Below are 144,179 nucleotides of genomic sequence, written 5' to 3' on the forward strand. Positions count from 1 at the left end.
AGATAGGAAGACATCACCCATAACGTGAGCGACACAATACCTAGACCTTTGTGCAAACTCAAACCGTGAGAACACTTCTGTGACTGTTTACTGTTACTTTATGTGTGCTGCGAAACACCGTCCTCGTCAATTAAACGTTTTTCTGTGTATCCTGTCTACTTGGTAAATTGACGTGACAATTTTGGCGAGCCTGCCAGGATCCATAATTTTGTATTGTCACTGTCAATTTACCCAAGTGGATTATGGATCCAGAAAAACTGCTAGCCCTTACCGAGGCACTAGGATTGACGAAGGAGGAGTCATTGGCTATGTCGGAAAGGGCAGCCCGGGAGAAGCAGAAGAGAGATGAACGAAAACGGCAGAAGGAAAAGACAGAGCGGAAAATACAAGAACTTAAGGTGCAGCTTGCTGAATACGCTTCGCAAGGACCAGTAATAGAGAGAAGCGAGAGGACAGGCTCCGTGTCACCCCCAGCCATAAAGACCAGTCCTATGACTTTGATGTCACCATTCGACGAGAGCCGGGACAATATAGACGAGTATCTTCAACGATTCCAAAGAATGGCCACATGCCAGTGCTGGGAAAGGTCAGAATGGGCTACAATGTTGAGCTTGCTGTTGCAAGGAGAGGCATTGAGTGTCCTCGAGCCACTGCCAGCGTCAGACTCTAATGACTACGACATAGTAAAGATTGCTCTCCTCCAAAGGTTTCGCCTAAGTGCAGAAGGGTTCAGACAAAAGTTCAGAAAGTGCAAGCCAGAAGATGCAGAGACAGGCCGACAATTTGCTGCCCGGCTTAGCAACTACTTCGACAGCTGGATTGAGCTTTCTGGCACCGAAAGGACCTACGAAGCAGTCCGAAATAGGATCATCATGGAGCAATTTCTAAATTGCTGTAATGCCGATTTAGTAGACTTCTTAAAAGAGAGACGGCTTCAGGCTCTCGATGACCTGGCTGAGTCGACAGACGCATACATCGAAGAGCACGGTTTGGAAAATTTGGGTGAAATGAAAGTCAAGCCGGACAAGAAGCCGGAACTCAATGCAAACACTCCAGAAACAAGAGATTGTCCAACAGGTTCCCGCCTGCCTAGAACATGTTTCTCGTGTGATGGCGTTGGGCATCTGTAAGAAGATTGCCGCACTAATAATTCAGGTGGCAAGGCGGACCTAGTGTGCAACGTTTGCTACAAGATGGGACACGAGACTGAAGACTGCCGGTTTAGGACCAAAGACAAGGCGGGGAGTTTTTTGTGCACACAGATCGGGACGCCAGGTCATCAGCAAGATAATGAGGGAAGAGAACAAGATAAAGCTGAAGCAGTAGTAGTATGCTCAGCGATTGACCCATTGGACGAGGAAAAGTCAATGCTGCGGGTTCCGTCCTTTCAACCATTGGCACTAACTCCTAGTGAACTAGAAGAACGACAGAAACAAGACCCATCTCTACAGGGCTGCTATCTGCAAGTAGGAACTGAGTGGAAACGGAATCGTACAGGGTACGAGTTCCAAGTAGTAAATAGACTCCTTTACAGAAGGTGCCAATACAATTCTGGTAGACAAGCAATGCAGCTGGTCGTACCTCAAGAGCTACGAGATGCAATTTTGGCAAGAACGCATCAAAACGTGGTGGCGGAGCACGGACGAGTAAATGAAACCCTGAGGAGAATCACCGAAGAGTTCTTTTGGCCTAACATGCAGAGTGACACAAGGCGCTATGTGAAATCCTGCCAGGTTTGCAGGCCAGCTTTACATAAGAGCAATCCGCCCCTTAATGAAGAGCCAAAGGTTATGCCACGCTCCAAAAAAATGATTGCAGAAACTGTTCAACGGCAACGGGTTAACGAAGGACGAGAGGTGTTCCCCAGAAGACCATCCAACTACAGCCGGTGTTACAGTAGTGGAGGATGCACACCGCAAAGGACACTAGTATACGAGAACAGGAACTACGACAGAAAACAGTTAAGGAGAGTGACAATGCTTCAGGAAAGATTGCTGCAGAGAACATCAAATCAAAAGTTAGTACAGGTGCAGTATTGCCCGGCGGGTGGATGTCGTAAAGTGGTATTATGAGTGGGATGACTTGTGGTATTTGACGTGTTGTATTTGACGTGTTGTATCTGTTAATTGAGTATTGAGCTGCATTATTTTTAAGGCCTCAGAACTGTGGACACGTGCAAACTTTAGAGCGCTGCGGTGAACTGTGTTTCTTAGTTTATTAGGACATTGTGGTGCAACCATGAGTGTAGGAAGGCAGTCTGCCAGTCGAGCGCAGGGATTCGTCGCGATCAACCAGGTGCACAGTCTTTGCGGAGTGACAGAGCCGTTTTTTAGGAAAAAAACGCTTAAAAGGGGGAGGTAATGTCATGAGCAACCTCCCGAAGGGGTATGTGTCAAAAACCCCCGAAGGGGCATGTGCCCAATAGACGGGCGTGAAATGTGCCAGCGTTGAAGTGAATTTAGAGACGTGAGTAAGAAGAGGAGTGAGGCAAGCGCTGGGAGAAGGAAGAAGAGGAGAAGACCAGGCTGCGCTCCTGGTGCCGACCCCAGCGTCATTGGGGCCTGACGACGCCTCAGGCCTACCGACCGGAGTTCCAGGCGACGACCCTGGAGGGAGACCCCGCGGCAGCGCACCGTCGGCGGCTCCAGGCTACCAACTAAGATACAGGCGGGGACGCTCGGGCTACGCTGCGACACATCACAACTAGGGCTACGCTCCCTTGGTGGTTGGCAGCGTCGGCTGAACCCACTTCGTGCAAGCACTACGAGACATGACTGTCGGTTGTCTGGGCCCACACGCCAGATAGGAAGACATCACCCATAACGTGAGCGACACAATACCTAGACCTTTGTGCAAACTCAAACCGTGAGAACACTTCTGTGACTGTTTACTGTTACTTTATGTGTGCTGCGAAACACCGTCCTCGTCAATTAAACGTTTTTCTGTGTATCCTGTCTACTTGGTAAATTGACGTGACACTCACGCAGTCAGTGCGGGGAGGGAAACAATAAAAGAACGAAAACGTTGGCAGCGATATATGCACCATTGGGGGAAAAGAAAACAAGTACCAGGCAGGCAGGCGATGCCGCTGCTCTAGTGAGCACAAGTTACTGCTGAGACTGTGAAAGAAAGTAGAACACCACTTGGCGTGGTGTTAAGAATTTCAGGCAATAGCCGTCACGTTGGGTAGTTCTAAATACGCAGCAAGCCTCCCCAATGTCAAGAGCATAGTGACGAGAAGCACACGTATTCGTATTACGACCCACATAAATATGTTCACTTATATTACCAGTGATGATTTTTACAGCTAGGGCTCCATGCATTTCGAAGGTCTGTGAACACAAAAACGTTGTACAACGAGAGGCATTCGCCTGTTTGCTTGTTTTTTATTGAAGCAAGTGCTAAGTTCTTTCGTTTGGCTTCGCCATTGCTTTACGTCTACGTTCTGCCGTTCTCCGTTTTAAATTTCGCTTGTACTCTGTCCCTCTAACCCTAACCCGTCCGAGAGGTATCGCACAGTCACGACTACCGAGGAGCAACGCGTGTAGGAATAGGTACTGCAGGAACACAGACGGTAACAGAACTTTCGCCGGCGAGCAGCCAACAACTGTGGAAATGGTGTGGTGTACGTGAAATCCATAAGCAACGTTATAGACAAGATGACCAATGCCACGGGGCAGGGAACGCGTCACAAAGACACACGGTACAATCACGAGCAAAAATAAGGATCCATTGACCAAGACAATAAATTTGTATACAAATTTGTATACTTTTGTTGTGGGACGTCCGACAAAAGCGACGGGAGCTTGCTTCTAAGCCGCAATCCCTCCATCGCTGCTGGAGCTCATGCTTGAAGAAATAGAGAATCCCAACTTTGAATCTCAATTATTGCTGACGAGTATCTGGGTATAAACACCAGTTTGTCGAATCCATCCCACAAGCAATTTAAAAAGCCAGTGACGTGATGCCTGTTAGCCTGCCCAATTTTGCGACATGCACCCGGTGCTATCACAAGAGAAAACATACAATTAGGGTTGGCTTTGCCGCAGCGGCGACTGCTTCTCCTTCCTTTCTAACGTGTACCGGATGCTCATGGAAAGGACTGAATTATTCCAGAAGACGGCTACCGACGTACCCACCGATTACCTGTGAACCTGTATTCACTTTAGCACGATGCTACCGGATACAATTTAAAGATATGCTCAACGGCGACGCCATACAATCATCGAGAAGACTCTGGGCTGTCCCATGTCGTCTTCTGAATAAAAAAGACGGCACACTAGGGTTATAGATTCGCTACCTGCGACTGAACAAACCCACCAGCAAACCACCAGCAATAACGTGAAGGTACATTTTATACACTCTGCACACAGTTGACACAGCACGCGAACTATTTTACCCTTCCTATTCCTCTAAATATATTCTCTTCAGCTTGATTCTATCTTATCCCATCTTACTCCAAAAAAATAATCCTGACCAATTTCAGCCCTATGTTAGTGTAGAATTATCCATCTTCTACAGGTGTCTTATCTACCATAGGAACTTCGCATGTGCCCGGAGCTTCGACGAGGAACTCCCAAGAGTACGCCAGACCCAGTAATATAGTTGACGAAAGCCAGCCCTCTTTATGTTGGAAAGTTCAACATTACTCATAAAGCAAGTTGCTGAGCCGCCTGTAACGCGCCCCTCTGCGGCCTCATGTCAACGAAGGTGCCAAAACATAAATGGACATAAACGCTAATGATGTAGGGCTGCGTGGTGTCGTCGTCCAAAAGCCAAATGGGCGTGAAACAGAAATCGTTTACGCAAGCCAAAGCATTTAAAAAATACAAGAAGTTCACCATCTAGGAAAGAGCTAGTCGCTATTATGCAAACTTTTTATAAATTTCGCTGTTACGTGTGGCGAGGAGCATTTTAGGTTATAGCATATTATCATGAGATGTGTTGGCTAGCCACTTTAAAGTACCCCTCTTGCCATGATCACAATGTAGCAACGACTGAATATCTGCTAAAATCAAATAAAGTATGTTTCAGAAGCGTCATTTTTTCTACCTGCCTTTTTAATGAACTGGCGGGAAAGAGTGAAGAAAACTTTTTAGCCGTAATTCGTTCACGCAACCTAATACAATTTAATTTATACTATTCTGCTTAATTAGTCCCAACTTACCCTAATCTACCTTTATTTAGTTCACTCTTTGCTAATGCACTAAAAATGTACCAATGCAGCTCAATTCAACCTTCTCGAATCGTAATTCACTCTCAAATACATCATGTTATACGCGCTATTCCCTCACTTTACTCTCCAACTATGTCCACACTAATACTTTCAGCTACTATATGAACCTGATATTAATTTATCTGAACGGACATAATCTAGCGTAATGCTTCTTGATCTCGCCTTACTAAATGTTACAATAAATAACTGATAAACAATTATTGCATCCTAATTAATCTGTACCCTTTATTCTACGAGCTTACAGATCAATATTATAAATCAGTAATCTCTCATTATATCATTTGAGTAAATTACAATTTGGTAATTACCTTTACACTACCGCATTCTCACGTAATTACTCGTTACCGTTTCGCACTCATCTCTGATTATTATGTTTCGTAGTAATCGCTCATCTCTTAACCCAAGGTTGGCCTGCATTGATTTCCCTGTCGCTTTCAATGCAGTCCTGCCCGCTGACTTCAAGTACCATTTTGTCAATACTGATGCGACGGTCTATTCTTGCATTTATTAGACATGAGCTTTTTTTTTGAGAAATAAAAACAATGTGTCAGTGCACAGACACTGAACGAATTGGCACCATGTACCTGTGAGATCACGAATGTTTTTGCATCCACCCCGGTCCCAAAAACTTCCAAAACCATATATCGGATGCCTGGTAAGTAAGAAGCAATGTTTTTAGATTGGTCTTTGGCGTGTTGCGCAGTTCGGCATATTGTGGGCTTCCTCCGGTTGCTTGCGCACCGCCAGAGAAATAATAGTTTCTCACCGCTCTGGAGATATCAAACTAGAAAAAACTCTCGCCATCAAACCGGACTGAATGGTTGTCGTCGCGAGTGTAACAACGTGCTTTCAACCATGATGCGGGGGGTTTACGCCGGTGATTTCATTTTTCTCGCATGGAAACAAGCGTGAAAATTTTCAGAAAGAACACCATTACAGGAAAAGTGGAAACGGACACTTGGCTCCACGATGCTGAAGAAGTATAGCTGTATTGAAATAAAATATTGACATAAATGAAAATAACAAAAAAAGTAAATTGATTGGGGGTTGAACGCGCTGACGCAATGAAGGCGATTAGGCGCGTCGTAGTGGAGGGCTCCGGATTAACTTTGACCACCTGGGGATCTTTAACGTGCGCCGAAATCTCGTACACACGGGCGTTTTTGCTTTTTGCCTCCATCAGGAAAGCGGCCGCCGCGGCCGGGAATCGACTCCGCGACCTCGTGCTCAGCAGCGCAACGCCTTAGCCACCGAGCCACCACCGCGGGTGCCAAAAAATGTAAATATATTCAATACATTGAATGTGGGCTTGAAAGACAGGGAGCAGTTCATCTTCAGGGGCAGTATAAGGAACTTCTCCACTGTCGGTCTCAAACGCCCCAAAAAGAATTCGCGTTAATGTACGGTTGCCGTCGGCTTATTGGCCGCGGTCCACACACGGTCTGTCATGGTCTGCTCTTTCGCTCGCTGTTGAACTGTTGAATAACGAATGGTACAAAATTTGGGCTGCAAGACCAATCTCTTGAGCATGCAATACTGGTGTACTTGATTATCTAAAAATAAGGGTAGAGGGATAACCGGTTGTTAGCTCGTCAGGAATAGCGTAACCAGAGCTGGAGTCCGGAATTCAAGCGAACCCCAATTCGCTGTTTTGTTTGGACAGTTAGTGTCATTTAGCCACATATCAACACCAATATAGTTGTATGTAAGCCTGCGTGTGTTCATTACTTAAGAGCCAGGTTGGCCAAAGAGCGCCAAGGCTGTTTGTTGGAGTGATCATTTGGTATTCCGTTACGATTTAAAATAATGGTGACCAGTCTGATACATTTCGCAGTGCATATACGTCGGCGGGATCATAAATGCAATGTAAAGATTGCCACAACGGCATGTGTCAACTACGATACTAAAGGCGAAAATTCTTCGCAGATAAGGCGCTAAGACACAAGAAATGTATCAACTCAACTACTTCAGAAAACCTCTACATAGGAGTACGTCGCCACTTGGGCTTGTCTTCAAGAAAGTTGTCCGGGTGTAAGCAAATCACAGGCGTTGCTAGATGTCTAAAAGCTTGCCTTATTAGGTATCATACGCCCAAGGCATTCTACACAGACGTGGAGCCACACCACGAAGTAAGACTTTTCCAAGTGAAAATATCCACAAACTGTGTTTCTGAATAACGAACATGTCGCACATGTGATTACCAATGTGAGGTGGTGCTTGTCAATAGCAGAATTAAAATATCGTCCAAAAAGCAGATTGCAGCCTATCTAATCATTATTTCTAAAGTTTGAAGTTACCCGTTGTACGAGCAAGTGCCCCGCAGCTGCTGAATGAAAAATGTTCTCTACCTTTTTATAATTGCAATATCTATTGCTACTTTATAGTATTTTCAAAATATCCAACAGTCCACATCCTATAGTACAAAAATAGAATGATTTCATGTGTATCTACGTGAAAGTGTTTTAACATCTCGTATATTGCCTCTTCGCCACCCTGAGTTTTTTACGACAGATGGTATGTGAATGGCAGTTGGAATTCTGACTTGTGCCTTTTTGTTTGGAAAGATTTTTCGTTCACATTTTGTTTGAGTTCTGTAAAGGAGGGAATTTGCTCAGAACCACCACAAAATAATTAGATTGTTGGCAAGGGGTGTCTGCCTCTTCTCTTGTATTCCGCGTTGCAATATTAGCAGGAAAAGTCTACCCTGACGTAGTACAGCTTTCATTCTTCGCCACACCCTGTTTCTGTGTCTTCACATGTGCTGACAGGAAGTTCTGTTACTTGTATTCCTTCTCTACCTGTTGTGCTGCCTAAAAGTGATATCTGAATCAATAGAGGTTACAAGGCTATCAACCTACTTAGCAACCTTTAGGTTCCCCGAAGATATTTCGGTTGTTGCATGCTTTCTTAGATACGTCATTTTACGATGGCTTTGGATTCTTCGCTCTTCCAACGTACATTCCACGCATGGAGGATTTACCAGATCAAAATATACATGTGTTGTTTATTTCAGCCCCTTTATCAGTACGTGAGTGTTCGATGAACGTGCATTATCATTTCCGCGGTGAACTTTACTTTTTTTACAAATCGCTTTTTTGACTGAATACTTGTGCATGCATGAAGGAATTTGAAAGGCTACTTACAGGTTTGAATGGATCCTCAAAGTGCCAGTTCCGATAAATTTTGAAACATATTCTTATTTCGGACTGTACTTGTGTTTATCGATAAACTATTTCTTTCATTCATTCATTCAGAGTACCCCTAAAGGCCCTCTAGGCGAGGGTATTACATAGGGGGGAGGGGGGCAAGACAACATTATACAAAAATACTGACAAAAATACTAAACGCATTATAACCAGAAATTAGTTGCAACGAAGGGAACAAATAATAAATACAAACTACAACCATACCGCGTTGTACAATCGTTAAACAATCAGATAAATTGGGAACATACCTCGCAAGACCTCAAAATTTGCTTGACACTTTGCGCCCATAATATTGGCTGAAAAAGAAAACAATATAACGAAAAAACAAAGAACAGGAAACATAACAAGTGGCAGCGTATGCAGAAATAGCCCGCAGCAAGAGCAAGAGCAACGTATGCAAGCTCCTGCTACAATTTATGCAAGAGGTAAAAACTACGAAAAAAATTCTTGTTAGTGACCGTAGTGTGCAAGAGCTGCAAGAATTTATGGGAATCTTTTTTGGTGGCAACGTCTGTTGGCAAGTCATTCCACTCAACAATGGTGCGCGGTATGAATGATTGTGCGGAACGACGTGAATGACATTGTGGGCGTTTAACTTTATTGGGGTGATCGTGCCGTGGAAAGAGAGCAGACGGGCTTTCAAAAAAACTTTCACGCAGCGACGGGTGGTTATAAAGCTCGTGAAAAAGTGACAAGCGCGCATGTTTCCGGCGCAGGCCAAATCAACTAGATCAGCACGGTTTTTCAAGTTAGTGACGCTGGAAAAGGAAACAGAATCAGAGTAAATTAAGCGAGCATCACGGTTTCGCAATAATAAATTATGAGGGGTTGTATATTTCTGTTCCCAATCACACAGTTCAGGTAATACACAGCAATTCTCTCCAATTCGTTCTTATTACATTGTTGTTTCTGCTTTATTTTTTAAACTTAAGGTTATTTTTTAGATCTAGAAGATTCACCATAACATGTTACCTTACATTATTGGTTTTTGCTTCACGACTTCATTTTAGGCGCAAACAAACCCAGGGATATTTGCACAGCAATAATTATTGTTGAGTTCGCATTTGTGGTTCCACTTAAATTTTCATGTTGATTAGGGGAGTTTTTGTACGGTAAAGGTTGCCTTTTCGATTTCGCAATTAGTACCAGGAAAAAACGCCGCGTACTGCTAACGGAAAGTCTTAAAATTGTAAAAGCCATGTAATATAATTTTCAGCTATATTGATGAATAATGTTTTCCTTTTGCCCCACAGAAAGGTGTTTGATGACCTGTGTTTATTACTGTTTTGTTTTAAATTATAGTCGTAAACATCTTCATCTACTTTGCCTTACAAAAAATGTGCATGCGGTCATCTTTGACTTGAAATTCCCACGAAAACGTTTTTGACTAAAGAAAACGTGCATGCTCCTCCTTTTCACTTCTCCTGTTTACATCTTCGTTCTGCTCAATACTGAACCTTTAAGTGTTTCTCCCACAATATGTGTGAGTTTCTCTCATCTGCGCAACAACTTGTCACAAGGGCCACCTTTGCCCATTTGATAAAACTTAGTCGAACGTTGCCGTAAAGATGAGGGTACAAACGTACGTTAAAGTAGGCCAATTAGCGGCGTTCAGGAGCAGCGAAATTTCCCTTGCGTATGAACTATGGACTTGGTTGAAAGTTTTGGGGTCTAATAATCTTTGAACGCATTCACTATGGTGCCTTTGAAGCCGACGGGTTTGTTGTTGCGTAACCCCTGTATTTGGTTGAAAGCCTTAGTTTAAAAACATATTTAATGCGCGCGTCTGTAGGCTTTTGCTGGGTGTGCATTATACATTTTTAGGACTTTGTACCCCCCAAAATGCCCCTGAAATGTCTTCTACTAAGAACTGTAACGTGCTATGTATTGTGCCTGAAGCAAAAAAAAACGACTTTGTTGGAATGCCTGACCTGTATGAAACCTTAACATTGTGTACACTCGCAAACAGTTGGTGACCTCAAATTCTTTCTACGTAAAAATATTGTGCTGTAATAACTTTTACTCCATAACTAAGTTTGCACGATTTGAGAGCTCTTTTGTCGCAAATAAAACAAGAATTGCATAAGGGAGGTTTTATTGTGTAAGCATGTCCGGGCTCCGCTTCTCTGGTTGGGAAGCAGAATAAGAACCTGATTCTTGAATTATACAAATAGCCCTCAAAGGCAGGCAAACGAATATTTGTTAATTTTTTGTGCAACTGTGCGACAAATTATAAACAATGGTTGTAAGCAGTCTCTTCCCGGAGCCGTTTGAACTGAAATTGATTCTGACATTAAGTAAAATACCTCAACGGCCTTTAAAAAGTGTTGCAGCCGAGTCTTTGACAGAAATATAGACCAAACGTTTCTACGTGCGTGGACTTCTAAAGAACAAAATGCAATTTAAAGGCTCAAACAAACACTCATCAACGTCACGCAGTCGAGCCAGAGCTTAGTATATAAAACGTCGATCAGATATGCCTCTAAACAAAAACACCGCAAAGGACGCAGTGACCGCAAGGTAGGCATTCATATCTTAAAATATTTCTGCACACGATTCATATAGCCATTTGGCATGTTCATATGGTGCAGTTTGCGGACTCGATGATAAACAAAATACAGACAGTAAGGATACCTGAGTGTTTCTAAACACATATGCAGGAAAATCAAAATTAGGGGGACAGGCTTTTTTACAATTAGGCGCCTAAATTTACTTGTAGTTTACTTGTGCATTTACGTTACGTGGCCGGAGGAGGGGCGCACAATTATGTGGTAATTGTTGACGTCCGTGGCCTAATAATCAAATTGTATAATTTACTTTTTAGTGGCTACAGTAAGCATGACTGTTTGTATTAAAACGTTTGACGCAATCGTGTTGATGGGTGGTTTAATTTGGCAGAAATGTTCTAGCAAATTAGTACTCTGAGATATCGAACTCCGAACAGATACGGAACTCGGAGAGACAGTAAAGACAGACTCAAATCTCCTGCCCTTTGTTCTGTGTTTCGATAGTGGTTCCGAGCACTCCAGATTGCGATAACACCAGCCAAGGCTGAAAGGCCGCCCATTATCACTTTTGCCTATTCTTCCACCCCGTTTTTAAAATAAACTACGAACACAACACGCACGTTACTAAAGGGAGGATCTCACGGCCGGTGGTCACTGTCTTGTATGCGCAATCATTGGAACGGCAATTAAACTTCGCTGTTCGATGTCTGGGAGTAGCGTTGCGCTAGAAGAACTATGTCGTATGAAACTGCGTAGAAACACGCTTGCGGTTCATTTTTCAATGCAAACATGCCTGCTTACTGCAGCTATTAAAAAGAGACTCATTAATTTTAGTTAAATTGGCCGCCGACATCAACAGTTACCACCTCATTCTGTGTCCCCCTGGGCGCTTAACCCCCCTGTAAAGGGGGTCTTCACGTACATCTAAGCGCCTAAGTTTTAAAACACCTATCAACTTTACTTTTATCACCCTGTATATTGGCCCAGTATAAACGTTTACACAGTTATTTATACATTACTGTCCACGAGAGGCAGCTATTCGTGTAGTTTAAAAATTACCGTAGATATCTCCATTGTGTACCTCAGATGGAAATTCCCTTAAAATCTTGAACTTTATTTCAGTCACCGTGCTAAGCGTGTGCTATGCATAAGCACGTTCAGAGCCCGCTAGAACAAAATTTGACAACGGTAGTCTTTTTTGTGCGGTCTAAAGGCAGGAACGTTGGTCTGTTTACAATTTGTAACTTGCTTCAGCTGCGCGAGCGAGGAGAAAGAATGCTCGTCTACACTTTAAATAGCTAAAAGCACTCGGACAGCTATAACTGCTTGCATGGATCTTATATCCCACATTCTTGAACGCTAAGACAGCCTCTTAAGTAGTTTGAAACAATATTTTGAGGAAACACGAAGGAAAAACTATGCTTTATGGCACGGTGCCGCAAAAGATAGAGCGAAAAGCAGAGTATAATTAGTAGGTTCACGTTTTTATGCGCAGAGGAAGATGAAAAGACAAGGAGCAAGACCCTGGCTAACATAGTATATGGCTGGTGAGCAGTACAACCCAAAACAACCTGCATTGAATTGAATAAGTCTTCATTGGGATCGACATGGAAGAAGCGAGAAAGATAGAAAAAAAACGGAAAGGTTTTAGAAGAAACGAGAGCGTGTTACGTCCCAGTAGTGGCAGAATGCTATTACGTTCAACGATATTTGCAGCAAAGCAAGCATATTTGCGGCGAGCTTTAAGCGTAGGTACAACGATATTTCGCATGCTTAGAGAATACGTCGGAAAGAAAGAAGCTTGTTTAAAAAGAGCTGTATTAAAGCGATACTTGCCGCCACCTCAAACAATCCACACCACACCAAGTTTGGAGGTGGTAATGCCGTCGTCTTTGCGTCGACATGATTAGCATCCAGTAAACTGTCTGACACACTTGTCACACTGATGAATAACACACATCTTTTTTGCCTTGATGTCTGCGCATCGCTTTTCGAAGGACCTTGCAACACTTTTTTGAACTTTTTTTGAAATCTCAAATGCTTGCACAACGTAGTCACCTAACACAACCATAACTTAGCTTAGAGGCTCGCAACGTACCCCAGGAAAACAAATTACTGCTCTATGCCTATCACATAACTTGGAAACTCGCTCAAAAAAAAATTTGTCTCTTTCCCGGTCTTCACGTTGTTCGACGGCTCGAAATACGTCATTCAGGCCATGCAGAAGCTGTTGGTCTGTTTTTGTTCAGTTGTAGCAATGAACGCTTTTCGATAGCAACTTTTAAAAAGCCGCAAAAACAACGCAGAAATGGAAGGCGTATCTGGTGCGAGGAGCAAGTCACGGAGTGTCGCTCCGTGTTAGCGATAACTATAGCTTTTGCAGTGGTTCCAGAAACGAATAAAAGAGTGAGAGCGCTACCGAAAGTGTTGCAGGGTCCCTTTAAGATCTTTTAACATCAGTGTGGCAGTTTTTGAAGTTTTAAAATTGATGCTTATACTCCCACCGAGTGGCAGCATTGCTCGCATGACTCGTATCTGGTGCTGCTTAGTTGCAAACGCTTGACAGGCAGCTGTACAAAATTGGTGCTTTCTGGCACTAATTGTTTTAGTGAAAACAGTGGATAGTTACAAGAAACTCCAGTCGAACTAGTAGACTTCATTTGAAGTGTGTAAAGTTTTGTGCAAAAGCCTTGTCCCTTTCTTTTTGTAATATTTCGGCGTTCTTATTGTGTCGACACTGATACTAAAAATGTAATGATCTAAAATTTCAACTTACCAAATGAGACTTACCGCATTTAGCCCAAGGGATTAGTTAGTAATGATGACTACGACATCCACAAGCTTACGGCCAGTTCACAAAAATTTGTTTGGCTGCAATTTGGATCATCCACAGAGTCCCATCATCACTCATTTCTCACATTGATTCATGGAATGTCTGTAGCGCCTTTCTTAGTAACACTTAAAATTATACTCCTACATAAATTTGCATAAGAAAAGGTGAGGTAACCCAAAAATGCCACACAAGAAACACGGGGCTGGGTATACGCGCACCTAAACCCTCAACTACCACCAAACCCATGATGCCCGTGGAAGGACTGCAAGTGTATGACGTGCACTACTTGCGTACAAATAATCAACTCAAAGAGAGCCTAAGCGAACCATCGTAATCTTCACCAGACTGCTGAGCTAAGATGTGATGCGGAGGCAATGTGTTGACGGCAACCACAAATGTATTCTTGTCTTAACCTGTGTCGACCTGATGACTGTTGCGTGTCACCTTCAGATTTTGACCTGGTATATATATAGCTATTTTTCCTGTACTTTTACCCTCTTGGCCCTTCACTGGTTTTTACTTCATTGCGCATTTTTTAGTACCCTAGAGATATTATTTATCTTGCCGAGTATAATTACAACCTCTGCGCCTGCATTCACGCACATGTTTCGAAAGCATCTTATTCCTTAGTGTTCCTTAAGATGCGGTACCTTTGAGATGAGCTGACATCGTTTTCAGTTCAGCGAGAACAAAAAATGTATGCAATATTTCGGACAGTATTGGCCTATATATGATTAAGCTAAAGGATATATTGCTTGGGACGTGTACATTAGGTACACACTTTAAAATCGATATTCGCGATGAAGTCGCGCATGACTACAATACATTACGTCCTGTTAAAAAAACCGCGCTTTAAGTCTGTGTCATCCTCATCAGCCAATCTACGCCAACTGCAGGGCCAAGGCCTTTCCCATAGATCTAGAATTACGCCTTTACTGTGCTAACTGCGACCAATTTTTTTCCCCCCGAACTTCTTGATCTCATGTTTCCATCGAACTTTCCGCCGCCTACTGCCACGCTTGCCTTTTCTAGGGATACACTCGGTTAGCCTTAATTACAAACGGTTATTTAGACTTCACATTACATGCTCTGCCGACGCCAATTTCTTCTTAAATTCTACAAATGTGTCCTTAACGTGTTTGTTCCCTGAGCCGCTCTGCTCTCTTCTGGTCCCTTAATGTTACACCTATCATCTTCCTTTCCATCACTTGCTGAGTGCTCCTTAATTTACGTTTAACCCTGTTAGTGAGCCTCCTAGTTTCTGCCGCGTAGATGAGCACCGGTAAGATGCAGCTGCCATATACATTCTTCTTCAGGTACAATGATAGGCTGCCATTTATTATCTGAGAATGCCTGAGGAATGCAGTCCACCCAATTATTATCCTTCTCATTATATCTTCCTCACGGTTTCAGCGGTGCAAGATCAAATAGATAGATCATGTAAAGTTAGAGCCTCCGCCTCAGGTGCCGTAGGACCGTGGTAAGAATGCCGGTGCCTCACTGTTCTGACCAGTTTTAAAAAAAATCCGGCTTATAATGAAATTGCAGCAGGAGGCTTTGGATGCGGCCTAATCCTGGCCACCATTGCCGCCACCGCACTCTTTCACCAGATCAGGAATGGCCACCCTGGTGTAATAATGCCCACAACCGCTCATGAGCACGTCTATTCAGGCGTCCAAACAACGCTAAAGGTTCCATATTTTTTAAAGAAAAATGACAGTTTTAATACTTGCTACGTAGCTGTGAGGTGAACGTCACAAACGTTTTGTGGCGATTTCTGCAGTTGTGTGAGCTCAAAACTGCAAAAAACTTCCAACGAAATTTGATGTTTTCGACTACGTACTTGGTCTTTTTGGAAGTGTTGAATTTATACAACAGTAAAACAGTATTAAGGCTGTTCGGTAGTAGTCAAGACGACAGCAGGAAACGAGCCAGCAGTGATAGATTTGGTTTTGTACTGGGCTTTCAACTGTTGCAATCCGAAAAAAATAATCTGCCTAGTCCATGAAACAGCCACAACGCGTTTATCATCGCCTAGGGAACCGAACCGTAGCAAGTGCTTCATAGCCCAAGGCGTTCCCTGGTTAGATCTTGAACCCCGCCTTAGCGAGAGGGGCTAGTCACACGCCTGTACACCGCCGATTGAGGGAGCGCAAGGACGCAGCGAGTTCATTGGAACATGTTTTTGAAACAACGAGCTTGTACAGGAATACCCTGCAAAACACCCATGTTTGTTATGCTGGGCAAAACGAATTTTTTCTTCATCAAGCAGTGTCAGCCTACCCTGCCAATTTCTCCTATCGAGATACCTGCTTTGCCCTGTGAAGCCTCCCATACATTACAGGTTCACAACTCAATTGCAGGAACGCCCATAGAAAGCAGACGCAGTAGTAACATCAAACTTTGAGGTCTCGTCAAAGTAGTACCGTCAGCGTACAATAGATATGATGTTGCTTGGCACGTCGTAAAGGTGAAACGGAAAGTCCTAGTTTTGCGCCTAAACAGAGGGCATTACACATAATGCCGCATTGGGTTATTAAGCCATCATCTGTACCCATTCTGAAAAATTAGGGCAACGCCGCCTGTATTAACATTGCCTGACGCGTCGCGCGCTTTTCAATGGGAAGGGTAGGGACGCTTAGTTCAGGCACTGATCCGCTATGTGGCGCGTGGCGGCGGACATCTCGCCTTACGTCACTGCTCGCGAGTCGCGAACGCTGCACCCACTTCTACGACGTGAGTCTGTCAGCTTGCCTGTTGGGCTTCAAGGGCCGTTTCGCTTACATCTTAGCCGCGACGGGGCGCTAGTTCTGTGGCGCACTGGGGGATCTCGTTCAACGTGTCGCTCGCGTCATACTTGCTGCATTTTTTCCAAAGATAAAGACGGAGGCGGACATAAATAGTGTAAGAACATACTGATTGTCGGGTAGACGTATAGCTAACAGAAAAATGATATTTTCGGGTGGGGCAGCCATTATTTTACTGATATTTTTCTTTGTGGAGTATTTAGAGACGAAAAAATTGCGTGCACGTTTTTTGTTCAGGTGCTCACTTCTACGATTACTTTCCAATAATATCACGTGCTTGTAAACTTAAGAAAATTATAGGAAACAAAAGGATAAGAAGCTGGGATCCCGCCACGCTGTCCGGGCGCTTCTACAGTACAGTCCTCAATTTTAGAAGTGCGTACCGATCCGGAGTGCGAACAGCGGGGTCAAAACAATACGTAAATGCGGAGGGGATAGAGGTGGGATGCCCCACTCAGAACATCTGAGGGCCTGTGATCCGAGTAGATAAGCGCGCAAAGCCGGCATCAGCCTGCGGCAGCGCAAGGGATTTTGCTTTGTGACAAAGGAAGTTTTATCAGTGCAGTGACAGACCAAGACAGACCGGCATGGTGAAAAACAAGAAGGCGTAGGAGCGCCGCCTCGGGAACGCTAAACAAACTTTCCACTATTTTGCATAGTTTCCGAGAAGCGGCGCTGGCTGGCGGACACGAAAGCACGCTGGAAGGCTACGGAGCGGGGAAGGGTAGGAGAGAGCAACAGGAGAGTGGCTGTTTGGCCATTTTTTGCTCACGCGTTAGGCAATTTTTATACAGGCGGCGTTGATTAGGGTCAATGACACTCTGTTAAGGTGGAGCACCATGGAAGGTGTTTATAAAATGCAGACTACACACGTCATTATGGAGCATAGACACACTTCATTTTGTTATTTGGTAATGGTGCAGAGTATAGTCTTCTTCTAAGCAAACACATGGTTGTCCCTTCCCTCCCCTAGATGATAATTTGATGACAGCCAATATTGCTTTTGGTGTAATAATATTTCTGTATGAATTATATTTGCACGTAAATTAAATTCAGCCCAACGGTGGCGTCCCCTTAGGGCTCACTTGTCAGATACTTTGTTTTGAGATATTTGTAAGGGGTACTGCTGTTTTCTGTAGCCACACCACCCCTGTCGATGCCTATGCATTGAAGCAGGCGAAAATTCTCTAGTGTTCATACATTTACTGTGAACGAGCCCATAAAAACAAGTAAATAAAATGTGAAGGAATGATAGGATTGGCCTGGAGACCAATTCTCCAATATTTCTTTTGGGAGCGTAAGGATAGAACACAAGTTAAATCAGTTTTTTGGTTAACATTAGCGATAAAGTTCGCTTTACCGATGAAGATATGACGACGAACACGGAAAATATATGAAACAGCGGCCATAAAAACCTTCACTGTAAAAATTAGACGGCAGTTATTCTGCTTGAGCATGCATTTATCCATTGGCCCTGTAACATCTCAGAGCTATACATAGGTCCAAGCTTTAGGATTACCGTGCAGTATCAGCTAATATTATCAAAAGATGGTACATATCTACAGGAAAACACGCACCCGCATTGGAGAATTTAAAATTTGATTATCGGTAATGATATATACTATTGCAGCCTGCGTTTCACACACACGGCGCAGTCACTGAGGAATCCTGGGGCATTCACCCATAAATAAATCAGCTGATCAATCAATGAGTGAACCAATCTGTCAACCGATTAAAACATCAATTACTTAGAGTGCAAATATTAGGAAAGTCTCAGACAAAAATCTGTGCTCATAATGTGAAGGGTTTTTGTATTGTGTAATTCCCATTCACTTGTTGCATGCCTACCGAGCAGCACATACCTGGACTAAGGTATTAAACAATGCTTTGCAAAAAGGAATAAATGTTCCTTTCGAATATTTAGTTCATTGATTGACTGTGGCATTTAACGCGCCCACTCTTCTCACGTGGTGAGGAGCGGGAAAGTGTAGGGCTCCGGATGAATTTTGACCACCTGGTGATCTAGAACATGCGCCGAAATCTGGGACACACTGCGGTTCTCGCTTTTCGCTTCCAATAATAAAGCGGCCGGCGCGCACGGAAATCAAACCTGCGTCCACAATATTATTTGGTTCCGCAGCCAGGTTATATGTGTATTTTTACACGGGAGTTCAAGGCATGTCTGACGTTTTGACATGCATGAACCTATTGAAAGGATTACACGATATAACCGGATTTTGTAGAGCTAATCACACCGCTTGTTAAATCAATTTATAGCTAATTTAATGGTTCAGAGATCTTGCGTAGGAGCCTAAAATATATATAATAATGCGGCTAGAGTGTTATTCTTAAACCAAGAAACGTCTCACATGCGCACGAACAACGTTAGGCAATAAGTGGCCAGAGTTGCAATAAACATATTGGCCTAGAACATGTATAAATTACACCTGATAACAGAATGAGAACTTCACAAATAATAGAAATGAATGCGAATTCGCGCAAAAATGTAAAGGGCAGATACATTTTAAGCATGCCAATTTACAATCGGGGAAAATTGAATGTTTTTGTACAGACCAGCTCCTTGAGCATGTTCTTCAGAACTACGGCAGCAATGACAGGGAGCTGTAAAATGGGTTTATCCCGTTAAGAATGCAACAAGCGTCTCTACAACTGTATTTTAAATTTTAAGCATTACGCTACAGGTTGTATTACTGCTTCACCCGTTATGCTTATGTTATTGTTTTGATTTTATCCAAATATTCAGAAGCTGTAGTCGACTGCACAATAATATTTTCAGTTGTCAATGTGGGTAATATGTTGGATTTCTAAAGTGTATGTCTGTATGAAAAATAGCACAAAAGTGACAAATAGCTGATGCGAGGGCCCAGACATTGTTCGTGTCGGGCTTTATTTCAACTAGTGAATTAATATTTTGTGCCTTCTGCCGAGTTAAAGGAGATAATACATATTTGAGTGAGTATTTCCTTTTCATTAGAACTAGTTGGAAGTCAGGGCTTGTCTGTAGTTACTCTTCTTGCTTTTTCTTGTCTGTTTATGCGCTGTGAAGCTCATGGATTACGAACAAGCCGCAAACTCAACCTTTAGAAACCGAAATTGAGAACAGCATGGTCATTACGGCCACGCCTAAGTGACGGTGAAGCGGGCCACAGAGCGCTCGGCCGGAGCAAACCTGCGCGCAACCCTATACGCCCGCAGCAGCCCTAGAATAAACGCGCTGAACGGAGCTATCAGGTTCTCCCGGCTGGTCGGAGGGGCACGCAGCCGTCCGCAATACCAAATTGGCTTCATGACTGTTAACGTTTTTCTGTGCGTAGGCCTAAAACGGCATGCATGCAAAATATAGGTTCCTTTTATTCGGAAAAAAATTATGTTTTTTGGGGCCCCCAGCGCTTGTCCGACAACAAGCGATACTGTATTTGCGGAGAAATTATTCTATTGGGTTAAAGTATTGATTCTCTGCCAAATGGTGTGGTTTCTTTACTTCTGCCATAAAGTCACAAGGGTGGATAATATATGAACTTCCAGTGCGTCATTGGGCGCTGCAGCCTTGGCTGCTGTTGGTCTTCCCAGATGGCGCTACATTTTGAGCGGCGGACCATTGTACTCCATTACTTTGTTTATGGCCGCATTTGCACCTCGCCTGTTTTGCTACAGTAGAAAGTAATCGTTTCGTTAAACATGGCGTAGGCTCGACAAACAGGGTCATGTAAGATAAGTCCACTTACGCCAATCGTCCAGTGTCGCGTAAGGCAACTCCAAAGCGGCGGCCTGGTGTGCAGCTAAAACAAGCATAGTTCGCCCGCTACCAACAGCAGTGCCCATCGGTAGTTTTATGTTTGGTGCATTTTGTAACTTCCATTGTTTACTCCACTGTTCTTACTTGTATTAAATGAATAAGCATTACATTTAGGCTCAAATAGCTCTTCGAGCAGGCTTATAGGCACTACTTCATTTGCGTTTGTTTTTGCCGGCCTCAGTGCACAGCTGGGCATATAACATCATGGGATCTATGGCGGGAAGTGAGCCAGTGGGTCGCAGGGGCATGTTCTTTTTTGCTAAATATATAGCATATTTAAGGGATGTGTGAGTTTTAAAAATGTGTCAATGTGATTCTAACGAGCAATCTTTGGAATGAACCGAGCTTGTGTTTTGTATGCATTGCCCATTTAAGGGGGGACAAATCACATTAGCAGAGGACGGGTATCCAGCCAGATCACGAGTGAATTTACGACTAAGGAATATAAACTACACAAATCATTAAGAGTGAGATATCGCTAATATCAGTATGGTAACGCGCATCTGTAAATACCTTTAAACATGGAGCACGGTGTAAGAATATAAAGGTGTTGACATCGGCCGGATGCCGCGACGGGGGACGCGACCAGATCGTGTTCGCACTCTAGTACATGCGCCGACCGCAGCGCCGCAGGGGCGCTACGAGTGAGGGGCCAGCCATCGCTTGCGGAGTGGCGACCGTAGCTACAGTGGATACGCGGTAGCTTGTTTTTTGTGTCGTTCAAGCTGTTTTTCGGTGTTTTCTGCGGCCAGAGTTAATTACGAGGAAGAGACAAGGTTTCAGCTTCCATGTTGTTGTGGCACCACGCGCCGCCTTATTTTCTTCGGTTCGGGCCAGCCGCAATGATAGTTGTCCAAGCTCACGCGGTTGGGCGGGCCTACGCAGTGCGCGCTTGTCGTGGCCTGTGTGCTTGGTTGCTGTGACGTGTTGTGTCGTTCGGGGCCCGCAAATTGACTAGACGCAGTTATGGGTAAAACGTGCTTTCTACACAGCTGCAGATAGGGCTACCAGATTTGTCCGAATCATGTGTCACTTTTTAGACCTCCGTCCAAGCCTGCACAACTTGAACCTTGGCGCTGGGCGATCCCGAGATCAGATAAGACATCGAAACCAAGTGACTGCGTCTGTGCGAAGGATTTTCCTAATCATGTACTATCAATATCGCACTACACCGAGTTCGATTGCAATGTGTTTTCCGATGGAAAGTCTCTCAGAAAGGCAACTTAGTGCATTGTGTTACCTCTAAACAGAAAGGCGATTTGTAGGTATAAATGTGTTATACGGAATGGTTATTGTGGCTTCAGTGGAACAAAAATACAATTTTTAGTCTAATGCTGAATATGCACATCGGCAATATTGGATGGCAAAATGAAAGCTCCAAATTAGGACCACATAGGATTCTTCGTATCCCAGGGGACACCGGCACTTTTCGCCATACAGCACACGCTCCGTTCTATACGTACATCTCTCCGTCATTGTCTTTTTCGTTGCGGGTTCATTCAATGGCGTGATAGTACTGCAGAAATTTCACATACGATTTACAACATGTTATGAATAATTCCGACATTGTGTTCTTATAAGGGCGTTTTTTTTTACAGTACTCTACAGCTGAGAGCCGGACATGAAATATCAAGCAGTATTGTGCTTGCTTATAATAACGGTAAGAGCTCATTTCGCACAACGAACATATCTACTTGTAGAGTTTATATATTCTCCGCGGACACGTCATGATTGCAAAACGCAAGGAGCCTAAGCTGGTGAATACACATATATGTACGTTTACATGTTTTATTTTTTGTAAGTAATAGAAGTGTGTGTGGATATATCATCGGTAAGTCCGCGCAGGCTGCGCGCCTTCCAGGGCTTCGTCGGTATCGGAGGCTCTGATTACACAGCTACGCGTCATTGCGTATCGTGACATGGCCCCCTGGTTGCAAGCCAGAGTAATATTCGAGGCAGCAGTAGGCAGAAAATCGTGGCGCGGACTAAAGAGGAAATGAGCATACACATCCAAGTCCTAGCCGCCACGGATGGTCGTGGTTGTCAGGGTTGGCACTGGCCCGAAAAAGCAGGTCCCACTGAGGTCACGAAGACGCGTCTAAAGGTCCTCTGAGACATGTCGATGATCTGGGTGGAGAACGGCGTTGGCTTGACGTCAGGTGGCGGCTGGTCAGGGCACCTGCTCTCGGCGGGTCATGGGCAGGGGACACAGGGTTGGGGAGTGGACACGTCCATGGCTTACCGCAGGTGGGGCGGGCTGACGCCATCGAAGACTCAGGATGAGACCGTTGCATGGGGGCCGGGACGAGGATGACACCTCCAACAAAATTGTTACGCGGCGGCCGGACAGATATGAGACGAAAAATGATGGCGAGGAGCGATCTATTTACGCTATGTTCATGGCTGCCATTATAGAAAATCCGCACATGCTCCGCGCCTCACAGATCTTCGTTGTCGTCTCCTAGTACTATATATATATATATATATATATATATATATATATATATATATATATATATATATATATATATATATTGTAGAACAGAGACGTACGGGACGAGGGATTCCGTAAGGACACATATCAAAGTTGCAGTCCTTATTGCAGGTGCTGTTTGGCGTTTTAACAGTGTTTTATAGTGCCGAATGAGGTATGATTGCATTTTTTTTTGTTTTTGCAGGAATAAATAATTGCAAATTCAAGTCGAGAAAAAATGCGCCGTTTTTCCAGAAGCGGGAATCGAACCCACAACCTCCGCATAACGCGTACGGTGCTCTACCATTGAGCTAGTTCCGCGGCGACTCCCTTCTCGACTATACGGCGGGGTTTTGTATTTACGACTGCTCAGAGCCCGGTCAACTAGCGCCGCCCCTCGACCACAGCGGGAAGACGTAGAACGTCTTTTTCCCAGCGGCCGCACGTAAGACGTGGTCGGAAGTCAGGGATAGCAAAAGGCATTTCAGACTGCTGAAGCCAGAACCCTCGTAATGCATTTTGCAGAACAGAGACGTACGGGACGAGGGATTCCGTAAGGACACATATCAAAGTTGCAGTCCTTATTGCCAGTGCTGTTTGGCGTTTTAACAGTGTTTTATAGTGCCGAATGAGGTATGATTGAGGTATGACCGGGCTCTGAGCAGTCGTAAATACAAAACCCCGCCGTATAGTCGAGAAGGGAGTCGCCGCAGAACTAGCTCAATGGTAGAACACCGCACGCGTTATGTGGAGGTTGTGGGTTCGATTCCCGCTTCCGGAAAAAACGGCGCATTTTTTCTCGACTTGAATTTTCAACTATTTATTCCTGCAAAAACAAAAAAAATGCAATCACACCTCATTAGAACTTTGAAGATGGTAGAGAACACAAGAGAAGAAAAACTTCGAACAAGGTAAAAGCACGATTGTGGCCTACGTTTCAGCAAAGAGAACTTGGTTTCCTCAGGGCAAGTTCTCAGGGCTTTCCTCAGGAAAGCAAGTTCTCTTTGCTGAAACGTAGGCCACAATCGTGCTTTTACCTTGTTCGAAGTTTTTCTTCTCTTATATATATATATATATATATATATATATACACGGAAACAAACAGAAACTCAGAGACCACCAAAACATAAGGTAAGAAAAGACAGAGACACGCGAGAAAAATACTTAAAAAATAAAGTTTCCTGCCGTTTCATTCCGAATACTTCCTTTCTTCAGAGTACACGATAACCTAGTTCAGTGATATTCACACCAAATGTAGCAAGGGAGAGGGTAGACCAAAGAAATGGAGCATCTTCATACAATCGCCTCACGCTTGAAGGGCAGCGAGAATTTAGAAAAATGAAGAGGGGAAGAAAATCAAATTCACGTGGTTCAAACATGAGAGGGGAGGAAGTGTAGAAAAAAGAACAATCATCTCAGAAAAGTTACTTGCTAGTTTCAGCATCCGGCGGCAATAGGGGGCACTAGAGTAGTCAAAAGAAGACATGTAAATACACGCATGTAACGCACATGTGACCATACGCATCCATTCTAACATCTTAGGAGTCACGTGATTGAAACATGAAAGAGTATATACTCGGCTTGTGGTGGTGGAAGGTAAGGAAAGCGGTGACAAAGGCAGTCAGACACTAGGTTTCTCGTGGAAGTGAACGTACAGTTATATACAAAGAGCAGCAGGAAAAAAGTTTTTTTATTGCTACTGTCAAGCGCGCCCGCGGATAAGCAGGTCAGAAAGAGAAAGAAAACTGTAGACGGACGGATGCACGTATATTACCCGCATCTGCAACTGTTACAGAAACGTCAGTAAAGTGAATTTTTAACGTTTTTTCGTGTGTCTGCCTTAAATTACCTTAAGCTCACACACACGCACACACAAATATATATATTTGTATATGCATGCATGCATACATACATACATACATACATACATACATACATACATAGATACATACATACATACTACATACCTATATACATACATACATACATACATACATACATACATACATACATACATACATACATACATACATACATACATACATACATACATACATACATACATAGTACGCAACCGGCGGGGCTGTGCTCGAGTCAACTTTCTTGTGTATTCATGTTAAGGTAATTTTTTCTTGCCCCAGCACCTCCGATAGCGCATGAAGTTATCGCACCTGACCGTATTCTGGAAATCCTGGGGTGGGATATTACCGGGCGGACATGTTCTTTACACTTTTTTTCGAACTTTCCAACCTTTCAAAAATATTTCCGTTTCGAAAGGAATAGATGACCTACGACATTTTCCCATTTGCCTTGCTTGGCTTTTTTGACTGCCTGCCCTAGCCTCTTATTCCTCTTTCTGAATCCCATTATGCAGAACGTTCTCGAATGTGGGTGTTCTGGTGCCTTAGTAGCTTAAAAAGTCTCAACGCCAGTCGACCGCTCCCGAGATGTCGTGGACACTAGAGTCACGGCACAAGGGTCCAAAACAAGGCCCCCTTCATCCCTAGCAGGCGACGTGGCGCTGGATACCACCCAAAGCGCAGGATAAATTGACCTTGACAAATATACCCAAAACAGTGGAGGGTGCGCAGACCCACCGGTAGTGTAGTGGCTATCGCACCCTGAGCTGTTTTCTGGATGTCGTGGGTTTGAATTCTAGCGTGCGGGCATGCTTTTCTCCTCTTTCCATTTTAAAACCTTTAACAAACTATGTCTCTTTCAATATTAATAAATTACCTGCGAAACTGTCCCCTTTGCCTTCCTTGCCGTTGTTGGCTGTGTATCCTTATTGCTGTCTTCGTTTAACGAGCCCTTCATTTCCCATTCTGCTTCCTCTCTCTCGCTCTCTCTCCCTCTTTTATTAGCTGGTGCCAAGCACGAGTGGAACAAGACAGTTAAACATTTGAAATTATAACAGGAAACCATCCCAAGCATTTTATCTCAAAAAGTTATTTATCCCTAGCAAATACCCTGATTTATATCCGGGGTTTTTAACTTGGCGTCGTGCGCACTTCCCTGCCTTTAGATAATTCTAGTGCTGGGCCTTATAAAGATTATAGGTGCTGCTGAGGTATGTTTTCCGTGGTGTTTATCTCTATTGTATCATAACTTTAAAACTGGTGAAAACACCCAGATGATTAAAAAATGTCACCGTAAATGTGCTTAATTTATATAATAACCATGTTTTTTTTTCTTTAGGTTGGTCTAAGACCAGGTAAGCGGATTTTTGTGGTTGCTAATGTTTTGGTACTTATATTCTGCAAAGCCAGTGCATTTATTGCTGGATAACACTACAGACGTGATTTTAATAACGCGAAGTCATTATAGGCGATTCTTTGAGTAATGCGGCCAAGTATATAAAAATAGGGGTGTGCGAAGATCAAATTTTTCGAATACGAATCGAATACGAATATCTAGCTTTGAATGTCGAATAGAATATCGAATAATTAATGGGGGCCGTGGCTTTTGAAAACAGCTGTTTTATTTCTTTGTGGATTTTGATAAAACTAAGCAAAGCAGCTGGGAATGGTTGTGTGATAACAAAGTAAAAATTTCATATTATTATTTCACAAACTTTATATATAAAATTTCCCTTCTCGTCACCTTGTGGCAAGCTTGAGTGGCCTATAAAGCCTAATAGAAAACTTGTTCGAAGTGCTTTGCATTCCCAAATGAAAGCCGGAGCACGTAAGAGTCTTAGACTTTCTTTATTAGAACACACTTTTTTTTTTGTTTTCAGTTTTTTAGAGGTGAACGATTAACGGGCGTATAGACACTGAACAGCTATTTTCATACAAAATTCAAAAAACGTAAACCTGAAAATAATAGAGTCTCACGACCTGAACTGTTCATCAAGGTATGTAACGCGAAGAAAGGAATAAAAAATTACTGTAACAAGAGCCGTAGGTGGCAAGAAAAACAGTTTTGGAAAAACTACTTCCGAATTTGCAACACAGATATCATTCAAACGTCGCTAGGGTTGTATCCTTTATAACACGTAAAACTGAGTTTTGACTTCTTTTATGCTTTATAACCTTCTTTGGAGCAGCAGCTCACGTGCAGGTGTTCATTGCCAAAGGTTTATATAACGCAAGGATATAAATGAGCTACTTGGAAAATTGGCCTGCGAAGGTTGGCATTCGAAGGTTGGCCTAACTCTAACTTCAATACATATTTTTTTTCATGTTTCAATACATGTTTCAATAAATGTTTTCAATAAATGTTTTAGTACTCCTGAATTTCAGGGCATCCAATATTCCTCGTAGCGCAGCCAATATGCACAAACTATAGATGTATGCATTGGAATTAATTTCCCGAAAAATTCAATTGGTTAAATTGAATGACAGTAAGGTACATTTTTAGCGCCGTCAACACGTCTTTATTCCCAACTCAGACCTGCTTGCATGATTTTTTGAAGTTCACAGGAAACGTTGAGAAAAAGCGATTTGGCTCTCCCGCATCGTGGCGATAGTACACCGCAACACGTCATGATTTGTGTATTCCTGACATGGCCCATCAGGTCGCTCTTAATATTAAATCTAACGTCACAGGCATTAATTACAACTATACTGGCGCTCAATCGTACCCGGTGGCGCAGTCAGCTGATATTTCAATGCGCAGTGGCTACGCCGTGCGCGTCGCAGCTTTTGACGCGTCTGTCGCTTCTTTCCCAAAGCTAGCGAGCCTACTGCCAAACATACCAATAACTCCAATAAGGAAGTGTGTAAACATCGCAAATCCGACGAAAACTTCACTTCGCGAACCGCTATCAAGAGCGCGCACCACGTGTTTCACCCGCCAGGGTAAAGTCACGCGCAGCACGAAGCGTTCGATGACCTCCACCTTTCGAGCCACGCAACTTCCCGTAATCTGGCTTTTGATCTCAGGCATTCCCATCGCGATAATGTCCCTTTTGAATACCAAAGTAGATAAAGTGACTGAACAAAAGCTTAGCCCAGTGAAGCAACGCAAACGACTGAGAAACGCCCACTACGCAGTTAAATCGGCCGCCATCTTGCATTGCCGCAGCGACGCCCAATCTGGAAGGCGGTTTTAACGCCCGCCGACTGGAGGGCCAACCGCGCTTCAGCATCTATTGCTGGCTTCGTTTGTGCGTCTTTGTTTTTCTGTCGATAGTGCGTTTGTTAGTGCACGACGATAAAATAGTTGGCCAGGACCGGAAAGAGGATCGCTCGGCCGATCCAATGGCACCAAAATGGCCGCTCCCGTTGGAACCGTTGCGGAGATAGAGCGCTCCGAAAATTGCCGTTTTGTTCGCAGTTTTGCGCTGAGATTTTGTCACCCCGGCTGACAAAAGTTTTTGTGCCACTTTGCGACAGTTTTTGGCGCCATAACATTGCAAACTCACGGGATAGAAAACTTAGAACCCGAAGACGTTGCTTTTAAAAAGCGATGTTTTGGTCATTTTTCAGAAGTCGAAAGCCACGTCCCCCCTTGAACAAAACAACCCAAATATGCGATAATCGCCGATTATTCGAACCGGTTCGAATATTCGAAATCTCTCGAACAGATACTTTTCAAAGCGAATACGAATATAGCATGTTTATTATTCGAGTAATATTCGAAATTTTCTAATATTCGCACACCCCTAATAAAAAAACATGGACCACAGGGAGTTTCGAGCCATAGTGGCCACGAATCAGAAATAAGTAAACGAATGTATTGAATTAGCAACACCGGAGTATTGGTAGCTAGGAAGCAGTCGCAGAAGCTTGCATATGGCGGCACATTCGCGAGGAGTCAAAGATCTGTCTACGAAATTTTCGCGCACTCACTCTTGCTGTGTTAGCTGGGGAGGAATGTCCAAGCCTGCCGCATGGCGTTTGTACCTTTTTTAATGGGGTAAATGCTGTTTCTTTCTGTACGACTCACCCTCTGAGCGCCGCCTCGAAGGATTTACCTCTACTATAACACGAGCACTTGCTCACCAAAAATCCATTGAAAGCTTACGGGGCATCACGTCTTTTATGCCGAAAGCCTTAGGTGCCCGATTCAGCAAGAAAAGAGAGGTTGTTGCCGCTGTTAGTGAAGTAGGTGTTGGGCTACAAAGAAAATGACCACCGCTGTGAAAAGTAGATAAGAACCCACCTGTGATTCGGCGGGATTTCAAAACCTTGTCTCCGCAGTAGTGTCCCAATGCAATACTTCTGCGTTATATTGGCACGCTGCCAGTGTAGAACAAAACGTGTTGCTGGTCTTTTAAGTCTTAGCGCACACTCACTTGGGTGATTGGAGAGGAATGAGGAGGGTTTAGGGACTAATATTTACTAAATATTGACGAGATTATGAATTGCAAACCAAAAACGTTTTAAAATAGTGTGTACACCATAACCCCTGGACATGATGGCAAAAAGAAGAACGGGTGCACCAGCGCTCTTCAGGAACCTTTTGCGGATGTTGCAGCGGGTGCAATTGTGCTTGCTTACGTAGTTTACACCGTCAGACGACGAAATAGGTGTCTCCAAAAGTTTGCGCTCAAGGCGGTCAAGTGACGCAAGTGCCTTCATCAATTTGTTTGGGATATTCTTTTTCGCAGTCTAGCAAAATTACGCAACTAGTATGGACGATACAGAAATAATAATGGTGATGTAGTTGGTGATGATGATAATGATGATGATTGCTATTGATCTCCCCTTTGAAGCGGGGGGATGACATGTCATCTTACCAAAAAGTACTAATATAATCATGTTTTACACTCTTGGTTTAATACTAGCGCTGCTTCGGGCAGGCACTAAAGCTTGTTAGACCCGTAATACTTTCTTCCCTGTTACAGGTGGTAACTGTCCCAGGCAATATTCCCCTCTCTGCTTTTCGCCCACCAGCATTCTAATCTTCTTTTCGTCCCCTCGACAGCCTCAAAGTTAACTTCCTCTGTGATACCCTTAAATCCTAGGGCTTCTGAAAGACCAATATTCCCTTCATGTAGATTTGGATGGATACTCTCACATTCTAACACTATGTGCTGCAAAGTTTCTGTTTCTTTTCCGCAGATCACACATACCCCATAATTTTGTGAATACTTCCCCTCAAAACTCTTAGTTCACAGGCAACCTGCTCTAGCCTCAAAAAGGAAAGCAATGCCCTGGGAATTATCGTAGAAATTTTCCTTTCTGATGTTCAATTTCTAAGCCCTGTACATTTCTAACGACGTTTTACCTTCTATTTTTTCTCTCCATTTAATCGTTTCAATCTGCCTTGCCTCTTTTTTGGTTACCTTGGCTGTTTTGGAATCTCCACTGTTCTTTCCGTATTTCATCGTTAGCCTTCTAGTCCTTCTTAACCACTGCGTGTCCGCGCTTTTCAAGTATAGGTACCTAAAAACCTTAGCTGCCCACCTTCGTTGATCCATTGCCCTCAACCTCATCTCAAAGCATATTTTACTCTGAGCTTCTCTAACTTCAAACGACGCCCAGCCCATATCTCCCTGAACTGCTTCGTTAGTTGTTTTTCCATGCGCGCCTAAGGCCAAACGTCCTACCGTTCTCTGGTTTACTTCAAGGCCTGATAGAACGTCTGATTTACGCAGAGTACAGCATTCGCAAACGTGAGACCCGGAACCAATACTCCTTTCCACATTCCTCTTACTACTTCATATTATTATTCTCCAATTAATATTATTATTATTAGTATGAGTATATAGTATTATTCTCCAATCGCGTTTATTTATTTTTTCAGGACTCAAAAGTGAGTCTTGTTTCTGGCACACAGATCTATACTACAGTTAAAAACAGTAGAAGGGTAACCACACCCGCAGAAGGCAAGGACTGAGAAGGCCAAAGCTAAAAGGGTTCCATATGTTAACACTACCAAAAGCAGTACAATCGATTCACAAAAAAGCATAAAGGGGAAGCTGTGCTTAATTTCTGACCCAAAGGCCCTTAAGGGTAACCTATAAAAGTGATACAGAGCACTCTGGCTCAATGAAAGAAAAGAATCGGTTGTTCAACTCAAGTTGCTGACTTCAGCTATTGTACTAGACTGCAACATAAATCCAACATTCGGATAAGTCTGTGTGGTAACTATGAAGGAACAATTGATATTTCGTCGGGGCACATGTGAGAGGAAGAATATATTGGTCAGAAATGCCTTTTACCATTGCATAGTAGAAACATCCCTATACACAAAGCGCATAGATCCGAGAATCATAGCCTTGACAAATAAAAAGGCTCGTTGTCCGAAAAAATGTGGCCAGCATTGAATTTAATTCATAGTGCAAATTTAAATCGCAACAAATTTAGACAAAAGACGATTGACACAAGAACAAGCGCTTGTCCTTGAGTCATTGGTCTTTTGCCTAATTTGTTGCGCTTTAAATTTGCACTATGGAGTACCAACTAGCTCGAACCCTCGCGTTAAGTTGAAGTCAATTGCCCAGTCATGGAATTGCGAACTGCGCGGTAGCGTATATCACTGTACAAGCTTCTGGGCAAAATGTGAAAATGAGTCATTCTGCAAACTAGCGTTTCGAAGTGCTCCCAGTGCAGGCGTTAAAGTCGCCGCAGAGGATTGCTCTTTTTACAAATGAGAGAAACAGCCAGGGAATCACTGTGTGTTTTAAACTGAAACTTACGGCTGGGGTGGTAAGAAGCTGTGAGGAGTAATGTTTCGATATAAAATATTGAATTAAAGCAATAGTTAGCATCTGTGCGGGTAGGCTTGATTGGTTCGGATACCTGCGGTGCGCAGTTAGATCGTACGGATTTAACGGCGCAGTTACGTCATACGGTTTCAGTTCATTTAACGGTATGGACTGAAATTTTTAAAGGAATGTTCCATTTGGCGCGTGCGCGTACTAGAAGTATAATTCTTGCAAACCTGGCTATATTTAACAGGCGGTGAGGTTACAAAGTGCAAAATGCAAGGGCAGGGCGCACGCAGTCTCATACATCGCTCGTTGCTTCTCGTCTGTGTTTTTACGCGGCACCGCGGGGGAAGTCGGCCACCCCTCCGTGCTCCGCTTAGTTTAGTGCGGGCCTGCATTTACACAAAGCTAACTAACATGGGTATGGTGGTTCATCGCTGTATATTTGTAAGGTGGTAGTGCAGCGTGTGGCCCAGCGCAAAAACCGAGACCATACACTGGAAGGCCGTCACCTCGTCTCGGGAACTATCCTGGGCCCAGTATAAGGGTCCGAAAATGACGGGTCGTTGGGGGGCGTGTACTGCCGAATGAATACGGTCCCTAAAGATCGTGTAGGGAGATGTTTTGTTTAACTAGGGCAATATTATCTGGCAACTTCGGCACGCTGCCGGCAACCTCCCGCTGAGGCAGGGTCACTCGCAACGCCGCTCGTCGCGGTATGTACCTATTCGAAGCTCAACCACTGCGGTGTGGTAGCGTAGCGCTGCATATACAGGGACGGACGTGCGCCGCATGGCCCGGCACACAAGCCACCATCCCGCGATATACTGCCGTGGAGGCTGTGGCACCATCTCATTTGTCTGCGCAACTGGGTTGGTGGGGTCCGGTGCACGAGTCGAGAGCGCACACTGAACGGCAGTCGAGGCGGGGGCGCCATCTGTCGTCCTAGCGGAGTACCGTCACCTGGTGTGACGAGCATCAAAGCACATTTCAAGCCCCTTAGGAAGCCCGGTGTTAATAGAGAGTTTTAGCACGGGGCTACCGTATGCTACGCTAGTGTCAGCGGGTATCGGGACCAGACTGGGCATGGGCGCATTCATTAAAATGAGCGGTGGCCCGCCTTGCCATTCCCGTGCACTTGTTCCGCTGAGGTGCGCTCATGATCGCTGTGCCTGCGTGCGCGGGCGCCGTCAGGTCGCAGTTCATGCACCACTAGCGTACCGTATACGCTAGCAGCAATGCTAAAACTATGCAATATATTGGCGAGCGCAATCATTCTGGCAAAGTTACCTGATAGCCGGTGCACCCGCCGCGGTGGCTCAGTCGCTAAGGCGTTGCGCTGCTGAGCACGAGGTCGCGGGTTCGATTCCCGGCCGCGGCGGCCGCTTTTCTGATGGAGGCGAAAAGCAAAAACGCCCGTGTGTACGAGATTTCGGCGCACGTTAAAGATCCCCAGGTGGTCAAAATTAATCCGGAGCCCTCCACTACGGCGCGCCTCATCGCCTGCGTTGCGTCGGCGCGTTAAACCCCACAATCAATCAATGATAGCCGGTGCATTGCCTTGACGGAAATGAGTTCGCCTGTAGTTGTCAATTTTATGTTGAATGCACAAGCTGGCTAGTTTTTAAACAGTGAAGGTAGTGTTGGTTAAGGCTTTCATGGGATGAGGTGTGGTAACGCGGACACAGTTATCAGGGGAGGGCAACACCAAGCGAGGGGACATCACGTGCCAAGCTCGAGTGCAGCAAGTTGATTGATCGATTGCAGGGTTTAACACGCCGACTCAACGCAGGCGATGAGGCGCACAGCAGTGGAGGGCTACGGATTAATTTAAACCACCTGGGAATCTTTAACGTGCGCCGAAATCTCGTACACACGGGCGTTTTTGCTTTTCGCCTCCATCAGAAAAACGGCCGCCGCGGCCGGGAAATGAACCAGCGACCTCGTGCTCAGCAGCGCAACGCCTTCGCCTCTGTGGCGGGGTGAGTGCAGCAATAAAAAAAAAAAACCTTGATCAAGACGTTTATATAGGGACATCACTTCAAAACATGTTCATGCTTCTCAACACTGTTGCGCAAAAAAAAACGCTAGGCATATTTGAGGCAGGACATAAATAAGTAAATGAAATATGCATTGTACTCGCAATAAAAATACACGAGTGCTTGATTTTTCCGACAGCAAATAAAAATAGTCCTTCACTGTTTTTTAACATTAAGTTACAAACAGCGCTCGCTGCGCACCATCCTCGTCGCGTTATATATTAAAAAGTAAAAAACCAAAGTTCCAGTGGATGGCGCCGGCAGTGGAAGAAGGCAACATTGGCTTGGCGCGGACGGAAGTGGCTCTGCCGGCTTTGATAAGTTTTATGAAGCTTAGCCTTAAGCGTAATTGACAGGCAGCTCCTCTGTTAACGTCAGTGTTCGCAACGTTAGGTCCGTAAAGCTGGGATAATTTTTCCCAGTCTAGCCTAAGCTTTCATGCCGTTAAGTACCCCAAAAAAGATTCCTGGTTTTCCAATTCATTGTTTTGATACGCCTCGGTTTCTTAACATTTTCGGGCACTACGCAGGTGTGTCACACACCCCCTTTGCTGGCTGGCGCAAACAGTCAGGCGCGACAATAGTTAGTTATATTTACAGGGTTGCCGACCCGTGCGTGTGCTCGTGTACCGAAGCTGCCGGAGTTATTGAGGGTTCACAGAGGTGCACGAGAACCTTTTAAAGTAAATGGTTTGACTGCATGAATAACCCGAGATTACACGGGGACAGACAATGCTTGATAAAAAAAGACAAAAGAAAAAAACCATTTACCCAGACATCGGCTTTAAACGCGCGCAGAGACTAAGCTGGGAGGCCGTACAATGGGCGCACGTGCACGCAGGGCGGCTAACGCACAGCGTTAACTAGACAAGCAACAACGACGAAAAAACAAAACAAGAACACAATGGGGGAATACAGAGACACACTCTCTGGGGATGCTTACATCTTACCCGTAGGCAACAACAAAAAACAAAGCAAGTACGAAAGCTGCAAGCGACTTAATAAACAGTCTAGGAGGGGGCATACATCTTATCCCCAGGTGTGGCTATGTATAACCACGAGGTAAACGAGGGAAAGTCAACGGAGTCGGCTTCGCCGGGCAGCCGCATACGTTTTCCGTGGCTCCGGGTGCGGAGTCTGCGCGGCCTCGGGACTCGCGACGACGAGGCGACTCGATCCCAAAGACGCGCCACTGGTCGTTCCGCTGCGGCCCTACCGACGAACTTCCGCTAAAGTTGCGTCACCCTGGAGCAGTCGCTTACGCTTTTCGGGGCGTTGGGTGCGGACTCTGTTCGGCCTTGTGACCTGGGACGACCAGGCGAACTCGACCTCGTAGACGAGATGCTGGTCATCCCGCCGCAAGCCTACCGACGGATTTCCGCTAAAGCCACCTCAACCCTGGAACCTCCCCAGTGACTTGCACGTTGATAAATCTCCAATCGACAGCCCCAAGCTCCCGTTTTCACACACTTAAGAAGACTTCGCCCGGTTGCCGGATTGTGTTGCACATTTGCTCCTTCGCCGTCCCCATTGGTTCTTTTTTTCCCTTTGCTCGTGACACCACGTCGCACCTGCGAGTGCAGGGATGCTGTCCCGATTGTGACGTCGCCTTCCGGGAATCGCGCGGGCGCCCCCCGCTCATCCCAACCAATTCCACGCGGTATACCAACGTCGCTTCTCGAGAAATCGAAACAGCCGCGAACGAACCTTACTGCCGCTGCCCCGCTATATGTACAAAAATTGGCCCTCCGCTGCGGAGGAAGCCGTCATGTTGGCCGCGTTAATTGAAATTGAAGGCGTGGCCGGTAGTTTGCGACAAGGTGATACACAAGTCCTGGCAGTCAACGCTCTGTAGTATTCTTCATTTTTTTCGGCTATGGCCGCGCTCTCACATCGGGTCTTTCATCACCATCATCATGAGCCTGTCTACACCCACTTAAGGGCAAAGGCTTGTCCCATTGATCTTTAATTATCCCGTTCCGGTGTTAGGGCGAACAATTTATCGGCGCAAATGTCTTGGTCTCATCACCCCATCTAACTTTCGGCCGCCCTCTGCCACGCTTCCCTTCTGTAGGGATCCACTCTTTTACCCTTAATTACCAACTTTTTTTTGCTTTCGCGTTACATGCCCTGCCCACACCAATTTCTTCTTCTTCATCGGGTTTGTATGAATGATTAAAAAACAAACAGTCCTTTCCTCGGGTTCCTCGATGCCAGCAGCGCTGGCATCGAGGAACCCGGCCTGTAGCAGTTGAACGCGGTAAATTGAAATAGCCTTGCGCAAACCTTTAGTGTGTTTACGTTTGGATGAGCGCGACGGTACAGGAACACCATGAGAGGTGAGCGGGAAAGCAAAGGGGGACATTTCCTTGGCAAATGTCCACGAAGACTATCGTCTTTCGACGACATTTGCAACGGAAGGAGCAGATACGCGGCCAATTTTGTGTTAGGCTGCCAACGTGCTCGAGTTTGTTGCGGCTGCAACTTTTGGTATGTTTTACTTGTTTTCCCCAGCCGAAATATGGCGGATAGTTTGTAATCTGGTAATAATAAGTGACGTATGAAATAACGGTAACAGAAAACATAGACAGCAGCGTTCGTACGGTGCTCGTCCAGCACTGTGTAGGCTCGGGTTTATTTCCTTCACCAGACAATTAGCTACAAAAATGTTTTCGGGTTTTTGAGATCTGGGGCACTTATGGTTTTCACCATAATAACCCCATCCGTAATACCAGAAGCATGAACACACATCACGACATGCTTCATTTAGAAGTTTTTAGACGACTAGTTTAAGGCTAAGGCACTTCAAAGTCGTACTCGCGCTTTGAGGAGGTGTGAAAGCTTCAGTGTCGTATGGAACGCCAAAGACCGCCGAATGCAGCATCCCTTTTTACGGGCGGAACATTTTACTGGCCCGGTTTGTCCTCTTAGCCCTTCCCAGGTCACGGTATCTACCCGCCGTAGTCACGGCGTAACGCACGCAAACAGACGCTGGAAAAGATAACTACTTCCGCTTATCGGCATCGAACCTGGGTCCCCCGCAGTACAAAGTTGATGTCGATTGTGTTGCTTCTGATAGGTACGCGTTGTTCAAATACAAAGTGCTGGGGGTTGTCTTGGCCTGCGCCGTTGCCACAGAGGCTGCCGTTGCTAGGCCGCAAATACGTATACAATAATATAAAATACAAAAAACATAATATAATGAATTATTACACGAAACTAATAAAATTCAATTCAAAGTATTTTTATAGGCCTTTTCGGGGGCAGGGGCACCTCTTTTGGCTACTTTCAGCATTATCGCCGGGCTGATACTGAAACCAGTTTGGTGAGGGCTGCACACTCCCTTTGGCGAATCACGTCCCCGCCTTGCCACAGCTTTCTATTGTGTGTAACTGCTTTAATTTTCTTCTTCAGGTGACGCCAGTGTTGTTAATCTGTGGGATGAAGCTGACCGGTACATCGAACAACTAAAACGAGAACTTCATAATATTGATGGATGGGGACTCACGGGAGATTACGCTTATTGGAACAGAACACCTGCACCACAGGAGTGAGTACCAATAATACGGACGTTAAACACTAAAAACTTAAGTAAAATCATTCATAGACCTTAAAACAGATGGTTTAGTACACAGAACACTACTCGGTAGTGGTGTTACGTTTACTAGAGCGTATAAGAAATGCTCCTAGTCCTATGTGCACAAAAATATTTTAATAAACCGTATTCCCCAAATAGTTGAGCGTCTTCGAAATTGTTCTTGAACAAAGGTCTTTTTCCTTGGAGTCGCATCTCAGCAAACCACTGGTAGATTTCATAGCTTACATTGCTCAGCACCAACAGTAGTGAAAAACTCACTCGGTTATTTTAAATTGAACTCATTTCCTTCTAGAGAGACAAAAAGATTTAATGGAAACTGAAGAGCCCCACTTGCAATATATCTCGCTACTCCAAATGGGGGCGGTCATAGTGAGACCAAAGAGAGAAATAAGGAAGGCGAGAGATGAACCGTAGTAATACATCTCGACCAGCATTGGCGTACGGATCGCGATTAAAATCTGGTTTATTCAACCCTAAAAAGTCCTGCACCAGAGTTAGTCTAGCGGTCCATCTGTATCCCGGGAGAGGTACGCAAATTTAACCGTTAGAGCCGTGTAGCGTTTCTGCAGAAGATAAAAGAGCGATATTTTCAAAAAACACTATTTGTTAGGCTACAAACACAACTGCAACAGAGAAAGCACTTGCAGTTTTACGGAACAATAAGTAATGTTATGAGATTATTGTTCACTGTGGGCATAACGGGTGTCGTATTCCTGAGGAAACTTTGCAAAAGAGGGAACTGTGCAAAGGTGAGTCTTGCATGTTGTGCAGGTTCTCTTGGTTTGCTATCATTTTCGCTGTAGTACAGTATGTGCAGTAATCGTAATATGTTGCCTCCTGTGAGAAACGTGGTGTGGCTTATGAAGAAAAATCTTGATTACTATACAAAGAAACACAAGCATCTCTTCATCTACTGTATCCTGCCAGCCCTAGATCTTATGTGTTTCGCAAACAGGTTCGTAAGGTGTAGACGAATGTTCTCAGCATTACCAAAGAATGCGTCAATGCGCCAAAAAAGAGAGCGTGCATTTCGCGGAAAATTTCTACGAAACCGCTTGCTGGAAACAAAACCTCCAAATGTTTTTTTTCCTGAAGGGAGCCTGTGCCCCGGCAGTCATCATTACCTCCATGGTTGTCAACCCTGTCGCTGCTGGATCTGTCGTCTGACTTGCTGACGCTAGTTGCCATGCTATCGCCTTCTCCATCTTTTGAATGGGCAAACACTACTGATGCCTCATCTGCTTCAACATCTGCACAATCCGCCGCGTGTTCTAAATCGCCAGAAGGAGAATAAAAAGTTGTAAGGACACTCGTGGAGTCAGACGCCTAGCGAACTGAGCAAAAAAACACGATACCGAGAAGCTACTCAAATATAGTGAAAGTCCGTGAGCAAATATGCCTTCATGTGGTAGATTTGATTGAAACCCTATTCATTTGCATAAAAGTGAAAATTGGGCTGAACCTCTCCCTAGTACGCTAGCGAGGACATGGACCTATAAAGTCAAGAACATTTATTTTGTAAGGAAGAAGACACGAATCGTTGAAGAAGTTCCCGCTGTTAAGCTCGTCGGGTGGGGGCGCGGTCGATATCGATGACCTTACTAAATACGCCGGTGGGTGACACGTCTTCTACTGACATTGCGCTCAACTCCAGAATGTCAAGGTGAGTAGTGTCGTCGGCCGCGTCAACCGCGACATTTGGATTAGCAGGCTCAATGCCGCCTAGCGTTTCACCGTGCAGCAAAGATAACTGATGCGAGGACAAATTGTTGACCAGCAAGCGGATTGCACCAGCGTGGGTTGTTGACAGAGTTGACGGCCGGAGAAGGCGCTTACAGCGAATGAAGAGCGCGATGGCGCAAAGAGCACAGTGGCTTCAATATAAGAATCAGAGCTCAGGGGCACCTAAACAGAGCGCTGTGACGGAATCTTGGTGTCCTAGATGACGACCAATTTAGCGGTGGTTTTACTCTCACTGTACGCGGCACAAGGTAAAGTAAATTCAACTTCCGCACGCGCAAAGTCGATGACGACACTCTGCTGAGTGAGAAAGTGCCGACCAAGAATAACATCGTGTGAACACGAAGGAAGCAAAATTAATTAAATTATGTACAAGATGCTTTGCCTGGTCACACGAGCCCTGCAAGCCACCAACGATAGAATGTGATGAGCGTTTGCAGTACACAGCAAGAAGCCACTCAACGGCGTCGTCACGTTTCTCAGCATACAAAAAACTCTGCTCTAATCACTTCACAGCAGCGCCCATGTCTTCTCACGCCTGTGTACGTCTGCCTTCAGCTAACAGGTCAATAACGTTCAAGGCAGAAAAATGAGGCCTTGGACAGCTCCATCGTAACGCTGTTCTTGCCTCTGGAACTGCACTGGCAAGCTTTCCTGTTCAGAACCGGCTGGTAATCGGCGCATGGGAGACAGGGAACATCATGACCTTTAACAGAAGCGCGGTAGTCAGAAGCTGAGGGTCCGAACTGGCAGCTGTAGCAGGCGTCTTCAGGGACAGGCAGCCGGCTGGCCAAACGATAAGTTGACGGTGGGAGAACGGCAGGGGCAGGTGTTGTACACCGGCCGCAATATGTCGCTACATGTCCGGCTGAACCACAAAAATACAGATTGGGCGACTGGCCCACGTTCCCCAATTATAGTTCAACAGGGGCAGAGGCCGAAGTTGAGAAAATGGGCTTATCGGTGCTGCCGGGTGCTGGTAAGACAGTGCGTACTGATGTGAAAGACCCCCATTGTGTCAGGACATGTCATAATCAGCCCCGGGGGCAACCTTGCGACAGTTCCGGCATACTTCATTGCAGTGTTTGCAACGGTCATGTGATGATGAGGATTCATAACGGCAGTTCGCGGTAGGGGTTAAGCCACCTGCTGCTGAATTACGCTCTTAAGTGTCGGCATAACTGTGGATTGAGGTTCGGCAGTGGAAGGAAGTAATATATTTGATTTACTGTTGATTCCTTAGTAATCCATATCTTTTAGTCGTCGTGGGGATCAACGCCCGCAATTTTAACACAGACAAAACGCTGCATATCTTCACAAAAACTGCTAAGCTCGTAGAAAAATAAACCTCATACAACGATGCTTGCCCCGTGTCTTTTGAAGGCATCTCCTTAGGCGGCGCCACAATACTGTGCGGAAATATGCAGCGTTCAGGGCAATGAAGGCATTTGAATTAACTGAGAATGAGCTTCCCTGAGGGCGTTTAAGGTTTGAAGTGTATATTTTCGCCTATGTAATTGCCAGGAGATGTTAAGAAACGTTACCGCCGTACAACTCCAGCGTTCATGCTAGAATTCAAACCAAAATAGTGTTTCTTCCTCGAAGGGTTTTCCTATAGTTCATATTCGTGCTTCTTTTTATCATCTTCGATCATAAAATCTTTAACACGTGCTCTTAACTCAGATCTGCTTACAATACCCAAAGGGCTTCTAAAAAAGGCGTTTTGATTTCTGCGAAACCTTCCGTCTTGCTTAAACGATGTTAAGCTCTCAGAATGGTATACCAATATTTATTGTAAAGAAATTTGGCGCTGGTGCCTAAGCAAGGCATGCCGTAGCAAGTTCGCCTTGATGTACCACGGAGGTGACTCCTATTATTACTTCGCGTGGTTTACCAACCAGCTGAGCAGTTTCCGGTGGCTGCTATACCCGTAACATTTGTTCCTTACCGACAATTTAAACTTTTTATCAGCATAATAAAATGATCATCAGAGACACCTTCGTCACAAAATTAACAAAGTTATGCAAGCTGAACAAGACAGGAAGTGGTCGCCCTCGCTGCGTTTTTTGCCAGGAGATAAAAAGAGGCATGTTACAATCAAGGCGAAATAAAAAGGCAATGGCGGCACAAATACCTGCAAACCACTGCAGCGAGAGATTTCCTTCTGAATATATTACGAAAATACTCTACCGGCGTAGTGGCGTTCACCTGCGTCTTTTTTTCGCAACAGGTGGCGCCGTTACGAGGACTGTAACCCTCATTATTTGATTAGCTCCAAATGTATGTATAGGCTGTACAGAGTAAATAGTCAGAAAGTGCGTATGCATCTTTTCTAGAGCTTACATACGCATAAAGTTCCAGGTATTCCTACCTAAGAGGAAAATATTTTGTGGCAGGTCGTCCATAAAGAATTCTTTAAAAAACGGCTCCATGGTTTTTTTATAACGAGAAATGCTTAGTGTGCAATGCTCAACCATACGTATGCGGTACTTGGCACGGGCGAGTTGTTATAAAAGGTCCTAAGACATTTCATAAATTCAGCTCATGACCAATATGTACCTATAGATTGCTTTGAGTAGGGACATACTGGCGGACGAATTTTTTCGACGATTCGCCGAAGAATGTTTGCACAATAATAACCGCGTGACGTTCCTCTCCCATCATCAATTTATAATATATTCTTTAAAAATGAGCTTCCCCCCAGGCTGCAGGCGAAGAAAAGGAGCAGCTTGAAACAAAAACTGAACGGGGATATGATGGCAATATGAAACTTTGTTGTATTTAGAGAAAGCATATTTTCGAGTACCCTCAAAGCTTGTTTGCCAAGAACAATGCTGTATTTGCTGGCACATGCCACAGTAAAATCAATATATCAGTTATAAGCAGCATCGCACGTTCTGAACGTAAGTAATAGGTTATACAGAGGCACAGAACGAGTACCTAATATACGGACTCATTACGGAATTTCAGCCCTGAATTCCAGGGAACACTATCCCAGGCGGCCAAGCCAAAACGCAGTCGGTGCCAATAAGCCATCATAAGTTGCGCAGCAATGCTGTTGAGCACTATGACCTTGCTCCTTTCTTGTGAGAGTATGCGTGCGGGGTGTATCTGTTGCGGTTTATACCGTTGTGTGAAACACGGACGTCTCTACAGAAAAGATTGGTGGGCGGCTTGCAAGATTAAGAGGGCCCACGTCCATAAGCAGATGTTGCAACATGTTTTTATTGGATTAAGTTAGCCAATCTGGAGAGTATGAACAAGGAGTGATTTCCTGAGACACATACAGAATTTATTGACGGACTAATAAAAATATACACAAATAGATGTACTAAAATAACGTGAATGTGCACAGTTCCTTACGAAATTTTCCTATTCGCACATGCTCGGGCTCACGTGCCGCATAGATGTCGTCGGTGAGCTGGTCGTTGGCGCGGGCGTGGTTAGTGAATGGCGTAGCGTTCTAGTCCGTAAAGTAGCTGGTAGAACCAACACTCCAGTGATTTCAAGTCGAGAAATCGTCGCCAGTCTTGCAGGGCAGCAGGCAGATGTGAATTAGCGCTGTGGCTCACTCGTTATTGATGTCGGAACAGCCTGTCTACGACTTGCAACGCCTCCGTCACCCTCACCTGTTGTTTCCTCCGTTTTCTTCCATTAAACATGGCAGCCTTTTTTTGGCTGCTTGAACTCGGAAATTGTCATCTGTCTGTATCTGTGTGTCTGTCTGTCTATTGGTCCCTCGAGTCAGCCACCATTTTGTTAACACCATTTCAACTGAATGGTGTTAAATAACCCTACGAAGCGTTACTTGAGAGATTTCAAATTGATATGCCTCGCATTTTCCCTTTAAAGTGATTGAGCCATCGAAACAAATAAGGAAGCCTTGGGTCGCGTCAGTGCATGTGAAAGTGATAATAAAAAGAATAAGCTTTATTCCGTTTTTCTGAGCATGCCTGAAATGCGGGCGCCTAAAGAAATCAAAACTGCCCGAAACAAACTGAACTGCGAACTTCGCCCGTGCAAAGAAAGATTATTACGAGAAAAAATTTTCGAGGATCACGCTGAATCACGGAGATGCTGCCTGGACTGTCCTGAAGAACGTATTAGGCCGCAGAAAACAATTTTTATAGAACAAATTGTACATAACAACTAGTGTCTTTCTGGGGCAGAACTAGCTAACCATTTCAATATTTTAATATTACTACTGTACCATCTAACGATCTTTCATTCCAGGAAGATCAGATTGGTTAGGCGGAAATTTTCTTTCTGCAACCAACCGATGACCATTCATATCGATAACAATAGCAAGCCTCTCGACATCCATAACTTACAAATTACACCAATAAAACATATCTTAGGATCTATCACCCCTGTACACAAACACACATTTAATGTGGCCATGAAGACAAGTGTTTTTCCCAGAGTGATGGGAAAATCAGGACTTTTTAAAGGTGAGGGTAAAAATGTCGCAATGAACTGTCGGTTAATAACAGTGAAACCTATTTTTTCGACGGGCTTTGAAAAAATATTACACTCGCGATTTACCAGTTTGGTTAATAAAACTGGGGCTCTCTCAGATGCGCAGCATAGCTTTAGAATGGGACGATCTACTGAATCAGCCCTGCTTTCCCATAAAGAAAATCTGTTAAATAAAAAGAAAAAAAGCTTTTTACTCTTGCTTTGTTCGTTGACTTTAGCAAAGATTTTGATTCTCTTGATCATTCCTTGATTTTTGTTCAAGGTGTTCGTGGTGTAGCTCTAGCTTTGGTGAAATACTATTTAGAAAGCAGATATCAGTATGTGCACATTGGCAACCATCGATTTTCGCTATTCTGTATATTCAAAAGGTGTTCCACAAGGAAATGTGCTAAGCAATCTTATGTTCAACATTTATACAAAACGCATCTTAAATATTGATAACGCGGCGAAATTATTTACTGCGACGAAAGTGCCACCGTTCTTTCAGGTTCCGAGAGCAATAATTTAGGGTTGAAATGCATTATTCTGATCTCTAAACTAATCCACTGCACCTTATGTCATAGCACTAGTATTAACCCAGCAAAAACTGAGGTAATGGTTTTTCGAGCGAGAAAGAAAATAGTCAAGTTAGACGTCCATGTTATATGTTGAGGGCAGGAAACAAAAATTGTTGAAACTTACAAAAACTTAGGTGTAACTTTTCCTCGAGACTTATATGGGATTTATATATGTCGGGAACCTTTGCAAACAACTATCTTCAACAGCTGGCGCTTTCTCAGGTTGTCGGGCCCTACTTCCAACAAAAATCAATCTACAGATTCATAATACTTTCTTGCAACTCATGTTAACTATTGCAGTGTACTCTGCCTAAGTACTACTAAATCAAGTATTAATAAGATCTTTAGTTTACAGAAAAGGTTGTCCGTCACATCGGTAGTCTTGATTATTTGATCCTTACATTACAACTCTTCCGCACATATAAGATAGTCACTTTTGCGAAGATGCACAATTTCTGTATCTTACGACCGTTTCAGGAGTCTTTACCAGCGTTCAGACAGTTCTTGATAGTTCTTGACGCAGCAAGCACTTTTTTAAGACGCGAAACACTGATATTTGACAAATTGCTTGTTTTCGCACCGGGTATCAAATTAAAATGCTGCAGTATACCCTGCAAAATATTTTGAATAATTTTGGAACACTGTGCAGTTGTTTATTAAAGGAACTACGAGAAATATTTGTGCAGATGTAGTTGTATAGCTTAGATAGTTTTAGTTTTATTTGCACTTTTGTTGTGCATAGCTAGGTAGTTTGCTTATGCATTTCAATGACTATTCTTCTATCCTCTGATGTTTTTTGCTATAAGAATGGCTTACATGCTTGTAGTGTTTGTAAATTTCTCATATTTATACCATACACGCAAATTGTCAATTGCACACGCAGTATTGATTGATGCATCGTTTTTTGCTGCCTCGTTACAACATTCTAATCAGCTCAAACAAGAAATAATGGAGGCTTTAAACATATTCAGCAGTGGTTATGAGTGCATTACCGTGGCTCTGTTCATTTATACAATACAGAGGTGGCCTTTAGTGATTGTTGTTGAATGCTGGAGCAAGCTTTGTTTTTTCTTAGCGACTTCAGTGTTTGATGTTACACTGAGGTAAGCACATAAGCAGTTTCGATGATATGTCGTGTATAAATACTTGTTCGTTTTGAATATATCCCGGTAGTTAGTGAGAGCTCGTTCTGCCTCGTTCCTCTCCTTGCATTTTCTCCAAACCGCTTTGTTTCTTCGTCTAGAGTCAAGTGAGCAGGTGAACATATTTTGCATGTCTGTTTGATTCTCTCTCTATTTTTTTCTCAGGGCCTGTATACTTGTTTGTGTGCGTATGTGTGTGCCTGCTGGTGAATTTATCGAGAAATGTAAAGTAATTGTTAATAACGGGCGCTATTCTGTACGTAAAATATCAATGTTCATTGTACACACTTAATTTTCTTGGATCCCACAGGCATCCGATTTACGGGATAGTAGAAAAGATGGAATGCCTGGCAAGCTCCATTGAAACAGACCGAGAGACAGTGCCGCCAACCGAATGCACCAGGGAAATAGTCTGGAATATCACACATCGAATAAGGAGCCCCTTTCATCTGAACGTCACCGTTCTTGTTCCTATGATCAGCCGAAGTGCTCCTAAACAAAATGTTACACTGGACATCAACAACCACACAGTAATAATAATGCGGGCTCAGCCCAGGCAAAACATTCCGAAAAAGCGGGAAGTGCGGAAGATTGTAAAGGTAAGACTTTCATAAAACATTAGCGACAATAATGGTAAAACGTTACGGATGATGTGCGCTGCTATAGCTCAGTGTAGAAGCTACGTGTCCAGGTGCTAGTAAGCGCGAGGAAGATCTCTGAGGACAGCATTCGCAAGAAATTCGTGGCTAACAAATGTTTAGATCTAATTAAGGGCAACCGGTTGTGAAGCCTAAACTAATAATGTGCTCGTCAAAATTATGCATACGCAAAAGATTTTAATATCTTCTGCTGCCGAAGAGATCGTCATCTGGCAGCAATTCTCTCCCCCCCCCTCGAAATCTTTTAATATATGTTCCGTGCAAACAATCCACGGTAAAACAAATGTTGTTTGTTTTATATAGGATCTGTAATGCGCAATAAGCTCTGGTAGTCCGTGGCAACCAAAACAACTCGATCCATATACGAATTTTTCCGTGACGACAGCTCTTGTATAAAAGACAAAAACAAGGGCGATAGCTACAACCACCTTGTATGGCAATATAAACAACACATTGTGATCGCGCTACATTATATTTGCACACGGCGATGCATCCACTTTCCGCCGCCTAGAAACGAATTTAAATTTGAATAACACGCGCCTACGCGCTATCTGCCTCACCCAACACCTGGCATCCTATAACTACTGCCCTGTTGCTGCTACCTTACATCACTCGGTATGGGAGGGCTAAGAGGGGGCCCATACTGTTACCCCTGATCCCAGTCCTACTTATCAGCAGGGGATGGAGGAGCTTTGTCCATGAATATTGCAATGTTATGGAAAAAACCACCACAAATAGGCGCGACATATTCTTAGGCTGTTTTTTCAGCTATGGTGTTTGTATCGTGCAATCGACCTACATCATTAAATTTTTGTGTTCTTCCTATACTTACGTTGGTTGGAAAACGCTGTGCACGTGCTCTATGAATAAATCACGTCTTGTTCTGGTGTTGGACCCATTATGAAAACCCAATCGCGGAAGGAACATGCCTTGTGGTCGTGTCGACACGGACTTGGCGTTCGGAGTCACCAGTCAAACTTGCCAAGCAATGCAAAGCTCGCTCTCTCTATTGGAAAACGCTACAGAATAGAAAGCCGACACGCCCCTTATGCAATAGAGTGGTTAGCAAGAAGCGGCGAAGCAATGGCGCAAAATGCAGCGTTTTTATAGAAATGTTAGATGTGCGATATGGGAAAATCCGAGAGACCCATCCCAGCATGCCAAACGCTTAAGGACGGTGAGATGGATGAGCTATGCTTCGTTTTCAAGACTGTGAATTGATGGATTTATATTATTTTCTGCGGGAAAAATGCCCTACAAAGTGCTGAGCTAAAAGCGTTGCTTGTTGCAAATGTTTCGTGTGATGAGCAAGGTTGAATAGCGATTTCCCAGTTTTTGTCCGTGTGGGATGGAACACGCAGTATGTTCTAGCTAAGGTAGAGCATGAAGTGTTGTAAAAAGACGAAAAAAATAGATTAGTTCAGACTGCATGTAGTATCTTGAATATGGTGTATGTGCTAGCTTTTCTTGTGACATAAAAATCGGTTCGATTAGCAGCTAGCCGTTTAGGATAAGCAACTCAACTTTTTTTTACAAGCACTGCGTGTAGGCCCTTGCCATTTAAGTACAAATGCCACATTTACTACTCTGGCTGAAGTCATGTGCTACCAAAAATGTTGTACTTCAACAGCGGATATATAATAAAAGTCAGGCGTTTATGTAGGGCACACAGTTTCTGGATTTGTTTTGGAAATAAAAGTGTTTTTAAATAACACTGTCTTTAAAGTTTACGCTGGTTAGCCTGTTGGAAAAGAAGCTGCAACGCAGTTTTGTCATATTACGCGCGAAACTTAGTATTACAGCATTATAAAACCTAACTATTTAACGCCCCCCTTCACCAGGAATCCGAAACAAATAGTAAAGAATTAAAAAAAATGACCGGCGAGGTTGGAGACACCGTAGTTTTACGGAGGGGCACAAACAGACTGTATACAAAATCAGCTATAAAGACTTCTGTTTAAATTGTTAGGCTCCGAAATGTAGTCCGACGGAAACTAGCAAGTTCATTTCAAATGAAAACACAACCTTACCGTAACTCTTGACAATAGATTTGGGGGAGAAAGATGAGCAATGGCTGAGGATTCGCCGTTTACAGAACTTTTCTGCTCCTTTGGGTATCACTTTTAGACATTTTATATCGCCCAGAAGTGCGTGCAGCTTCAGTTACAAGAAACAGAAGTGGCTACGAAACACTGTTATACAGGGAGTGACCATATCAGCTAGTCTTTGCGCGTAACCTCGTTTTCAACAAGAAAATGTCTTTCATACGCTCCGTAGTCTTTTGCCTCGCATTCACCCAGTGGTTTCAGCTGTAGTTGTATTGCTTCGGTCAAAACGAAACAATGTTTCTGTTTGACACCCAATTCCGAACTAAAACCCCACCGTCATGCTTGCTGTTCGACGGCGAACAGCTGGTGATAAGAAAACGCTTTCAAAGACAGAACACCAGCAGCATTTTGCCACACCTGATGCTGGAGCAGAGGTTACACGAATTTCGTGAGCACTAAAAATACGCGCAACAAATGTGGCTTCAGCGCGGCTTAGATTCATGATATAGGTCTCCATTTTATATGTGCTCGGTTTTCCACCAAACTTGCGCACAGTGGGCCACGCATAGAACACATAGAAGTTAAATCTACCGCTTCACTTCGCTGGTCGAAATTATTTTTCTTTATCGTTATCAAGGTCACTGTTTTTTACCTAGGTTTAGTTGAGCCAGAATTTAGAGAAAAGGCCGTGCTGTGAAGGGCTAATGAGGGGCAGCGTTAATAATTACCCACCGCGGTGGCTCTGTGGCTCAGGTGTTGTCCTCCTAAGCTTAACTACGCGGGTTTGATTGCCTGTCACGGCTGCCGCATTTCTTAGAGCGCCAAAGAGCGATAACGTCCCTTTGTCGAGATTTAGAGCAAGTGAAAGATCCCCAGTTGGTCATTATTTATTAGGAACCATCTACTACTACGTGTCTCATAGCCCAAGTGTAGCTTAGGCACGTTAAATCCTCTGATTATTTGACGGATTGATTGTACGGTTTGACGCGCCGACACTACACATTCGATGAGGCACACCGTAGTGGAGGGCTCCAGATTAATTTTGACCACCTGGGAATCTTTAAGATGCGGCAAAATCTCGAACACACGGGTGCTTTTGCTTGTCGCCTCAGTAAGCAAAGGCGCCGCTGCGGCATGGATTCAAACCAGTGTCCTTGGGCTCAGCAGAGCAACGCCATAGCCACTGAGCAACCGTGGAGGGTCTCTATAGTTACTCAGCGTTTCTAAATGCTTCCTGATTTGTACTACCAAGGTGTGATGATATGTAGCGTCTTCGATTGGCGTGGATTGCGCGTATGACGTGTGTAAGTAAAATACCAAGGCCATGAATCGCATGCGATATATGACTGATTAAAGGAAACACTGCGCACTTGTAGTCCGCTGTAACGGACAGTTGACGTTGAACCGAACTTCCCTTCAAACCGGGGACACGTGATTTGCACCTGCTATACGAAAAAATACATTGCGTTTTTTGTCGATTAGATCATTCTCTTGACTCGTAAAATCCGGGCAATTTCCGGGCGACTCCGGGCAATTCCTTTCCGGGCAATTCCTTTCGGCCACACCTAAAAAAAATCCCATGCTGCCAGCCCAAACAGATTGATTTTAACTTATTCACGACGTACACTTTAGCACATTCAGAACACTTAAATGCGTAGCCCGTAACATAGGCAAGAACATTAGCGCTCCTAGACATGGAGACATATCTAGTGACCTGGTGGGCGGCCTAAATGCTTGATTCCCCATGTGGACGGAGGAAATATTTTGCAGTAAAACATAGCCCATGGCCCCTACTGAGCGCTTCAATGGCTTTGGCCTATTTTCCGATGTAGGCGCTTTATGAAGATAATGTGGATTTCGCAAGCTTGGCGCAAGCACAACAAAAGTCTCTTTGCGGCCTAAGTAGCTTTTTTCCTGTTGCCATGGGGAATAACTTGTGAGCCTTATAGCTCTAAGGGAGACTTAATTCTGTACTGCCACGTAAAATGGTATTTCGTTGGTGTTTGTGTAATTGTGAATGCTCCGAAAAATTCTTGCGTCTTTGGCGTCACGCAACACAAGAAGAGCTTTCTTAATTGGACAAGTTTAACGTTTTGGCGTTGTTGAGAAGCATACACTCGTTCTTTCTATTCCTCTAAGGCGAGCTGCCCCGTACTTCTAACTCACTGTTTGCATACAAAGTAATAACGCAACGCTTGCAGCAATGACCGAAGGTACACCAGGGACATTTATATACGCAGTGTTGACATATTTATGACCGCAAAAAGCGTTTGTAGGAAGAGGACACAAGTGAAAAATTTGTGCCAGTCCAAGTACGAGGAAGGAATCCAAGTTGGCGAGCACGCCGGCCTTGAATGAAGGCAGGGTTGCACATTATTCCTTGGTCAGTTTTTCGCATAATATTTTATACCATGATTAGTTTCGATATATCCTTTTATGGAGACCGAATTGCCCACAAGAATATTACACCAGGTTTTCCTAAATGTAAATGATGTTCTACGGAACTGGTGGTTGTCTAGCCATTCAGCGCTGGTGTGCAACAGGGTAAGCGGAATTCAACTGACTAAAGGCGGTTTACGCCAGACAAAACTTTTGTTTACACGCGATTTATATTCAACCTAGAGCGCACAGTGGGAGGATAAATATTCATTTATAGAGCGCTAAACGGAGCAATCAGATGATTTGCGGATCAAATACAAGCTTATTGATGAGCCCTTTGTATGCAAGTTGCGCACCGAAACCGAGAACACTGTGTTACACTTTGGAGTTATTGCGTATGGTATCATGTAAGGTGAGCCTTAGAGGAATAGAAAGAACGAGTGTATGCTTCTCAACAACGCGAAAACGTTAAACACGTCCAATTAAGAAAGCTCTTCTTTTGTTGCGTGGAACCAAAGGCGCAAGCACCCGCTATACGAAAAAATACATTGGGGTTTTTGTGAAGTAGATCATTATTTTGACGCGTTACATCCGGGCAATTTCCGGGCAATTCCGGGCAATTCCTTTCCGGGCAATTTCTTTCGCCCACACCTCAAAAAAGCCCATGCTGCCAGCACAAACAGATTTATTTTTGCTTATTCGCGACGTAAACTTTAGCACATTCAGAACACTTAAACCCGCAGCCCGTAACATGGGCAGGAATGTTCAGGTGCATACTATTTTAATACTTCTGTGATTTATTTCATTTTTGTTGCAACGTGCGAGATATAGTCTGTGTGTATCAGTGTTGTACGGAGCGGTGTTCCGAAAGGGCGCTTCTGGAACTAGTTCCTTTTTTGAGGAACGGAGTAGCACCAACGTTCCATTAAGGGTGGGTTGAACTGTAACGGTAACTCGTTAGGTTTATGAAGGAACGGCAGGAACGGAGTTCCTTCTGCAAATGTTACATCGCTAGGATTTGGCTGTCTCGATGCCAAAGCTCGAGTACAAACATCCACAGGTCGCTACTCTGTTCCACTTCCTATAAGCTGGCCAGTTGGCCCACCCTTCCGTGGAATGTACTTATGCGAAGGTCAAATGCAGAATAACCACGGTGCGGGCGGCAGCTTGGTCTTGCTTTCATGCCCGTTGAGCTTACGAAGTGTTCGACGGGCGAATAATACAGCCGGGAGAATGGTTTTCACCTTTAGTCGTTTGCCTGGGCAGGCCAGGATTGCCGCCTGGCTGACAGAATCGTTCCCTTCCAGGAAAAGGTTGCCTAAGCTCGAGCGGCGGTGCAGGTACCCTGTGAAACCACCGCATCTGTGTATTGTCAGGGGTAATTACCGCATTAATGCGCGCGAGGCATGGGGGCATTGTTGTCGGGAGAGTTGCGCTCGCTGTGAGGTCATTCGAAGGGTCACCGGCTCAGTAGAGCTGGGCGCGCCTCATTGTATCGGGCTGTTGTACTACTCGAAGTTACAGAGTACGCGCGCAGTTCGTCACGGCATGGTATGTCGCGGATCTGGCAGGAATCGGTCGACGGGAGTGCCAGTTCCTTTTTTATTGCACGCGACGTGTTGACAAAGAACGGGAATTTCTACATTGCTTGGTTTTATTTTATCGTGCACCGTATGGACAATACCTGAGAGAGGCCGCCCGAAGGTCGACGGTCAGCGTTCAGAGTTGCTTATCGAAAAGCGTTTGTGAAAATCCTCACCACAAGTCTTTGTAGATTAGTTTTTTTTGTTTTCGCGCGTGGGCGATGATATTCCCGTCTGTATTTTCATGTTTCTTCGTGGAATAGTAGTTAGTTGCAGGTCTGCACCGGTCCTTGTGTATTTCTCTCTGTGTAGCGCCTTCTTTAGCGCAGCTTACAGCTTTTGATAATGCCAACCAACTCGCCCAACAACAAGTCCGTCTAAAGTGCTTACTTGCCTCACCTTCCGACATGAATGTTACCTAAAATAGATAAACAATTTTTCTTTAAAGGTAATTTGGTTTTGTTTTAAAACCGTAAAAGGTGAAAGCTATTCTGGACGCATTTACGTTGTTTTATTGCAAATTTGCCAGTTTTTTAGTCATTACTGCTATCATTAAACAATTCTTCTTTAAAGGTAATTTGGTTTTGTTTTAAAACCGTAAAAGGTGAAAGATATTCTGGACGCATTTACGTTGTTTTATTGAAAATTTGCCAGTTTTTTAGTCATTACTGCTATCATTAACGAACGGCATTTTTTCGACATGTAGACCCTCATGGCAAAAGCGAATGTCATTTATAGAGGATGTCGTTCGCGTTTAATGACATTAAACACCTAGGTATAGTTCCTTTCGACGCGGTTTCGTATGCAAGAAATTTAATTATGTGCCTCCATGTGTGTACCCTGCTATTTACACATCTGAAGCGCAGTAACCTTACTGCGCATTTGTAAGACCTAATTGGAAAGTGCCATATGTCTTGCATCTATAATAGCCGAGCACCGAAGTCGCAGTTAGACATGTCTCGGGATTATCCGGTGCTCTCTGGAAATGTTCGTCTAGGAGCGTTTCTTTGGATTCTGTTTGTCTCCAGATAATCCGCTGCTGGCGGTGTTCATGTTGGTATAATATAGGTAGTTGGATGTTAGCTTTAAATTTTTCTCTTTATTTCGCCGCAGAATTATCCGAGACCATATTTTAATTCAGTGCATGAAATGTAACGGTAATGTAACGATACATTCCTATGTTCGAAGTGGAACTGGAACGCGTTCCTTTCGGAACAAAGAAACTGGTAACGGGAACTCGTTTCAAAATTGGCAAAGAATGAGGAACGAGCTGTCGTTTCTGTTTTAGAGCAACGTGTACGACACTGGTTCGAACATACTTGCCAACTAGTTCTGCCATTTTCCAACTAAATCTAAACAATGAATATCTGGAAAATACTTTTTTCTCGGCCATTTACTATACTTCTATGGAAAAACTTGTCCATTCCATTAACGTTAATTGAAGTACACACTTAAGGCCAGGAGTAGAGTGGTATTTACCGTTAGGACTTCATCGCAATAGTTCGTCGCCTCGTAAACAAAGCAGGACAAATCACTAATCCCAGGAGTTCACAATTGTTTAGTGAGCTCCAAAGTACTGAAAAATGATAGGGTGTGCCCGTGTTCCATAGGAAATTTTTCGGGTTATCCGTAAGTGACCCTTCACACTTCTAAGTGAATTTTTAAAAATGCGTTTATTTATTTATTTGTTTATTTATTTATTTTTTATTTATTAGAATACCCTCACGGCCCGTAGAAAATTACAAAGGGGTGGGTACAACGTTTCATGATACGCAAATTAATAAATACAAGGGAAAAAAATCAAAATAACGAAAGAAGTGTGTGAAGCACAAATTACGAAAGCAACATAAATTAGCTAAAAAATGTATATGTAGTAAGAAATCAAGCAAATAGAAGACAAGGGTAGATAATGGAAACTGGATAAAGTTACAAAAATTGCTGAGAAAGTAGTCTTGAACAACAAAGGGTCAGTTATCGTTACAACAGAAGAGAGTAGGTGGTCCCAATCGGTACATGTTTTTCGGTAAGAAGCCCGCTGAAAAGAATTTCATGCGGCAAAACGGAATGGCAACGTTATGCTGGTGATGAATGCGTGATGAGTGGTATGGGCGTTGTGAAATGAGGTCTCGCCTCCTTGGTGGGGTGTGAAAAACTACCTTATAAAAATGAATTTGCGGCAGTTTCCTCTGGACAGGTACATTGGATAGGTCAAGGTTAGATTTCATTTCTGATATGTTAGCAGTACGGGAATAATTAGAACAAATAAAACAAGCTGAGCGGTTCTGAACAGATTCTAACGCGTTGATTAGATTGTGCTGCACGAGAGCCCATATAGAGGACGTGTACTCAAGCTTTGGGCGAATTAGTGATGGGTATAGTAGAATTTTGAGGGACAGCGGAGCGCAAGAAAAGTTACGGCGTGAGTATCTCAGCGTTCGGTTCGCGTTATTACAGATGTAGGTAACATGCGTGTGCCAAGATAGGTTGTTGGTAATGTAAACGCCGAGGTGCTTATATGAAGAGACATGCTGGATTGGGACTGCGTTAATTCTGTAGGTTATGCACTTTGTGATTGATTTGATGTTTCAAAAACAATTACGTTCAGCAAATGTTTATTGTCGAGTGTGAATTACTTGAGTTGCATTGTATATTACGTTTCCAGTAATTTAATGTGCTAATAAAGCCTGTATCAAGGAGTTTAGCGCACATTTGCATTGGAAAATATTCCACAACCCGTTTGTTATTTTTACCGTCATGCCGATTCGAGGCGAGTGCATACTTTGACGGTTGGTTTGCGTATCACACCGCTGGAAGGGGTGACAGCCTCGGAGATTATCATTCGGTTGGTGTTGGAAGCCTAGCAAACGAACGCAAGAATCTTACGAAGAAGAGTGAACATATGCTCGGCTATACTGTTTCAGGTATTTATACGGAGACAACATGTCGCCCTTTGTACCACAGACCTGGAGGGAGATACTAATCGTTTTTTTAAGATAATCACCAGTTGTTATTGAAAAAATAAACAATTATTGTATATTACAGACTGGTGCACTTAGTTTTTATTATATTCAGGACTGCATCCAGTTCTGCTCCGATAAATCTTGTGGAGTACCCAAAAAATATGAACGGCTTACAAGGAGAAACGTGCTTCACCAAAGAAAATCTGCCGGGAATGTGCAAGCGGGTTCCCCAGAAAAGTGTTGTAAACGCTACTGCCTTAGATTTTGTCGACGAATGTGAGATTTCCGGGCTTGGCTCAATTATAGGCGTCATCGAGCTTGGTGGCCTCAGTAAGAGTTAAATATCATATTCCTATAATCACAACTATTATTTTAATTGCACCTGTCATAAAAAATTTCATAGCATTGCGCATGTCCCTTCCCTCCTCGACACTCGCTCTCGGTTCCCTGGAAGAGCACCCATGGTTGGTGCAGCAACGCTGTAGGAATGGCAAGTGCATAGCAAGTTGAGTTGCTTCCGTGCGTTGCCTGCAGACGTTTCGAAGTGATTTGAAGGCGGGGGGGAGGGGGCGGGAAGAGAGGGGGCTCAACACATTTAAAGACGCAATAATGGGGATGACAATTTCGTGGATCAAGAAAAACGAGTCATTTTTGGTAAACTTAGGCATTACGCGTAGCTTTAGGTTCTCCGCGTGGCCGAAAACTCGGGGTAGTCGGAGGCGTTAACGGCGGACGAAAAAAATGAGCATCTGCAAATAAAATCACGTACCGTTACTTTGTGGTGCCCACTCATTCCGCTTAGATCTTGAGGCGCGCTTCCCCAAAAGAAAGAGGGTGAGCACGAGCAGAAATTACACCGCTGCCTGCCGTCATGAATGGGACCCGAAACGGTATCGCGTTTAATGTGTGACAGAGAAGTTTAAGTGTTCTGGACTTTTTTATTCAGTTCCAATTTAGTACAAAATGTATTGCGGAAGCTCAAGTGAATAACTTTGCGCACCGATCTTCCTTCTTGGTTTTCCTTTCATTTATTTGCCCTCACCGCATCTTCGTATTCTTTCGTTACACGTTTGCCATCAACACGTCGTCGTTTAGACGCGTGACGTTTCAGGATTGTTCATAATCATGATCATGATTATGATCATGATTATTCTTGTTCTGAGAGCGGCTGGACCCACCTACCCCCGTCACCACCTTTAGGAGCATTACAAAACACTATCGGGAGCAGCGGCGCACTCTACCACCACCTGATCATTTGCTTGACAAGGGGGAGCAAGTCAAGTGGCGTCTGCTCCAGAGCAACACCTACCCCACACCAGCCAGAATGAACCTGCTCTACCCTCAGCTCTACCCCTCACCCGCATGTCCGAACTGCCAACACGCCCGCGGCACCATCTACCACATGGTCCTTGCCTGCCGCAACCATCCGGCTCCACAAGACGCTGCACTCTCGATGCCACCTCAACACCTGGGAGACGGCTATCAGGCCCTCGGACGCGGAGGGTCAGCGCCAGCTGATATCCTTAGCGGATGAGGCCTGCAGGACCAATGGGACCCTGGACGTAGGGACCAGCCCAGGTTGATCACCTGAAGTCCTTTATGGCTTCAATAAAGTCTATTCCTCCTCCTCCTCTTTTCGGGTTCGAGGTGCTGCTTGCCTTCTCGCCTTCAAGGAAGCCTTCTCGCCTGAGCCTCTCAGTATTTAATCTACGGTATCAGATGGCCATTATTTGGTTCCAAAGGCAATTATTTGATTGGCGAACAACCATAGTGCCCTCTGTGCGCGACTCAAATGGTTGTTGTATGCGTTTTACCACGTGAGAACTAAAATTCGGAAGAAAATAATGAAATGGAAATATTGCATGCCCCTATCAGGAATGGGGAAACTTTAATGAGAGTAATGCATCAATGACAAGACAGAACAATAAGATAATAACAGAAAGAAAAGAAATAGAAACAAGGGACAGGGGGAAATAATTGGCTGTGGGACATTGATGCCTTGATTATGTTCTGGAAATGACAGTCATGTTAACCATAGGTCTTTGCAAAACTAACACAAGTTCTTTTAATAGAGAAGCATGTGCTTGGTGGAGGCTTTTATTGGACTATGCTTTGTAACGCGGGCGCAGCAGAGGTGGAGATGGCATAGCCTAGCGAGAGAGATAGCAGGCATCAAGCAGACGTTGAGCGTAGTGAGCGAGAGTTGGAGCTGGCGCCATGCGCAGGTAGGCGGAGAAGTAGAGGAGTCGGCCAATTGGGGGGCAAGAGCCAAATTTATATTATACTGCAAGAAAAAAGAGCAGTTCGTACTGGCTCTTTTCAGACGGTCATTCCCTTGCCACGGAATCGAAACCTTTTGAACACTTCGGTAGAGGGTCACCAGACGCTTTTTCAAAGAGAGTCCCGTGACTCTTAGGCCAAGAGTCGTGACCAAGAGTCGAAAGAGAGTAGGCAGGACTCTACGGGATGTAGTCACCATAATTACAGATACGTGATCAAGGAGACCCCAGTTGACATGTATGGTGACTCCACTAATAAGAATCCCCCTCACTCCTTTTAAAAGAGAGTCCCGAGACTCTGTCACAACAAGTTAAAAAAGACTACACAGGTCTGAATTGGATATATTAATTGCGACTTTATATCGACGAACAAAGAGGGTCTTGTTGACTATTCTGTGACCCCCATAACCGGAGTCGATAGACCCCTTTGGAAAGAAAGTTCCATTAGTTGAACAGTTCCATTCGGCGAAGAGAGCCAAAAAGGAGTCTGGGTGACTACATTAAGCAATCGCTACGATTCTGTAAGGTAACCCACGCATGCGGGCAAAAAATATTGATGAGAGAAACTAAAACATTTTATTTAGGTGTCAGTCTAAAACATTAGAAATTTGAATGTCATCAGCAATGAATGTTGACCTAATTGCTAGGAAACATGTCAAGATAAACCCAAAATGACTGGAAGTAGTGTTGGAAGCTATTTAGATTAATATATAAAAACATTTTTTTAACACACCGACAAAGAGTGTAGGTCACTACTCACATCATTTAAAAATTGTCCTTCATTGGCCTTTGAGAAAGAGGCCACACGTCAACATTCCATAAATTGAAAATGCAGTTTCAATAAAATTTCAGTGGAAAGTACAATACCCGATTGGGCTGCCTGCAGTGCAGCGGACAGTTCGGTGCTAATGCATCATTTTTGGAATCTGCCGAAATGTAGCAAATAAACAGGAAATTTCACCGCAAAACGTGGTGCAAGAACGTACCTTATAAATGTGTGCAGCAAACAACAAATCCAAGGTTTATACAAACTGCACGTGTTTACAGTGGAAAATGCATGTAACATGATGTAATAAACAAATAAAAATTGTTGACTTTAGCACGTCGAAGCTATATCTTTGCTATGAAGTGTGCCATAGAGGAGCAACCTGAATCAATTTCGACCTCTTAGGATAAAATGCTAGGCGGGAGATGTGTAACAAGCCGGTATTTTTTTTTGCATTAAGATCAGTGATAGTAGGGAGGGGAGCGTTGCAACATATGACAAGTAATTTTCACAGCAATAACTTCAGAAATAAAACTTCCTACATATATCACTACGTAGTGAACGCTTACTCTTGGTAGTTGTTAAGGCCTAATTTCCTCACCTTTTGTCGAAGAAACGTTGATAGGTTGTATGGTTAATCGTCAATTTACCCTGGCCTATGTGTAGCGCATGCTACCATGAGCGCAGGCGTACATTCATAACAGTAAAAAGCCTTGTAGTGCACGTACTGTAAGAAAGATTTCCCTCATCATTTTTTGACGATTTGTATATCCCAAAGGCTGCTGAACCGAACGGTTTTGAAGATTATACCGTCAAATCGGGTTGATACGTTTTTAATAGAAATATTAAAATAAAAAAGTGTTGTGCGAAAATTGTATTATCCAAAAAGGTAAGAGAACGTGGAAAACATGCGTAGTGTATGAGCAACTCACCCTAATTGAGCATCATTGAAGTTCACAGTTAATTTTCCCTGCTTTTACTTCATTTGGACGTCCAGAAGTAAACTCTTGTGGAATATACAAGGCTGCTGTCTCCTGACTTATCTGTGCATTCGGAACGAAGTTGCAATGAGCATCCATGTGAATTCCTCGCTTGCTGCGTAACACTGATCGCCATGGCTGTCTCCATCTCTTAATATGTCGTCGTCGTCGTCGTCATCACCACCATCATTACCAAATGCCGCCACACCGCATGACTCGCAGTGATATCTAGAAAGGTTGCATTATTTGCAGTGTGCCAGGTAGTCTGTATCCGCACATACAAGTTCTCGTGAAGAAATGTCTACGCGTAACAGATCCCATTCAGTGGTTAGATCTCAGCGCCTCCTCAACGTGCAGATCGTGGCTTGTTGTAACGCAGTTTGAGCTAGTACACCAACGAATAAACGTATGATTTCTAAAAATGTCTGATAAATTGAACAACTACTGCGGTCTTGTTATCTTTTTTTCAGCAAAAACTGGATAGTAATAAACGCACAAAGATGCATTATTTCTAAAGGACGTTGGCCGAGGAATGAAGATGAAAAGGAAATTGCAGAAAAAAATGTACTAAGAAGAATTGTTTCAACGAGATTCCGCTGTATATACATTTTTAAGCCGTCGCTAAAAGATAGTCGGACCATTCAGGCTACCGCTCTCACACGCAAAAACAGAAAATCATGCAACCGGATACATACTCTGATAGATGCCTAGGCAACGTGTCCTTGCCTACAGCTTCACTGGTGGCTTGACAGTAAAGTTGTTCATATCATGCACTAGGTCTGTAAGGGTGCTCCGGGGTTTTGAGCTCTAGTGTTAGTTCACGGCGGAGTTGTTTTTTATTTGGGCCCGTGTGGTAAGCCTAAGACGAGAGGCAGAGCATTAAGCATGGCCGTGGGTACAGCAATCTGTAGGCAGTTCTGAAGGCTGACCGCGACCAGGCACTTCAACTGCGTCAATGTAGCCTCACTTACTCACTTATAAGGCGCCATATGGCTTCTTAATTGTATGCTGATTTGTAAAACAATATTTTATTCCTTCTGTCACGTGTGAAAACGTGTATTCTTGTCCATATAAAATTCCAAGTACTTGATGGCCCTGTGTCTTGTATGCGAGATAATCTACTAAATTTGTACTTGTATATCCTTATCACGCATTCTTTCCTTGACACAATCCGAATTCTTCTTGACCTAATGTTGCACCTATAATCTTCTGTTTCATTGCTCGCTGAGTCGCGCTCAAGTTAAGTTTATCCGTTTTACTGAGCCTTCAATTTTTGGCCTCGAAGGTGAGTACCGGTAATATGCAGCTGTAATACACTTTCTCCTTCAGGGAAAATAGTAGGCTGCCAATCATTACCTTAGAATTTCTGCAATCCACTCCACGCCATTATAATCCTTTTAATTTCTCTGCCTCAAGGTTGGGATCCAGCATCACTAGTCGACTAAGTGGATAGGTATATTCGCTTTACACGTCCACTTCCTCGATACCTATATCAAGCCGCTGTGGTCTCCCGAGGTTATTGAGCATTACTTTGGTTTTCTGAATATTAATTTTGAGGCCCATGGTTCTACTCCGCTGGTCCGGTGCGTAAACATGCTTTGGAATACGACCTCCCAGTTACTTAGCAAGGCAACGTCATCAGCAAATCTGAGGTTACTGAGGTATTCTTCATTAACCCTTACTCCCATCTGTTCCCAATCCAATGGTATGAATACCGCTTCTAAACACACCGTTAATAATATTGGAGAGATAATGTCTCACCCGCCGCGGTGGCTCAGTGGCTGAGGCGTTGTGCTGCTGAGCACGAGGTCGCGGGTTCGATTCCTGGCCGCGGCGGCCGCTTTTCTGATGGAGGCGAAAAGCAAAAAGGCCCGTGTGTACGAGATTTCGGCGCACGTTAAAGATCCCCAGGTGGTCTAAATCAATCCGGAGCCCTCCACTACGGCGCGCCTCATCGCCTGCGTTGCGTCGGCGCGTTAAACCCTACGATCAATCAATCAGATAATGTCTCCCCGTCTGACGCCCTTCCTTATCGGTATTTTACTGCCCTCTTTATGAAGAAAGATGGTAGCTGTGGACCCATTGTCGATATTGCTGGGAACAATGTAAGGGTTTGTCTATTTCTTGTTTTTTTACTGCCCGGCCACGCCCAGCTCTGTTATGTGTGCCCAGAGCGATGTACGACTTTTATTATTTACGTTTATGCGGCACGGGCTATCTCATTCAGATAAGCAGACTGTTTCACCCTGACGTGACTAAGCCCAGAATAATCTTCTTTGATGTACAATGTTCTGGATGTAAATCGACGGTTCCAGAAACACTTGCGCTGAAATATCTACGGCATTCCATTGGACGACACTCGCCTGCGCAAGTCACTTTCTTGACGGCTCTTTCGCCGCCTCTGTATTCTTTTGAGTTGTTAGCGGGGCACAAGTTCGCTCCAATAAACTTGTTGTTTCTTCAAGACAGCTGCGTCGTCTTTGGCTACGTGACAAAATCCTATTCTCACGTAATGCTCGCCTATACCTTGATTCTGCAATGCCTGAATGGCTGCTTAGGTTTCGACCGAGTCAAATATTTTCTCATAATCTATGAAGGCGATATATATGGGTTGAGTGTACTCCGCGCACTTGTCGATCTGATTGGTCGTGTAAATATGGTTCATTGTTGAATAACGTTTACGAAACCCTGCTTGTTCATTAGGTTGACTCAAATCTAAGGTGGCAGAAATTGTGTTAGCGATTACCTTGATGAGTACCTTGTAGACGACTGAGAGTAAGTTGATCGGCCTGTAATTCTTCAAGTCCTTCATGTCACCTTCATTTGGATTAGAAGGCTGTCAGCGTTATCTGATCCTCAGCAGGTACTTTGCCCCATTGAATTTCTTTCAAAACCTTTTTTAGTTCTGTCACTACTGGTGGAATGTCTATCTCTTCTGAACTACTTTCTCGTTCTGTATAATCCGGGATGTCGTGGCTACTGTACAGATCTTCATAGAACTTCTCTCGCACTAAAACTATTTTATATATATTTGAGATGACACTGTTTTGCTTGTCTTTAAGTGCGTAGATCTGTTTTTTCCAATGCCTAGATGCCTCTTTACTGCTTTCCGGCTGCCTCCGCTCTTTACAGCATGTTTTATCCTCTCTATCTTATACTTGCGTATGTCAGCAATCTTACGCTTATTTATTAACTTCGGAAGCTCCGCTTGTTCTATTCTGTCAGCTGTCGTCATGCTTTGCCGTTTCCTAATTAAATCTTTCGTCTCCTGCTAGACGCATGACTCCGCAATGATATCTTTTATGGTTGCGCAATTTGCAGATAGCCGGGTCGTCTTCCTCCGAACACTAACTTTCGTGAAGAAATGTCTATTCGCAACTGCTCCCGTTCAGTGGTTATATCTCAGCGGCTCCTCAACGTGCAGATAGCGGCTTTTCGCAGTGCGGTTTGAGCTAGTGCACCAAAGAATAAACGTAGGATTTCGAAAAAGGTCGGTTAAAATCAACTATCTCTGTATATTACCAATTTTCTGCAAGACGTGATCGTATGAAATGCAAGAAGATACATTGTTTAGAAGGGATGGCGGCCGGAAACGAAAAGAAAAACGAATTAAGCCAAAAAACGTACTACGCAGAAGTGTATCGACGAGATTCCACTGTAAATGCATTTTGAAGGCGACGCTAAAAGAGAGTGGGGCCGCCCAGGACACCGATCACACGAGCAAAAAAAGGAAACCATAAAACCGGATAAAAAGTTTGATGGAATCGTCGTGGGCAACGTGTCGTTCCCGATAGGTTTACTCAGGTGGGTGGACAGTATAGTCTGCCTTAAAGTGTGTCATAAAGTAAAGTTGGTCAGTTGTTGACAGTAAAGTATTCACTAGGTCTGTAAAATGTCTGCGGTGGTTTCAGCTGTACTGTTCGTTCGCTACGGAGATGTTTTGTATGGGGCTCGTCCGGTAAGACTAAGACGAGAAGCAGAGTATTAAGCGTATCCTTGGGTCTAGCATTTTATAGACAGTTCAGGAGGGTGACGCAAACACGTCGCTTCAACAGCGTAAGTTCGGCCTCACTTACTGCGTGAAAACGCGCACATAATTATTTGAGAATTGTTTTATAATATTTCATTTCTAGAGTAAGGCGTGAATAACGTCAATTCTTGTCCATAGCAAACTCCGAGAACTTGATTTCCCTGTGCCCTGTATGCCCGTTTTGAGACTTCCAACTGTAGGGTCTATGGCAGCTGCATTAATTTGAAGAGTTTTGTGGTTCTCAGCCTCATAAGGAAGAATCATCAACACGTTATTCTGCACCTTATCGTGGCCATATAGCACGTCTTAAAGCAACAGGGCCATTAACAACACAGAAGGTGTTAGTTACTGTCTGCCTTGTATGCCACTTTGCACTGCCAGTGCGTTTATGTTTCAAAGAAAAGACTAGTAGGAGGATTCCTGATGGTTTTCATGTGACGGAAGCCCTATCATTTGTGTAGTGGATGGTGTACGTGAGTCGTGCTTGCGAATAAACCAAAGGTACTCTGGACGTCTTCCCAAAATATCTGGTTTAGTTATTGTTGAGTCAAAACTTTTTTTCAAAATAAATACTTTCTTCTGTCATTGCGAAAGGATAAGCCTTTTTTGTTTTGTGCCACCACCACTGTTACATATTTGCGGAAACGACAACGTCGGTCGAACTTCGTTGTACGGCGCACCAGCCACACAGCCGATGCCAAGGAAGGTGCCGATGGGAAACCAGTCACTTTGGAGGACGAGAGGAGGCGAAATGGTCGTAGTGCGAAGCTGGGCCTGCGTCGTGCTGAAATCCCCCGTCCTCGCATGATTAGAGGAAAACTATAGGATTTACATCAACATAGCGTATACCAACGAGTCACCCTGCCTGTGCATTTAAAAAATTTAGTCGACCTCTAAGGAAGCATAGACGCAAGGCAGCTAGTACCCGAGAACAGTTTTCACGCTATTACATCGGCTACCGGCCAGTCCGCTTTCAATTGATTTTCCCAAAGGTTCGGTGGATTGCTGCAATGGGCACCATGTTTATCTTCGAAGTGCACAAGAGTTGATCGCGTGATGAGTGTAAATGACATGTCAGCTAAATTTCTTGGCCGCGGAGGCCGCTTTTCTGATGTAGGCGAAAAGGGAAAACACCCGTGTGTTCGAGATATCGCGAACGTTAAAGATCCCCAGGTTATCAAAATTAATCTGGATCCCTCCACTACGGCCCGCTTCGTCGCGTGGGTAGGGTCGGCACGCTAAACATTATAAGCAATCAATCAGCGTGCCGGCAAAACATTGTGTTGTAGATAGCGGACGCACACCGACTGAAAACTGGAGAATGTATGAGCCCGTTCGAAAATGAGGACATCAGCCAAGCCTTGTCTAGTGTGGCATTGCGTACGCGTCGCGGCCACCTGTTTGGTAGGCTTGCGTCAAGGCAAACACTGATGGACTCCGCCATGACACAAAGCGTTTACGGTGCCCCTTCGGCGCTACTACGCTTTGAGAAATATAGATGGCAACTCGAGCGAGGTCCAGTTGCGGACAACATAGGATGAAATGTAAATAACGGCGACGAAATGCCGATACCACAGAAGGACACAAGGGGCAGTACACAGCGAATACCGCTGTAAATAAAAAAAATGTCGCTGTAAGACAGTTGCTAGGAAAAGTACGGCTTGAGCGCTTTGTCCAGATACCATTGAGAGCCGCTGTGTTGCAGGTGCATGAAACCACAACAAGGTGTGCGTATCGGGTCCAGCGAGGTAGACAAATGAAGTGCTCACGCATTACTAAAAATCCACCACTATATCTTCTATCCCATTTTGTACATTTCGGGGCACTTGCAGGCGTGAAGGGGTTTTACGAATGGTCGGAGCGTTCAGTCGTTATTATTTGAAACGGTTGGAAATATTTTCGTAAACGGCTTTTCTTTGCCTCCCCCAAAGTTATATAAAACGCCCTCGCGTGATATACGCCTCTAATTAATTACTTGTAGAATTGTGAAAACACTACATTTTAGTTGAAACTGCGCGGCCTTCGATACCTAATTGTAGGTATTTAAAGTGATTACGTCCTATTCTGTGGCGACAATTTTGCCGTAACGAGAGCGTACATGACTGTCATTTAACCATCTTACCGGGATGACTCTGGGGTGCTCGCTTAGGCTATTACGTGCTTCAAACGCCTGCCTGAATGCTCGCTTTGCAGGAGTTGGGTGTTGGTGTGGAGATTCTTGCAAGGTGTCCATTTGTTGTCCACCTCCCTTCACCGCGGACGCTGAACTAGACGCTTCAGAGTTTACCGCACTCGGTAGAGCAAAATATAGATAAATATGTCAAGCGTTATGGTTGTCATTTCATTACAACGTCATTATCTTTTAGATGCGAAGCATCTCATGCTCGGGGCTGTGTCCCTCCCTGCCTCATTGTCGTTGTCCGCCTTCCGCACGGTACTGCGCATGCGCGTCTCTTCAGCCCCGTCAGCGTTTGTGCTAACGTCAGCGCAGTCGACTATAAAAATAAATATTTAGGCGGCGCCAGGTTTCGATCCCACTACTCTCTGGCCGAAATGGGAGGGACGTGGCGCTCTTCCCACTGCGCTACAAACCAAGACGGGAGGATGTGCTACGAACGCGCATTATGTCCTTTACTCATTCAAACGACGTCACGAAGCTACTGATACAACGAAGGCACGCGAAGTTGAACGTCAACAGAAACGACGAACTGAAAACTAATGAGAACTTGAGTCGACCCCATGGCTGCTTCGCATACTACTCAGGGTTCCCCTGAGGGAAGATGGGGTAACTTTTTTCTAACCTTGTCGTTTTTTTTGTGTTACTTTTCCTGAGGATCAAGGCGAGTAGCCCCGTTTAACAACGCATATACGCGAGCACGGCAGATGTGCTTTGAAACGTTTGTTTTTAGCACATTAAAATTAGTATTATAGACCTTCAATGGCGTCATTGCGTGCTCTCTCGAAACCAACAGCAGCCAAATGACTTTGCCGCTACTTCGACGTCCCGATTCGACCACTCGCCCTCACCTCACGACGTCAGTCTTGTTCGCCGCAGTCTCGGATACCATCGTCTCCGACCACCTCCAACCGCTACTCACCGTAAAACTAATGAATGCAGCTCCCGTAAGTGAAGCTGCATACTCGACTTGGCCCGCTAATCCTCTTCTGACCCTCCCTAGCAGATACAATTATGATGGTATTCCTGTTAGTGCACTCTGACAGTGGGGCGGCAATATCGCTGATCAGCTCAAATTTATGCTCTCACCTTCCTAAGGTCCTGACGCCTGCTCGATCTCATGTCCTACTAGCTGATGGTGGAACGCTCATATTAGCTGGAATGTGTACTGCTGGTGTTACTATTGCTGGCCGTACTGTACCTGTTCTGTTTGCCGCATTAGAAAACTGCGCACATGACGTGATCTTAGGCCTTGACTTCTTAGCCGACCATTCACTGCTCATTGACTGTTCCACAGGTTTCCTGAGTCTGGAGCTACCTAGTGCGCCGGTGCCCGATGACACTCACCCGACCCGCTTGTGTTCAACAACGCATATCCGTCTCTTGCCTCTGGCATTAGCGTCTGTTTTTTTTGGCAGCTCCCGGTCCTCGTAATGCTGGCGACTATGTTATTACTCCAATTACTGACGTTCTACTGACGCGAAATGCAACGCTGCCTCACTCAGTCGCCTCCATCACTGGCAGCAGACTGTCTCTACCTATCCTAAACTTCGGTTTTCATGCACAAGTATTACCGAAAGGAATCTCGCTTGCGTCTGTGTGCCCCTTCACGACTACGAAGTCTCAACTCTGGCCACCACTTCGCCCGACTGTGACTTTATTCATAGAGCTGTCCCGGCGTCCACTGACAAGGTGATGACGATGCTGAGCCCGGACCTTTCACAAGAGCAAGCCCGTGATCTTCACCGCCTGCTGCTTTCTTTTTGCGACATTTTGGACTTCCCTGATCGTTCTTTGGCACGAATGATGGCTGTAAAACACCGTATCGACAATGGTGACTGTAGTCCCATTCACCGTTGACCATACCGCGTGTCGCATGCCAAGAGCGCCATCATCCAAAGCGAAGTCTATAAAATGTTGAAAAAGGACATCACTGAACCATCCTGCAATCCATGGGCCTCACTAGTGGTGTTAGTGAAGAAAAATGGCACCATCTCGTGGGTAACCATGAGGAGGATGCCAAGCATCATAGGGGTTCTGTGTAGGTTCCATTGTGTTGCCGTTATGTTTTTCATTTATCGGAGCACGAATGGGAATGTAGTGTGAACCCCCATGTAGAGACACAAAAATCTAGAGACAGCGATGAGACTGACACCGGCGTTACCTGATCGAACACCTCCTGGTTCTCATCTTTATTTATTGCGTGCTCACGCTCCTACCCCGCTGCCCGCCCTTTTCTTCCTCTTCTCTGGTTGAGCTACAAGGCGCGTGGCGCTTCCCGCCACAGATTTTCTACGGGAAATTCAACATCCTCCTGTCAAGTTTTCAGTTCGTCGTTTCCGTTGACGTTGAGCTTCGGATGCCTTCGTTGTATCAGTAGCTTCTTGACGTAGTTTGAATGAGTCAAGGACATAAGGCGCGTTCGTAGCACTTGCTCCTGTCTCGGTTTTGTAGCGCAGTGGGAAGAGCGCCACATACCTCCCGTTGCGGCCAGAGAGTCGTGGGATCGAATTCAGGCGCCGCTATTTCTTTTTTTATATATATAGTGCAGGGGGAGAGGTGCGCACGCCGGATGACGGAGGGTCGACTAAGAGATGCTTTGCATCTAAAAAGACGGCACTTGGCGCTTTTGCGTCGAATACCGCCACCTCAACAAAATCACAAAGAAGGATGTACATCTGTTGCCCCGAAGTGATGGTGCCTTTGACTGTCTACATGGTGCACAATACTTTTCTGCCATTGACCTCTGTTCCCAATATTTGCAGATTTCTGTAGATGACTCGGACAAAGAAAAAGCGCTTTTGTCCCCCCTGATGGCCTGTACCAGTTCAAGTTAATGCCTGTCGGTTTATGCAATGCACCTGCAACATTCCAGCGCATGATGGACTCTTTTCTTCGAGGATTCAAATGGTCCACGTGTTTATGCTACCTGGACGACATATTGTCTTTTCGCCCTCATTTGCTTCTCATCTTACCCACCTGTCTGATGTACTCGCGCTTTTCCGCCACGCAGGACTTCGGTTAAACTCTGCCAATTGTCACTTCGGCCAGCGCCGCATAAACATTCTCGGGGATATTGTTGACGCGCAAGATGTTGAGCCTGACCATGATAAAGTCAAAGCCGTGGAGCAGTTTCCTGTGCCTCACTCTACGGCCGACGTTCGCAGCTTTGTTGGCCTTTGTTCCTGCTTCCGTAGGTTCATAAAAGGCTTTGCTAACATCGTCAAACCTCTCACTGATCTACTAAAGGAGGGCGCCGCATTTTTGTGGGCCCGTGAGCAAGTAGAGGCATTTGTCGCATTAATCTCCCGGTTGACCTCAGCCCCTGTGTTATCCCACTTCGACGTCACCGCTCCCACTGAGGTCCGCGCTGTCGCCAGTGGGCACGGCATTCGAGCCATTCTCAGCCAAAGACAAGACGGATGCGACCGCGTCATTGCATACGCGAGTCGCCTTCTTTCTCTATCTGAACGCAATTACTATATCACTGAGAGAGAAAGCCTTGCACTAGTTTGGAGGCTGTTTCGTCCCTATGTTTAGCCGCAACGTCTTGGAAATTAGAGACCACCACGCTCTGTGCTGGTTGTCTTCGCTCAAAGACCCAACGGGACGCCTGGGTCGCTGGGCTTTGCGGCTTCAGGAGTTCTCCTATTCTGTCATCCTCATGTCTGGACACCTGCATCAGGATACTAGCTGCTTATTGCGGTACCCAGTAGATCCACCCGGCCCAGCTCCTGCTGCTTCACCCGGCATAATGTCTCTTTCGACTCCTACCAACATCGGCGAGGATCAACGACGTGATCCTCGCCTGCGCCCCATCATTGAAAGCCTTTTTTCTGCACATTCAACGCCTTCAGTTTGTGTGTTCCAACTGAAGGATGGAATTGTGTATCATCGGAACCTTCGTCCTGACGGCCTTCAATTATTACTTGCGATTTCTGAGCACCTTCGTCTGGAAGTTCTCCAACAACTTCATTACCGCCAAAATGTTGGCAACTTCAGTATTTCCCGCACCTACGATCGCATCAATCGCCGCTTCTTCTGGCCCGGCCTTTATTGATCTGTCTGGCAGTATGTGCGCTCCTGCGACCTCTGCCAACGAGGGAAAACTCCCAATACTCCTTCAGCTGGGCTTCTTCAACCATTGGACATACCAAGCAACCATTCTTCCGCTTTGGGTTAGACTTGCTCGGTCTATTTCTCCAGTCCAAATCCAGCCATGAATGAATAGCCGTTCGCATCGACTATGCCACGCGTTACGCAATAACACGGGCCCTTCCTACGAGCTGCGCTACTGAGATTGCCAATTTTCTGGTTCGTGACATTATCCCTCTTCACGGGGCCCCTCGACAGCTCCTTACAGATCGTGGCCGCTCCTTTCTCTCGCAAGTTATTGCCGTCAATCTTCGCTCGTTCTCCACCCATCACAAGATCACCACTGCCTACCACCCTCAAACTAATGGGCTGACGGAAAGACGTAACCGAAGAAATATAGAAAAGCTCTCTATGTACGTCTCTGCAGACCACCGCGACTGGAATGTGGCTTTGCCCTACATTACTTTTTCCTACAATTCGTCGCGTCACGGCACTGCTGGATACTCCCTCTTCTATCTGCTCTTCGGGCGCATACTAGCTTTGCCACTGGACACAGTCTTGCCGTCTCCTGTAAACACGTCCGACTATGCCCGCACCGCCACAACTTGCGCTGATCACGCCCGTCAAGTTGCTCGTACCCGCCTCTGCTCCTCCCAACAGTCCCAGAAGACACATTATGACAGCCGGCACCAAGATCGCCACGTTACACCGGGGTGTAAAGTGGCGATCACAGTAACTCTTTTGGTCGCCCTCTCACCACGTGGGACTCTGTGAAAAATGTCCCGGTATACTGGGCCTTATCGGATACTCCGTGAAGTTACACCCCTAGCACACGAAATAGCACGTGTTCAACCTAACACGTCACGCAACATCCTTACGGACGTCTCGCATGTCCCCCGTCTCAAGCGCTATTGCCAAACTTCCGCACCAGGCCCATGATCACCGACGGTGCTTCTACCGGTGGGGGTATGTCACCGGATGGGTATGCACCCTCTCAAGGGAAAATGGATACAGGGAGAATGGCCCCAGCACGGACAGCTGGTGTGGTGGACCGTTGACCGACGAGGGGAAGAAGACAAACCATCTCGCTCTCCGGCTGCACTCACTTGAGACTGCGTGCTGCTGTATTCCCGACCATGTGACATTTTTAATTCTTTGCAATATACCATTTTCCTCGTAAGAATAAGATGTCATATCCCTTTTTTGTGTCGGTTTTGTTTACACCTTGGTCTTCTGATTGACTCGGATGGGCTTCGTTTTCGGATCTTTTAGATAGGCTGCGAAGAGTTCGCCAGAGCATTTTACCGGATAGAGTTTTTTGGAGCAGATTACCCGCCTTACGACGGCTAAATTTCCTCCGCCTGTGCTGTCGAAAGCGTGTGCTAGCCTTGCGCGGCAGACAAGAGCAACATAACAAAGGGAGAAAAGCACAGACATGACAAGAAATTTGCTGTAACGCCGTATGTTCATAACATGGCGCACGGTTCGAATAACATGGGTCTCGGTACGGTATAAAAGTGTTGTTTTCCGCTAAAACAAGGTCAATAATATTTTCGCATTTTCAACCACAAACATCGTGAGAGGAAAGGGAGGAACAAGATGGCGCGAACCATGCGCAACCTTTGGCTCGTTGTGCGATGGGTGTTCCATATAGAATACCGTTGTCATGCAAGTCTTTGTACCTGGGCCAGACAGGACGCGTGCTAAGCATTCGTTTGAGTGAGCATGTGTGCCCGTTATCGAAATGCATGAGCGCAAATCTTCTTCACACTACTAAAAGTGTAGTTGTCATCCTTTGTTAAACTAAACTGTAGTATTCCAACGGTATAATAACAAAACTGTTAGGGAACTGGTTGAGGCCTTCTACATCAGTGTACTATCACGATAAATTGAAATACGAACGAAGGTGCGCGTTGTTTTAAGTACATGGTGCGCTCCCAGGCGACAACCCATGTATGCACAGCAGGCATGGGTTTAGGAAGGCCCTCTGGTAACTTATTCTTACTACAGGGCGGCACTCCCCCAATTACAATGTGGATCATATACTAAAAACGACGCGCACTGTTTTTATTATTGAGATTAATCGCGGTAGCACATGATAGTACGAGTGTCACCAAAACTTCAATCACTCTACACGGGAAAGAGCGCGCGTTAATCGGCACCACGTCGCTTTAACTACGGTTTATTTTTGTGTATAAATTTATGGGTGTTTTCAATAAATCAGCAGTTGCAAGTAAGCGTTTGTTAGCGCCCTTTCTTTCGGTCCCCGTTTTTTGCGCGGTTTTAATTTTTCCGCAAGGCGTACTGCACAGTTGGTCCGTTTACGAAATTTCTTACTCGTATTTGTGACGTTCTCTCACGGACTTTTTGTAGAATCATCGATTTTTGGAGAGATGTATAACATTCGTAATTTTGATATTCTAAGATAATTGTGGTGAAAATGTGATGTTTTATTGCTTCCTATGTCTTGGCTTATAAAATTTATTTTCGACCTGCAATGCTTATGTACGTTATTTTAGAGATAGAGGTGTTACTTGAACCAAATCCGCATTTTTGTTAAGATGCAGATATCAGATGGCCCAGGCTGTGGGGTTACTCGGCAAAGAATTTTGCCTGTTAAGGGGCCCTTCAACAATTTCTTAACTTCTTGCAATCTTTAATATGTGCCGAACGTAGTCACACCAACACATCCAGATCTTAGGCAGGGTAGTCTAAAAGTACCTTAGCCAAAACGTACGGTTATACACCCACCAGATTTTTCATAAACTTTCTCAAAAGATTTTTCTCTCTTTCTATGCCTTGGCGTTCTTCAAACGGTGGAATTACGTCACTACTGCGGTATTGCAGCTATTCGCCGGATTTTATTCAATTGAAGCACTGAAGGCAATCGGTAGCCACTTCAAAATTGAAGCCGCAAAGGAAAAGAGAAACGGAAGGCGTATCTGCTGCGACGAGGAAATCACGCAGCGCGGCACCGTGATGCGACAATGGCTTTCGAAGGGCTTCCAAAAGCGAAGGAAAGAGTGAAAGCGCTTCTCGGAAGTGCTTCAAAGTTTATTTAAAAAGCATGACATACGGCCGTGCGGAGGTAATGGCTGCACATGCCTCGGAGCGCAAGCACCTTGACCAGTGTCTCTACATTATTTTGCACGGACCTGTTGATCTGTCAACAGTGGTTTGGAGGGGCGAAGAAAGGGCGAATGCTCCAGGATGTATTGCTGGCCCTTTTTGACCAGGGTTAACTCGGGTAATACTTTACGCTTTAAACCATCTTTGCGGGCAGTCTTTCAATAACTAGTACTCCAGCGATTGCACACAAACATCTGAACCTTTTGATTTTTTGTTTAGTGCCCGTATAAGTGCCCCATTCTGCAAAACACCTTGTCGTTGTGTCGTTGTTGTCCACTGAAGAAAAGGGCCCCCACAGTGAATACGAAATAAAAAAGAAACCAAGCGACTTACTTAAGGTTGTAAAGCGTGTCTCCACTGTAGCATGACAATTCCGTATCCCTGCGTTATATCCGCACGTAGCAAGCAGTCCTGCAGAATGAAAGCTTAGGAGAGCCCTCGGTGGCCACCGCCATGTTGGAAAGCGTAGGGAATGACGTAGTGTTTTCAAGCTCTAAGGAGGACACTGGACAACGCGCATAGCAATAGCAGCGAAGGCCGTCACATAGAGGCCCTTCGTCACTGCGTGGACCAGGCGGCAGCGAATAATCGGCAGGCGGAAACGAAGCAGACGATAGTTCAGCGAGGTAAGGTGGAGGAATTGGTGCAGGTCCGCAAAATACGAGAAGGAACCCACGGAAAATGGCGGAGTGGCTTCACGAATAGTGGCGTCAGGACCTGTCGCACGTTTTAACGCGATAGCGTTATTAGGCTCATTTTTTTATTTCCCCAAGGCTCCTAGCCGTCCTTTATCAGCCGTGCTCATCAGGCGTCCACAGAACTACGTCCCCGGTGCAACCCGGAAGCTACGATTGAGGATGCAAGATTTGAGGGCTTCGCTGAATCTGTAATGCCGTGCTGTGGCAGGTGAGCGGTGGAAAGGAGGACAATGACACTTCGGCGGAAAGATAAGACACACGTTTTCATCATGTGTCACGCCGATGCGGTGAAGATTGCTCTATGCCCAGTCGCGGGTAGTATGCGCGGCAGACACGGTCGGCATCCGTGCCCGTAACTTTCCCTATAATATCTACGCGTGTTTCCACCAGAAGACCAAAAAATATAAAGTTTCGATAATTCATGCACCCACACTACATGCGGGAGTTGAGGCGCGCCGAAGGTGAAGTCTACGGAATTATTTATACCGTCTTAGGATCTTCAACATGTGCCAAAATTTCGGCACAGGCATTCTCGTTTTCTGCTCTCACCAGCTACCACAGCCGAGAGTCGAACACGCGTCCTTGGGTAGAGCAGCGCAACGCCTTATCTACTCAGCCATCACGGCGTTTTCCACCGAAAGTTAAGCCGGCACCAACATGAGGCTGACTAACTAAAACAGAGGGCAAACTATTAACGCCAGGCTCTCAGAAACCAAGGAATCATAAAAAAATATGCAGAAAAGACGAAAATAAAGACCACTATATAGCGAATAATAACATTAGTTTTCAAAATAATTTTCACTATTGCCGGTCCTGTTTCTATACGGCCGGACTCGTCTCTCCTCCCGAGCGCGGGCGGAGGAGAGTCGAGTCTGGCCCTGGTTCTTGCTGCGAGCTCATATTGGCAAAAGACAAATGGGACCACGATGCCAAGTTAAAAAAAACACTTTAAATAAGGGTACGGAGGTTCTGCCAGAAAAAAGCCGCGGAAGAATGCTCGGCGTGGCTCTAGAGATATGTTGTAGTGCCAAACTCACTGTCACACTAAAAAATCTTTAACCAATTTCGCACAATATAAAACACCCAACCAAATAACGACCGAAAAAAAGAAAACACGAAGCAATAAAATTCATGCATCACAGATCACGAGCCGAATATTGCATAGCGTACAGTACCAAAAATTTACCCGCACAGACGAAACTAAACGAAAAGCATCATTAGGACCGCGTAAAAAGGGGTCTTCAACCTCGCAATTCTGAACGTGAGACGAACTAACAACGGGTGGACGCCCACGGTAACACAATGCACATGCATACACACGTCTAGATGGAGTGGAGGGCCATCACCTCGATGAAGGGAACACATAACAATTTTCAGAGCAAAGAATGGACTCTGGAAGAGCAGGACAGGAGCTGGTAAAGGTAGGTTGGACAGGCTTTTTCCCAGCAGTAGTCCCAATTAGGATTTGTGATGATGACGATGTGTCTTCCTAACGTATTTAAAGAAATTGGAGAAGACACTTTTTCTGCAAGAAGAAACGGGCTGAAAATACGAAATCGGGAGGGGCCGTGGTATAGACGACAGGCACCCCCCCCCCCCCTTCGAAAATAAATTACTGTACGACATAAAGGACGCGGCACCGACCCACCAACCCCGCATAAAAGCTCTCCTATAGCAAAAGTACAGATCCAATCTTACACAACAAGGGGCGATATGGTAGTATCAAGTTCATTCGCGAAAGGTTCCAGAATCATGAGATATACGCAGAATCCGGGCTGTACGAGAACACGAAGGCGCAAACTGTCGTAGTTGACTACTGTAGCAACGTTTATCACTGCATTTCCCTCCTACCTACAAAAAGAAAGAAACGGAAGATGAAGACATCCTCTGCGCAATCCGACCAGCAGAAGTATCGAAAAGAAGCGTAAACACCTTGATATACTCTGAAAGGTCATTATAGTGTTTTCTGCAGGCCGAATACCTAAACCCTTTGAGAAGATATTCCAAACCACAATGCCAAAAGTTAACAACGTCACCTGGAGACGCGGACAGAGTGGTGTGGAAGAGAACGACGCATTGACCAAGAGGCACACAAACTCGCATACCGCGCTCTTTGCGACGACTATCACACGGCTCCCCTGGAAAAACGTTAAGAACGAATCCTAATCCTATGCCTCGGAGTGCGATCTTTCCGCTTGCTACAGCGAGGTCTGACCGCCGAAGAATCAGATGCTCTATGGACGAATAACCAACCCCAGTATCTGTAAACCTATGTGCGTTCATGTGCTGAGGTTCAAAATTAACTTAGAATTCTATTAAAAGCGAGGAAACCTCCGCCTTCATGAATGGAACATATCCAGGTTCAAGGGTGTGGTCCTGGGAGAGTAGCTCGAAAGTTGCATATTCCACTTCTTTGAAAATTTCAAAGAAAGCTTTGACCAGCTCGACACCTGAAGGTGAAAGCGAGATGATTGGGTGGGCAAGAAAAGATGCTGCTGTATCAGGTGTTCTAGACTTCAGGTTCCACCGTTGGGCTGCCTGCCATCTCTTTACCACGTTTTCCTTAACCCCAACTATTTATTCCTCAACAAAGATCTTCATTCGGTCTGTCTGTCTGTCTGTCTGTCTCTTGCTAAAAGCATCGTTATTTTCTTACGCCTGCACATTGCAGAATTAGCATTTTGAAACACTGACACTGGCGCTTCCTCGCTCAAACGCACTGACACCTTGCCTCCGCAACCTTTCACGCTCATAGGTTAAACCGCAGAAGTGCCGAGAGCCCTTGCCTTTCCTGGGCCATGGTGATTTTAAAACCGTCGTTGCTAGTCTTCCCCTTTCCGCTCGTGAAGCATAGGTAGGAACTGCAGCCACTGCGTACAAAAAAACTCCGTGGAAGTCGAAGTACCGCTATCGCGCCTTTCATCTTAGGATACAAACGTAGATATCTGTAACTTTGTTTTCTTTCCTCTTTCATTGCGGTAGAACAAAAGTATATTTCGCGGTTTTTGTTTGCTCTTTGTACAGCATACCACTTAAAAGTTTGACTACGACTCTTGAAATTGGAAGTGCTGATGTACGCGTCTTGTTAGACGCTTTGTGAATGTAAAAGTTCTAGAACGTTGTATGTGCCATGGCACCGGAACAGGATAGCACGGTAGCCGAACAAGCACACACAAGGCCAAGAAAATCCTGGTTGTAGGGAAACTCTGGCATAAGCCATTCTGCTTTCAGACATAATTCGCGCCGTAAGGAAAACTGTAGCGGAGACAAAAACATGATGCAGTAGAAAAAAGTCGGTCAAACTCCTTTGCGCAAAAACACAAAAATAATAAAGGGTTCGGAAATACCCCGAGCACGAAAAGTTAAGAAAGTGAACAGTAAAAAAGTAACAAATGTGGATGAAAGAGGAAGTTGAAATCAAAATTTTAAAAACGACGGACAGGCAGTGAGAGAGAAGAAAAGGCTGAATGGAGGTGCGAAGATTATAAACTAACCAGCTTCCACCCCGCTCCAGTCTTCATCAAAGCAAAGCAGGCGAAGGCAGGATACACAACCGTGCATGAATAAATTAACAATCTTCGAACGTGCGTCCTTAGTACGTCGATACTTCCACCGAAGTGACGTTCTTAGCTTTGAAAGGAAACACACATATGCCACTCTAATAGGACAGGTGTGAGGCAGTCGTACTGAGCTGTTCCTGTCGTGACACGGTACAAGGTTACGACTGTTGCTGCTTTGTATTTGCCCCCACTTTGACCAGTTCAACAGAATGCGCGTTGATTATCGCGTCCTAGAATTGATCTTGGTCAATACCTTGGGCGCCGCAGCGGACGTGTGACGCCTCATCCCTTCGCGCAAACATAAGGAAGACACTGAGGCAACCCTGTACCATTTTAAAGCGTAAAATGGCATTTCAAGATATTTATTTATTTTATTTTATCGACCTGCATCTGCCTTGTCCGCTTTTACTTCACACTTAAAAAGTACCTGATATGTTCCCGTTTCTCGGGAGCGTCAGCGATCAGAATGGACGCCAAATATAGTTTTGGTCTGTTCGCTGAGCTTTCGGTAGTCCCTACGCAACCGTTGTGTCTGTTTATTCTTTTTACCAACCCGATTAAACGCTTCTGCGGGCTCATTAACATGGTGATTATAGGTGGTTCAGCATCCCCTGTACTTGCCGTCGTACTGATTAGCTCTTTCGGGGACACAGTGCTGGGGTTCCGCGCATACGCCTGATCGTTTCCTCTGTAACAGACACTTTTAGTTTGGCGTACGCTGCAGAGCGACGTAGGCTCTAAAGGATGAGGACAAAGATTGCAAATGCCCCGTACCATGGGCATCAAACTTAGCGGCGAGTACGTACAGGTGCTACAAAAGTTAAACGGAGCACGCGAGCGGTGGCCGGAGCAGGCCACCTGGTCACTACAAGCCTGCGCGATCTGCGAGAGTGCGGGAGAACATCCGGCTGGCCCATCTCGATACGCTGACGATCGCCTTCTTGCCGGCTCAAGCGAAACCGCACTGCTGTCATCCCTGCTCGCCAGGGGCGCTTCCAATATTTACGAGTTGAGCTGGGATACCCTTATTTATTTTTACATACTGCAACCCTCTTGGGGCTATAGCAGGAGTGGGTACATCGCACAAAACCATGCATCGAACAAGTTCAACAATGAAACAAAAGCAAAAAGAAAGAAAGAAAACACGGTAACGACGAAATCAGGTGTTCGAAACGCCACATAGAAGGAAGTACACAGTTTTAGCGGCATGGTAAAGGGTTACAGTAAAGACCTAATATACACATCTAAGTACAAAAGTCCACTCGTAAAAAGGGGGAGAGGAAACAATGCGGTACATGTGCGTAGCTTACAATAGTTGTATTTTAGAAGGAAATGCACGCAAGTCTAGAGAGCGCACGTTGCCAGGCAACGAATTCCAACGCTCAATTGTTCGCGGAAAAAAACTATATTTGAACGTGTCTGTGCGGGGATGATACGGGGAAACAGCTTAACAGGAGGAATAGGGAGAAACCTCATGCGTTGGGTTATTTGTAATAGATAGGTTTGCACTTACCTCTTTTATTACTGTTACGCTCAACAAATATTTGATATTTTATCGCCAAACAAACAAAAAAACAAAATGCGGGGCGTTATGTTTATGCGCCGTTGTCGCTGTTTTATAAACAGTCCAAACTATTATTTCTTTCGTTAGAAAACAATTTTAAATTACGCGTTGTGCGAAATGGTGTCTGCTGCAAATTCACGGAGATTTCATGGCGCCAAAGGTACGTGAAATTTGCTTCCTTGTTTCTCCGTGACAGCAGCCGCCATTTCAACCTGTTAAGTAGCACACGTCAATTTTACGTAGGCTGAAGTTTCGAGTGTGGGACCTAAGCGCTATAGCTAACTGGCGATACTACGTCACGCCTTCTCAGCCAATCACAGAGAGGGCGTGACATACAGGCCATATTGTTGTTTAACAGCAAAGACAGGCCTAAGTTGTCATGTCCAGTGGATTTCGTCGAGTTTTCCATTGCCGGTCAAAATAATGCTTTTTCTGTGGAGCAAAATAAGGCAAATTTTTTAAGAGGTGCCAGTAAACATCATGAAACGTCAAAATAATGAAAGAACACACAATCGCTTTGTCAATAGGAAGAACGTGACCAAAACTGAAAACCATTAGGAAAAGTCTTCCAGCAAACTCACAGTTCCCGGTGAATTTATTGCGTCCATAATAGAGCCCCGTCAGCCTATGCGGACACAGTCGCTGAGTTCGCTTGTCTAGAGGTGTTTTGTACCAAGGGATAGTAGAGGCCAAGACGAGGACAACATTTTCTTCGGGAGCCTCCTTCACACGCCGTAAATGACCAATGGATGACAAATGAGATGGCTTCAACGCTTAAACCATACTCGTCATTACTTATACACGCAGAACTGGGACGACTTCTTTGTTGTTTAGGCTAGCCGTGCTCCTACAACCGGGATGTAAATATTCACCGTCTTCACTAAAGAACAACAAGCCGATAACCATGCTGATAAGAGAGAGGTAAGCGTGTGTTGTGTTCGTTTTTCTTGCCCGTGGTCTTGTAAGCACTTGCTCATTCGCTTGCACTTTGCTACACTGAGGCTATACTGAAAGCGCGAAGAAACACGATTCAGTGGTAAAACCGGAATATCTAGAAAAAGTACCCCCCTCCCCCTCAAAAATAAAGGCGTGGTCAACCGCAAGGCTAGAGATTTGAAAGATGGAACGAGATAACCTTCTTTACGCTTAGCAGACAGCAGTGCATGCGGATGAGAATACACGCCATACTTTTCTGTCGACGCGGCTCCAATAGAGAGGGCTGCATATGGCAAGCGTGGCTCACGTGATTGCGCCAGTTTCTCTTGATGTGTATCGGATGCTCCACTGGCATAACTTCCTAACTCAAGTAGCTGAAAACTCCACCCTAAACAGTGCTTGGCAACACGACGACGAGGAAGAGGGGACACAAGACGGCGCTTTCTGTCAACTAAATCTTCATGCGGAAGAAAACACACATATATACAATCATATAACACACGTGTATGATCAAGCAGGTGCGTCAATGTACGGCTATGGAGCACCGTGGATCACTCAAGAATAATTCATTTGCACATATCACTCGGCACTCTAAGGCTCATGAGGAAAGCAGTCAAGAAAAATCCAACCCAGTGTATAAGGACATGTGTATTCTTTGGCGCCATAATGACGAGTTGACAAGAGAGTTAGGGGAAGCGTTTCATATATAAAAAAGTGAAGGAAAGTGCATTAGCCATGCTTGTGTGACACTGTATGATAAGAAATTTACTCTCCTGTCAAGGACGATGCCATAGGTTTGTTCTTGGGTGGGGGGGGGGGGGGGGGGGGCGGCGGGGAGGATGGGACCCGGCTACGATAAGATGGTTGCCGCTGCGCTGTGTAGTGATGACGTGTAGAGACACGCCTGGTGAATGATTGTATATATGTGTGTTTGTTCCGAATATTGATTTAGTTGAGAGTCAGCGCCGGCTTCTGTCCCCTCTTCCTCATCGTTGTGTTGTCAAGTGCTGTTTAGGAGGTACGGATACACACTATTCCAACTGTGGATTTTGTTTTGTTGAAGGCTCTCGAGCCTTCCGGAATGGCACACCAGGCGTCACAAAAGTGGGTTATCGACCTGTATCTGCCTTGTCCGCTTTTTACTTCGCACTTAAAAAGTACCTGATATGTTCCCGTTTCTCGGGAGCGTCAGCGATCAGAATGGACGCCAAATATAGTTTGGTCTGTTCGCTGAGCTTTCGGTAGTCCCTACGCAACCGTTGTGTCTGTTTATTCTTTTTACCAACCCGATTAAACGCTTCTGCGGGCTCATTAACATGGTGATTACAGGTGGTTCAGCATCCCCTGTACTTGCCGTCGTACTGATTAGCTCTTTCGGGGACACAGTGCTGGGGTTCCGCGCATACGCCTGATCGTTTCCTCTGTAACAGACACTTTTAGTTTGGCGTACGCTGCAGAGCAACGTAGGCTCTATAAGATGGGGACAAAGATTGCAAATGCCCCGTACCATGGGCATCAAACTTGGCGGCCAGTACGTACAGGTGCTCCAGAAGTTAAACGGAGCACGCGAGCGGCGGCCGGAGCGGGCCACCTGGTCACTGCAAGCCTGCGCGATCTATGAATAACTGTGCCGGAGATAGCGAGAGTGCGGGAGAACATCCGGCTGGCCCATCTCGATACGCTGACGATCGCGTTCTTGCCGGCTCAAGCGAAACCGCACTGCTGTCATCCCTTCTCGCCAGGGGCGATTCCAATATTTACGAGTTGAGCTGGGATACCCTTCCTTTTCAACATAACCTATTGAAGTTTGGGGAATAGATACGATTTGCTTTGAAGGAGCTGGCCTCCTATAGGCTCACCTCTCCAACTGTCTTGAGTAACCATTAAAAGTAGGGTAGAAATGCTGGCCATACACGCATGATATCTATGTTTATATTCATTATTCATGCGCTTCGTTGAGGGAAGCATAGTTAAGGCCGCAGCTGCGGAATGATTCACAAACGTTTAAGCATCATGGCTTAAAAAACTCACCGCCGGTGAAATTGCAAAACACGGCAGGGACGTGGACAAAGAGGTGGCGTTCCAAAACAAAGCGGAACCCATACGCCACTCAAGATCAGTTTAATAACCTGACGCGGACAAGCAGATTCGTGCGTACATTATAAGAAGCATCCCTGGCGAGCAGGTGTGACAGCCGGCGGCATCGCTTGAACGTGCGATAACGCGACCGTCAGCGCATTGAGATGGGCCAGCCGGGTGTGCTGCGCAGGCACATCTCAATATGAGAACCTCTATGCCCACGCGCTCTCGCTATCTGCTGCGCATATATTCATAGATCGCGCTGGCATACAGTTTTGCCCGCTCCGGCCACCCCTGTCATGCTTCCTTTTACTTTTGGAGAGCTGCATGTATGTAATGCCTAGTAACACGTGTATCCGTGGACATGAGCGCGCCACCTTCGCAAGATTTTGTCATGGCGAGAAGGCAGGATTCAAGATGCTAGCGGCTTCCAGGAAGCAACAGAGTTACCATGTGAAATACCAGGTCGTAATGTATCGTTCTCAAGAGGTGACGACATTTGATTCCAACACGCGTGCAGGCCAGTAATAAAAAACGTAAACCCAACGGGAACGTTTCCAAAGCTGGTCGCGATGTACGAGTGCCCATCGTGATTTGGAATTCGCGCAGCGGGCAGGGCAGTGTAAGCCCAGTTTTTGGCATTCAAAAATTTTCTCACCGGCTGTCGTCATACGATCGTGTGCGAGCCGAAAGCTTTGCGCTACCCATGTGACCGGGAATCGGATTGTGCTGGATTTCACAAATCAGAAGAAGTCAGAGTTTAGGATGCTCTATAGATTTTGTAAGTTGCGGCAACGGAGTATTGCAAATGGCTCAACCAACTTTACAATCCTATTGGCTGTTTATTTTGCGTCGTCGTGAACATGGTGACTTCGTCAGTCACAGTGGACGCTCAACTCCTAACCATCTGTGGCAGGCCATGTCGCCGTCTAAATCACCCCTGCAATGCGCCGACGTGGCATTAAGGCCGAGGTCCCGCCAGATGGACAAGGCTCAGGGCCCCTAAAAAGGGTAAAGGCCGCTTTTCAGGCGTGAATTCCCCGTTTAAGGGACTGCAGTCAACGAGGGACTTCTTTCGCGTTAAAGGGACACTAAAAGATGAACAAAAGTTTGTTTTAACTGGAAGACCCTATGCTTCGTAGCTTTCAAGGGTTTGGTTAAACGAGCAACGATGCGTTATTTGGCTAGAAAAGGGGAAAAAATCTGCGATTTCTCTCTTCTATTTTCTTTTCATGTTTGTGTGACGAAGCCTTGGTTTAACGAAATATAGACAAGGCACCGTTGTTGTAGTGAGCATATTTGGCGGTACGCGATTTACCACTGGCAACGGTAGCTTTTACGTCTCCAAGAAACGGCCGACTCCGACGATGTTGCTGTGACCGACCAGGCGGTCGTTGAATTTATTATTTGTCGCCGCCGGAGCGAAAAATGCTTTTCGACATATCGTTGATGTCCAAGGCAACAACACCGCCTCAACTGCTGTGCGAGGTCAGTCACCTGCCATATTATACTTAAAACGAGTACTCCGCGGCGCTACCACCAGCGTCGCCCTGGCGAGCGTCCGCTGGAACCTTCCCGCACGGTGAATAGTGCATTCCAGTGATAGGCGATCAGTTGCGACCGCACTTTCTTCTTTGAGTACTCCAAGTAGATAAGCTCACCTTGAACATATATTTCTGCACGCTCGTTAAATAAATGGCCGCCGCATATTACGGCGTGCGAACTTTACAATTGAGTAGTCCTGCACGGAGTTCCTGTGCCCAAATATAGCAACATGGGACGAGCTATGCAATGCTCATGGTTTGTTTATCAACAGCGGCTGGCGGCATACGCAAAAGAACAAGGTAATTGCCGTCTACTTTCCACGGACGATGAGGTAGGAACCGTGGGCTGGCACGCGTTATTGATAGCAACATCGGAACGCGGAGAACGGAAGATTAGAAGCTTAGGCGGATCGCTTAAAGATCTTACTTTATTTGCCGCTTCCTGCCCGGGATTTTGCTTGCTGAAGCTCGTGCATCCACTCTCGACGATAATTGACTTCGCTAATTGCTCACAAATGTCAAGCACGTCTTTGCCAAAATCAAACTGGAAACACGATGGCCCGCTCTGAAGCCTGAGGGAAGGAGCGTGTCCTGGAATGTATAAAAACTCTCGTATTTGTTCCTTTCACACACGAGCTACCTGGCAGCTTTTATTTACCCTAATTTCACGGGGTAAATGAGTTATGAACTTTTATTTCAGGAAACATGTATATAGATGCTTATGCAATGTTCTCTCCCAGTTAACAGCTTTTGACTGCATCACAAACCGTAGTACCTAAAAGCGTACGAGGCGTCGACACCTGTTACTACGCTTCAGTTATTTTCTGCGTTAGTAAATAACTTCTAGTCGCGGGGATGGTGTATTTTGATTATTAGTACCAAAATGTATCGGTACAGGCCAAATTGCACCACTTGGTGTTCATTTGAAGACAGCATGCTCCGATCCGCCGATGGGAACGCATATCCGCGGTGGTGACGACGACACCTATGCGCCTCCACTGCTCTAGGCCGCTGATGTCGCCTTCCCAGAAACGAGCTGGCGGCGCACTATGGGCATTCGCGGACCATTCAAAACACCCCCTTTGGCGAAAGGACGACGTAAATAAGAGGAAACACCAAAATACACAAGGCCTGACTCTCGAGAAGGAAGCGGGAAAGCAGCAAACAAATATGGTCATTATGGCAGGTAAGCCATTCCGGCTTCCTTCCATACAAAGCGATTGAGCGCAGGGGCAGACGTTTGTGACAAACAAATGGCGACAGCGGATCGCTGGCGCAGACGAAAAGTTCTTCGACAAGCGTAGTCACCTCTCGCGCGCCGAAGTTCACATCGAATAAAGTGCTCATCATTACCATCACTAAGCTCTGCACTAGCCTACGCTTCAATAAGGTGCTGCTCTGTGTGTCTTTTTATAGCTTGAGCTACAATAAACAAGCTTGAGCAGTTTCGCGTGGCTCCTGGAGAGCTGTGCTCCGCATGCGCGGTGAGCAGCGACGTCACACGGCGCACAGACGCTGCTCGCTGCCCGGCGTCTCTCACACACCCCACGCACCCAGCGTCTTCGCCCACCTTCGTTTTGTACGTGGCGGCCCGGTCCACTTGATCATGTGACGGGTGGCTGGGTGTGGAACCGATAGCTCGTGCGTCGCAGCAACACCGGCGTGGGGCTGTGGAACCAGCTTAGCTCTGTGGCGATTGGTGACGCTGCGCCGGAGCCGCTTGATAAATATACATTTGTCACATAATACGTATACCGTGTGTGTGTCTTTGAAGCAGCAGTAAACACAATAGTCAACCTAATCCTAGACAACCAGGAAGGCTACGAATAACGAGCTGAACCTTAACTAGCCGAGCTATACCACTGCTAATTGTTTATCAGTGCACCACGTTTTTGAGGACTCTCAAGCTTAAACGGGCGATTTATTAACACTCCCTTGGGGTAATGAGTATGTATTCTCCGCAATTTTCTTAACTTTAGAAAATTCCTAAAGGTTCTGGTACGTTTGTTTCACGTCACGTCTTACTAATGAAAATTTAGCGGGAATACCACTGCGTCGTCGAAATGTGGCTGTACTCGACAGCTCTATTCGCTGCGATTGCACTTGGCATCCTGCGAGGAGCGGGCAGAGCCATGCTATAGTGCCACAAGAGAAACGTTCGTATCCCTCACAAGCCGTCACCTAATTTGTAATATACCGAATAAAGTATTTATGGTTTTAAAGAGGCCCTAAAAGAGGTTTTACCGATAAATGAACGTTCAGAAAGTGATAAGTGAACGTTCACAAAGAAATGTCGTAGTACTCACCTTCTTCAAGAATTTTGTCGCAGCAACGAATATTCGTGGAGTTATTGCAAATCAAAACGGCGCAATGTCCCTGCGCCACGATTCTCCTTTGTTTCATTCACCTCTTCGTACAGGGCGAGCGTGACGGCTCATGATGCCTTGCTTGTCAGAGACGTGTGCAAGAACATCTGGTGGCGCGCGCGGTCTGCTACTGCGATATTCTGCGCCTTAGCAGCGCTTTTGGGACAGGGCCATCTGACTTTCTACGTTCCGTTCAGGCAGTTTTGTTTATCGATTTGCTTATAAATCATCACGGCTGGATCAGCTGCACGTAGATGCGCTCGGAATCGACGTTAGTTTACACATTGCTTACGTGGCCGCTCGTTCGCGCCAATCTCGAGCTTGGTCGTGCTATGGCGACGCCACTCACGCTCGAACGCAGAAAGTTGAAATATCGCATTCAGTTATTCCGATCGGTTCTAAACATGTCTTAAACGGTTCTCAGGCCCTTCCAATGGTCATGTCGAGGGGCCTGGCTTCGAGTCGGGCCAACGAAGCAAAAACGCCTTTTGAACGCCCGAGTGCTCGGTGTACACGCTTACCCCACACACCTACACCCCATGAAACCGGCCGCTAGCGAAGCCTCCTTCAGGAGCGACCACCGCCGTTTCAAATATCGAAACAAAACCGGCTGCCTGGCTATGCCGGTGTATAAACGCTGGGCTGGGCATCGCTGAGGTGGCTGCCTTCTTGTATGGGGATTAAGTCGAGCCCATATTCTCTTCTCTCATCCCAACCTAGCGTGAAATATACGCTCGCTTTCTGGCACCCGTCTCGAGAAGTTCTGGCCGAGGTCCGGAGCAGCAAAGTTCGGAACTGATTGGATATATCCTACAATAAGTACCCTAGCCTTTGGAAACAAAGGCGGGAGAGATTTAGCGATAGCAACATCCGCGTGGAAAAAGTGGATTAGAAGAGCAGGCGGGCCGCTTAACCGCGTGCAGTGCGGGTTTTACCTTTTGCCGTTTCCGGACGTCGTTATTGCTTGGAGAAGGTCAGGTGTTCACCGTGGTATACGTTATTGACTGCGTTAATTCGGCAACAATGCTGTTCTAGAGCATAACGAAATGACGATGGCCCGACGACCTTTCGCGCGATTGGTATTGTCAGCGACTTCGGACAACGTGCCAGTCACAACACGGGACTTTTGATCGGCCGATGTGTTCGTGTTACCGTCATGTGACAAGGTGCTCTGTTGACTCGGAAGTCGGCGTGACCGTTGTCGTCGTCGTGTCGGCCTAGCCAACGCTCCTTACCGAGAAGCTTGGTAAGAGTCTAAAAAGATAAATATTGACGAGCACGGTAGCGTTAGGCGTGCTGCAGGAAGCGCTAATTAACCGAAGACGCCACCATCTGCTATCGACGCTGTGCAGACGACGCTTCTGTTCACCGGCAATAAGAAAAAAGCCGCCCATTTGCAAGACGTCTGCCGCGTGAAGCCCTTAGGATTCTGCAGCGTGATGCCCATCAATGACGTAGATGGCGGAAAGATGGCAGAGCCAAAAACACGCAGGAAAGGGTGGGAACGGGGCAGTGAACTTTGCAACAAAATTGTACGCTTTAAGCTGTACGTAAAAAGTTATACTTGGCAAGTATGACGTTGACCACCTAGCGTAACGATTGCGCTAGTTTAATAATTGTTCTCAAAACGTATTTTAGGACCCCTTTGATTAAACTCAAACCATTAATCCCCAAACTCCAAGCTCACAACTAGGGCCACTGGGCATACTATTGAGCTGCGTTGCAGAGCCCACGGTCTTCTCACTGCCATTTGAAGTGGCCTATCGTCTCACCATACGCAGTGTTGGTTACCCGCATTAGGGCTTTCGACAGATTCCCCTCTTTAATCGAACCACGGCCGCTCTACGCTCCGGAGGCAAAACGGGCCATGGGTGACCATTCCGAATAAAGTTATTTATTAACTTGGATTGTCGTAGATCAAGTCAGGAGGTTTGGATGATATTAAGACCTTCCACGGGCTTGTCCCATTAAGTAATATTGTAGTACAAAAAAACGGAGGTTTGTACATGGAAATGAACGGTAGGGGAACGAATATGCCTTCGTCCGCGAGGACACATTTGAGGTCATTTCAAGTTTTGTTTAATTACGTTGTCACAGTCACTGCCATAATTGGATCATAAAAAATTAAGAACGCATGCAGTTTTAAAGCATTTCATCTATATTTTAAATAGGTTTTCTAATGATTTACTTATGTTTCATAGCGGGCATTTATAGAGCTAAGGACGGCACCAAGTAGAAAAGGAGTTCCGAATAGAATTGGAGATTTACCGAGGTACCATGGTCTGTGACAGATTTTCACTGTATTAGCGAGAGGATCACAGCAGTTATTGTGCTAAAGATTGGGTACAAATGACAGAAAACCCCACCTAATGCCTCGACGTCCAGATAACGGGATGAGGATTTTAGAGTTCACAACCAGATATGAGATCAACAGTCAATGAACTTATTCTGCGCACGGGTGTGTTGCAGATGTTCACGCATAAAGAAAAAGAGTGTGAGAATGTGCAGCGGAGGTGATTTATGTAGGACATTACCCTCCAGCAAAAAAAAAAAGATTTTTTAATGGCTGAATTTGTATGAACATAAAAAGCCTCAACAGAAATTAGCAAATTTAATCGACTCCATTCAAAGTTCGAAATTAAGGCTTCTGCTCGAGGCTGTACTGCTACGCAATGCCAAAAGCAAGATCAGAGCGTGGAGAGCAGCATAAATGAGATAGATCTCAGGTGATCGACAGGTGATCGACACCTCGCACTCAATAAAAGACATTGAGGAGGGGTTATAAGAAGGCTTCATAACCAATTCGCGATGTTAAATGGAGAGTTGTAGAGGTCGCAGACACACAAAATTTAAGAGCAATGATGACTGAATCAGCTCGAATGTTAGGTGGAAGAAAACGAAAGAAAGCTGGCAAATTGTTTTAAAACACAAAGGAAGTTTCCTGTGCCTGTAAATTGTTTACAAGGGTAATCCTCAACTGCATAAGTGCCCCTCCAGACTTTCTACAGCCACGAAAACAGGCCGGTTTCAGGAAGGGCTTCTCAACGTTAGACCACATTCACACCAAGAAGGAGGCAATGGGAAAAGTTTTTAGAGTACAAAACACCGCTGTATGTGGCAATAATTCATTAAGAAAATGCATTCGACTCTGTGTTCACTTCAGCGGTATTAATGGCGTCACGTGATCACGGCTTCGACCTATCATACATTGCGCTATTCGAACATATGAACGACGGATGTACGGGAATGATACCGCTCGATCACAGAATATGTAAATTGCCTATTCAAAAGTGTGTCCGGCGCGAGCGCATAATATCGCCACAATTATTTACAGCCTGTCTGGAGGGTGTGTTCAGAAAGCGTAAATTAATTGGGAGAAAACTGGAGTCGAATTGATGGGGAATTTCTCAGTCACCTAAGGTTCGCGGGCGATATTGTTTAGTGCAGTCAAATCAGCCACGATCTGCAGCGCATGCTTTACCAGTTGTGCTCGGCAACTATGATTGCAGGGTTAAATATCACTACGAAAAAAAATCAAACGTGTTGTCGAATCAGCACGCCAAGGTAGTTCACTGCCAAGCCGACAATGAAGTCTTGGAAACAGTCACAGAATACTTTTGTCTGGGGCATGCAATAGCTGCCGATCCGAACCATGAACATAAAATTACACCCAGAATAGCATAGGGTGGGCTCCTTCTGGTAGGAACTCAGATATCCAGACTGGTAAGCTTCTTCTGTCTCTCAAAAAGCTTATATTTAATCAATGAGTTAGGTTGCGGACATTCCAGTTGGAATTAAGCGAACAAAGTAAGCATGGGTGGGTCACGAAATGCGAATGGGGGACAGCAGGTGGACAATTCGTTTGACAGAGTTGCTTCCGACAGAACGCCATCACAATAAGTGTCGACCGCGAACTCGATGGAGAGATGAGGTCAGAAAATTCGCGGAAAAACAGCCTAAGCTAGCGCTAAATAGTCGTAGCTGGAGATCTTTGGCAGAAGCTTAGGTCCTGCAGTGGACACAAACTGGAATACGATGATGATGATGATGACAGCAAAGAAACAGTGAGAAACACAGGAATTATTACTTCATACTTAAAACTGCGCATACGGACGGGAGAAGGAAATGAAGACACAGGACGGGCGCAGACTCACAACTAGTTTATTGAAAAATGGAGCATGCTAATATACCCTCACCAGGGCATGCGCACAAATGTCACCACCTTTATCACATGATATAACGGTTTAGAAATTGATATTCATTTCCATACAAAGATATGGATGGTTCACTTACACACTTGTCACCATGCTTTCAAATGAAAAAGGATTCGTTTAATTCCCTTTGAAGCCTGTGTGAGAGACCATCGCCCTGCTCTTAAGATCAATGTTCTCATGTTGCGGCTGTTGTTTTTGCTGATAATGATGTCGATGATGATCATGGTGCTGATGCTGCAAAGGTGGCATTTTTATTCGCGGGGCAGCACGTAAAAAGTAGACACATTTTCGGTTGCAATATCTGCCTTTTACAATGTTCTGTTTCTTGGCATCACAAAAAAATTAAAGGAGTTCAACTCACTGTGAAAGCGGTCGCAAGTGCAGAGCAGTGATTATTCCGCGGGAGGGGCTATGGTGACAGTATCAGCTCGTTGCGCCCAACCCTCACGCTTTTTCCCTCACTGTCTCACTCCTCTCTTGATGAACTGAACAGAGGTTTTGTCCAATAAAATTCAAATTTCCCTCCTTCGCAGTGCTAGCGTGCCTTCTGCCTTGAACAGCACGAGCCCGAGTGCTGTTCTTTTTGTCCTTGCTTTCATTTCGCACCATCCGGAGCCTTACTAGACAGTTTCGGATGCACCATTGTTTCTGGCGGGGCGACGTTTTTTTCACTTGATAGACTAAAAACGAACACTACGAGCGTTCCCGACTAAATGAACACCGGGACTGCTAGTAAAATACATATCATTTGCCTCAAATATTCCTGCACTTCTCTTTGCGCTAAATATTGGGAACATTTATGACCACTACCAACGGTTCTGCAGTTTTTAATGGTTATGGCTACATAAACTGCTAGTTTAAGGATCATCTTAACTGCTGACCGGACGGCTGAACCGTGGATCAAGCGATTATCATTTTGAAGTCTGTGTTGCGCTGTGGGACGCCGTCTGGCCATGTTTTGACTAGTGACGCAATGCTGCCCTCTTTCGGATTGTGGTGCCGTGTGGCCTTGTTTGGGTTCATCACGCCGCACGATTGGGGTGGCTAGATAGCGTGAGAGCGAACGAGCTAGGACGACAAGTTGTGCCCCTAAAGGGCTCTGCACTTAAAAGTCACCCCTTACCTTTTCGATACACAGAAATGACACGCGTACATTTGTATCAGGAATTAGTACATACTTTAAAAATACACCTTGGAAGCTTTGTGCTGTTTCATGGATACTGTGGGATTCGTCGGGGTATTTTTGCGCCTTAAACACGCCCCACTTGACCGATATACATGCCACTCCATATCCTTCTCTTCATCCAGCCTCTGACATTTACAATGTGGCTCCAAAGGCACGTTTCCGAGAAAGTGACCTGCTTCGCTTTCTCAGTGACGCACGTCGCTGACAGAGCGAATAAATGACAGTTCGGAAACATAGAAGCGTATGCAGTATCGCCGAAATTCGAGAAAACTCTGCTCTTTCAGCAAAAATTCGGCAAAGCAGCGAGTACGTTGACACGGGCATTCGTACACTTAATATGCAAGAAAAAGAATAACCCCATGCCACGTTTCATTAAAAGATACCCGTATGCTGCTATAAAAAGTGTAGTAGGGTATTGATATAACCGGAGAAATAACCTGGTGGCAACGAGGCCTAAAGTGCACAAGTCGCCGAGGTGCTGAGTTCACAAATTTTTAAATGACCAAGTGTTTGCTTAAACAAAAAGTTCAATGACCAGGTTCAATAGCACTTCTGACAGCCACGGAAAAAAAATTAAAATAAAAAATACAATAATTACATAATACGCTTCTGTTAAAAAGTTTGGCTATTAATATAAATCTCGGATTCTGCTCGTCTGATGAACAGGTCTCAAGGCTAACAGCTTAGTAAGGTAAGTTTTGGAACTGGTTTGTGGCATGTTGCATTTTGTGGCAATTAGTGAAAAAAATTTCCAAGTTGGCAAACTCAGAACAGATTTACAAATATATTTCCCAAAACTGAGCGTGCTCTGTAAAAACTTATACTCAAGGAACGAAAATTCTTGAGTTGAGAAGTGTGACGGGTAAACCGTGCAGCCCAATAGCCCTAAAGGGACACTGAAGTGAATCTGTGAAACTCCCGTTTTTTGCTTGCACTAAGTAGACTGGCTCAAATAAGCACAGGTTTCATCGTTTACCCATAGGTGCAATTTGATCGTTTATTTTCTCATCGTTTATATTTTCATAGTTTATCCATAGGTAAAAACATAGGTGCAATTAGATTTTGATGCTGAGTTTGCGTAAATTTTGATACCACTTAAGCATGACGTGCCGTCTTCTTAAAAATGCTCTTTTGTACAGACAACACTTATTTCCTCATTCTGCTGCCAACCAGCGGCCAACGCCAAATTGGCTGAGACGTGCTTGCATTTTGCATGCTACCTGTTTCAAACATAACTGAGGAGGACGGGTACAATAGTTACGCGGTGCGCGGTGTAGTTGGGTACGCGGTGTAATCTTTCGCTGGTGAGGGAACAACGGAGCGCATAGCTGCCCCGAATGCATCATATTTCATCTACACATCAAATTGCCATAGGCTCCCCAAGCCTTTTGACTTCAAGAGATCAGTGTCTGGACGGTTATCGCATACGCTCATTGAAATCATATTTATGGATTCTCCCTGTGCCGGTTCGTGTATGATGTTCATTTTTGCTTGGAGAGTTATCCACAAATGCTTGCATGTGCGGGCCTTGTTCGCATCTTCACGGGTGTATGTAAAGCCGTTGCATGTACATAGTGGGAGAAAATTTAACCGTAATACCGCTAGGTTGATGCACTAGTACATAAGCTGTTCGATGAGCTTGAATAAGATCAAAATGTAGTTGCGATTAGGCCAATTTCAATAAAGCTTAGAACTACCCTTTTGTCAGGTAATTTATGTCACTACAGATTGACTGTTTTTTTATTTTCTGTATAGTAACCGCTGCCACAGTAAAAATACGGCTGGCATGCATTTTTCTTTTGTTGCAGAAGTCTACAACCGGTGGAATGCACTCACTTGAAATCCTGCTTCTGGTTTGGATGCTTGTAAGCAAATTATCGTTCCTAGTATTCTTTTGAAAATATTTGCGCGAGGAAGTGCCATTAGTAATTATCGGGTTTTCTCGCCATATAATATTCGCCGTAGCACGAGTGGTGCATTGGCAAATGGTCAAGACATAATTGATGACGTTTTCCGTTCAACCTATACAGTAAACCAGATACCCTGGTGCAATTTCAAAGCAGTCCAATATTCGAGCTTTGTGTTCGGCCACGAGAGGTGGGCGATGAAATACCTAAGGTGCTAATAATCCAATATTGCAGTAATGGCACTAAATTCTAACCACCTAATTCGTCCCTGTCATGCTGGCCCAATTAACTAAAGCAGAAGCCACCAAAAATCTACTACAGTTTACCTGGAGACGTTGAAGCCTTATACTTTATATCGCAACAAACAAATTTTATTGAAGTTATAAACCGGTAGACTTGCAGCCAGAACAAACGGTTCCAGTCAGAACAAACAGTCAGAACAAAACCGTAGGCTTACAGTAAGAGCGGCAAACGCCACCGCTTTATCCCGGCTGTGCGTCGGCAGAAATAAAACGTAGAGGAGCGTCCTTCAAAGGGTGAGTAAGCGGAACATAGTCTAGCAACGTGTGGGTAGGCGCGAGTTAGTAATTCATTATAACTTTGTTGAGCGCAGCAAAGAGAACAGAGGACAGTAAGCGCTCTTCTGTAATCGCTCGTCCTTGTATCCCTCCTCCTCTGTTCTCTTTGCTGCGCTCAACAAAGTTATAATGGAACATAATCGCCCTGACGTGCTAGCTCGGGGCAACACCACCGCGCGACACAAGCGCACACACCCAATCAATCCCAGATGTAAGCTTAGTGAGTTCTATTTATACCTATTTAAACTAGTTAGTTGAGTAAGTTTAAGAATTGCGAGGAAGCTGAGGGAGCTTTTAAAACCGCTATTTATCAAAAGCAGTTGCTATATCATGGTTTGGCGGTGTGCAAAATACATCCCGTATTTATCGTGGAGAGAATGGCTTTGCGCCTATTCTTGGGATTGCCAAGATATCTCGCTAATCCAATTTTACACCTTGAGCCACGATTTACTCCACTGAAATATAGGTTTCAATTATTGACCGTATTAATCTTTATCAAATTGTTTGACTCCCCACTGCATGACGCACAGTTCATTTTCCGAGTGCGGGCTCATCTTTTATAAGCCATTCAGTGCCTGCGGTTCCGGAGCCCCCCGATGGGTCTGTACACTCATGGCTTCAGCCACCTCCCGCAGACCTATTCGGCTACCCCATTCTTGTATTAGTATGTCATCTGTGAAATAATCTTTGATAATATTGTCCCCCAGAATGCAAAGATGTTGCCGGCCGGAATCCTCAATGGATTGCTGGAGGATACTTCGTCAAGCCTTCAATTGTGAACCCTTCATGGATATATCGTCATTGCTAGCGACGCCTCACAAAGTGATGAGAAGGCTGCTGTCGGGATATTCTCCCAGTTGCTTAATTGGTTCTTTTCAATTGGGTTACCTGATTAGACACTTATTTTTCAAGCGAAATTATTCACAAAGATTTTGGCTCTTCAAAACTTCAGCATAGATTTGCTTATGTTGTTATTCTTTCTGACTCCCTCTCTGTGTGTTCCGCATTATTATCTGAAAAAGATTCTTCAATTATCCGCACGTGCCGGTCATTTGTTCCACATCAGCTTTGTGTGGTTATGGTAGTGTGGGTTCCAGGATACGCAGGAATCTCATACAATGAAGTGTCTGATAAATTAGCGAGTATGTCTCTTGGTGGCCCTGTGGTCGTACAATGTCCAAATTATAGCTTTCTATTTGGGGTAAGATTTAGACGTTTACAACTACTCTAGACGTCGGCAAGACGCCCTTCTATCTTCTATTAATTATAGCCACCTTCGTCATGCATGGAGGCCGATCTTTTGTGAATCAATGCTATGTGAGGTAGCAATCACGAAACTTCGGTGCAAAATTCCCCCATTAAATTTTTATCTTTATAAATCGGGTATGGCTCCACCTCCGCAATGCCCTGTCCACGACTAACTGGACAATATAAAACATTTCCTGTTTAATTGCCGCAGCTTCTCCCCAATTCGACGCACGCATCTGGAGTCAACCTTTAGATGCCTTCACCTTGCGCTTTCTACTTCCGAGGTTCTGACACTAGGCGCTTCCGCCCTAGGAGTCTGCCACAAGGATTTTCTGTCCGCCCTTCACTCTTGTGTTGCGCCGACAGGCCGGTTTTCCAGCTAACCAGCTTAGCGTTGACATTTCGTTTTTCTTCCTGACTCTACTTTAATATTATACAGATTACAGAATTCCGTTCTGTATTTCCTTTTTTCAATTTTGAGATCTAAAATATTATAGGTCACATCCTGATTATGTGCAAAGCTTCTTGGCCAATCCCCCCCGTGGGTATGCGCCATGGTCTGAGGCTACCGAACAACCAACTAGCTGCTCCTTTCGCATTTTGTAATGCCTGGTAAAACAAAACTGAATTTCCATCCACCCCTATAAATAACATAGACCCAACGCGATGCTCCGCAAAAACAGGCCCAAAACAATCGTCGCTAAAGAATACGACAAAGCCGACGGAGGGGCCCCGCCGAAGCGCCCGCCTGGGGGAGTTACGGGGAATGCTGGGTAATAGCGCCCTTTCGCCGCACCATCTATCCTATGCTCCGTGAGTAAAAAGAGCCTTCAACCTCCACTGCTACGTTGGAAGTTTCTTGCTGCGCACGTCGACGAAACCTTTGGCTGGAAGATCTAGAGAACTACGCTTTAAAAAGAACGTCAAACTCAAATCGGGATTTCATTTTTTTTCATCATAAACGAAATAGTTAATTGTTGAGATGCTATAGTTGCTGTATCGAGCAAATCATCATCATGACTCCGCCATCTCACAGTGGCATTCGTTCGAGCTCCTTCCCCTTTCTCTCAGTCGCCAGTAGAGCTTACGATCCTCACCGTTGTTGCTCTCGTTATAGATGCTTTTATTTATGGATCCTAGATTAGCGAAACTTAGTCAGAGAAATCGGAACCTAACTGTAAAGAAGACGAAGAGCGGGACTCCTACGTAATTACTACAGCTCCTGCTACAACTAAACAGACTTTTGGGAAACATAATGGCCTACATTGAACCAACAACAACGGCAGCGAAGCGTACTGCGGGAGAAGCTCGAAGGGATACTTCATAAGGCGAGCGAAGGTCTTCAGAATTGGAGCCTTGCCACGCAGATGGATATGGGTTTTCCTCTAGACGGGGAGGTTTCTGCCAAGCACAATGAATTTTTGTTCGGTCAGATTCACCAACTTGATAAAGTGTTTAAGGACACCAACGATTAACTAGTACACGCAGAAAGATCGGTCGAGACAGCTTTAAACGACCGAGTTGTTCAAGTTGTGGCAGGCCTTTGGTTTCTGCCCCGCGACCGTATGAGCGCTAAGCTTCGGATTTCACTTTTTGGGCTTTTGCAACGCGAAGGACGCAGCGGAATCCTGAGCAAAATAAACTTGTTAGCTACCCACTTAACGTGGTGACATTTTTAATTGATTGTAGCAGCCAGTCACAGAAACCCCGAATTTCGACCAAGAGGGAAATTTTACTATTTAGTCAAACGTAACTGTGAAGTCGCTTCCCCAATATCTGAAATGCCTCCGACCAACAATTGCCACAATTATGTGGTGCAGCTGCTGACGCAGCTGTTCAGATTTTGGGCGCAATATTTTCAAAATCAAATGAAGCCCTAGTCGCAGTGCAAATGGTTGCTTCGTCCTTCGCCGTTGAGAAAATAGGAATCTCGACGACTGAGGTCAAGTTTACGACCTAAGTTTTAAATCGCGGAACAAGCCCTACCACTCATGTCTCCATGGTTAGGAGATACTGCTCCGGGCGCTGCTTGGATATCTTGCGCTTAGGTGGCTAACTACGCATAGCTACCATCAAAAATTATAATGTTTTGCAACCAACTGGCGCCCATCAGATGTAAAGCATTTGTACAAACATGTACGGCCAATCCTATAACGTCAGGACCACAAAGAATTCAAAAAATAGGCGTTACCTTTATATGTGACCGAATTCGTTTATGGCAGTATGATAGAATGGTGTTTTCTGTGTCTTTCCAGTATAAAATGTTTCAGCGTCGCTTTGGAACTAAGCGTGCACATTGAATTTTTTTGTGTTCAATTTCGGCGTGGCCTAGAAACGTTCCACAAAGAGAGTACTTTGAGTAGCTGACTTGTTTTTTGAGCCCACTACCCGAGAAGCTTTGAAGGTGATCAACTCAATAGAGAGAGAGAGAGAGAGAGAGAACGTTTATTGTGAGAGCGTTTATGGTGTTCTTGTAGGAGTGGCTCTCTCTTCACAGGAATCCATGACCTGTCTTAGCAGCGGCTGCCCTCTCGGTGAGCAGGAGCTGGTCCGAGAGAGAGAGAGATTACTTTATTGAGCCTTAACCGGGTTCACGGGAGCGGTGTGGCCGTCGGTTTGAGGCCGGCGGCGACGTTGTCAGCGCGGGTGACCAGAAGTATCTGGACCTCTGGGTCCGAGCTGCCCAGAGCTCCCTCCCACTGCTCGTCACAAACCATGGAGGGAAAGGGGTCTTGAGGGCAGGCCCACATAGACTGGACCAGTGTGGCTGGGTCCCCACAGAGTGGACAGTTTGGCGAGGGGAATTGCGAGGGGTGAATGCGATGCAGTAGTGCTCGGCAGGACAAAGAGTTTGTCTGCAGGAGTCGCCATAAGCGCTCCTGGTGGTTGGTTAGCTCAGGGTGGGCAGGACGGTACCGATGGCGAGAGAGGCGGTAATGCGTGGTTATATCGTGGTACGTGGTTAACTGATCCCTGGCTGACCTGGCGCCGTGGTAAGGGACGAGGCTGGCACCGGCACGGATGTTCAATCCTCGTGCTGCATTGTGCGCTGCCTCATTGCCCCCCAAACCAGTGTGCGCCGGGGTCCAGACGATGTCTACCAGGGAGGACGGGGGATTTCAAAGGAGAATTGTGGACGCCACGGACGATATGTACCCGCGGGCGAGGTTTTGGATGGCCGTTTCCGAATCGGTGATTATAATTGTAGGTGTCGGCCGGGTTGTTAGTGAGAGCGCTATTGCTGCCTCCTCTGCCGCTTCATGGGTGGTTGTGCGTACGGATAGAGAGGTAACAGGGGGGTCATTCGGGCTATTAATTACGGCGAGGGCAAAGGCGTCGTGATGGCGGTATTCTGCCGCATCCACATACATAATGTCAGGTTTGGTGGGAAATGTTTCGGCCAGCGCCCGTGCCCGTTGCTCCCTTCTACCTCTGTGGTAGGTGGGGTGCATATTCCTCGGAAGAGGGCGGACGCGGAGGCAGTCGCGGATAGGCCGGGGTATAGGAATAGGCGGTTCGGAACAGACTGGGGCCCTGATACCAAGTCGGATCAGTATATGCTGTCCAGTGGACGTAGTTGAGAGGCGACGGAGCTGATTGAGATGGTGTGCCTCGACCAGCTCCTGGGCAGTATTATGAACCCCCCCGAGGCCCTCAAGTCTGGCAGTAAATGAACTCTGAGGAATTTGTAGTGCAGCTTTATATGCCTTTCTGATGACGCAATTAATTTTGTTAATTTCGGCGTTCGAAACACGAAGGCAGGGGAGAGAATATGTTATACGACTAGTGATAAAGGCTTGGACAAGCCTGATTCTCTCAGACTCCATGACACCATGGTGGCGTGCGGTAATTCGTCGGATGAGTCCGATTGTCTGATAAACGTGTGAGCTTAATTGCGAGATAAATTTTGTGTTGCTGCGATTATGCTGCATGATAAGAACGAGGACTTTGAGTGTGCGCACCTCTGGGGATCAAACGTTGATTCAGGTAAATTTTGATGTCGGGAGAATTTTTAGAGGTCGGTTTGGCTGGTAGGAAGAGAAGCTCCGATTTTGCGGGAGAGCACTCCAGGCCCGCAGACTGTGCTTCCTCATTCACGACACGTGCGCCTTGCTGCAATGTGTTTTCAATGAATGCGTCGCTACCACCAGTGACCCACAACGTTATATCATCCGCATATAGGCTAAAATGAAGTTGCGGAATCTTTTCAAGCTTTTTCGGAATGTTGAGGAGAGCCAAATTAATAATAGAGGAGAAAGAACGCCCCTTGTGAAGTCCCTACGGAAGAGAGAGTCAGCACGTCAGATTTAATGTCTCCTATTTGAACGAACGCTGTACGCACCGTTAAAACGTTACGCACGTAGTTGTACACGCGCTCTCCAGGGGATATTCTTTCCAAGCCACCCAAGATGGCGCTGTGGGTGACTCGATCAAATGCTTTGGTGAAATCCAGCGCAAGAATCGCAGCAGTATGACGTCGGGTTGAAGGGTTGATTACCTCAAGGGAAAGTTGCAGAAGGACATCTTGAGTAGAAAGTCCAGGGCGGAAGCCAATCATCGAGTGTGGAAGAGCGCTTGTGGAATTCAGGTGAAGCGTTAGGTGGGCGAGAATGATATGCTCCAGGAACTTACCAGCACATAAAGTTAGAGATATTGGTCGGAGATAATCTCTAGTAAGGGGCTTTCCAGGTTTCGGGATAAGCGTGACCATGGCTTGTTTTTATGCGGAAGGAAGTGTGCCGCGTTCCCAAAAATAATCGAAGTATCGCGTGAGAGCCGATAATGAGGGATCGTCCAAGTTGCGCAGCATTTTGTTGGTTACACCGTCTGGCCCCGGCGCCGAGCCTGGGCGAATAGCCAGAAGAGCGCTGCGCACTTCCGCCTCCGTGATGGTGGAATCTAGGTTATGATTAGGTGATCCATGATATATTGTAAGTGGCTGAGAGTCTCCCGTGGGAATATATAAGGAGCAAGCTCTTTCCATTAGTCCCTGGTTTGTACCCGGGAATTTTTGTATGATCGCTGTGAGCCGATTACCATGTTCTGTTTTTGTGCGAGTGGGGTCCAGGAGGAATCTCAAAAGGGACCAAGTTCTCCGCATACCAAGGTTGCCTTTCATGTTGTTGCATACTTCGTGCCACTGACTTTGAGCAAGTTGTACAGAATAGTTCTCTATTTCTTTATTTAGGTGAGCAATTTTCAGTTTTAATTTTCTGTTTCGCTTATTTTTCCGCCATCTGCGCTGGATGCTTCGAACTGCATTTTGTAAGTGTTGCAAATGGGAATCCGCCGTTTCGGATGGAGTGCAGGGGTCTACAGGAGTGCTCGTGGTTCGTGCGTCAGTAAGGAGCTGCTTTACCCACTGTTCAAGAACCAAAGGGGTGATTTCGGGAGGCTCGTGGGCTTGCCGCAGCTCGCGAAATTCATTCCAGTTTGGCATATGTGTCTGCCGTGGACGGGGCCTAAGGGGGCCTTTTAAATTTACATCAGTTTGGATAATAAAGTGATCGCTACCTAATGAGTCATTGGTGTTAGACCAGCATGCGCTGGTCACGTTATAAGTGAAGGTTAGCTGTGGGGAGGAATCTCTCTGTACGCTGTTGCCAATTCTAGTGGGTGACATTGGATCCGATTCTGTAGTAAGCCGATGTGCTTGAATGTGATCCCAGAGGAGCCTGCCCTTGCGAGAACAGTGTGGGTATCCCCAGGCGATGTGTGGCGCATTGAAGTCGCCGACAACAATAAAAGCATGAGGCCCTACTGTTTGCTTAGTGAGAGTAAACAAGTGGCGAAATGTGTTTCCTGTTGAACGAGGGCCGCTGTAGATGTTGATAACATATAGGCACTCAGGCCCCCGTTTACTTGGGTAGAGAACCACTAAATCGTGGGGAATAGAAATGCTATCAAATTGTATCCGTTCGGCAGGGATAATATGGTGGACTAAACCAGCTGTAGCATGATTATTATTGCTCTGAAAAGCTCTGTAACCTGGGAGCTTGGCCATGAGACCTACTTCTTGCAAGGCTATCACATTAGGGGGAGATTCGGCTGCCTCTATCAGGAGTTGTAAGACACACCGTTTACGACAGAATCCCCTGCAGTTCCACTGCCAGACACGAGTGGACTCCATATTGTTACTGAGAAGCGGGGTTGTAGCTGGGGTTGGGAATAGGAATAGGGATAGGGGCGGAGAGGGAATTGATTTTATTGACAATGTCCCGTATGCAGGAGTGCAGTTCACAGCGCAGGGCTTCGATATTGGCGTGCAAGTTTGTTACACTGGTTTGAAGTGTCTCATGAATACTAAAGAATTCGGCTTTCTGCTCCGTTAACGCCTGCTTGCAGGAATCCTCAACCTGACTGATGTGATTCGTAACTGATTCTTCAAGGGAGGGAAGGAGTGATTCAGAAAGAGAGTCGTCCGACACCGCCTTACGCTTGGGAGGGGGAGGAGTGGGCAGGGCGGGGGTGTGCTGCAAGGCGGAATCACGCGCTTTCAGGGCTTGGTTCTCCTGGCGGAGAGCAGCGTTTTCCTGCCTGAGGAGGGAGATTTCAGCCCGAATCGTGTTGAGCTCTCTAAGTATGGCGGCGGAGGGGATTTGGGTAGGAGGGGTGGAGTTAGATGAGCAGTGGGCGGTGGCGACGGGGCAGCTCACCTGTGAGTCCGGAGCGGCTCATGATACACCGGCAGGCACATGTCCATGTTTGGGAGGAGGCTTCAGTAGAAGGCCCGCGTCTGCACAAGCCGCGGGTCCTGGCGATCGATCGGGGGTCCTGGCGATCGATCTGGCCTTGCTTGTGACTCAAAGATTGTCCCGCCGAGGCGATCTGAGCATAGGTGGGAGCTTTTCGTCGCGGTTATCGACGCGGGCAATCGGCACAGCCAGTGATGTGGGGTCCTTCGCAGACAATGCACTTCGGGGTGCACGGATGAGATTCGACGGGATTGGTGGCCCACAGCGAGGACAGCGAGGGGGATCCCGGGCTTTGGGGCGCACACCCTGTCGATGGCCGGGGAACCAGCAAGTAAGGCACGCCTCAGTCGTTCGAAGAAAATGCTTGCAGCGGTACAGTGTGGAGCGGTACCGGATCCAGAAAGGGACTTTGTGGCCGGCGAAGAATATTTGGGCCATTTTGGATGAATTCAGGCGCTGGTCCGAGAGGCAGGGGCTGGACAGCAGTGTCTCCCACTGCTCTGGAGGATTTGAAATGCGGGGAAGGGGTGGTGGGCGCATGTTTTTTCGACACTCCAGGATAATATGTTGTAGTGTACCAGGTTCTTGGCAGTATTTGCAATCTGCTGGATACTGGGTGGGGGATATCCGGTGAAGCCTAATTGGATGCGGGAAGGTGCTGGTTTGTAGGTGTCTAAGTGTTGTTTCTTGAGATTTCGTGAGGTTTGGGTGAGGTAGCGGGAAAGTCCGTCGATTAAGCTTGTAATGTTGTGTTATTTCGTGGTACGTTCGAGCAGGTACAGGTTTCTCCACATCCTCCGAGGCCTGGTCGGCAAGTTCCGAGGCCTTTTGGTGGGAAAATTTGTTGGCCTCCATCGAAGCATGTGCAGGCGTTCATGCAATCCTTACTTTTCTGTCAGGAAACTTGGTTGAGAGGATGCGGCGCGTTGCTGGTTCCACCAAACCCGACCTGAAGCACCTGCACGCTTCCTGGGAGTCTGTTACGACCACCGTGGCTTCCATCTGCGTGAGGGCCAGTGCCACCGCTAGCTCCTCCGCTTCTTTGGTTGATGCAGTACGGTGGCACTGACAAAAAGCTCTGCCTTTTTGGTGACTACCACTGTCTTTGCTCTTCTACCACAAATTGTGGCTGCATTCGTGTAGACCGTTTCCGGAAGGGTGCCATATTTTTTGTCTAAGGTTTTCGCTCTAGCTTCTCGTCGGCCGCAGTGGTGAACCGGGTGCATGTTCTTTGGCAGTGGGTTGCAAAAGATATTATGCCGCCACCGATCAGGAAGCTGCTTGTTCGGCTTCACGTCTGGTGAGCTCCATTTGATTCTGTTCAATAGTTTTTGGCCGGTTTTTGTCATTGCAAGCCGCGCTTTCTGGCTGGAGAGGTGGCCCTCTATGAGCTCGTCCACCGTGTTGTGCAGACCGATGCGTAGGACCTTATCGGTTGACGCACTCATGGGGATCCCAAGGGCTTGCTTCGTGGCTTTACAGATGAGGGTGTTAAGTTTTTCCGTGTCTGTCTTGGTTAGAGTCATGTAGGGCACTGCGTATGTTAGCCTCGATAGAACGAAGGCCTGGACAAGACGGATGGTATCGTTTTCTTTCATGCCCCGGTGTCTAGTTGTGACTCTACGAATCATGTGCACAACTTGTTCGGTCGTTCTGGTCAGGTGCTGGAGCATTATCTTCCATTTTGTTTCCGCTTGCACAAAAAGCCCAAGCACCCTGATTGAGCTTCAGGGCGTAATTTTGTGTCCCTGTAAATTTATTTTGATGCTGTCCTTGTCATTTTTAGTGCGACGACGCCGGACCACCAAGAGTTCTGATTTCTGTGAGGAACACTCGAGTCCACTTTCCTCTGCGTACTGCTGTACAGCATCGGCAGCTTGCTGCAGGCAGTCTTGAAGTCTCCCGAGTGAGTGAGGGCCAGTCCAAATTGTTGTATCATCTGCGTAGAGCGCATGGCTTAAATTTGTAATACTGTCTAGCCTTGCCGGTAGACCCAGCAGCGCGATGTTAAATAGGAGCGGGGAGAGGACCGAGCCTTGGGGTGTACCTCTACTCCCGAAGGTGATGGGATCTGAGGTGATATCGCCGATTTTGAACGTGGCTGTGCGATCTGAAAGAAAGTCTGCAATGTAGTTGTATGTTCACTCCCCGCATCCTGTGATGTTAAGGTTTCGTAGAATTGCCTCGTGTGACACGTTATTAAAAGCCCCTTTGAGGTCGAGCGCTAGTATTGCTCGCGGGGAGTGTCGAGTGGCGGGTGCGAGGATTTCTTCTTTTAGCTGAATCAGCTCGTCCTCGGTTCCGAGAGGCTTTTGAAATCCAAACATGGTGTCTGGCATTTGCTGGGTTTCATCCACGTATTGCTGCATACGGTTGAGCACAACCCTTTCCATCACCTTTCCCACGCACGATGTGAGGGATATTGGCCGCAAATTATCAATATGCGGGGATGTGCCTGGCTTGGGAATAAATCTTATCTCTGGTGTTTTCCACTGCTTTGGGATCTTGCCTTTAGTCCAAAAGTCGTTAAAATACTCCAACAAGGTCTTTAGAGCCTCGTCGTCAAGGTTGGTTAATAGTTTGTAGAAGATGTGATCGGGTCCTAGAGCGTTGTTGCGCTTGTTTTTGGAAATTACAGCACGGAGTTCGTACAGTTGGAACGGTTTGTCGAGAACTTCATTTGACTTTCCTTTTCGAGATCCTTGAGGAGCTTGTTCAAGTCTCCTTGATATGAATTGATTGTGCGGATCATATGGCGATTGGTTTCCCCCTTGCTGGTTAGAGGGTCAATTAGGTGACGGAGGGGAAACCAAGCCTTTCTGATGGATAAGGTTCCCTACAGACCGTCACAAAGTTGAAGCCAGTTTTCCTTGCATAACGACAAGACGTATTCAGCCGCTTGTTTGTTGATTTGGGCGATCTTTTTGTGGAGTTTTTTGTTGTGCCTCTGTCTTTTTCATCTCCTTGTAAGGCTTCACCTAGATTCCCACAGGTGGAGAAGTCTCGTAACCACGTGGGGTGTTAAATATGTAGTATCAATCGTTTGGGTATGGGTTTTGCAATCCTTCATTATTTCAGCGGCCCAATCATCATAGGACGACCCCGGGTTCTTTTCTCTACTTGCTCGAGTCTTCCGAAACTTGTCCCAATCGGTGACTCGGGGAAAACCTATATGGGCTATATAGGTAACGTCTTTGACGATAAGTATGATTTCGTGATCACAACCAAGACTGACTTGCGTGTTTGTTCAGGCAATGTCGATAGGGCCTGCCAACAGCGACAGGTCAGGACAAGTAACGCGTGACGTGCTTGTACCAATCCTGGTGGCCACGTGAGGCCCGTTAAGTAAATTGAGTCGGTTCTGATCAATGATAGTAACTATTTCCTTTCCCTTGATGGAGTTGAATCTGTATTCCCACATCTGATGAGGAGCGTTGAAATCTCCCAGGATAGGAGCTGGCTTGTCTTAGGCTAGGTTGATAGTGTCTTGAATGAGGTCCTTTATCCCGGGTTTCTTGTTAGACGGCCGGCAATACGCGTTGAGCACGAACAGGCTTCCTTTTTGTTTGGTGGAGGATGACTGAACTTCTATGAGTGTGTGTTCTCATCCTTTCTGGCTTGTAAGGTGCTGCGTTGACGCGACGTTCTTTCTGACAAGCCTTGCTGTTGCCTTGCCTGTTGGATCGGTGTACGTAACATACCCAGGCAAGTGCGTCCTGCTGTTAACCTTGTGGAGGATCCAAGAGGGAAGGCCGACCCAGGCACCCGTTCTCGTAAGGCGATGGAACATACTCTGAGCGAGGCAGTGGGCGCAGCTTCGTCTTCCTCTTCACCCCAGCTATCGCCCTCTGCCTGCGCCCATCTCATTTATTTACAACACTGGCACCAGCGTGTGGAGGATCCAAGAGGGAAGGCCGACCCAGACACCCGTTCTCGTAAGGCGATGGAACATACTCTGAGCGAGGCAGTGGGCGCAGCTTCGTCTTCCTCTTCACCCCAGCTATCGCCCTCTGCCTGCGCCCATCTCATTTATTTACAACACACTCCCCCCGGCCAGAAAGGCAATGACTGGCTTTCAATCTGAGCCTTCTAATGCGGCGCCTGGATATTGTCCCAGTGATCAGGCGAAAATAAACGGTGTCGGACTGTTGGTGCGGGCGGAGCTTGAAGCGATGATTTTCATCCGATGCTGCGTCCCCGGTTCCCTGCGCATCAGGACCACGCGCTTGGCACCACAGGTCTTGGGGTAGCCGCCGGGGTCGTAAGGGAATCCGAAAAGTTTGGGTAGCTTCATGTGATTCTTGATAACGAGCGCGTTCCAGAAGGTGCGCTGCTTGGTCGGTGGCCAAACGACTGTAGCTGGGGCAAACAGAAGAAGTCTAGCATAATTCATGGTGTTCGTATGGCTGTCACCTCCGGCTCTCCAGCTGTCTAGTTGAACTGACGGTGATTCCGCGCTGTGCCGTATTCGACACGGTCGGGGGAGGCGCCAGATTCGGAAGCGGGATGCCGGCCGGAGCTTCAAAACTTGCGAAGGAGTCGATTTCGGCAGGCATCTGTGGACTCGGTGAAATATTCGGTGTCTAGCTGGTTATCCACGACGTGACGCAAGGCGTGGCTACTAATATTCCTTCGGGTTGGTGGGCGTCGATTCAATTCGTTCCGTCGCGACTTCAAACAGGCGGTTTTCTTTCCTTTAGGTGCGTCATCTAGGTGCATACTGCGGGTGGTATCACCAGGCGGCAATATCTTGAGCTGGCAAGGAGGCCCGCTGTGCTTGCTCTCGCCATAATCACTGAGCTCCTTGATCTGGTGCGGACGCGGATATGCCTCACGAGAAGGTGGGAAGGCACGGCCATCGGTTGTAGAAGGGGACGGCAGGAACGCGTCTGCCTTATTGTCACCCTGCGCCTCATTCCTGTCGCTCAAAAGCAGCATGCTCTCACTGTCTGGGAAGACGGCGAGGATGGTACTTTGAGTGTAGATCGGGACAGTCAATTGACGCTGGGTGTGGTCCTCTGCTTTCACTGTACACGGTTTCGTTACAGGAGCCTCACCGCGAGTGGCGTTGACAGCAGAGTCACCAGGCGCCATCCAAATGGACGAACTTATGCTGGCTGCGTGTTCGTCGTGCATGGTGTGCTCGGGCTGTGGTTGGCGCGTCTCTGACTGAACCGTCGGAAGAGAGACAAAGTGGGTGTTTTGCGGTACGTTGGGAACACCCATGCGCTCTCGATTGTCACTCCTCCGGGTGGTTCGGACGTAGCCACCAGCGGCTGAATTCACAACGGCTTTTCCAAGCGGGTGGAGCAGCACGCGCGTTTGACAGGAGCGCATTTTGTCGTCAAAATTCTGGGATACGGCAATGTCTTCCTTCAGCTTGTCGCCGGTCAGGTTTCCTTGAATTGCAGCGTCGAGGGCCCGTATCTCGCTCGGCGTGTCGTGGAAGTGGTAAATGTTCGCGGTTAGATCGGTCATGTGCGGAGCCGGGTCCTGGAGAAGGGTGTCGATTGCCGTAATGAGCCCTGTGATTTTCTCTCGCAGGAGCCTGCGGCGTAGCTTCAGGCGTTCCAATGGAAGGGGTGGCGTAGAATAACGAGGGTCGGCTTGGGCAGGAGCCATGATGGGCAGCGGTCGAGACCAAGGCCTCCCGGAACAAGTGGCGCGAATGTTGCAGGCCTCGCGAGCCTCGCAGCCGCTGCGCTTCCAAAGTCAGGTCCACTCGTGCCTCGAATCCCGGGTTTCACGGCACCAGCGTGTGGAGGATCCAAGAGGAAAGGCCGACCCAGACACCCGTTCTCGTAAGGCGATGGAACCAACTGTGAGCGAGGCAGTGGGCGCAGCTTCGTCTTCTTCTTTACCCCACCTATCGCCCTCTGCCTGCGCCCATCTCATTTATTTACAACAAACCTCTTGGAGTGCTATAATATATGTTTGGACATCGAGTGTCGCGATGAATTGCTGTATTTCTCCTTCTTTTTCTTTGATTACACGGCAGGTACATTGAATGATTGTCGTCGTGTTTCCGGATCTATTGCTCGGGGCCATCTTGAGTGCTAGTGGTGCTCTTGATGTCTATGTGAGGTCTTGAGTATGGAGTTGAGCGCTTGATCGAGTGGTGCATGGAACGTTGGCCTATGTCGGCGTCAAGTCGATCTTGCCTTGTAGCGTGGTTCTGTGTTTCTTGTTTGAGTACCTGCACGTCTTGTTTCAGTACTCACACGTCTTGCCTGAGTGTTTGCACGTCTTGTTTAATGTCCCTGATTTCCTGGAGGACTGAGTTGTGAAGCACGGTCATGCTATCTGTAAGAACCTTTGTCATGTTTAGAATGGCTTCTTGAATCTGGCGAGATTATTTGGTTGAGGGCTAAGCGTAGGGCTAGCGTCGGTGGTAGGTGGTGTTTGCATTGCAGCTGTCGCTTGCTGTGACAGAGTAGTAGTTGTCTCTGTTACCGATTGCTGAGGATTCGACTTCTTGCGCTTGTCAGAAGGATTGTGTTGTCGGGCCTGCTCAATGCCCTCCAAGCGGGCTTGTAATGACGCTATCCGTTTGGTCTGTTGTGCTAGTTGGGCCTGTACTTGGCTGCATTCTGCACATGGTGTTTGCATATCCTATGTTAAAGCGGGAAACTGGTTTTGGTTTTCGAGAGCGGCGCGAGACACTTTGCGTGCCCAGCTCACATGTTTAACACTGGATTCGGGAGGCGTGGTCCGAGACGCCGACCTAGACTGGGAAGCAGGTCTTGAGCTAGAACTGCGGCCCCTCCGAGACGGTGTGCAGGACCGGTTTCGTGACTGCTTCCGCTTCGGGGTAGAAGACTGGTCTCAAGACAGCCCGTGCTGGATGGTCTGGTCCCGTCGGGAGGACCGTTCCTCCGCCTGGCGTCGGTCGTGCGCCCTTTTTTGGAGAATGTAGGGTGTGAGGAAGCGTTTGGGGCAGTCCTTAGTTCCGGTGAGATGTGGGCCCTCGCAAAGTTCGCACCTGGCCACGCAGGTATGGCCGGTCGAGGGGTTGTGTACGCCGCATTGGTGGCAAACGTTGATGTTTGGGTGAGGGCAGGCTGTTAGCCGGTGACCCACCTCGTGGCAGCGATTGCACACGGAAACAGTCTTCTTGTATAGTAAGGCTTTCGTGGGGCTAGCGTAGCTCGGATTATGGGCGGAGCCGAAAGTGGCCTGAGCTCGTGTTCGGTCTTGCGTTGACGGCGTCGCTGAGCCATAGACACGACGTCGATCCATGGCATGTCATCTTCCTCTGGTGTAGGGTCTGGCTTGTCATCGCTTGCGTCGTGTTGCATCTCGCTATCTTCTTCGGGTCGATGTTTGACGCTTGGAACAGCCACGGTGCAACCTCCGTTGTCGTCCGGCAAGCCTTGCATTGTCGCCATACTTCCACTAGGCCCACAACACCAGCGGTAGGCCTAGTGCAGCTGCCCGAAAGAAACCGTCGTGGATTGTTCAAAAATGCACCCACCGGCTAAGGAGAGGTACCCTCTGGTGCACAAAGATGAGGTGAAAACGATGATAACAGAGATAAATCTGACTGGGATGGATTCTCGGAGAAATAGTTGAAAGTTCCCGGAGAACTCGTGAAGCGCCTTCAGTCGCAAATCTTCTTCTTCTATCGAATTGGTATGATGATCAACTCAACATACCAATTTGGGAGAAGAATTCGGAATAACTGACTCCAGGTCTCCATCTGTGATCCGTAGCATCACTTCACACCGCTATACCTGAAACGACAAAGTGCAGCTTTTGTTTTTCCCACAGGACGGAGCCTAATGCTCCGGCTCAATCGATGAACTTAGAGAATATGAAGGATGGCCCTCCTGATGAGGGACGCTCAGTGGTTGATTGACGCATGGACACCTCGCTAGACAGCGAGAAGACAATTGTGTCTGTGTCTTGACTGCACGACTGCTTCCTCTGTGTGAAAAACCTAAGAAATGTCCTAAGGGAGCGCGCCACAGGCCCTCCAATCGAGCCATTGTCTACATACGAAATATTTGATTTGCGGCTGCACTTGCTGACAGCAAGGTGTCTGAATAAACGAGATCTTTATATTACAAAGTCTTTCTCTACAGAAGAAACAAAAATCCTCCAGTAGAAATCTTTCGAGGACAAGAAATGAGAGCGACCATGTCTAAAGTGCGAATGTACTGGCATAGTCTGGCTACCAACTCTACTGGATTCATTGAGGCGTTTCAAGTCACGTCATTTTCAACTACTAGATTTTGTTGCTCGGCGAATCTCTAATTTGAGATCATTGATGCAAGGTCGTTCGCACTGGACTTCCGGAGATGCAAGTGCGCTGGACGCAGCGACATGTCTTTTGTAATTCGATCAAACTTTTATTATGATGTAGGGAGGTGGCAATATTATGAGTGCAGGACGTAAACTAAACGCAACCAAAAAGCCATCTGAATTGCACCGGCGAGGACTAGTGAATGCGTTTACTATGAGAGTTGGCTGCTTAAAGGTTGTAGCCCGCCAGTGACCATGCTGGTGTTTTATAGCAAGTACCACATTGCGACCGGTTTCGCAATGTGGTACTTGCTATGTGGTACTTCTCTAGTGATAGATCTATGCCAGGAAAACCGGCTTGTAATAGTAAACACAGAAAGCAAGTGTGACGGACAAATAACGTGGGAAAGCGGTAACAGACAGTCCAGCATAGACTACAGTTTAGTATCCGAGACAGTATACGGAAGGCTGCGGGAAATGAAAATAGATGAAAATGGAACAGACAGCTTAGGAAGCGACCACAAGCGGTTTAGCTTGCACTTTGGAGGCGCAACCCGGACAAATGCAGAAATAGGTACAATAGTAGGAAATAATTTGAATAATGAGCAGTTAAAGATCATCGCTGATAGATTGGAAGATGAAATCAATAAATACCCAGGAAAAAAATGGGATTACGACGAAATGATTGCGTTGATAAAGGGTAAGATGAATGAAGCAAAGGAACGAAACCGACGGAAAGGGAAGAGAAAGCCGAGAAGCTGGTGGAATAAGGAAATAAAAGAGGCTATTGACCAGCGAAGAAAGGCGTCGAGAGAACATAGAGAAGCAAAAAGAACTGGTATGGAACCGGAAGTAGTGAAGGAAAAGTGGGAGGTCTACCGTGGGAAAAAACTAGAAGTGCAGAAAATGGTGCAAGCAAAGATCAAGCAGAAAAGCGAACAATGGATGGCAGAAATACGAAAGAAGGACAAAAGCGCATCCAAGAAGTTTTGGAACCATGTAAAATCACTAAGCTCAAAAAACGATAACCATCAAAAATTCCTGATTGATGAGGAGGGGGAACATTTAGAAGGAGAGCACGCGTTGGCGCATATTCATCGAGTGATTAGTGAGATGTTTAGGACAATAGTGGTAGGAAAACCTGCACCGATAACATCAGCGCCACAAAAGACCGCGGAAAGGGAAATAAGTTTGAGCAACCTTGATTGGAAAAAAGCAGAGCAAAAGGTTTCCTCCCAGACAGCAGTGGGCCCGGACGGAATACCAATGCAACTGATAAACCTACTTGGACCTAAAAGTAAGGAATCGTTTATGAGGGCAATAGATAAGGTGATAGAAACCAAACAAATACCAGAGGACTGGTTGGAAAGTAGGATGAATTTAATATATAAAGGCAGAGGAGACAAAGCCAGTATTGATTCATACAGACCACTCACAGTAACGTCAGTGGTGTATAGATTCGTAATGCAGGCGATAAAATCAGAAATTCAAGCATGGATGGAAGAAAATGAAATACTTGGGGAACTGCAGAATGGATTTAGACAAGACAGGCGACTGGATGACAATCTGTTCGTGATAACGCAATGCATTGAAATTGCGAAAGCACAGAAGAGACCACTATGGATTACGTTCTTGGACATTAAAGGGGCATATGACAACGTAAACAGAGAACGGCTGTGGAGAATGCTGAAACTCCAGGGATTAGATGACGGGTTAGTACAGTTCCTTATAGCAATCTATAAAGACAATAGAGGGCACCTTACTTGGGAAGGACAGAAATGCGCCCAGCAGGTCAACATCCATCGGGGACTGAAACAGGGATGCCCTTTGAGCCCAATACTGTTCATGCTTTACATGGCAGGGTTAGAAAAGAAGCTGGGAGAAAGTCAAGTAGGGTTTAGCCTAACCCATATGCTGCAAGGCGAAGTGGTCCAACAGCATATTCCGGGAATGTTATACGCAGACGACATTGTTCTTTTAGCTGATAACCAAACCGATATGCAGCGGCTAATATATATTTGCGGCCAGGAAGCCACTGACCTCGGATTAAATTTCAGTGCAGAAAAATCAGGAATAATGGTTGTCAATGACGCTACCACCGACGTAGTGTCTATCCAGCAAGGCGAATTACCTAAAGTGAAGGAATATAAATATTTGGGAGTGTGGATAAACGAAGGGGATAACTACTTAAGTACTCACGAGGAGCAACTTAAGGTTAAGGGAAAGCGAAACGCAGCTATAATGAAGCATAGAGCTCTGTGGGGGTATAACAAATATGAAGTAGTAAGAGGAATGTGGAAAGGAGTAATGGTTCCGGGTCTCCCGTTTGCGATTGCTGTACTCTGCTTAAAATCAGACGTTCTATCAGGCCTTGAAGTAAACCAGAGAACGGTAGGACGTTTGGCCTTAGGCGCGCATGGAAAAACAACTAACGAAGCAGTTCAGGGGGATATGGGCTGGGCGTCGTTTGAAGTTAGAGAAGCTCAGAGTAAAATATGCTTTGAGATGAGGTTGAGGGCAATGGATCAACGAAGGTGGGCAGCTAAGGTATTTAGGTACCTATACTTGAAAAGCGTGGACACGCAGTGGTTAAGAAAGACTAGAAGGCTAACGATGAAATACGGAAAGAACAGTGGGGAATGCAAAACAGCCAAGGTAACCAAAAAAGAGGCAAGGCAGATTGAAACGAATAAATGGAGGGAAAAAATGGCAGCTAAAACGTCGTTAGAGAGGTACAGGGCTGAGAAGGTGAACATCAGAAAGGAAAATTTCTACGATAATTCCCAAGGCAGTGCTTTGCTTTTTGAGGCTAGAGCAGGTTGCCTGCGAACTAAGAGTTTTGTGGGGAAGTATTCACAAAATGATGGGGTATGCGTGGTCTGCGGAAAAGAAACAGAAACTATGCGGCACATCGTGTTAGAATGTGAGGGTATCCATCCAGATCTACATGAAGGGAATATTGGGCTTTCAGAAGCCCTAGGATTTAAGGGTATCACAGAGGAACTTAACTTCAAGGCTGTCGAGGGGACGAAAAGAAGATTAGAATGCTGGTGGACGAAAAGCAGAGAGGGGAATATTGCCTAGGACAGTTACCACCTGTAACAGGAAAAAAAAAGTATTTTGTGCCTAATAAGCTTTTTGTGCCTGCCCTAAGCAGCGCTAGTATTGAACCAAAAGTGTAAAACACAGGTATATTAGTCCTTTTTGGTGAGATGACATGTCATCACCCCGATACAAAGGGGAAACCAATAGAAATCATCATCATCAGCGATCAAAGATGTCAGCTATTCGGCTGCTCTTCCCTGCAGAGACGACGTTGGCCTTTCCGAGTGCCTTCCATCTGCTGTGACTAGACTCCAATACATCATGAAAGAAAACAAAATGGCACAGCTTGCACAACTGGTGCATGGTTGGGGAAACAGCGGAGCTAGGGATCGACCTAGCTTCTTCCGGTTTTGCTAGGTTACGCGAGGCTTCGGCACAGTGCTCGGGATTGGAATGTAGCCGTTTCAAAGTAATCGAGCGGCGACATGATGGCGTTTGCGCTGCACTGCTTCTTACTTGGCAAGGACATCTTATTTCATTCAACCCATATTTCGGGGTAGTGTAAACGATGTGCTCATCGCGCAGTCACGAGGTGATGTATGTCTCCATAGCTCGTTCAGCTCAAGCAGATGTGGGCGGAAGGGGGTGTAGGGCAAAGAGTAAAGGCTCGTGTCAGGCTAAAGTGAAACGACGAGCCGCTGGTTATATCAAATTTCACCCACCCTAGACCGGCCACTGCTCTCAGCAGCGGCTGTATTCGTATCTTAGCGTCGTTACGAAGTTGGGATCTCTGGACAAAGCCAGTTGTCAATAAACTCTTTATGATGCCGGCGAAGAATTACTCGAACAACACCAAAAACTGGCGGCATGTTCTAGCCTGCTACAGAAACGTGTTTTCCGCGAATAAGGAGTGATGCTGATATGGTTGGTATTTTACTTGTGCTCCCATGCCAAACATTCGGCGAAGACCTTGAAAAATCATGAAGTGGCGGCTGGCGGAGTTGGCCAAAGGGTAATCATTATCCGGGAAGTCAACAAAATTCTGATTCCGGTCAACTCACCGTTGTTGATCGCAATGTTTTGGTAGCTTCCCACTATACCGGTTTGTTTTCTTTCGAGAAATCGATTGCCCTCGCAACCGTTTTTGCCGCATCGCAATCACCTTTCTGCAGGAAAGTCGGCGTCAACCAGTTTGGCAATCATAAACAAACAAACAAAACAATCTTTAGTCGGCACTGATCCACAGTACAAGAGAAAATACGAACAACAAATCACTCCTAAACGATACCTAATAAATGACGTTTTACGAGCTAAAGCAGAATCGGTCGTAATCCTCAACAAAGATTCGAGACAAGGAGCGTCTTAAAGTTCGGCTCCTATCAGGCTACTAAACCGAGGCCGACTTGCTGAATATTGAGTTCGAATCATCTGTTCACAAACCCAGCAGTGCAGCTCCCGTACCTACTGGAAACAAACGCACCAAGGGTATGTAGTTGTCAGGGATATGCCCGATTTTTAAAGTTCAATTTTAACGACGCGAGACTTGAGGACACCTTGGGAGAGACATTGGCAGTCTGGGTTATCTGCTGCTCGGCGGTACTCTCATTAGGCAGGCTAAGACCAAGAGATTGATGTTAGGATCGTCGCGCGCTCTACTGCTTGTTAATCGGAATCATCTCTTTTATTATTAAAATGTTTTGTTTCAGACCCAGGCCCTTTGTGCAAGTACAAATTATTTTGCTTTACTTTTCTTTATCCGACTTCCAATGTTCAGATTAAAGGCCTTCCACTCCCGCATAAAAATCATTATTTTTTATTATCTTAACATTCATCGCATTTATGATGTAATGTAACAGCGCAATAAACGACGAGGGAACAGAAGAAATTCACAAGAGGGGCGCTGACAAGCAATTAGTATTTGATTGGAAAGAAACCCAAACGTAATGCCGACACGTACAACCTGATGTGGTGAAAACAAACAAAATTTTAAACCTGTGATAAAACAGCTTGAAGGCCTGATAACCGCTGACCGAGTTAGGTGGCATCTAAAAAAGCTTTTTCCTCCCAATACAGCGTCAGAGAAGGCTGACTGAAACATCCGGTTTGCTTCTTGTTGATATGATAGGCTTTAACAACTTCTCGTGTCAGTTTACGTGCCATTTGGTTTGCATTGCGCTGAAAAACTCCCTGCTCTTGTGATATTTATAAAATGTCATTTCTGTATAGAACAAATATTCTTGCCTCTACGCACAGAAAAAAAAATGTTTAACGTATATAAACTTAGGGCTGTTTTCATTCTTCCAGGCACAACTCGATGAAGGTGAGCAACACGTTTTATGGTACGAAGTTTTGTAGTGGGGACTATAGACACCTTTGAGGTGTATACCCTAATTTAGCATTTTTTATGGCCTAATTTTTCTAAAGATTTCGAAACGTAAATACTATTATACTGAATAGGTTAATTCGGGCACTTATTTTATGGCATACTAGAAGGCTTCTCCGCTTTGTTTTCGCCGCTTTGTCTTTACCCTTCGCGTTGGCACTTGGTGTCAGAAATTGGTTTTATGGCGAGAATTCACTGCGTCGTGGGTCACCGGCTGGTCAGAGCCTGTGCTCCTATAACGGGGCAGTGAAATTACGAGCCTACATCTGCTTGCAGATGCGAAAACCTGACATGTCCACTCACAAATACGATTCCTTTTTTTTGTGAGCTTATAAATAGGCAGAAGAATACTTTTGCGGTGGTAAATCCCATGAACCACCGCGGAACCACGGAGTAGTCAATTAGAAAGTTTTCTTGCCGTGTGCGCTCTGACTAACCGGTGAACCACCTTGAAAAACGCTTCGTGATGAGCTACCACCCGAATTAGAAAATGCAACTTTTGTATAGCTATACATGTATTGCATTTGACGTGGGGAGGTGCTTTATTTCCAAAGAGCAGAGTGGAGGCCCATTTCTCTATTCTGTTGCTCGCTAGCATTTTGCAGCAGTTTTTGAAATACGTTTCACTCGTATTTCCTGCTGTTCGGGAAGACTTTAGTGTTTTTCAAATAAACGCGCCAAACTGCAGCAAGAAAGATTACAGCACCATCTATTTTGGACAAATAAAACAGGCATAGGTGCGTTACCACCAGTTGGTCACGCCACACCTGGGAGATACCTAGAATGGCCCACGGGTCGGTCACTCCTCACGTAAAATTACCCTTCAAGAAGGCGTGCCGCGGTGAACGTGTTAAAGAGTACGGCTTGAATTCAGACAAATAAACCATAGGTTACCCCGATGTAAAACAAACCATGTCCTTAAGGCAATGCGTTATCTCATTCTTTATTTCAGGAATGGAACTTCAGATATCGGTGGGATCATTGAAACATATTCTCCAAATTCCTCTTGGCAAAACTGCAAAACTACTCTTTGCATATCTGAATTTTGATATCTTTCATAAAACATGTAGCTAATCAGCGATTTCAGAGTTGATCGGGCAAAGTGTGGCTGGTCGACCTGTTCTATTTGCTTAAAGTATTTTATATTAATACGTGATTATTCTACTGACCAGCGTAACCAATATTTTCCAAGAAAAGTTTTTGTCTAACCATAAAAATTCCCCGCATTTTCCCGAGGGGAAGAATGTGGTAGTGCGAATGCACGAGTTGAATTTGCGCGGTTCGGTAATGTTCGCGAAAGAGAGATCACACACACACACACAACTACAAAGAAAGAAAGATGCATTTATTCACAGACACCTATTTGTGTTGTCGTTGTACTTGATTGCTAGAGCGGATCTCAGCTTTGAAATTTCGTGTCAGTATTCATTTAAGCAGGTGCATTAGCCCTTCTCACGCCCGATTCTTGGCCAATCCCCCACGTGGGTATGTGCCATGTCAGCAGCCCGGCAGCGCGCGCCCATCTCCCCCCGTTGCCAAGGAAGACGAGGAGATTTCTGGCCGATCCCCCACGTGGGTATGTGCCATGTCAGCGGCCAGGCTGCGCGTTCGCACGAGCGCGGACATCGCCAGTGGACGCAGGTTCAGGGTCGCTTAAGAAGTGCATTCGCACTTAAAACAATTTGGAATGCGGCAAGGTGAACCCCTGCCACCACCTCCCCTTGCACCTCGGCTAACTTTAGCGACGTATATCTGCGAAAATAGGTATGAAGGGTAAATCGTAAATTTTCCTGCTTAATTTACACCTGGTGTAAATTTGTCTCAAAAGATTGTTGCGAACAAAATCACTTTTCGCAATAAAATGCCCTTTTCGGCTCTGCGCCCAATTTCCTTCGAAATTTAAGTCTAAATATTGTTACGTTGCTACTGGTTTATTTACACAGAGAAATTCGTACAGGAGCGTTGAAGGAGCCGGTGACTGGTCCTGCGGTCACTTCGAAGGCGGTTCGCCCTCTGCCTTCTCTTCAGCTCAAATCTCGACGCATGCCTTGCATGGGCATTGGTCTGGAACAGTTACGCAGACGCGCTGCCCAGTTTCGAGCATGACATTTACCCTTCCCAGACTAAGTCTGCCGGGCGAGCCCCAACGAAGACACACGCGAGGGTGGGATGTCTTCCAGCACGTGACGTGGGCGAGCTGAGTTGTCTGGCTTCTAGTCCAGGAGTCGTTAAACGAGAGATAACGTAGCTGACAGCTCTAAACCAGTCGACAACAACAAAAGAACCTGGGTAATGAGAGACAAGAACTTGCTGTACAGGCCCCGTTTGCGTACATGCGTCGCCAGCAATACTGTGTCGCCCTAAGCGTACAAAACCACATGCTTTCGACTGTCGTAAAGACTTTTTTAGCAGCGCTGGGAGGCCGGCGTACGTTACCGAGCAAGGCCACGAATTTTTCATCGAGACAGAGTGTGCGTGAAATAGATGTTTCGTAATTCAAAGAGAAAGTCAAAATTGTATCCTGGAAACTAAGAGGTGTACGCGCGTAGGGCAAAAAGAAGGGGCGGTATCCTGTGCTCTCATGTTGCGCCGTGTTATAAGCGTATGCGATCAACGAGAAATTTCAGCCCAGTTTCTGAGGCGAGAATGAGCATACATCGAATTCATGTTCGTGAGAGTTCGCTTTGTACGCTCTGTCAAGCCGTTTGTATGGGGATCGTACGGTTTTGATTGACGAAAGTGAGTAGAACAAATGCGCAGCAAGTCATCTACAACTTCAGTGACGAATTGACAGCCGCGGTCACTTATGATCACACGGGGAGCACCATGCCTACGGATGACAAACCGGAGCAGGTATATCAAAACAACCTCTCCATTCGCAACTGCTACAGCTTCAGTTTCTGCGTAATGCCTCAGATAATCAATGCAGACACTGACACAGCCATTACGGTCGATGTGCGCGAAAATGGACCGAATAAATCAACGACTTGCTAAAGCTGGAAAAGAGAAGGTGTTTTAGGTAAGAGTAGCCCAGATGGCATGCTTGTATGACGCTTGCAGTGGTCGAATTAGCGGCGTCTCACACATGTTGTAGAACGTCAATGCGAATTTTGGGCCATAATATTCTTTCTTTGGTACTGTGCGAAGTTTTTATGTAACCCTATGTGACTGGCAGTAACGTCTTCATGCATGGTGTGTACAGTTATTCCATGAACTAATGAACCCATTGAAACATCAACCAATTGAACACACACCAGGAAGAGGGTAGGGTCGAGGGTCCGTAAGATCCCCAGCAGCAGGGAACAGCTGCTAGATGCTTGTATATCTCTGCTGTGCGACAAAAACGAAGCAATATCTGGCAATTCTGTCTCCACAGCTGCGAAGCAGTTGTCGAAGTGATCTTCACAACTGTTCGGTATTTGACCACCGGGAAAGGCAATCAGCATCTGCTTGCTGACCACTACTCTTGTGCGCTACAACTGAGTCGTACTGTTGCAGCTTTATCGCCCACTTTGACACTTGACTGTTAGGGTCACCGAGGCCATTCAACCAGCACAGTCCGTGGTGGTCAATGAGGATTGTAAAAAGACGTCGTACAATAGGAACGAAGTTTAGTGATCGCAAAAATCACAGCCAATCATTGTAGCTCTGTGAACGTGTAGTTGCGCTCAGCTTTGCTTAGACAGCGGCTGGCGTAAGCGATGACATGCGCAGCAGTGCTATGGCGATGTATGGGCACTGCACGAAGTCCAACACCACTATTGCTGGCTAGTTGGTTTATGACGTACGAAGCTATGAGTTTGCCCGAAAGGCGAGGAAAATGAAAACAGAGGGTAAGACCAGCGCATTTCCAACGTCATTTTATGCTTGGTGGTTTTATGCTCTTTTGGCACTCATTTTACTCTTCATGTTTGATTTCAAGTGCGACACGTGTTGATTGTGGAAGACAAGTGCACAGTCTAAGAAGTATCTGTTATCTGGTACATTCTGTTTGGTTACTGTATTTTATGTCCGTGTTTTGTTTGTTGTATTTGACATGTGATTCTTGTTACTGAAAAGTGGGTGGTGCGGCAGCCTATAGGAACGAGGGTAACACCGGTGGGAAGTATATATGCGTGTTCTTATTTCATGCGCAATAAAGTTTGAAGTGGCGCTAGTCTTGTAAACTTTTCTCTAAGTCTTCGTCTTCTGCGCAAACATATTCCTTGGCACGTCATGAACCAACTAGCCAGGAAGCAATCCTACTAAGTCTTATTACGCTGAGCTCTTTCAGGTGCGGAGTACCTTAGGAGCAACCAATGTCTATCCGCGCTCGTGCGCATAGCATTTAGAATCGCAAAAAAACCACACAGGCACCGGCAGGAGTCCGGCCTGTGCCTGGTAGACAAGGCAGAGTTATTGTCAGTCGTCTTACGCATTGGGCTACGACCGTGAGTTACACCCGAGAGTCAAAGGGCTTACTCCCTCGACAGTAATGGTGCGAAGTACCGTAGGACCTGCCAAAGTCCGTCCGCGTCCATTCGTGCGCACATCAACATCAAGCGAAATTCGATTTACGCCGTGGGTTGCAGTTTCATTTAGGGAATAATCAAGGTGCAACTCACGGCTCAAATCGAATGACGGTCGGGACGCAAATCGGATGTCACTCGGGGCGCAACTTGGATGTCATTTAAAGTTCCCGTAATCCGAACCCTCGCCATCATTCACTGAGTGGTGGTGGTGGTGGTTGTTGTGTGGGATCAGGGGGGGGGGGTTTAGCCTTGGTACCATTTTTTGTGTTCCCAGACAAAGCACAATGCGGCTCTGACTATTGTCAACCTAATAGCACTTTTATCATGCCGAACCCGCTACTCGGCGTACTGCCTCAAGCGAAAAAATCATCCCAAAAGAAGTTCAAGCCATGGTTGGGATTGTTTAGCCATAGTGGGGGCACGCAAGAAGGATCAGCAGAATCCTAAAGTCCTAAGCCTGGCGACAGACTAGGCTGTATGAAGACTGGCTCAAGGTGCTGACTTTCGAAGGTGATGACGGCTTAGTGCAGGACTTCTCGTGAGCTTCAAAAGGACAGCACCTCAAACGACAGATTTCCTGTGGCTGCAAAGAAGGACGCACCTTCTGCAAAGAAGCAGATGTGCATTGACTGTTTGCCTGGTAACTTTCCTCGGTGGAGCATCCCTCGCTGGCAGTGTGCAAAAGGTGCTAGGGAAAGGACCAAATTTCCCTTTCGAGCGTGCAACCACATGACCCTCAGCTTCTTTCGAAGGTGCGAAGAATGGGAAACGAGGCAAGGGAAACAAAACAAGAACGAGCTATCAGCGACGGCCTCAACTGCCTGCAGCGGTAAGTAAGTGATAGGACTGCTGCTGTGTCTCTATTGCGGAAAAAAGCGGCTTGCCTGAAAGAGGCAAACCCTAATGTGCTGCATGCCTACAAAATTAACGACTTTTTTGTGTTTCTGGAATGTCTGTTCAATAAAAATACCTGGCAGCAGTACAGAGAATTTTACACAGGTGAGTTTTGATAAAAAAAAACCAACAACTGGCGGTTCCTACGTTCCTGAAACACATTCTCCTAGATTCGGTAGGCAAAACTGCTGAAAAAGCTGAACTTTGAGTTTTAGATATTTTTGTTAAGGCGAAAACTGAAAAAAATCCCCGCATTTCCCCGAGGGGAAGAATGTGAAAGTGCGAATGCAGGAGTTGAATTTGCGCGGTTCGGTTATGTTCGCGAAAGAGAGATCACACACACACACAACTACAAAGAAAAAAAGATGCATTTATTCACAGACACCTATTTGTGTTGTCGTTGTAATTGATTGCTAGAGCGGATCTGAGCTTTGAACTGTCGTGTCAGTACTCCTTTAAGCGGGTGCATTAGCCCTTCTCACGCCCGATTCCTGGCCAATCTCCCACGTGGGTATGTGCCATGTCAGCGGCCAGGCAGCGCGCGCCCATCTCCCCCCGTTGCCAAAGAAGACGAGGAGCGCGCGCACCCGCAGCTGTTGCTATGTGGACGGACGGCGGTCAACGGAATTCAGGGTCGCTTATAAAGTGCATTCGCACTTAAAACCAGATTTCCGCCCACGGGCTCTCATAACTGAGGAAGGACGTTGGCAGCATGTAGTGCGGTGGGTTTTACAGATGCACCTGAAGTGAAGCCACCTGACCGTTCGGTGGTTTGTAGTTTTAATGAGGCAAATAAATTGTTGAACCAAAGAATTCCGGAATGCACTACAGCCTTTCCGATTGGTATTGAAGACCTTTATAACAATATACCGCATGGCGTAATTTTTACAGCTGTTCGAGAACTTATTGAAGAACGTGGCGAAGTTAACTTTCAAAACAAGGCTGGAATCAATAACGAACAGTTTATCGAGCTTCCTCGGTTCTACTTAACTCTACATTTGTCATGCATATAGTTTATTTTTATGTTAAAAAATTAGGCGTATGCGTAGGGTCTTCGATAGCTCCTGTATATTTTTACATTTAAATCTCAGTATTTCCCGTAATCACACATGTTGGCGATATGAAGCAAGATCAAAAGAATGACTTTTGAGATTCGACATTGCACGTTCACAGTTGGTCAAAAGGGGCATAGTTATGAATTGTTGTCACTCTGCTATTTCTAAGCCATGCCAGCACAAAAAGTTTAAAAGTTTCGAATATCAGGTTTCACGCCTTCAGTTAAAAAAGAAGAGCAGAAGGATAAAAGTAACAAACCACGCGTCATGCATTACAACCACGGAGTGCCGCACAAAATTTAAAAAAAAAAACAGATAGCCGGTATAATGTTAAAATAGTTTTTTTCAGCCCCGTGTAAGTTACCAAAACTCTGCCCAATAATGTCTAAACGAAAAAAGGGAGTGTGTCAAAAATAAATAAAAAATGCTACACGAAATGTGCTTAAAGGTAGGCTACAAAATTTCTGTGACCTGGAACAGGGCACACGTCTGTCACACTGGGCGCTGTTTTAATGAGATGTTGCGGGAGCACCATCTTTTTGTTAAAAAAATGGCGGAGAAATCTGGCTATGGATTGTAAAACCTGCGGCTGAGTTTCCAAGCTTGAAGATACCAAATTCCTTGCACGAGCTAATTATGAAACGGACGGAGAAATAGTGAAGCCCATAGTATTAGACTATGAGGAAGATTGTATCACCACTCCCTCGGTAAATCTCCTACCCACTGAGGTACATTATAGAAGGTCATGTTTAAAAGAACTTCCCTATTTTTAGCCATATTTAGGCTTTGGTAAATGTTCACAACGCACCCTCTGTGTTGGTAACCACTGCCATTCTCCTATCTCACCCCTGTTATTATTCGATCTTAGCTTTGTATGCCTTTGGGCTCGGATTTTATTATTTTATCCTTTCAGCCTTGATTTTAGGTTTGACACGTGTGGTGTTCAAAAGCTCAAGTCGTATGGAAGTTTGATTCGTAATAGCTTCTCATAAGTCTTGTAAACACGGGCTGTGTTGTTAATCACTTCGATTCCTCCACCCGTGTTTTCACATTATCATTATTTTTTAATTGCTTTTATGATCTTTTGGCACTCGTTTTATTTGTTCATCTTTGATTTCAAGTGCGACACGTGTTGATTGTGGGAGACATGTGCACAGCCTAAGTAGTATCTGATATCTGGTGCATACTGTTTGGTTACCCTATTTTATGCCACCCGCCACGGTGGCTCACTGGTAAAGGCGTTGTTCTGCTGAGCACGAGGTCGCGGGCTCGATTCCTGTCCAAGGCGGCCTCTTTTCTGATGGAGGCGAAACGCAAAAAACGCCCGTGTGTGCCAGATTTAGGCGGACGTTAAAGATCCCGAGGTGGTCAAAATTAATCCGGAACCCTCCACTACGGCGCGCCTCATCGCCTGCGTTGCGTCGGCGCGTTATACCCTGCAATCAAATCAAATTATTTTATGTCATTGTTTTGTTTGGTGTATTTGACATGTGATTCTTGTTATGGCAAATTGGGTGGTGCTGCTGCTGATAGGAAAGAGGGTAACACCGGTGGGAGGTATATATGTGTGTTGTTTCATGAATAATCAAGTTGGAAGTTGCGCTCGTCTTGTGCTCTCTTCTCTTCGTCCTCGTCTTTGGCGGGAACGTAATCTTTCGTACGTTATCAACAACGTGTGCCAAAACAAGCATTTGACGCTCACAAAAACTACATTTCCTGGAGTTCAACACTAGCCACGTCTTTGAGGCAGCTGATGGTGGTCGCTAGTTCTGCTTTGTGCCCTTCAAAAGCTCGTCGCAGACCACTACGTTGTCGAGGCAACAAAGCCATATGTTTTATTTAGAACCACGCAAAATTTTGTTCATGAACCGTCCAATGGTCGTTTCAGCTTTGCAGAGGCCGAATGACATCACGTTTATCTAAAACACCGCGCGCGGTGAGGAATGCTGTGTTTTATCGGGGGTTTGCGTTCATAGAGATCTTCAAAATCGGGATTTTAAATCGATTGGCAAGCAATAAAATGTAGATTGTTGGCAGTCTATCAAATCAGTTCTGGGCAGTGAATAGACGTCATTTTTTGGTGGTGGCATTGAAAGGTCGGTAGTCCACGCGAATCCTACAGGAAGCATCATCCTTTTGTAGAAGCATTACAAGGATTACAAAAGGGGGTCACAAGAGAGTCGGCTACCGACTCTCGTATGACACATTTTTGTTACATTTCCTTCTTTGTGCAAATAAATTTGCGTTCAGATGGTGACACCCGGTAAGGTTTCTGTCAAATGGAGTGCACTGATCCGCGATATATATTGTGACGAGTGCAGAAGGCTAGAAGTATCGAATGAAAAACGCATTCAGAAGTCGAAGACACCGGCGTGCAAAAAGAGATGTCGGCCAACTCGTTTCGTTCATCCGAGGAAAGTGACGTGTCCACCGTGAGGAGAAGCTTAGTGTTTGGGGAAATGATGCCAGCAGATAAACGTCTCTATGGAGTAGTCCGTATTGCGGAAGAGAACTTATTTACTCCAGGACCCCTTGAGACCACCTGGTTTCTTGAGCTCTTTTCACCAGCCAAATCTGGTCGTCAGGGTTCCGGCTGGACAGTGCTCTCTCCCAGTGAATAGGGAGAAGAAGGGTAAGGGGGGCAGGTTGGAGTTCTTATCAAATCCCCACAAATTACCCGGTGGGAGCCAGAATGTGGGCTCTAGTTGGGTGGGGACCGGTCCTTGTTTGTATGCCTCGAAGGTGGCGTCCCTGCTCTTTCGTGGGGTTTTAATTTGGAGGAGGGTACGTTGTTTGATCCAGGCAGTAGTGCTACGTGATTTCTCAGGACAAACGGTGGCAGATTTGCCACTGCTCACCAAGCTCCTGACTAGCCTGGTGTGTCAGATCTCGGGTATTCTGGTGGGCATCTTCTTTGCCACGCTGGTCGGCATGGGCTGGAACCTTTAAAATTCGCATGCGGTGTTGTCGAGGTCGCTGCAGGAGAATATCTGTGGCGGCGGTTGAGATGAAGCCACTCTAGAAAGTTCTGCATGCTTGTTGACCTGCCGTAATAAAGACCTCTGCAGTGGTTTGAGCAATTTCTAGGGCGATAGCCACTTCTCTTGCCTGTAGTGATTAGGTGGTGGAATTGGCGCACTTGTGAGGAGGGCCTGAGTGCTAGTCAAACAGCAGTCACACCTCTCCTTCCGGGGTGGGGGGCTGTGTCTGTGTATACTGTCGTGCAGTTGTGGCCGCACCGTTTAAAGATAGCTTTCACGCTGGCGTATCTGCGATCCTGGTTGTATGTAGGATGCATGCTCGGGGGCAGTGGGGCCACAACAAAGAATGGGTGAATCTCATGCGGGAGCTCAGTCACGTGGTCCTGGGGTGTTGAATTGGTTATCACAGGCACAGTTGGTTCAGAATTGTTCTCGCAATAGAGGTACCGCTGAGATGTACTAAGTATTTCATATGATCAGCTTCGAGGAGTTTATCCACGATATTTTAAACTCCCAACTGCAAGAGTTTGTGTGCCGAGGTGCTGCCAGGTAGTCCCAACGCCATCTTGTATGCCTTGCGTATGATAGCTTCTACCTTGTCCTTTTGAGCTTTCGAGAGCACAGTGTAGGGGAAGGCGCAAGTAACCCTAAAGGTGACGAAGGCTTGACTGGCCTTCGACTACTGTCAACCAGAATAGTAGCCGTCAGGCATGACTCTGCGGAGACGCTCCTGTCACCTTCCTTCAAGGCCAACACAGTGGCAGTGAAGACGTGAGGGCATTATAAACGCATTATGACTGGCCGTTACAGCTATGGCAAAGCATTCATTCTACCATGAGGAGCATCCCCTAAGAGCTATGAGGGCTTGCTCTCTTTTCTGCTGCAGCTCCGTTTGCAGCCAAGCGCCATGCTCTTTTTGTGTAAAGCCCCCAAGACAAGGTGGTCTTGTCCCTGCTGGAATTGTCATAATGATCATACCTTTCTCCCACAGCGTTCCAGTTCATTCCACTTGTCTAACCACCATGTCCATGTAGGGTAATCTGGTATCGGGCAGCTCGCATTTCAAACGGAATAGATGTAGCAACTACACCAAGCACTCGCTGATTATATTACTTAGTGCACTTTGCTTGAGAAGTAGAAAGTGCCACAAAGGGAGCAGTGATGGTTCTATGTAATGCGCTCCTTGGAAGCTGCAAAATTACAAGTATGCACCTTTTATGTCATTACCTAGGAAGCCTCTAGTTTTGTATGCTGCTGTGGAAGTTATGGGGATGCATGTTTTTATATGTCCATTCCTCCAACAAGTACACAGCGTGCCTTGGGAGTAAGCGCTGTTTTAGGCTCCTCATACAGACTCACCACAAGCCTGAACTTTGCACATGGTCGTATTTTGGCACCCTGAACGTAGCAGCTGCAACTCAGCATAACACAAAATCTTGACAACTCTATCTTATCAATGGAGAAGCAATATGTGGTCCACTGACTAAGAAGCCACTATCTACCCTTTGTATTAGCACGACGGCTCCTAAGTTGGCCATCAGCACAACGAGTGAATTAAGTTCAAATTAAGGCGTGAAAACTACATCATTTCAATAGGATGAAGCCACATTGTAATCAAAACCAAGACGTCCTCAGTGCCAGTCCAGCACTACATCTTTGACACCACTAAAGTTAAGTGGCTCTAGTTTACTAAATGCGGACCCGGGGAATGCATTGCGACCTTCAGCTGGAAACAACGTTGACAACCACAAGCAACTCGACATACGATGAGCTTGAAATTTCTTGGCAATTCATTAGGCCACACGTTTAAGCTCCAACACCTAGCTATAACATCCCCACTCAGGTATTGGCCAGTCACAATGATGGCAGCTTTTAGAAGATCATGCCCGTTGCATCCATTCCCATTTATGTTTAAACAATTCTTCTCAAAATTACAAGCTGGCCAACCGCACTTCGTCGAACATATTTCATGCTCCTGGCATTCTGCATTGGCCTTGTTTAGTGTAAAAATACTTATTTGATCACATGTGACTACTACCATATCTGCTAGAGAGCATCTTTGGTTTTCAAATTGAATTGGGCGACTGTCCTCAATCCGACACGGCTACACACTTTGATTGTGGTGTAACAAACAGATAACCTGAATACTGTCAAAATACTCAAGAGTAAATAATACTTGGAATATTTCATTTCATTTCATTTATTCTCCAGAACAACCGCTGGACGGCCTCCTGGGCTATAAGCTGCGAGTTGCAGCTTGACTAGGCCCAGGAGCCGTTGTACATAACAACAACAATGTACAATAAAAACAACAAACAACAAAACCACAAAAAGTAGCTGTTTAAACTAAGAAAAACAAACGTAAATGCAAGTTGTACAAATGATATAAATAATACAACATGTACAAATGATACAATTTTCGTATAGAAATTATAAAGGTCCACAGGCAAAAATAGAAATTGCAGAAATAAATCGCGTGTACAATTTCGCAGGACATGCAGTATACAGATGAAACGCAAAAATACATTGCAAAATGAAACCGTACCGGAATCATAACACAATTTCAGTCACATTCATATACACGATAACAAAAGAAACCATTCAAAAAAACACGAGAAATTTACGTGTACGCATTCTTCGCACTAATAAGAATTTGCATCTTGCATACGTTGTCACCACATAGATTCATTTCTGTAAATTAATTATTTATACTCACGTTGATAAAGTACTCCCGTAATTTTTTCTGAGAAGTAAAGGCTGTATCTTTGAATTTATTAAGTGTCACAGGTAAGTTATGTTTTAGCGACTGTAACTTATATTGCGTTCGAAAGTAGGGGATAAACCATAATTCACTATTTCTGGTCATAACTGAAGTGCTGCAGGGCGTAAGAGAGGCTAAAATGTGTAAGAAAGTTTGACGTTCACTTCCGCAAAAATACATTGATTGCAGTATGCGAAATTCATAGTTGTGTTCAAATCGAATAATATTATATTGTAAAAATAAATTTCTAGTGGGGAATATCCTGTCAACATTTGCTATGTGTCGTAAGATTCTTTTTTGCAAAAGCAATATTTTATTAATGTTTCCCTTGGTTGTCGTTCCCCAAACTAGGCTGCAATAGTTGATTTGCGAGGCGAACAAAGCATAATATATTTGGAGTTTAACATTCACTGGCATTACCATGCGACAACGAGATACCGCTCCTGCTATCGAAGAGAGTTTATGGGCAACATATCTCACGTGCGAATCCCAACTCAGGTGACACGAAAACCAGACACCAAGAAGTTTGTGTTCATTAACCACTTCAATAATGTTATTATTCAGAATTAGGCTATTTCGTTGGTTGAATGCCTTATTTCTAGCGCGAAAAAGAACGGCTTTTGTTTTATTAACATTAATTCTCAGACAGTTTGCCTCTGACCACATCGCCAACCTATCAAGGAGAGAGTTACACCTTACTATTAGATTATTGACATCTTTTCCTGAAACAAGAACAGTACTGTCGTCTGCATATATAAAGAATTTCACACCTTCGTCAATAAAAACAATGTCATTAATATATAAATTAAATAGAAGGGGCCCCAAAACGCTACCCTGGGGGACGCCGCGAGGAATCGGTAGTGGACAAGATTCCGTGTTGTTAAGGCACACAAACTGACTCCTGTTACTCAAGTACGAGTTAATTAGGCAAAGTGATGTTCCACGAATTCCAAATGATGAGAGTTTTTTGTGAAGGATCTGATGATTTAAGGAGTCGAACGCCTTACTAAAGTCGACGAAAAGGCCAAGTGTAAAGTCGCCATTTTCGATGTTGTGAACTATAGTTTCCTTCATTGCAAGTAATGCTGTCTCAGTAGATCGCGCCTTTCTGAAACCGAATTGGGCATCAGTCAAAGCATTATGTTTTTCCAAGAAATTTGATATGCGCGTAAATATAATTTTTTCCAACCCCTTAGAAAACACCGGTAGTATTGATATTGGTCTATAATTAGTAGCTAGGTTTTTATCTCCTCCTTTGTAGAATACAGATACCTTAGCCCGTTTCATTGTAGACGGAAATATACCAGATTCTAAAGCTAGATTATATATGTGTGTTAGTAGTGGTGCAATATATTCGATAACATACTTTATTGGTTACACTTGCAAATTATCTGCGTCTAGGGATTTGCTGTTGCTTAGGCTAGTGATGGTAGTCTGAACTTCAGCTTCGTCCGTAGGGTGAAGGAAAATGCTATCCATTATGCCATAGTTAAATACGCTTGAAGTCGGCGAAACAACATTATGGGGTATGGCAACGTTTACAAAAAAATTGTTAAAGTAGTCAGCAAGGGCTCTACCACTTAACTTTGTGTTGTTCACATTAATTACATCAGGGCACATGGAATTTTTATTTCTTCCCAGTACGTTATTTATTGTTTTCCATATGGCGTCAGGCCTTTTTTTGCATATGTCGGAGAACAGTCGCTGATAGTATAGATTTTTTGCCTGTCTCAATACAGCATTAACTTTATTTCTTAAAGTTTTAAATTCTTTTAATTTTTGTTCCAATCGAGTTTTCAAGAAACTAAAGTACGAACGATTCTTATTTCTTATCAACTTAAGGTGTTCCGGCGTGACCCACGGTTTTCTTATCTTTTTAGATCGACAACTTGTCTTCATTGGAAAATAACTTGAATAAATACGCGTAAAAACTTCCATAAATTTACAGTAAGCTGTATCGACATTACTGCTAGCAAGCACTTCGCTCCAGTCATACGTTCGAACGTCCTCCTTAAATGTTTCCAATGCTTTGTCAGAGATATATTGGAATGTGAAAGGCTTACATTGGACATTTATACGATTGACTTTGCTTTCACATATCATAAAAACCGGGCAGTGATCACTGATATCATACGCAATAGTACCTGCGCTGTAGACAGGAGTTTCTATTGCGGTAATTAGTAAATCAAGTGCGGATGACGTTGTGACTGTAACTCGGGTAGGTGTTGTAATTAAATTATTAAAGCCAGATGATTGAAGCCGGATATTAAGTTTGTGTGCCATGTCGTTCTCTAGTACGTTCATGTTGAAATCACCGCCGCATGCCAATTGCAAGTTATTGATATTGGCATAGTCAAATAGATCTTCTAGGCAATCTAGAAATTTTTCTATGCTTCCATCTGGAGGTCGATACAAAACCGAAAGTATTTGATTGCCGGTTCTTAACGTTAGTATTTCATAGTCATCAGTGGTCACACTATAGTCACAAATGCGCTCACATTTGTTATCATTATTAGTATATATTGCAACCCCACCACCACGTTTATTTATTCGATTCATAACAAAAAGACTATAACCGTCAATGTCCACTGAAGTACAGTCTTCGTGATACCATGTTTCAGACACGAATATAAAACTAAACTTGAAAGAAAATTCGCTCAGGAAACACGAAATTAAATCACCTTTTCTGGCCGCAGGGCGTGCATTAAAATGAAGAAAAGAAAGATTTGATTTATTAGGAAGACTAACGTGATGTGGCGATACGAACTCTGCATAAAGCATGTTCAAAAACCAAGAACGCAAAACTTAGCGCTGTAGTTTTTTCTTTTTTTAACGAATTTTCGCAAGGTCGCCATCGTGTTCAATTACAATGCTCGGCTCGTCATCCGACCTTCTAGCAAAAATTTTTCCGTTGAAAGACCATACGGACTTCCAGTGACATTCGCGCTTCCTGCTTATTGCTTTGCCCAGAAGCTGCTTGAGTGCAGGGCAAAGATGCTCATTGATATAGATCGGCGCCGGGCCGCCAAGTCCGATATCACTGTTGCACAGTCGTGCCCTCTTTCCCTTTTTCAGCGTGGCATCTCGCTTTGCGCGGGATTTGAACTGAATAACAATGTTGCTTTTTTGTGCATCTCGGGTCGGTACGCGGTGGCAAGACTCGATATCAGCACTGGAAATAGTTTCTTGAATGGCCGAGCCAATCTTACCAATGACGTCAACAACATTCTCATCCGGCTGCTGAAGAACACCGCGAATTTCGAGGTTCATGTTACGCGAATACTGCTCTGAGCGCGTAAGTCTGACCTCAAGCTCGAGATTTCTTTTTTCTAGTCCCTGGCACTTTATCTCAAGTGCCGCATTGTCGCTTGCAAACTTTTTGTTTGCCGCTACTTCAGTTTTCAGTGCTTCTCTGAGTTCTTTTATGTCTGCGTGAGCGAACTCGATGCTCTTTGAAAGGTTTTGTTGCTCTACTTTTAGGTCCCGAATTTGGTTCCGCAACTCACGTTCTATGCATTCCTGATACGACTTCATCTCGTGCTTGAGGTCTTCCTTCAACTTAGCAATTTCAGCCCTCATGTCCTCCTTAATCTTCACGACATCCCTAGCCATGCTCAAAGTACAGAACAAAGGCACGCTATGCAGACAAACGTGAGACAAGAAAAATGCACTTGGCAGCAGCGACGACTATAAAAAAAAAAAAAAAAAAAAAATTGGCACTTGCTAAGACACTAACCTGCAGTGAAAGAAAAGAACAAATACGTTCAGTCGTGTTGAACGCCGGTCGTCGCCGCTGCCAAATGACCCGGGCGGTGAAAGGGATAGTCCTTTTGTAGTCTTAAATCACGTGACACAGGTCGGGCTGATGGCCACGAAGTGACGATTACGCCGCCTGGTGTCTTCTGACTGTCATCCGCTTTCGCCTGGGTTGTAGCGGGCAGATTCCACTCGACGATCGCGGTAGCTTATCACTGCAGTGAAAGAAAAGAACAAATACGTTCAGTCGTGTTGAACGCCGGTCGTCGCCGCTGCCAAATGACCCGGGCGGTGAAAGGGATAGTCCTTTTGTAGTCTTAAATCACGTGACACAGGTCGGGCTGATGGCCACGAAGTGACGATTACGCCGCCTGGTGTCTTCTGACTGTCATCCGCTTTCGCCTGGGTTGTAGCGGGCAGATTCCACTCGACGATCGCGGTAGCTTATCACTGCAGTGAAAGAAAAGAACAAATACGTTCAGTCGTGTTGAACGCCGGTCGTCGCCGCTGCCAAATGACCCGGGCGGTGAAAGGGATAGTCCTTTTGTAGTCTTAAATCACGTGACACAGGTCGGGCTGATGGCCACGAAGTGACGATTACGCCGCCTGGTGTCTTCTGACTGTCATCCGCTTTCGCCTGGGTTGTAGCGGGCAGATTCCACTCGACGATCGCGGTAGCTTATCACTGCAGTGAAAGAAAAGAACAAATACGTTCAGTCGTGTTGAACGCCGGTCGTCGCCGCTGCCAAAATACATTGCATAGCCAAAATAAGACATCAAAATTCCTATTTCTGGCTTTCATGTGGCTAAACATGGTAGAGGTTTGGCTAGGAATGAGGGGTGGTTTAGTAGAGGGGTATGGTTAATTCAGGCCACCTATGAATCTTTCACTCGCTTTGATATCTTGGCGCACAGGCATTTCGTTTTATTCCTGCACAAGAAAAGTGGCTAGTGACGCCGGAATTAGGCCCATACCCTTCGGCCAGCCGGACACCAAGCGGCCAAAGCCGGTTTTACCTAAACCAATGCTTCGGAGTTGGGCCAAATAATTTCAGAGGGTGAAACTTCGCTATGCAGCTACGAATAGGAATTCAACCCATTCATTGTTGTGCCTTAGAGAATCAAGTGCTTGCCTAACATCAATAATTGCATCGAACATTCCAGTAATCGATTCACATAATTCACTTGTATGTCTGAGGGAGGCTCGCCAATAAAAAGTAGTTTACTTTGATTGCATTCTTTGCATATTTATTTTATTACAAATTGAGAGCGCCAAAACAACTAAACACAAAAGGAAAGTATGAGCAGACAGTACTGTCACTGTTCTTACTTTGTCTTGAACTGTGTTGTTTCTGCGCTGTTTGTAATTTTTTTAAATGTCCTAATTCTGCCATTTTAGTTTCTTTGATCATAGGCTGACTTTTTAAAGGAAGTTTTCAAATGTCGTCTTCAAGAAAAACACGAAGGAAACTTACACAAACGTGCAAAACTTGAAGGTCACCAGCTATATTCACGATTGCCGCGATGGTTTCAGTCCGCGATTGCTGCTGATTTGCTTCCTATTCGCTGCCGCCACGACATTTACTGCATCATTGATAGTATAATTTTTAGCTTATTTCTTCTTTTTGGAAGTGATAATTATTCCACATCATCTTTGAGGGGCACGCGGTATGATTTGTCCGTCTTGTTCCGGCAAGTATTTCGACAATTACGTCGAACGCTAGAGTCCTGCTCGTTCCGAGAAAGGGTTAGCACGACTACAGCGAACACTGGGGTTTTTTTTCGTGATCTTGGCAAGCATCCCTAATAGGGTAGGCTTGGTTTGACCAAGACGTGCACAGGGGTCGCTTGGCGGTCGTTGCGAGGCCCGCACAGATGAGCGCTAGGCATTTTCTTGGTTCTGTGAGCTGCGGAGTGGACGTCGTAAGGACCGCAGTCACGTGCGCGCTAGCCGATTTCTGGGTATTTTTATGAGCGCACAGGCACAATACTATTTGCTAAACAGATTCTCTGTTAAAATCTCTATGTCTGGCATTTGTAAATGTATGCCTCTTGATGGATAGAAACTCTCACTATGTGCAATGAAGCCAAGAAAATAGCAAAGTCTTTCCGAACACTGCAGGATGCTAATGGACACGGCATCATATCATATTTTTTTTCATATTTCATATTTATATTTTCATATTTATTGGATAATTTTGCATTACAAATATGCAACAAGATGTTGGGCCAATAGCCGAAGCTAGTTCAGACCCAGATAAAGATAGACAGCAGGGAAAACAAGCAATACATAACACACAGAAGCTAGTTTTGAGCACACGTTATTGATGTGGGTCTTCCAGTTCAAATGACAATCAAGTGTAACACCCAAGTACTTGATTGTATTAGCTTGTTCCAACTCAAAATTATCTATGAAAACTTTCAATGTTGCTTCGCCTAAGTTTTTACTTCGTGAAGTCAACATAATATATTTACTTTTTGCACCATTGATAGTCAGTTTATTTGCTTTGAACCAAGAGGAGATTCTCGATAATTCCTGATTAATAATAAGTTGAACCTCGGAGAGTGTTTTTCCTGTAAAAAGTATGACAGTATCATCAGCATACGATACTGCCTTAGAGCAAGTTAGGATGTTCGGAAAGTTATTAATATCAAGAGAAAACAACACTGGTCCTAGCACCGATCCCTGTGGTACTCCGGTTTCTACAGTCATGTGTGAAGAGCAAATATTGTCCAGACAAACAAACTGTTTTCTGTTATCTAAGTAACTCGTGAAAAGATTGTAAGCCGGCCCACGAATGCCGTACTTTTGTAATTTTTGTAACAAAATTGAATGCACCACCGTATCGAAGGCTTTCTGCAGGTCTAAGAAAAGTCCAATCGCTATTTCATTAGAATGCAAAGATGTGCATATTGCTTGTGTCGTTTCCATGACCGCTGTCGACGTGCCCCTATTTTGCCTAAAACCGTGCTGGAAATCATTTATAATGTTAGGAGAATCTATGTAAACCCGCAGTTGCAACAAGATTAGCTTTACTAAAATTGTGTTTACGACACTCAGTACGGATATAGGGCGATAACTACTTGGTTCATTAACATCCCCATGCTTATAAACTGGGCTGATTTTGGCAATTTTTAAAACCTCGGGGTAAATGCCGTCTTGCAGAGAATGGTTGAAAATTCTAAGCAGAATCGGTGTGAGAACATCAATATTGTCTTTCAGCATTTTGACTGTTATCTCGTCATATCCGGTTGCCTTATTATTTGCCATTCCAGCCACAATTGTAACTAGCTCATTATTAGTTATATCTCTGAAAGAAAATGTACTATCAATATGGGAAATATTCTCCTCATAAGAAGTCGCAGAAATCCTGAAAGCTAATTGGGGTCCTATACTTGTAAAAAAGGCATTCAAATTATCCACGATGTCTACAGTAACTCTGTCAGGCTGAACCTGTTTTTTAGGAGATTTACCAATCACTCTATTTATTATACCCCACATCTGCTTAGTATTCCCTTGGGCGCGTTCTATAAGAGAGCTGTTGTATTCCTTTTTTCGTTTTCTTATCAACGCTACAACACGGTTCCGATGTGAACGGAAGTGCTGTAAATAGTACAAATTCTGCTTTTGACGTTTCCACCTATGATACCAAGTATCTTTCTCCTTAATGGCTTGTAGTATTCTATTATTCATCGAGGGACATAAGGGTTCAGTATATTTAGTATGGAAATGGGTTGTGCACTCACTTATGGCGTTGGTTAAATGGTTTATAAAATTTGCATGTTCCCTGTGAATGTCAGAGTCATATACGAAGCAAGAATTGAGATTTATCAATTTTGTCTAAAGCCTCTTGTAATCTACACGCGGTTTCTTGGTTGATAGTGGCTTGTTAGAGCTAGCGGGTTTATCACAGAGAAAGGCAAAAGTTGGGGAATGATCAGCAATATTCAAGTCATAGACACCTGCAAAAACGTTGTCACTATTACTTAAGACATGATCAATGCAAGTAGAAGAAGTGGCTGTAATTCTGGTGGGTTCAGTGATAAATTCTTCAAATTAAATGACTCTTGCAAAAAAATATAGTCATTGTTTTGCGAAGCACAGGTATCCATATTGAAATCCCCGCTTATTATAACCGGACCTTTGTGCTTGCGACTGATGACCCCTAGGATGTCTTCGAAAGCGTCAATAAACCATGGTACACTAGAATTCTGGGGTCGGTATATGACGCCCACTACTGTGCCTGAAGACAGGGCTACAAAAACACTCTCTATTACATTGTTGTTGATTGTTATGTCATTCAAACTGGTATACTGTTGCGATGACCTGATATAAAGGGCTACCCCTCCGCCTCTGGTAAAAGTATTTCGAGACGAGCAAACGACATCATACCCAGAAATAGTGACAGTCTCATGTACTTTCAGCCAAGTCTCTGACAGGGCTATGACGTCAAACGTAAATTTATGTTGCGATAAAAATGCTAACGAATATCGAGCTTCGAAGTGGGCGGGTCCTAAGCCCAGGACTCCTTTTGTGCGGTCTGCCGTCTTCGCCCTTTCAGCGAGCTAAAGCTGCTTACCTTTCTCCAACAGCGTTCCAGTTCATTCCACTTGTCTAACCACCATGTCCATGTAGGGTAATCTGGTATCGGGCAGCTCGCATTTCAAACGGAATAGATGTAGCAACTGCACCAAGCACTCGCTGATTATATTACTTAGTGCACTTTGCTTGAGAAGTAGAAAGTGCCACAAAGGGAGCAGTGATGGTTCTATGTAATGCGCTCCTTGGAAGCTGCAAAATTACAAGTATGCACCTTTTATGTCATTACCTAGGAAGCCTCTAGTTTTGTATGCTGCTGTGGAAGTTATGGGGATGCATGTTTTTATATGTCCATTCCTCCAACAAGTACACAGCGTGCCTTGGGAGTAAGCGCTGTTTTAGGCTCCTCATACAGACTCACCACAAGCCTGAACTTTGCACATGGTCGTATTATGGCACCCTGAACGTAGCAGCTGCAACTCAGCATAACACAAAATCTTGACAACTCTATCTTATCAATGGAGAAGCAATATGTGGTCCATTGACTAAGAAGCCACTATCTACCCTTTGTATTAGCACGACGGCTCCTAAGTTGGCCATCAGCACAACGAGTGAATTAAGTTCAAATTAAGGCGTGAAAACTACATCATTTCAATAGGATGAAGCCACATTGTAATCAAAACCAAGACGTCCTCAGTGCCAGTCCAGCACTACATCTTTGACACCACTAAAGTTAAGTGGCTCTAGTTTACTAAATGCGGACCCGGGGAATGCATTGCGACCTTCAGCTGGAAACAACGTTGACAACCACAAGCAACTCGACATACGATGAGCTTGAAATTTCTTGGCAATTCATTAGGCCACACGTTTAAGCTCCAACACCTAGCTATAACATCCCCACTCAGGTATTGGCCAGCCACAATGATGGCAGCTTTTAGAAGATCATGCCCGTTGCATCCATTCCCATTTATGTTTAAACAATTCTTCTCAAAATTACAAGCTGGCCAACCGCACTTCGTCGAACATATTTCATGCTCCTGGCATTCTGCATTGGCCTTGTTTAGTGTAAAAATACTTATTTGATCACATGTGACTACTACCATATCTGCTAGAGAGCATCTTTGGTTTTCAAACTGAATTGGGCGACTGTCCTCAATCCGACACGGCTACACACTTTGATTGTGGTGTAACAAACAGATAACCTGAATACTGTCAAAATACTCAAGAGTAAATAATACTTGGAATATACATTGCATAGCCAAAATAAGACATCAAAATTCCTATTTCTGGCTTTCATGTGGCTAAACATGGTAGAGGTTTGGCTAGGAATGAGGGGTGGTTTAGTAGAGGGGTATGGTTAATTCAGGCCACCTATGAATCTTTCACTCGCTTTGATATCTTGGCGCACAGGCATTTCGTTTTATTCCTGCACAAGAAAAGTGGCTAGTGACGCCGGAATTAGGCCCATACCCTTCGGCCAGCCGGACACCAAGCGGCCAAAGCCGGTTTTACCTAAACCAATGCTTCGGAGTTGGGCCAAATAATTTCAGAGGGTGAAACTTCGCTATGCAGCTACGAATAGGAATTCAACCCATTCATTGTTGTGCCTTAGAGAATCAAGTGCTTGCCTAACATCAATAATTGCATCGAACATTCCAGTAATCGATTCACATAATTCACTTGTATGTCTGAGGGAGGCTCGCCAATAAAAAGTAGTTTACTTTGATTGCATTCTTTGCATATTTATTTTATTACAAATTGAGAGCGCCAAAACAACTAAACACAAAAGGAAAGTATGAGCAGACAGTACTGTCACTGTTCTTACTTTGTCTTGAACTGTGTTGTTTCTGCGCTGTTTGTAATTTTTTTAAATGTCCTTATTCTGCCATTTTAGTTTTTTTGATCATAGGCTGACTTTTTAAGGGAAGTTTTCAAATGTCGTCTTCAAGAAAAACACGAAGGAAACTTACACAAACGTGCAAAACTTGAAGGTCACTAGCTATATTCATGATTGCCGCGATGGTTTCAGTCCGCGATTGCTGCTGATTTGCTTCCTATTCGCTGCCGCCACGACATTTACTGCATCATTGATAGTATAATTTTTAGCTTATTTCTTCTTTTTGGAAGTGATAATTATTCGACATCATCTTTGAGGGGCACGCGGTATGATTTGTCCGTCTTGTTCCGGCAAGTATTTCGACAATTACGTCGAACGCTAGAGTCCTGCTAGTTCCGAGAAAGGGTTAGCACGACTACAGCGAACACTGGGGTTTTTTTTCGTGATCTTGGCAAGCATCCCTAATAGGGTAGGCTTGGCTTGACCAACACGTGCACAGGGGTCGCTTGGCGGTCGTTGCGAGGCCCGCACAGATGAGCGCTAGGCATTTTCTTGGTTCTGTGAGCTGCGGAGTGGACGTCGTAAGGACCGCAGTCACGTGCGCGCTAGCCGATTTCTTGGTATTTTTATGAGCGGACAGGCACAATACTATTTGCTAAACAGATTCTCTGTTAAAATCTCTATGTCTGGCATTTGTAAATGTACGCCTCTTGATGGATAGAAACTCTCACTATGTGCAATGAAGCCAAGAAAATAGCAAAGTCTTTCCGAACACTGCAGGATGCTAATTGACACGGCATCATATCATATTTTTTTTTTCATATTTCATATTTATATTTTCATATTTATTGGATAATTTTGCATTACAAATATGCAACAAGATGTTGGGCCAATAGCCGAAGCTAGTTCAGACCCAGATAAAGATAGCCAGCAGGGAAAACAAGCTTAATAAACAATTCAGCGAAACAAGTGCAATACTTAGTGTACGCAGAGTGTGTAAATACAGGACGCAAAGGCACTCATAAGCCGCGAGAGAAGAAAATAAACACCAATATCAATCAATACAGGGAAAACAAAATATACACTTTTACACATTTGAATCTTACACTCGAGGTTGATTGTTAAAAACAGTATCTTTACAGTACTCTTTTTTTCAAATAAATACATACAGCGTCTATCTAGACACAGATACACAGCTACATGTACAGACCTAAGAGCCACAACAGAGTACACAACAACAGAAACCTCGCTGCATTTCGGCAGGAATAGCCGCTTGAGAGATCGGAACCATACAATTGAAAGTTAACATAAAACTTTTCCAGAAATATATTTTCATGCACCAACCTGGTGCCTGTCAACGATGCATTCTTGCTATTTATATTGATGTTTTCTTCAGCCTAGCTTCGAACGATAGAGCCTTTTTATAGAAAAAATAAAATTGTTAGCCATCTTTATTTCAAGGGGTATACTGTTCCAGATTTTGGCACCAAAGTTTTGGATTAATCGTTCGCCGTAGGTATTACGAGTTAACGGCAGTTTAAAGTTTACATTATTGGCATGCCTAGTATTGCTGGTTGGAATAATAAATAAATTTAGTGATAACGCGTGATTATTATGAAGGATCTTATTCACAGTAATTGCAATTTTCATTTCGGAAAGAAGTTTTATGGGCAAGATCCGAAGGTCACGAAACAATATTTCAGTAGGAGTGTGGAACTGGGAAAAGATGATAATACGCAAGGCTCTTTTCTGCAGTTTAAACAAAGGATCGAGGTAAGTTTTAAATGTAAAAGCCCAAGACTCGCAGCAATATGTCTGGTGGCAGTGAAACAGAGAAAAATAAATAATTTTTAACGTGGACAGGTCAAAGTACATCCTAGTTCTTAGCAATACATAACACACAGAAGCTAGTTTTGAGCAATGTGGGTCTTCCAGTTCAAATGACAATCAAGTGTAACACCCAAGTACTTGATTGTATTAGCTTGTTCCAACTCAAAATTATCTATGAAAACTTTCAATGTTGCTTCGCCTAAGTTTTTACTTCGTGAAGTCAACATAATATATTTACTTTTTGCGCCATTGATAGTCAGTTTATTTGCTTTGAACCAAGAGGAGATTCTCGATAATTCCTGATTAATAATAAGTTGAACCTCGGAGAGTGTTTTTCCTGTAAAAAGTATGACAGTATCATCAGCATACGATACTGCCTTAGAGCAACTTAGGATGTTCGGAAAGTTATTAATATCAAGAGAAAACAACACTGGTCCTAGCACCGATCCCTGTGGTACTCCGGTTTCTACAGTCATGTGTGAAGAGCAAATATTGTCCAGACAAACAAACTGTTTTCTGTTATCTAAGTAACTCGTGAAAAGATTGTAAGCCGGCCCACGAATGCCGTACTTTTGTAATTTTTGTAACAAAATTGAATGCACCACCGTATCGAAGGCTTTCTGCAGGTCTAAGAAAAGTCCAATCGCTATTTCATTAGAATTCAAAGATGTGCATATTGCTTGTGTCGTTTCCATGACCGCTGTCGACGTGCCCCTATTTTGCCTAAAACCGTGCTGGAAATCATTTATAATGTTAGGAGAATCTATGTAAACCCGCAGTTGCAACAAGATTAGCTTTACTAAAATTGTGTTTACGACACTCAGTACGGATATAGGGCGATAACTACTTGGTTCATTAACATCCCCATGCTTATAAACTGGGCTGATTTTGGCAATTTTTAAAACCTCGGGGTAAATGCCGTCTTGCAGAGAATGGTTGAAAATTCTAAGCAGAATCGGTGTGAGAACATCAATATTGTCTTTCAGCATTTTGACTGTTATCTCGTCATATCCGGTTGCCTTATTATTTGCCATTCCAGCCACAATTGTAACTAGCTCATCATTAGTTATATCTCTGAAAGAAAATGTACTATCAATATGGGAAATATTCTCCTCATAAGAAGTCGCAGAAATCCTGAAAGCTAATTGGGGTCCTATACTTGTAAAAAAGGCATTCAAATTATCCACGATGTCTACAGTAACTCTGTCAGGCTGAACCTGTTTTTTAGGAGATTTACCAATCACTCTATTTATTATACCCCACATCTGCTTAGTATTCCCTTGGGCGCGTTCTATAAGAGAGCTGTTGTATTCCTTTTTTCGTTTTCTTATCAACGCTACAACACGGTTCCGATGTGAACGGAAGTGCTGTAAATAGTACAAATTCTGCTTTTGACGTTTCCACCTATGATACCAAGTATCTTTCTCCTTAATGGCTTGTAGTATTCTATTATTCATCGAGGGAAATAAGGGTTCAGTATATTTAGTATGGAAATGGGTTGTGCACTCACTTATGGCGTTGGTTAAATGGTTTATAAAATTTGCATGTTCCCTGTGAATGTCAGAGTCATATACGAAGCAAGAATTGAGATTTATCAATTTTGTCTAAAGCCTCTTGTAATCTACACGCGGTTTCTTGGTTGATAGTGGCTTGTTAGAGCTAGCGGGTTTATCACAGAGAAAGGCAAAAGTTGGGGAATGATCAGCAATATTTAAGTCATAGACACCTGCAAAAACGTTGTCACTATTACTTAAGACATGATCAATGCAAGTAGAAGAAGTGGCTGTAATTCTGGTGGGTTCAGTGATAAATTCTTCAAATTAAATGACTCTTGCAAAAAAATATAGTCATTGTTTTGCGAAGCACAGGTATCCATATTGAAATCCCCGCTTATTATAACCGGACCTTTGTGCTTGCGACTGATGACACCTAGGATGTCTTCGAAAGCGTCAATAAACCATGGTACACTAGAATTCTGGGGTCGGTATATGACGCCCACTACTGTGCCTGAAGACAGGGCTACAAAAACACTCTCTATTACATTGTTGTTGATTGTTATGTCATTCAAACTGGTATACTGTTGCGATGACCTGATATAAAGGGCTACCCCTCCGCCTCTGGTAAAAGTATTTCGAGACGAGCAAACGACATCATACCCAGAAATAGTGACAGTCTCATGTACTTTCAGCCAAGTCTCTGACAGGGCTATGACGTCAAACGTAAATTTATGTTGCGATAAAAATGCTAACGAAAGGTCTTCATTTTTTCGAATGCTTCGAATATTGCAATGAGTAATTGACAACAGCAGATCTTCCATTTTTTTTCTGTTAACTTGTTCGATGGAAAACATTTTTCAGCAGCTTCGTGAACAAAAACGAGAAAAGACCGAGAAAGGAAGAAAGGAAGCCGGTGGTTGCCTAAACAATCTTCTCTAGGTCGGCATCACATGCGATATGAACGACACGCGCGGTTTCTGTTTTGCGCATCAGTATCTTTCCTTGGGACACCCAGGCAAACTTCCAGTTTTTATCGCGTTTTGTTTGAATGGCTTTGCCAAGCAAAACATGATACTCAGGGCACAAGTGCTGATTGATGTAGTCAGGTTCGTCTGCATCAAAACCAAGCACGAATCCAGTCAACCTCTGTTTTTTGGCTTTCACTTGCAGAAAAATTGAACAATCCAAGAACAAAGTAAGAACAAAGCACGAAAAAGTTCCCTTCGCGAGACCCTACAATACTGCTGACAGAAGAGTGCCGAGCGTGCTGTTTAGTTAAAACCGCTTGATATAAGCACATAACAGGCACTTATCTCCCCCAAGACACCACTGAGTACAAATTGGGCACGTGCAACAAGGGTAATCGACAAAAATTATCGGTTTAATGTGTAGGATGAGTGATAACTGCGGAAAAAAGTCTACGTCACTCCGATGCGTTGGATGACGAGGCAGTTTGCACATATCAGGAAGGACCAAAGGGTACATGATCAGTATTGTATGGTTAGAAAAAGCTGCAGATTGCCATTCCCTGGAACAAAAGTGTGGTGAAGACCCTGATTTAAAGCAATACTTTCTATGTCTCACCAGTGGCGTATGTCATGCCAAAACTGCGTTGCGGGAAGGCCAACCTCCTCTGACAATGATAATGATCGTTGTAACGAAATGCAGAAGCAAGCGCTTCCTCTAGTCGAAACGAACCAGAACCCTCGCGGTGTTACAGGAGCCATGAAGACAAAACAAAAGTTTGCTTTGTACAAATGATTAGGTTTTTTATAGTAACCGAAGCGCTTTACCGTGAACAAACGATGCTTTATTCACTGAGAAATAAGGCAATTTAGGCCAAATTTTGGATCTTCCGTTATATTGTACATTTCGCGAACTGTAAAATGGCGTCATATGAGCCGGTATATGAAACAGATACGTAGTATGTCGACTCCATATAGCACCCACACGCGGGAGTCAAACAGGATTCGCAACTCGTGCCGAAAACGAGACGATGGCCGTTTCAAAAATACCAGTAAAACATAGTCACCGCAGCCCTATTCATGGAATCGCCTGATCCGGACATAGAAGCTCTCGCCGAGGAGCTCGGGCTTGCATTTAACAACCTCCCACCGGTTGAACGCTCGATGCTTCTACGTGCATGAGCGGCAGGAGTTGTTGGATACTCGGATGGACCGGAAGGCGACTATTCCGCTATACTCACAGCAGGCAAACGCCCAGCCGTTGGCACCGGCTCCTCGTCAGCCCCGTCGCGACGGACGAATACAGACTGGTACGTATGTGCCCTATTTTTATTACGGTTAATAACAGTTCAATTTCAGTAGCAGTATCACGTATGCCAGTTGGCCGGTGTCGTGTATGCTAAGCCGTTTGCGCGAGCTCTCCGCTCCGACCAGAAAGATACGACCGTCATGCGCGGTATGTGCGGTATTTTTTCCCAGCTCCTAGCGCTTTGACGGCGATTTGATGAAGTCGGCAACGAGCGGCGTGATGTCCCAGGAGTGAGCTAATGTAAGGGTCTCTGCCGTCATCACTTCGTAGGAAATGAAGCGAGCACACTCGTACTTCCTTTACCTCCCTTTCTCCTCCGTTTGCAAAGTTCACAAAACGTAGCCACTTGCTTCAACGACGTTCGTCGTTGCGCAGCGCATGAAAGAAGATCTCTTCACCGGCGAGGATGTCGCACTCCCTCGACGATTTTGCCATACTACATGGGCATTTCAGGACGCAGCAACAAAATTTCATTGTAAAGTACTCTAACAAACTAAAGTTTTCAGTGGTTGCACACAGAAAACGAGTTGTTATGACAGCAGGAAGCCAACACGACCACCATTACGAAACATCTGCGACAAGTGGCACACTCTCGTCGCTGCTTGCTGTTCCTTACTCCCCTAGTTTCTATTTTTACCTTTGCTGGTTGGCGGTATGATGCCGAGTTCTTTGTCAAGGGATTAGGACACCAAGCAAGGTCGCGGCTGTAATTGCTCGAACGGTTCATTGGCCCCAAAAGACCTCGACCCCGAAAATTCGTCTTCGCGACGGCGAGACGTCCAGCTCGGCCTACGGTAGTTTCGTATGCAATGGGCTACATGTCTGCGTGTTTGTTCGGAACTTCAACCGTTTACTCTACCATTCTCAGTGTCATAAAAGGAATGTGCAGTATGTTTCACGGGCATATAGCTCACTATGCAAACTGGTAAGCCCTGCCTAACTTGCGTCTGCTTTTGCCGGCCTCCACCAATCGCAGAGCATTCTAGCGTGACATCATAGGTTCTGTTGCAGGAAATGAGCTAGTGGGTCGCATGGTCAGTCCACTTTTCCCTAGTTATGTAGCTTATTTGAGCGATGTTTGCGTTAAAAGTGGTATCAGTGTAGTCATAACGAGGGAATCTTCGAATGAACCAAATTGTGTTTTCTCTTCATGGTTCCTTTAGGTAGACGCCTATTCCATGACACTATTAGAACGTGGTCGAAACAGTTTGAATTTAGATAGAGGTGCATCTATATGCCAAATTAGACAAAAATAGTGCACCTCGCAGTGTAATGACGACGATAGTTAAACGCGAAGCTTTTCTCATGCATAATCAAAGGCGAAGGGTCATATCAAAAGCAACTTCGATAAAAAGTTCAAATTAACAAGCTCAGCCGACAATCAAGAATTCACTCACGAGAAAACTTTGTGTTATCATTGTCGTCGTAAAACAAACCGCTGCATATTTTTACCTGCAAATATGGCAAGTAAAGAACACATAAAAGAACAAGTAACAGAGAGCAAAGAGTCCCAAAGCAGTGATTAAGCTGACAAGAGCCTGAGAGTTGTACATACCTGTTGCAGAGAAGAAAAGCGTGGAGCAGCCCTGCAAGACTGGACAGGAGAGGGAGCAATGGAGGAGCACAGTAGTTGTTTTTGCACCTTCCCATGCAGCCGAAGAGGGATTGAGAATACTGCAAATGGACGAATTGCGGTGTAGGCAGTCTTAGTAGCCAATGTACTTTGGTGTCAACCGGGCATGTGGCTGGATGGTATAGATGAACAACAACCTGGGAAGTAGAGGACCGCTTGCTGGCGACACTACTACTCTCTAGTAGTCTGTTCTCTACAGTACACAGTAAGAGGAACCAAATTTGAAGTAGGACTGGAAATTGGCA

The 144,179-nt window shown here is 45.2% G+C and overlaps 1 protein-coding gene across 1 annotated transcript; it reads left to right on the plus strand.

Moving 5' to 3' along the window:
* Positions 1–10,884: 10,884 nt before the first annotated feature.
* Positions 10,885–115,440, plus strand: LOC144166620 (uncharacterized). Its single transcript, XM_077696164.1, has 7 exons — positions 10,885–10,962; positions 22,005–22,066; positions 36,934–37,069; positions 45,346–45,634; positions 92,075–92,131; positions 114,288–114,303; positions 115,319–115,440. The coding sequence occupies exons 1-7, from the start codon at positions 10,919–10,921 to the stop codon at positions 115,438–115,440; spliced, it is 726 nt and encodes a 241-aa protein (XP_077552290.1). The 5' UTR covers positions 10,885–10,918.
* The last annotated feature ends 28,739 nt before the right edge of the window (positions 115,441–144,179 follow it).

The sequence above is a fragment of the Haemaphysalis longicornis genome, unplaced genomic scaffold (assembly GCF_048455015.1).
Source record: "Haemaphysalis longicornis isolate Haplotype H1 unplaced genomic scaffold, Haemaphysalis longicornis Haplotype H1 scaffold_18, whole genome shotgun sequence".
Taxonomy (NCBI): Eukaryota; Metazoa; Arthropoda; class Arachnida; order Ixodida; family Ixodidae; genus Haemaphysalis; species Haemaphysalis longicornis.

Coding starts and splice junctions, on each gene's coding strand:
- LOC144166620 (XM_077696164.1), top strand. CDS start 10,919: ATGCCTCTAAACAAAAACACCGCAAAGGACGCAGTGACCGCAAG. Junction 37,070..45,345: donor AGAACACCTGCACCACAGGA/GTGAGTACCAAT, acceptor TGGATCCCACAG/GCATCCGATTTACGGGATAG. Junction 45,635..92,074: donor AAGTGCGGAAGATTGTAAAG/GTAAGACTTTCA, acceptor CTTTTGTTGCAG/AAGTCTACAACCGGTGGAAT.